Source organism: Mya arenaria, chromosome 6 (assembly GCF_026914265.1).
Source record: "Mya arenaria isolate MELC-2E11 chromosome 6, ASM2691426v1".
NCBI lineage: Eukaryota > Metazoa > Mollusca > Bivalvia > Myida > Myidae > Mya > Mya arenaria.
The window spans coordinates 49,880,521-50,023,996 of record NC_069127.1 but is presented as its reverse complement, the minus strand read 5'-3'; the positions used below and the strand labels follow the sequence as shown (position 1 = coordinate 50,023,996).

Here is a 143,476-nt window from a genome sequence, read left to right as displayed (position 1 = left end):
GTCAAATAAATGTTACTACTTTTCTGAAAGGAACTCGGAAACAACTCTTAACAGCCAATGACAGGTACAAAGACAACAAATCGCAAACATTTCAACATGTTTATTACCTGAATATAATAATAAGATGTGTACTTCTCGTATGTTCTACTTTATTTCTTTAAAAGGGCTTCTACCTATTAGTTAAATACATACATGTTTGTTTTATACCATCCACTTAACTGATGAAGGTTAAAAGCTACTATGCTCTTATTAAGGCTGTATGCAATTACCAACACGACCATCTAAACAAATGTAAATGATATATCAAACAACTATCCTATCGTTATTAAATAATGCAGAAAGTCACGAATTAATCATAATGCTGATTGGTGAAACTTAATGTTTATCATGATCATTTCCACAGTTTGTCACTATCGGGTATGACCTGCGTGATAACTACGTCATGTTAACGCCTCATAGACCCAAACAACTTGCGCATATGCTTCATATCTTATCTTATCTTTCCAAAGAGCAATTGTTAATTCCTGAACATTACGTGACTGCTGCGGACACTGACGATAACGACATACCAGGACAAACAGATGGTCACGGAAGAGTATCTTCGCCATTAACGTGTAGAAAATGTATGGTACTGCGGGCTTTTTGCGGACGTGCGTTGGCTTGTTGTTATATTGGTTTAGGGCGTTGACGTTCCATAGACACGACTTCTGGTTTAACCATCTGGTCAATATATCTTTGTGCAGTCGCCTTGGACAACACAGAGGTTAGATTTGAATGAGAGTTATTGCCGCTCAAACCAACACAACACCGCTACCGAAACGGTTATATTGCAACATGCAGTTACGTGCGTTGCATGCATGACGCCACCTGTATACACACAGTCTCCCGTCGGGATTGGGTTTATTAAATCGCAATTCATCACTATATATCACGAAACGCCACCGACGAGCACGATTACCGACCACCATCTGACGTCGAATTTGACAGTGATGCTCCGTGAGAATCATCCCGCGATACGGTCTCATGCAGCGTATGCCCCGTACTAGAAGCCGAGTTTACCTTGTTCTGCGGTTGATAGTCCTTCCTCTATTGCCTACTATAAGGTTCAACGATGAACGTGAACCGATCACAAAGATGGTGTGTACGCACGTGATTATCCTGACATGCTGACGTCAAGCGTAGTGCACCTGATCTTGGCTTGTCTGACACACTCCCTTTTTCATTAACCCGCTGTTCTTAGCGTGGTATTGTCCAACGAGACACATTAAAACGTCTAGCGACGACTTCATGTGAACGTCCACACTCTAGTATTCCCAAAATCCTAGCACAGTTTTCCTTACTTAGTCTAAACATCGCAATTTATTAAAAGAAATACAACTTTTGTCCAAAAATCTTTCTGTAAGTATTTTTCGGGTATACATGTGATATTTTAGGGTTCAAAAACTGGTATAAATGTATAAGTAGCACGTGCAAAACGTCCGCTGACCCACACATGACTCCATTGATGTGAATTGTATCGTAAATTTGTTTTGTCCACGCATCGCAAAAATAAAATAAATTGGAATTATGATATAATTTCTGAGTTTGCCAAAAATATATATACGTTTTCCTTTGTAACGTTTTTTTTTTTACTTACATCAGTTTAGTTCGATTTTCTAAAGTTGTGCACCTTGTGCTTACCTTACGTACCAGTAACAGCGAGCCCCTTCTCACTGCCCCTCCCTCGGCTACCTTTAGTACCAAGTAAAGCATGATGAAACTACAATAATGTTTATACAATCAAGTTAAAGCAAAATATTTTACTTGGTGAAATAAGATCATGAAGTCTGTACGGTTAAGAAATTTTCTTTGACGAAAAATAGGAGCTAATATCTGAACAAGTTTAAGTTTAAGTCTGTACTGATATGGTCGGACAAACAAAGCGACAACGTGCTACATCTCTGCTGCGGAAACAGTGGTTAAACTATCAATTATCAATGTTCTTGGTCTGTCAATTGTTCTTGATTTAGTACATACGTTGAACGCATTTTTTTTTGCAATCTGCGTTAAAAGCAGTTTTTGTCACAACGAAATAAAATATATGCCATCTGACTGATTTGGGCTTCTGAAGCTAGCAAGCGTTTAACCGCATTATAAACAGCGAGAGAGAAGTGTAACATCTTACACGACAATTGGACATTTTTTCTGTAATGTTGCATGTTTGATGGTCGTTCACCGATTTTTGAATGTTGTTAAAACTTGTGGCAACCCATTTGCATATCAATACATTATTAGATGTTGCAATAATAACAATAACGTGTGAATATCCAACAAAATATTATTTAACAATAAACAAAAGAATCATCTTTTTGCATTCAATTTAATTTAATAATAAACATCTCACCTAGTTATAAAAACATTTGAGCAAAGGTTTAAGTTTTTATTCTACCTCATACTTTAAGCGAATAATGTTAGAATACTTAAAGAGTACGTGATTTTTTTCAAAAACAACAACAACAACAACAACAAGGTCAATACATATATGACTCAATACGAATAGTTAAGTTTAACAGTGCATTGTTAGTGAATTTTAACAATTGCTTATTGCGATAAGTAAGGAATTGAACTATCTATTCAATAAACATATCCACATCTCATCCCCGATTGTGAATACCAAGCTACGGTCGATTTCTAAAGTGCTGTATTTGGTTGCGAAGAATGCGGTTGATTAATGGCGTCCTACATACAAATAAATACAGTTGCTTGGTCAGCACTACACACAGTCCATTAATAATGGGACTATTTGAATTAAATATTATTTGAAAATTACGATAGGACGCTTTTCTGATTCTATCACTTCTCGTTTGGTGTATGCATCCTTCTCGACTAGTCCGTTGTCTCAGCAGATACGTCATTAAGGGTCTCATAATAATATCCAGTGTGTATGTATACGTGAACAAATGCATAAACACATCCTCTATGTACCCTCAATTCACAAACTGCATTAGGTATGCGGTTGACCGCGATATGCCGGAATTATCATTTCAACCACACTAAGACGGTAGTAAACGTATCGACTTACGTTGACGGATTAAAACCAACTGCAGATCAACTAACCACCCGAGGTTTCAGTATATAAAGGAACAATTATGCTTACCATTACAAACAGAACTTTAGGAAGCATTTAAGAGAAATAAACATTAAAAGGTAAGACTTAAGTAAACAACTAACTTCAAACTTAGCAATTTGTTTATAGGTAAGGTATAGTTTTAGCTTCAGTTTTTCAATGACAAAGACCAATCTTTTTTATAGAGTCAGCCATAGAACAAAGTTCATACGAAATGAAAACACAATATTCTATTTGATTACATTGTAATTCATTTTGATACATATAAACCGTACAATTAAATTGCTATTTTTGATGTTTGTTTGTGACATGTATGGAACATAAGAAGTTTGGTTCTTCACATTTAATTAAAGAAAACATGCATTTTATTGCAGGTATTTAAAGCGAAATTCGATTCAATTACAGTATTGTACAATGTGTTTATACCACGTGATAAATTGCGTCATAAATGCTACGTCGGAACGCATCATTTTGCTTGAATAAAGACTTTAAACAAAGATAACTTCACCATTTCTTCACCATTATACTTACCATTGTTTTAAGTATTCATGTTAAGCAAAATGTTGACATCCGACATAACATATATGACGTAATTGATCACGTGGTATACATACACTGTTGTACTTGGGTTGTTCTTCATATATGACGTAATTTATCACGTGGTATACATACACTGTTGTACTTGGGTTGTTCTTCATATATGACGTAATTTATCACGTGGTATACATACACTGTTGTACTTGGGTTGTTCTTCATATATGACGTAATTTATCACGTGGTATACATACACTGTTGTACTTGGGTTGTTCTTCGTTCTTCTGATAAAATTGTAATTATATTTGATAAATAAAAACTGGTTCCTTTCAATTAAATGGTATGTATTAGCTCGTAACATAAATGGTTCTGATGAAGATTAGAAGTTCACATTAAATAAATGTTATGTCATGAACACATACACTTTTATTACAGGAAAATAACCGAAATGGGATTCAAGTACCTTCTTGTACTCGTGCTGCTGTTTGCTCTTCTGAACCCAACGGAGGCTTGGTCATTAAGAAAGAAACTTAGGAAAATTGGGAACAAAATCAAAGAAGCTGTGAAAAACGTTGGGTCAGGCGTTAAGAATATTGTCAAAAATGTCGGAGGTGTGATAAAGGATATAAAGTGTAAAGTGAGTGTTTTATCTCATAACGTTTGTATTCATGTTTGTTGAGAGCATACATTATTTTCTATACTTACAAGCGACAAGACTCAAGATCTGAGGTTTTGCTTAAATATTAATTACGTAAACTAATTAATTCAGACAATTGTAAGAAAAAATGCTTTAGATAATTTTGCTTTTATAGTCCCATGTTTATTAACAGTTACGCCATAACAACGATATCGATCATTATTGTATGATATTTGGTTTGATATAAAAATAATGTTGAGTTATGCATTTGCATAGCGTATAATAGCGGTAATATAACAAAGCACTTAGATGTTGACAACCGCACATAATGCATTATTTTAAAACAACTGTATTTTATAGAATAGATTAAGCTCCATCGATTGTTAATCTCGACATTGATATTGTAACGTAATTGTTCATAATAAGTTAATTTAGGTGCATAGTTATACAAAAAAATATTCTTTCTGTGTCTGCGGTTTTATATATAACAATCAAAACAAAATGGCGCATTTGCGATTTTTTTTATTTGTATTAAACATACATACAAATCAATAAATATATGTGTATGTCAGTATGCGTGCGCGTTTCAGATTCTGTATCGCCTCGTCTGCCCCCGAGTTCCCCCATTACCCTGGCCGACTAGAATGGTTCTAGGCGCTGGTGCTGGCGCGACAGGAGCACTTGTAGCGGGCCCCAAAGTCGTCCCCCCATTCGGCTGTCGAGTGCAACGGACAAATTGCAAAAGAAGTGTAATTATCGAATTTTACAATATTTACGTTATTTTATTGAAATTTGTTTACAGATTTTATGTTGGCAACATTTTTTTTTCAAACTTTTTTTCAAATCAGGTTAGCCTTTTTGCTTTAATGAACAAACACAAAACGGCAGCTTGCAGATACTCATTAGATCTTAGTTTTCCAAAGCCAATATTAAAGTGATATTTCATTTTTAAGATCGTTACTAACGAATTTCAGTTAAAAAGCGCGTTTTATGTCACATTTTCAGTAATTGCTATAAAAAAGTATAAATGTATAAGAGCCTTCTGATTATGTTTAATTCTTGTTACAAACGTGGTCTTTACAGTGCAGAGTTGTTTGTCAAATGTTTAACCCTAAACGTGATCAACAACCTTTAAAGATAATTAAGTTAAGAAGAAATCTGTTAAAGACGAGCTTTTTCCAAGATTTGTTTCCGCTTACTTTTCCAAAGCGAATAATTCATGACATATTAATAAAATATTTCCTTTTTAAAAAAAAACAAAATGACATTGTCATGGCGTGTCTAAGCTCTTGTTTGTTTTTACTACCGGTTTATCCCCTTTCACTTTTATTTGCATGATAATGCAAGGGTTTTCATCCGCAACATACCTAGCTTAAAATTATAATTGTATTGGAATTTACTTTTGAAGTGCACGTTTTCTCGAGTTTATATGGCTCACCTTTTTGGTCCAGACTAAAACTATTTCTTTTACGCCGCCATCATTGGCGCTGCCATTGTAATAATGAAATGTTTTCCAGGTAAATTAGTAGATTGCATTTGTGTGTGTTTTTATATAATGCGAGTCAAATACCTTTCTGACCTCTCTTTCCTCTCTCACAGGTTGAAAACGGCGTGGCAGTGCTGGCGTTCTCAGACGACTTTAGTGACTACGATATGAACGGAGACAAACGTATTGAATATGAGGAGTTTGTATTCACCGTCATGAAATCAGTCGGGTTGGCTGATCCACTAGAGCTGAGGGAACCGTTCAAGTTCGCGGACATGAATCGTAAGTTGTCGTTTTGTCATAACAATGTAAATAAAGTTATCATATCTATCAATTCTTAGTGGTATTTGTTGATTTTGAAGATGTATTTACGTCAGTAAATCTATTTTAATCTCAATTTTAGTAAGCTTGATGGTTTACATTTTTGGCGACGCATAAATGTCTGATAGTAGTCATTGCTTTGGTAGCGCCGTCGTCGTTTGTGCCGTCCAAACTACTTAAATGTTATTCCTAACCCTACATTCCATCGCTTCAGCTAAATGAGTTTTCCTCGATTCACAGAAGTAATCGGATAAACGGATAAGCTAGCATGTGTTGCATACAATAATATATTGGTATGTAATCATGTTGATTTAATTTATGCTTTGTTTGTCTTACAGTTGATGGTGAACTTAACATGCAGGAGTTTAATGGAGCGCCTTTCCTCTTTGCACGTAATTATATTTACTAATTTATACGAATATATTTCGTGTATGAAATAGCATGATTTCTTTCATGCTTTTCGATGAAATATGTAGTTTTATCATTATTTGAAACATGGATGCATTTTCAAAATTTCATTGATGAATGTTCATAAAATGTTTGCACTAAAACACGAGTAAATAATAAACTATACAGAATATTGGAGAAATATTTCTTCTCGAACCGGAAATATAAATGACAGCTACGTTATCAGCGATCAAAACTTTGCATAAAGGGGAGTCCCCTGGGTAGTGGCATTTCAAACACTCTTTTTAAAAGGGCGTTTTTAGAAAAGTATACTTGAATACCAATAAATTTCAGAAAATAAGCATAATTTTTTTTTTTTTTTGATTTCAGTGATCGTAATTTATCCCACTCGTGATCAAAGGAAAACTATATTTTACTCGTGGCTTCTCCACTCGTGTGAAAATATGTTTTTCCTATGATTCAATTAAATACGATCATACACTGAAATAAAAAAAAAAAATCTCTTTAAATATATCGTGTACTATCTTTTGGAATTACTGTCGCTTTTGGTCAAAACATTTAAAATACATTCCCTTTTTTACTTGCTTTTATGAAATTTGTTTTCCCCTTCAGTAATGTTTCATAACATTGATACCTAATGTATGTTCGTATGTTCAGAAATTCTGCTTATATTCCAATGAGCTATCCATCTTTTTTCCAGACGCAAACTCCCATCAGCATAAAAAAGAGGACACGCCAGAAACAACCCCTTCTTTGGAAGTCAGCACTGCTGCATAATCATGGAATATTTCTTTTAGAAAGTGTATTTATTCATTACCTTCCTGTTCATAAAACAGGTTTTATAATGTCTCGATAAATCTTAAGCGAAACAGGATTTAGTATCTTATTTCTTCAGTAAAATTGCTTTTTTAAGCTTTTTTCAAAACAAAAAAAATCAATAATTTCTTAAGGCCACAACAAATTGATCATTTGTTCGTCGGATTTGCCGCACCTAAAATTCGAAAAACGAAAAAAAAATAAAAAAACTTTTTTTTTGCGCCCGCACTTACTATTTTGCCGCGCATATTATTTATTTATTTTTACTTCCGAATTTCCTCTATTTTCTGAAGTTTTTTTTACTTAAAATTTGAACCTGTAACGTCGACTTCGCCTTTTTTTGAAGTTATTTCCATGCTTTACATTCTCCGCGAGCAAACTTTCCTCGTGTCAAGACAAAATCAGGTCCGGGTAACCGCAAAACAGCCGATATTTGTTGACAGTCTTATTTGTCGGGAATATTTTGCAGGACGCACCGTTGTTATCTATTTCCGGTATTAATTTGCAGGATACTTTCAGTTTTAGTTAATGTAAAATACACATTTTTAATTGAAAATCAGTGTCATAGTCAATGGATTATAGTCTTCAGTAAACAACAACAGTTTCACAGCGTCGAAGGCAATAATTATTTATGTGTGTTTAAAGTAATTCATTGTTTTGTACTCAAAATTTAGTGTTAAATAATAACTAAATCAGATTTTGAGTGCAAAACTTATTTTAAAATACACGGACACTCGACTAACAACAAATGAACATGTTTTCGTGAGTAATTTTTTAAATTCTAAAATGCATTTCTCAGTTTTATACTCGTATTTGATAAAAATGGAAGGACTTGTAAATGTTTCAGAAACAGTCTGTATTTATGCACCATTCAATTGTAACCATGCCCCCCCCCACCCCCCTCCCCCCCCCCCGAACCGGGGGTATACCGGAGATAGCCGGTGAAATGGGCCGTGTTTTCACCTTCCGGGTAATTTCGTGGTTTTACCCGGGGTTGGCTGGACCGAATGTCAAAGTCCCCGCTATTCCCCGGACCATGGGGGTCGTGGTTACAATTGACTAGTGCATTACACATACATGTACATGTACAGTATAAAAATAACATCAGTAAAATCAGAAAATAAAACCTTTTATAAGTAAAATGACTGTTTTAATTTTCTCAATTCTTTGTTCTTATCCATTTGTTTTCTTTGATCGATTTGTAGTAAAGTGGCCTGTTATTAAAGTGGTCTGTTTCTTACGGGCATTGAAGCTATGGAGGGTGTCATGATTTTTTTTTCAAGGCACGGATCTATAAACCATTGGTTCGTGGTAAAGGCGAGGTCTTGAAAGGGAAACATCTTTATTCCACCACCTGCTCTAATATAATGACCGGTGCCACATTTGCAGATTTGTTTAATACTGCTTCAATTGTGTTGTCCCGCACTTTAATCGGCAGTGTCTTAAGTAATAGTAAAGCACTGGATCTTATTGCCATTTGTTATATATTGAGACAGATTTTCATGTGATACAGTCAAAACCATTTCAGTTATATTTAAACTAAGAACCTATGTTTGCAATTAAAAAGCATTTCTTGACATATTGCATGATAAATTTAGTAAGAAATAAACTTTTTAATTTTTATTTTATTTTTCGCCTTGCGCTCGCCTCTGAATTGCCTTAAATTTAAAAAAAAGTATTTTAATTTTTTTTTCGCTCGCTCGCTCCTACTTTTTTTGGGCAAAATCCGTTGAACAAATGATCAATTTGTTGTGGCCTAAGTATCAATAATACCATGGGAACTACGAAGACAAGGCTTGTAGCCAACAATTACCTAGTGAATATTGTTCATGATTTTCATATTGGATAATAATTTTTCAACGATTTTACCTCTTTCACAAAGTTGATCGAAACTAAATACAAGTGGCTACTTTTACCCGTTTTGTTCATCCTGAAATGAAATTTCATTTTTTATTTATTGTTGTTGTGTTTTAAATAAAAATGAAACTGATTGATGACGTTTATTTTGTGTTTATGCCCTCCAAACCGGGTAGTTGTGAATCGTTAAACGATACGCTCAAGTGACATTAGAAGTGAAAAAAGTGTAAAAAACAAATTGATTTATTACTTCTAGTGAGTCTTATCTTACGAAGTTTCGACAAAACATTCGGTATGTTTGGGACAATGATTGGCATTTAAATGTAAATGCGTAGTACAATTTTTTTGCCAGAAAAAAGTATGATTCCAAATTCAGCGTTTGCTTCAAACTTTTCAACTTTGGTTTAATATTTATGCGAAAAGCTACAGAAACATGCTCAGTAGCAAAAAGTTTAAACATAAACCCGGTTTAAGATTGAATAGTCGATGACAGATGTAGAAGAGTCTTTAGATTTGTTTAAACCTGCATGAGGAAATTCGAGGCAAGATTTTGTTAACTATTTTTTGCTCGACTATTCGAAGACTTAGGAGAGCTATACTACTAACCCAAACGTCGGCGTCGGCGTCACACCTTGGTTAAGGTTTTGCATATAAGCACCTTTAGGTCATTATCTGAGCAAATGCATCATGTATTGCAGTGAAACTTTAGATATATATTCCCAACTATCCAACCTACTTAATTACTCAAGTGAGATAACGCTAATTTGACTTAGAAATTCTGGAGAAGGTTTTGCATGTAAGCACACATAGGTATATATCTCAGCAACTATTTGATGTATTGTATTGAGACTTTAAACAACGCTACTCAGCCATCCAACATACTTGTAAAACCAAGTCAGATAACTCTATTTTACATATAATGCTTATTATGACCCTTTATTTTTCGACTTAGAAATTCTGGTTAAGGTTTTGCATGTTACCACATTTAATTTAAAATTTGCGCAAATACATCATGTATTGCATTCGAACTTAAAGCTGCACTCTCACAGATTTACCATTTTCACAACTTTATTTTTGTCTTGGAAAGAGCAAATACTTGCGTAAACATCTGCAAACCAATAATATAAGATTGCTGACAAAAAAATCAGATCGTAGATCTTCATATTTCTGTTCGAAAATTTATGTTTTATGGCCAAAACCGTTACTAACGGTTTAAGAGAAATGCATAAAAGATCATTTTTTGAACTAAAATATAAAATTCTGCGATCTATTTTTTTGTCAGCATTCTTATTAAACAGGTTCTTATGGATTTTCGCAAGAATTGGCTCGTTCCATAATAAAAATCAAAAAAGTGTCAAAACGTTCAATCTGTGAGAGTGCAGCTTTAAGACATGTGTTCCAAACTATTCAACAAACTTAATTAATCAAGTTAGATAACTCTATCATGCATATAATGCAAGTAATTACCCTTTATTATTCAACATAGAAATTCTGGTTAAGGTTTTGCATGTAAGCACACATAGGTTAATATCTTGGCAACTATGTGATGTATTGTATTGAGACTTTATACAACGGTACCCAACTATTCAACCTACTTGAAAACCAAGTTAAATTACTGTGTTTTGCAACTGATGGCCCTTAATTATTCGACTTAGAAATACTGGTTAAGGTTTTGCATGTAACCACACTTAAGTCATTATCGCAGCAAATACATTATTTTTTTCATTGAAACTTTATACATGTGCTCCCAACCATTCAACATTCTTAATTAATCAAGTAAGATAACTCTATCTTGCATATGATATAGATTTTGCCCCTTTATTATTCGACTTGGCAATAATGGTTAAGGTTTTGCATGTGAGCACATGTGAGTCAATAGCTCAGCAACTATTAGATGTATTGTATTGAATGATAACTCTATCTTGCATATAATATAAATTTTGCCCCTTTATTATATGACTAAGAAATTCTGGATAAGGTTTTGCATTTTATCTTATTTTACAGTGATCAATGCATGTTTCACTAAAACTTTACAATTCTTATCTTTGAAGCGGCGGAATAGTCGAGCGCGCTGTCCGTGTCACAGCTCTTGTTGTTGTTGTTTCTTGCACTAAAACATACATTTATTATATAATTATTTATGTTTTATTGGTCTCAAAAAATATCTATTTTTAAAAATGAGACAATTGTTATTTTATTTAAGAAATGAATTGCGAGATCGATGTCATTATCGGGGTATAAACGCAGTTGAGCTGGTTAAAGTGTGTGGAATCAGAAAGACTTAACACGTAGTTTAACCAGCCCAACTGCGTTCATATCCTCGATAATGACATCAGTCACGCAATTTATTACTTATATTTACACCAATAGTTCATTATTTATTTCCTGAATTGTTGATGAAATACGTAATTTTATTTAAGAAAATCCAAAGAAATTATTTCTCACCCATGCTGTAAATATAACGACCTGACCGGTTTACACATTTTATTACTACGCTAATGACAACGATACAATTAACAAATCATAAATTAACACTTTTAAACATGTTGATGAAAATAGTTCGTGCCTGCAATTGCATATTCGCAATTGCCGAAAGGCTGTTCATTAAGGGAATGGCAGTTGAGGTGCAAATATTATTATATAAGCTTAGATCTTCATATTTTATAACAAAAATGTCATGGAAACATACACTTATTATTTAAAAAAATAATCGAAATGGGATTTAATTACCTGATGGTCCTTGTGTTGCTGTTTGCTCTTCTGAACCCAATGGAGTGTTTGTCCATAAGAAAAGAAGTAAGGACATTGGGGAAGAGTATCAAGAATGCTGTCAAAAAAGTTGGGATTGCAATAAAGGAGGATGTCAAGTGTCTAGTAAGTGTTGTATCTTATAACGTTTTTATTAATGTCTGTGTGCATATCGTTTGTATGCGTAGTTACCTATGCATATATGTATATCGTTGTTTTTACGATTTGTGATTTTCGTAGAGCGTTTTTATAAGGTTAGGTATAAACACTTTTATGATTGATTTTACGAGGCAAAAATGTACAAATGTGTACATAGAGACATACGATGTGAGAGGTATAACTTACGTTATCATGTTTATGATTTTTATTTTATATACTTACAAGGGACGGGATTCTGCTTCAATATTTATAACGTAAAATAATTTAATTCAGACATCTGTACGATAAAAAAACTGCTTACAGAATTTTGCATTTAACGTCGCAGTAACTGTTTATTGACAATTACACCGTAACAACGATATCGATCATTATAGTGTATGATATTTGTTTTCATAATGTTAAGTTATGCATTTGCATATTGTATAATAGCGGAATATTGCAAAAGCTCTTTGATGTTGTAGGCCGCTTATAATGCATAATTTTCAATTGCATCTTGTATGAATATTTAAAACAAACGATACAAATCCAAGCCTAATTGATTTAAATCTCCAAAATTCAAGCCTCATTGATTTTAATCTCCATTAAAATATTTTTCGGTAAACAAGTGTTAGTTATTTTAGGTATTTGCATTGTTATTTAATCTAATGTTTGCTTACAGTGTCTGCGGTTTTATATTCTAAGCAAAATAATATTGCGCATATGCGATTTTTTCATTTGCATTATATATTTACATACATAAATATATGTGTGTGCGCGCCTTTCAGGTCCTATATCGCGTCGTCTGCCCCCAATTCCACGGGCCGACTAAAACGGCTATAGACGCTGGTGCTGGCGGGAATGGTTCACTTGCAGTAGGCGCCAACGTCCTCGTTGGTGCATACCCCTGTCGAGTTCAGCGGACGAATTGCAAAAGAAGTGTATTTATCAACATTACAATATTTACGTTACTTTAAAGTGACTCATCCCAAGATTTTATGTTGGCAACTTTTGTTTTGTAAACTGTGTTCAAATGAAGCTAGTTTTCTTACTGTTATGAACAAACACCACAAAGCAATTGGCATTTGCTCATTTAAACATAGTTTTGCAAACCCAGGCCCAAATATTCCTTTTTTAATCGCGATACCAACGCTTTTCGGTAAAACCCTCCCAATGTTTTTTACAATTTTAATCATTGTAACGAATGTAAAAGAGCTTATTTTTTAACTTCTGGTGATGTTTAATCCTTGAAACAAACATTGAATTCACAGTTCACATTATTATTTTTTCAAAGTCCCAACCTTAACGTGAGCAAATTCTTTGTAGTAATATAGAAGTTTATGAAGTTAATAAAAAACGGTTAAAGCTGATCTATTTGCAAGATGTGTGACCGATTCCTTCCCAAATGCGAGAAATTCATGACATAATAATAAAATATTTCAAAAATAGACATTGTTCTGATGTGTCTTGGTTCTTGTTTGTTGCTGCTACCGGGTTGTCTCCTTACACGTTTATTTGCATGATAAGGAATGTTTCGGGTTTTGATCCGTAATATACCTGGCTTAGAACCAATTATTTTATTTTATTTTATTTTTCTTTTTGCACGGATACTATGTTACGGACAAGGGATTCACCTTTGTGGTGCAAGTATTCTCGAGTATAAATGGCTCAAATTCTTGGTCTAGACTTAAAATATTCATTTTGCCCCGCCTTCATTTACGTTGCCATTGTTATTATACTAAAATGTTTATCCACCTGAATTAGTAGATTGTATCTCTCTCTCTCTCTCTCTCTCTCTCTCTCTCTCTCTCTGTGTGTGTGTGCGTGTGTGTGTGTGTGTGTGTGTGTGTGTGTGTGTGTGTGTGTGTGTGTGTGTGTTTATAATGCGAGTGAAAAGGATTTATGATTATTTTCTGACCATTGAAGAAATTGACTCTTCTTCTCTCACAGGTTGAAAACGACATGGCAGTGCTGGCGTTCTCAGACGACTTAAGTGACTACGATATGAACGGAAACAAACGTATTGAATATGAGGAGTTTGTATCTACCGTCATGAGGTCAGTGGGGTTGGCTGATCCACTAGAGCTGAGGGGACCGTTTAACTTCGCAGACTTGAATCGTAAGTTGTCGTTTTGTCATAAAAATGTAGCCAAAGTGTAATTATTTCTATCGATCTTAGTTGTATTTTTTTGATTTTGAAGATATATTTACGTCAATTAATCTTCTTAAAACTCCTGTTTTAGGTTTCTTATTGGTTTCCATTTTGCGAAGCATAAATGTCTAATTGTTGTCATTGCTCTGGCAGCGACGTCGTCACCGACCAAACAACCATATTTTTGGTCCTAACCTTAAGTTCCATCGCTTCAGCTAATTGAGTTTTCCACGATTCGCAGAAGTAATCGATAAAGGTTAAAGTAGCATTTGGCTGCATTCAATCATTTAGTGGTATGTTAATACTATTGATTTCATTTATGCTTCGTCTGTCTTGCAGGGGATGGAGAACTTAACATAAAGGAGTTCAATGGGGCGCCTTTCCTCTTTGCCCGTAAGTATGGTTATTAGGTTATATAAATATATTTACAGAATAAACTAATTTTATCTTACTTCATCTGGATGACATCTTTTATGTAATAGTATAACTTCTTTCATGCTTTTCGATGAAATATGATGTTTTATCAGTGAAATAACTACAGTGGAAATATCGATTTGATCAGTTAGTTCACATTTGTTTTCATTACACGTTCTACCTCAGTAAATGCCGAAAAGTGTCACTTGGTCATGTATGCATGCCGTGTTCAATTTAAAGTACTTTCTTGTCTTAACTGTAATTATTTGGTACATAAATGCATTAATGAAAGTTCATTGATGAATTTTCATAAATTGTTTGCACTAAAACACGAGTAAAAAAGAACTTTTATATAATTGAGTATTTAGAAAAAATAAACTAAAATACTAATACAACTCAGAAAATGAGCATAAAAGAAACAGAAAATTTATTGATTTCAGTGTAAGATTGTAATTAATTTCACTCGTGATCATATACAATTATACAATTTCACTCGTAGCTTCACCACACATGTGAAACTATGTTGTTGTGTTTCTATGAAAACTGGTGGTCTTACACTGAAATCAACAAAGATCCGCTATATAACGTGTAATATCTTTTGGAATCACTGTCACATCACCTTTGGTCAAAAGATTAAAATACGTTCACCTTTTTCACTTGCTTTCATGATATTTGTTTTCCCCTTCAGTAGTGTTTAATGACGTAAATACCTAATGTACGGATGTATATTCAGAAATTCTGCTTATATTCAAATGAGATACATGTATCCTCTTTTTTCCAGACGCAAACTCTCATCAATTTATAAAAGACGATTCGGTAGAAACTACCCATCCTTTGGAAGTCAGCATTGCTGCATAATTATAAATATGTCTATTAGAATGTATATTTATTCATTGCCTTCATGTCTTATAAAATTGATAAATTTTATTATGTCTCGATAAATGTAAGCAAAACATGATTAAGAATCTTATTTGATTCAGTAGTATTGTATGCTTAAGCTTTATTTTTCGAAACAAAAAATGGTATGTCATTGTTATCTCCAAATATTGTCCCAAGCATCAATAATTATTATGCCATGGAAACTACAAGGACAAGACCAGTAGCCAACACTTACTTAGCGAAGGTTGTACGAGAATTTTCCTATTGGATAATATTATTGTAGTGAATTTTCTTCATCATATAGTTGACCAAAACAATACTGAATACTTGGTATTTTATTTGTTATTGTTTTCTTCAATAAATATGAAACTGATTTATGACGTTTGTATTGTTTTTCATCGAACATTTATGATAATAAACTGTTTGCAATCATGATAAAACTTGAAACTCTAAAAACGCTCATATCAAATGGCGAAAACCGGCCGAGCGGGCGTTCGGGCGGGCGTTCACATTTTTGGAAACTTCGTCAGAATACTTTTCTACATGTTGTCTACGATAATTGTGAATATGGGTCACCTCGGGTGAAAAACTAGATCACAAGGTCAAATCTTAGGAATATTTTATTCTATGTCATAAAGTCAATAATTGTATCTAATTGTTATGAAACTTTGTCAGAATCCTTGTAAGCATATTGTTCTGAACATTTGTGAATATGGATCACCTCAGTTTAAAAACTAGGTCATTATGTCAAATCTCAGTTGTTATCCAATTGATATGAAACTTTGCCAGAATACCTGTATACATGTTGTCTTGAACATTTGTGAATATGGGTGACCCTAGATATTTAGGTCAAAAGGAAATATTTTCACCGTGTCATAAAAGTTTTTATCAAATCTTTATAAAACTATTAGCTATTGTGAATATAAGTCATTAGGTAAAACGTTTGGAACCATTTTCCCTGTTCTAGATTTAAATTTTAATTCTAATTAACTTTTTGAAAATATTTGTGTACATGAAATCTTAGATAAGAATGGCAGTTTATCTACATTCATGGCAACCTGGAAATAACAAAATAAAATAAGTGTGTTTCAGTCCTTCGCCATGATCAACAGTGTGACAAGATCAATTTTATTTATTTTATTATAATCACTTGATTGTAAAGACAGCAAAAAGGAATCACTCTCTGGTCTATTGCCTTAGTGAAAACCAGTACCGGCGTCTTTTTAAAGTAGCATATTTGAATATCCTTAGGATCGAACCCACAATCCTTTTGGGGCGGACATGAAACCAGGCGTCTCACAACGTTAGATGAGAGGCGGATATCCATGAAACCGGACTCGTCACAACGATTTATGAGACAATGTGCACTTCACCTACTTTGTTTTACATTAACCAAATTTATATCTACTACCTAGTTACGTTTGCAGTATCACCTCCCCACCCCCGCCCCCACCACGCACACAAACCACGTTCACAATGTGGCGAGACGATTCCAACAGTTAACATCGCAATCGAACGCATTGTCAAAGACATGACGAAGTTTACAATAACATATGTCGCAATAACAACCCTTCTTCATACCAACACTGTACGCGGCATGTCCTGCAACTATTCCAGTAGCTACCGCAGATATACCGATATAATTTATAAGGTTTGTTTTGTAGTAACAAGTTTTGATAATCAATTGTTTCCTTAAATTCACTCTGTTCTCGTTAATGACTACTATAACTTAAGTATCTTGAATATGTCTCCGGTTAGAAAAATCCTACCCTAGAGCAGATGCGGAAGCCGGGAACGCTTCGCAAGCCTTTCGGAGGAGGAAACGCCATTAACAATGCTATTTTATCTAAAGTTTTTGCGCGTCACTTTTTAACTCACGCCACAACGCATAGTAATTTCAAGCAAGGCTTGAAGTCAAATAGTTCTAAAGAGCATTCCATTTTAACAGAATTTGAATAAATAGCCGGTCCGTTATCAAACGTATAATGTATGTTTGGTAATTTATGATTGCTTATGTTTTCTGTATTCAAGAGTTTGCCTTAATTCAAATTAAATGATGAACTAAGGTGTCTTTAGTTCCTCACTTTACCTTGTTTCCTGCATTACAAGACTTTGTTGAACTTTGCTCTCTTGAGTTCTTCGCTTCATCTTCCAACCATTTAGTTTTCACAGCTTTCTTAAAGCTTTTTCCTGCTTTCTTCTCCTATTTTTTAAGTGGATCAAGCAGGATCACACAGACCACAAAACCAGACTGTACTTGAAGTGATAATTTCTATTAGACTGATAATCCATTGTTTGGATTAAATTGAGTATCAGCATAAAACACATAATAGATTTTGCGAAGGAATTAATGAACATCCCTATACTATCATTTGATGTTTATGTTAATTTGTTTTACAATTACATGAATATACTCACAAAACGCAGCAGGTCGAAACATTTCAGTAGACATCACAAATAACTCCAGTCGCCAAATAAACCATCATTGTCCTGTTATGCTTTTGAATAAACTTTCTTCTTCTATGGCGCAAAGGATCCAGTACATAATGGCAACCATACAAAACAAACATGGTCGTTATGAATACATAAAAGGTTTTTACTGGTTTCAATGCATACGATTGAAATATAAGACAATTTCGATACAAAAGCTGGTTTGCTACTAACAAACTTTTGATATCCCCTTTAAACCCTTCTCGGTTGATTTGATATATCGTGGCCTAAAATCAATTAAAATCAATCTGTTGAGGGCAAATCATAAATGAAGTTGTATGATCCTTCATTATCTTCTTGATCCGGTTATGTTTTATAACAGCTGGGCCCATAAATTATCTTTGCCTCACGCCATTCTGATTATATAAAGACATCGCTTTAACCTCAAAGGTTATGGATGTTGACAAACTTTAAATGGTGCTAGTCAAGAACAACTTTTAAAAGTCAAATTCAAAATAAAAAATTGACGGACAAGCCAAGCAGTTAGATCAATACTAAAACTTGAAATTAACTTGGAAAAATACGAAAAAAGCTAACAGACAATGAGAGGCACAGTAGACAACATCGCATACTTTTTTCATCTATATAATAAGATATCTCATAATTGTATATATTGAAGTGAACTACAGTGTTGTAACGTATCATTGCGTATCATTTACGGGTCAAATGCAAGCTAAGTATGTTGTTTTAATATCATGTATTATTATCGCCCTGATTCGTTTTCCTAAATTTGTTCACGTTAAGCTTACCCTGCAGAATCAGTTTTCCCCAATAATGGTAAGTCCCTTATAATAGGATCAAGTTTTGGTTTCAAGGTATTCGGGCCCCGCAAAAAATATCCGTCCTTCTGTTCGGGCAAACATTGGGGGAATGGGTGGTGATAGGCTGTGTCTATTAGGGTTGGGAGCTGTTATGTTTTCTATTAAAAAGACATAAAACTGCTCGTTTTATGGGCTTTTTTTGAAGAAGTAGAATAACAAAAACCAGAAATGCTAGTGCGTCCGTCTGTCTGTCTGTCCTTCCGTCAACATTTTGTATATGAATTTTGTTAATAACTTATCAGCCGTTCAAGATATCCAATTAATACTTTCTAAACTTTCTCACGGTAACAAAACGCTCTATTGTGACCAGTTATGCAACTCATACTTTCTTCCTGTCACATTTTTGGCCCTTTGTATATAAGAAATTATGACATTTTTACGGTCTTGTTTATAACATACAAGAGGTTCAATCTATTCGGATTAAACTTGTTTACTTGCTCACAGTGCTCACAAGCGCTCTTTTATGACAAGTAATGTATCTAATGCTTAAATATTGTCACATTAATGGCCCTTTGTATACTTAGAAATTATGATATTTATTATGGTTTTGTTTATACAACACCGTTAAAGTTATAAAGTTCAAACTTTCCTTATTTGCTCAAAACAAGTCAATGGATGTAAAGCAATACATATTTCAAATATGTCATGCCAAACTTATAAAAAGTTGAATTCTTGCTACAGCAGTTACCAGTAACTTGAAAACAAGCCTTTAAATTGCACCCTTTCAAATATGCTATCATTCGGGGCCCTAATTAGTCGGCGCCGACTATATTTGATATTACTTTAGAAATACTTAGTGTTGTGATCTGGGAACCAGTCACGTTATTTATTTATGATAACCAGTCTAATAGAACTTCTGACGATCATCTTATATCCATCATCATCCTATACGTAGATTCGACGCTAGTGCTCATCTTTATCAGGTATGTTTGTATGGATATTAGTTATTATGTCGGGATCACAATAATGGCGCTGCGACTTAAACTGGTACATTTTACCTGCGTTTAAATTGTTGCCAAAAAGTCTCAATTTTGTGGTTGGCAGCCATCTTGAAAATTTGTGTTTCAAGATTTTCAAATCATTATATGGCAATTATTTCTCAATGACATGTTGAGAATACGTTGGATGTATGTTATATTTATGAATTGCAATTGATTTGGACCAACTGTTGATATTTTGGTCCGTTATTTTAGGATTTAATATTCTGATACTTGTCACTTTTAAATTTATCGGGACAGGCTTCCGTTGTATTTTCAAATTGTAATATTGCAATAATTGCTCAGTGTAATGTTGAAAATACATTGGATTAATGAATTGTGTATAACATGCAATTGAAATAGACCAATTATTGGCCTTTTTATATCATAATTTATAATTTGATATTTGGAAATTTGCCGGGAGATTTTCCGTTGAATATTTCTATTTCATCTAATTTGTTTGCACTAAAAATTGTTTACTGACATATTTTTGATGCATGTCTTGTAGAATTAGTGCGTATTTCATGCATATTACATTCCGACGTTAACCGGAAGTGACGTTTCGTTGACCGGAAGTGGCTTGTTCATCGCCATAAGTTGGGGAATATTCAGCCCTTCTATACCTGAGGGCGCCAGTTGCTGACTTTTGACGGTGAAGTAAGTTAAAGTTTAAACTAAACATCACATCCAAATTGTTGGATATTGGATGTCTGACAAATTACAAACAATTGTCAGTGAATACTACTCGGTGTCAAATAAAATAACTGTCACTAAATACTACTTGGTGTCAAAAAGGATTCAAGTTGGGACATAATCATTGTCAATAACTACTTATCTGTGTAAACAAACCAACAGGTGTCCAATACAATTATTGTTTAAGTAAATTTCCAGGGTTGGAATAGATATTCTCAATTATTGATAATTCTATATAATTAAAATTTTAAAATATTGAATTACCAATTACTTGGTCATTGCATTGTGTAAACTGGGGAGAAAGACATTTGCATTGTGCTTGTTATATCTACCAATTATTTGGTAATTATGACCGTTTGAGACGAAACATAACAGTCTAGCAGTACAAGAATATTTTTCAAGGAGAAGTGGACTGTTCCTAAGTTCTTAGGAAACACGTAGGTATTTTGAAATTGTGACATAACTATAATAGATATTTTGAAATCAACTGAATTATATTGTAATTATTAAGAAATTAAAACTATAAAAAAGTGTTCAGTTGTACAATCCATTAATTATTACTAAAATATTGGAACTGGATTAATAAAAAGTTACTGAGGTATTGATCTTCTTCTGGGAATAAAAACTTATTCCAAGAACTTGGATTTGATCCTTAAAATCAGCATCTGATTTAAGTTTGTAAAACCGGTTCAAGTTTATAGTTAAAATAAATTCCAATAAAATTTGGAGGGGAAAATAAGTAAAATGGCAGAAAGCATAGAAAAAGTTGACTTAAATAATGCGGATTCGGATGAATTGCGTATGTTGCCAGGCATTGGCCCAAAAATAGCATTAAAGATATTAGCAATAAGAGGGGAATGCGGAGTGGTAACAAAAGATGACAATAAGGCAATATCTGGTTTGAGGGTAACCCAAGAATTTTGGGATAAAGTGTATTTTGGAGAGACAGGAAAGGGCCTGTGTAATCAAGCGATAGAGAGTGATGAGGAGGAAGAGGTAGAGGAAAAGTCAGGGGAGGGTGCTTTGCAAGCGCAACGCGTAGCGATGGAGAAAATTACCAATGCTATTGGTACCGCAAATTTACAGGGCCCTCCAGAGCAAAGTAGGGTCATTGAAAAAGATATTACAGATACCTTCCCAAAAGCTCAATTAAATGAACATTCAGGAAATATGGGGGCCACATTACCTCAGACATTTGAACATTATTCCATGGCAAACCAGAACTTGTTACCACCAATGCAACTACCAAACCAATCCCATATGTCAATGCAGCCACCTACTACATACCAATCTCAGCCACCAATGCAAATACCGAACCAATCCCATATGTCAATGCAGCCATCTAATACATACCAATCTCAGCCACCAATGCAAACATCGAATCCCTATCAATCTTATCCACCAATGCAATCAACCCTTCCATATCAAATGGGTGCATTCCCAAACATGCAACCACCTTGGATGTATCAATATCCTATGCACCCATACATGATGCACCCCCAATTGCAACAGGGTGGGGGAATGAACGGCATGTTTCCAGGTTATATGGGGTATCAACCAGGGTATCAAGGTATACCACATACCAGTTTTGATAGGGAGGGTTTGAAAACCGAGCAAATTACTCCTACTCATACTCCAAGTAACTTTCAGGGAAGGGGTTTACCATTTGGAGAAATGGCAAATAAATATCCAAACCCGACTCCGGGTAGGTTCAAAGAGGATAATGGGGGAAATGTTCCAAAATTTACTCTTGGACGGGAGTTGTCCCAATTTGATGATTTTGGGGGGCTAGGGGCGAAACAAAAAGGGCCCGGTGCCACAAAGACTATTTTCAGGGAGGAGGAGGTAGAGAAAAAATCTCTAGGGCGGGAGTCCCAGTTTGATGATTTGGGTGGGTATGGATTTAGACAAAGGGGACCTAGACCCACAAAAAGAAAGGAAGAAAGTGATAAGGGGTTCCAACATTTGCCCAAGAACATATCCTTTGATGGAAATAGCAGTTGGCAAGCATTTTATACAAAATTCACAAAGTATATGATAAGGGGAAAATGGACAGATGAAGAGAAGTTGGATTATCTCTGTCTGAGTCTCACGGGCAAAGCAAGTGAGTTCTACACTATTCATACCAAGAATGGTGAGTTACCATTTCAGATGATGGTAGAGAAATTATCAAGTAGGTTCGGTTATAAAGAATTAACTGACACAGCTATGGTAACTTTCTCTAGTGCAGAACAGATGGAAGAAGAACCATTAGATGATTGGGCAGATAGAGTCCTGACACTGGCGGGTATGGCATTTCGGGAACTTCCCGAACAATACATGACAAAACAGTCCATACTGCGTTTTTGTTTAGGCGCCCAAGATCAAATATCTGGGGAAAGCGTAATAAGGGATAGGCCAGTGACAATTGCAAAAGCATTAGACAAAATGAAGTGGGCAATGCACACTCGTAGCCTAATGTATCGAAAACCTAAAACAGTTAAAAAAGTATCAGAAGAGAAAAAAATAGCGGAAATTTCTCGTACATCCCGAAGCGAATTGCTTGAGAATCGGGTGTCCAGATTTGAAGAAAAAATGGACAAGCTCATAGGTAAGATTGATCAAATTTTAGACACAAAACAATCTACCAGGCGATCTGAATCAATGTCACCAAACAGAAGTCCAGTGCGATGTTATCATTGCAATCAAAAGGGACATATAAGGCCTGATTGTCCGCAGAAAAGGAGGGAAAGATCTCCCTCACCATCATTCCGCTCGACGTCTACTGGTAAAAGATGTTTTGAATGCGGAAAATCAGGACATTTTCAATCTGATTGTCCTGAAAAGCAACAGGTTAAGGTAAAAATAAAAAAAATGAAAAGAAAGTAAACTTTGTCGAGAGTGATTTAAACGACAGCGGGTCGGAGTAGAAGGCCAAACTACGACCCATGAGATTCATAGTGGCCAAAAGCCAGTACCAACTATTTTTATTGGACAAGTTCGTTCTGATTCCATGTTCAGAATTCCAATTTCAGTTCAGGGAATAAACATTGAGGCAGTAATAGATACTGCTGCTGAGGTCACTTTGCTTTCTGATCATATGTTTAAAAAATTAACTGGTAATATTCCGATTTTGCGGAAGGTCACTATGAACACGGCGGGTAGAGATCTGAAAATGCAGGGAGCAGTTATAGGTCCAGTTAAGATAGGGTTAGGTGATAATGAATTTGATGAAAAAATCTATGTAGCACCAATAGAAGATGATATGTTGCTGGGTTTAGATTTCATGAAAAAACATCAAGTCTTGATAAATATTCCATTGTCCTACATTTTAGTAAGTGGTCAAAAGATCCAAATGAAGGAGCATTTTGAAAAAGAGATTGCTATAGTTAAAATAACAGTTAAAAAGAATACTGTCATACCACCACAAACAATCGTCAATGTTAAGTGTAATGTAAAGGGATCTTTAAATACATTTAATATCGAACCAATAAATCATGAAAGATTACTTATTCCTGAGACCATTTATTCAAATGTCAAACAGGTAAAATTGGCGGTGGTAAATCTTACAGATAGTCATGTGAAATTGAAGAAAACATTTCATATAGGTAATGCTGAGGAAGTTCAGGTGCTGCCAAAATTACCTGAAGAAATTTCGGGTCAGCATATATTCCAAGTTAATTTGGATTCAAGTAAAGATCTAAGTAAAAAACACTTGCCTGAACATTTGCAGGATTTATTTAATAGATCAAAAGTAGAGTTAAACGAGGGGGAGCAACAACAATTACTCAAATTACTTATTGAGTTTCAAGATGTGTTTGCGCAATCAGAGTATGATCTTGGTAATTTTACGGAAATTGAACATTCTATTAATACAGGAAATGCACCCGCGGTAAGACAAAAAATGAGGCGAACACCGGTCTCATTTGCTAATGAGGAGGAAGAACATTTAAGGAAAATGGAAAACATAGGGGTTATACAACCCTCAATTTCCGAGTGGTGTTCAGCACCAGTTCTGATTCGGAAAAGAGATGGTAATGTCAGATGGTGCATTGATTATAGGGGCCTAAATGCTGTCACAGTTAAGGATGTCTATCCATTACCGCTATTGGAAGACTGTATAGACATGCTTGCTGGACAGAAATTCTTTAGTAAACTGGATGCAAATTCGGCTTATTGGCAAATAAGGGTTAAGGAAGAAGATAGGAAAAAGACAGCTTTCATTACCAAATTTGGTACCTATGAATTCTTACGAATGCCATTTGGGTTATGTAATGCGCCATCAACATTTTCTAGGGCGCTGAATCTGGTTCTGCGGGGCCTGAACTGGAAAACACTCTTGTCATTTTTGGATGACATCATGCCAATGGGGGAAACCTTTTCCAAACATTTGGAGGTCTTGCGCGAGGTATTTGTAAGGTTCCGTACTTACCAGTTAAAACTGAAACCTAACAAATGTGTACTTTGTCAACCAAAGGTAGAATTTCTGGGTAGGTGGGTTGGACCTGAAGGATTACAGGTAACGGAAGAAAATATCAGGGTTTTACTTGAATGGCCTGATTTAAAGAACACGAAAGATGTGGGAAGATTTCTAGGGTTAGTAAATTATCATCGAATGTTCATAAAGGAATTTGCACACAAAGCAAAACCATTATATGAGCTTACAGGAAAAAATGTATTTTGTTGGGAGAAAAAACATCAAGATGCGTTTGATAATTTGAAAACCGCTTTGACGGTTGCTCCAGTTTTGGGTTTACCCAATCAATCTGACTCATTTGTGTTAGACACTGATGCTAGTTGCCAAGCCATTGGTGGGGTCCTTAACCAAATACAACAAGGGGAAGAACGTGTAATTGCGTATGCCTCTTTTGCTATGACTAAGGAACAGCAGCGTTATTGTACAACTAGACAAGAACTGTTGGCTGTTATACGAATGACAAGACATTTCAGACACTATCTGTTAGGGCGTAGATTCACTCTAAGAACAGATCATAATAGTCTTACTTGGCTTTTGCGATTCAAAGAAACTCAAGGGCAAATTGCCCGTTGGTTAGAGGAATTGAGTTACTATGATATGGAAATTGTTCATAGACAAGGCAACAAACACGGAAATGCGGATGCATTGTCAAGAATGCCAAGGGAGGAAATGTGTGACCATTACAGGTTGGGATCCAAGCTTGGGGAACTACCCTGCAATGGTTGTCCCTATTGTCAAAAACTAGAAAAGACCTGGGGAACTTTTGTTGAAGAGGTTGATGAAGCTGTACCGTTATCTAAAGTACAAGAGATCAAATTGACCCCAACCAAATTGTGGGATCTGAAAGCTGAAGTTGTTAAACAAGAACAAATAAAAGATAACGATTTAAAAGTTCTGAGATTATGGTTGGTGGAAAAATCAGCACCAACAGAGGGTGCTATTTTCTTAATGAACTGCCAATCCAAGTACTTTTGGATAAATCGGGACACATTTATTTTATCTGACGAAATCATATGGCGCGTTAACCCCAAAACTGAGGATAGACAGTTGGTTATCCCAGATACTTTAAAAACTGAAGTAATGCAGCTCAATCATGACATACCATTGGCAGGCCATCAAGGTGAAACTCGAACCCTAGAGAAAATTAAATTGAAATATTTCTGGTTTCACTTAAAAATAGATGTACTAGAGTATGTGAAAACTTGTCCAGAATGTAGTCAATGCAAAAAACCAAACACAAAAGCTAAGTGTGAATTAACAAGCTTCCACTCAGGAAGCCCAATGGAACGAGTACATGTTGATTTTTGGGGGCCTCTTACAAAAACCAAAGAGGGAAACCAACATGTCTTAATGGTTGTAGACCAATTCACAAAATGGGTAGAATGCGTACCTGTCAAATCACAATCAGCAGAAGACACAGCCAATGCGTTGGTAAATATTTTCAGTAGGTTGGGATTACCTTTGGAGATTTTCACTGATCGGGGAACAAACTTTGAAAGTCAATTGTTCATTGAGTTATGTAAATTACTCAAAATACACAAAACAAGAACAACTGCCTATAGGCCCTCGGGTAATGGACAGGTGGATTGTTATAACAGAACCTTGATGGATGCTGTGAGATGTTTTGTTTCCAATCAACAAAATGACTGGGATCAGTTCTTACCTCAGATTGCGGGAGCACTAAGGGCTTCCATCTGTAGAAGTACAGGATACACTCCCAATAAGATGATGTTTGAAAGAGAAGTGTTTATGCCAGCAGATCTGATATATCCATGCCCAGGTGAGGTATACAAATCTACAGATGGATATGTTTCATCTATGGCACTCAAATTACAGAATGCTCATAGCATAGCTAGGAAGGTACTGCAGTCTTCCCAAATGACAATGAAAAAAGATTATGATCTCAGGTTAAGCAGCAAAGAATATCAGATTGGGGATGCAATTTATATTCTGAAAAAATCAATGAAAAAAGGCAGGTCGAAGAAACTTGAAAAACAATGGGAAGGCCCGGGTCTGGTCATAAAAAGAATTTCACCTTATCTGTATAAGGTGAAGCTGCGGAAAATAGAAACGGTGGTAAATCATGATAGAATGAAATCCTGTAAAGTAACAGAATTGCCAGCTTGGATTCAGGAAGAAAGGGAAATTCTGAAGGACAATTTCCACCGGGGTACAAGGGAAAAAGAGAAGGATGAGAGGCAAGAACTGTATTGTATATGTAGAAAAACAGATGATGGTAGTTTCATGATACAATGCAATGAATGCAAGGAATGGTTTCATGGTAGATGTGTGAATGTGACAGAAATAGATGCCGCTAGCATCAAAGTGTATGAATGTCCGGCTTGTAAAAGGGGGGATTAAGGGCATCATAGGTGGTATTACTGTATTTATTTTTTCAGGATGACAGATTCCGAGTCTTTGGAAGGGAGTCCAAAGAGATCATTGAAGGGACCAGAAAGGATAATTCCAGTTAATTCCGATGATATTTTACGGGAAATGGAAACTCTTTGTTCACGGAAAGTCCAAATGCCATCTGCCAAATTATTGCTCTTTCAATTAGGTTTGGTCAAGGACCAAGAAAAGATTAATAGGATTGTTACAGAACAATGCCAAATTGCACAGGGTCGTAAGAATTTTAAGTTCATCCGTGAGGCCAAAAGTTATGCAGATAATATTCTAACGACCGAATGTTTAAAATCATTGGAATCAATTTGGGGAAAGAGTAACCAACCTATTAAAAAGGGAAACTCCTGTTTATCGACAGACACTGGTAATGACGTTTTTTCTAGTAGGGATATTCGCTTTTTGGGAAATACTGTTAGAAGTGAACCGGTGGACTCTTTCAGTGTTGACTCTATTGTTACCCCAGATGAAGTTATCCCAAATCTTTTGGGTGACGAAGATGATATGGCAAATGACTCACTATTGGAGGTAGAACGCAAAGACTTGGGTGGAAATCATACAACTGAATCAATTTCAAATGACTCACTTTTGGATTTAGAACACAAAGATCTGGGTGGAATACATACAACTGAATCAAATTTAGATTTGGAACCCAATCTGTTGGGGGGTGACGAAAGAGTGGAAACTGAAATTAATACATCTGTTCCCATTTTGGATCTGGAACCCCAATTTTTGGGGGAAGAGGAGATGGTGGAAACTGAAATTAAAGACTCTATTGACATCTCTTCTAGTCAAATTAATGAGACAATACTACCTGTGAAATTAGAATCCAATATATTGGATGAAGCTATGGAGGTTGACATGAATAACAATATAAACTCAAACTCAAATGTAATAGTAATCTCAGATGATGAAACCAGTCAAGATCCACAACTTCTAAGAGATAGGACATTAAGACAGAGAGGACCCAATACTTCAGTTCCAAACAAAGGGTCAAAGGTGCGTATCAATGACCAATCGTGTCCACTGTCTTGTGGGGCTTTCAGAAATCTTCGTCAACACGTTGAGTATCATCATCTTCCAAAACAATTTCATCAAAAGAACATGAACAATTCCCAAATGCATAATTTTAGGCTTGAAAGTTTGTTTTGGCTCGCGGAGAAAATTGTTAGCAAACGTAGTATTGTCAAACTTTATCATTATTGTCAAAAACAATTTGGATTTCTAGGAATGTTCCTATTACAGATGAAGTGAAGGAGTGGTTGGAATTATGGAAAGAACTTGAAAATTGGGATTGTCCCAAACATTTCCACTTTAACCCAATTAATTCTTGGGCACTGGTTGGACATTGGAGGATCCTTTTAGAACTTATCCAAACTCTGTCAGTTGAAGATAGGCATCAATTTCGTAGAAACATGCCAGACACTCTGGAAGTTACTCTAACTGAAGGAAAAAGAACAGTGCATTCTACAAACACAAACGACGCTGCAGTCCAACTTTCTACTCGTTCGTCAACAGTACAACCAATTTCTATAAACACTTCAACGGCACCGGTTCAACAAGTCAGTTCAGTGCCAACAAATTCTGAAGCCATGGACAACAATTTTTCTGTTCAACAAGAGATTCCAGAGCCAACCAAACCTAAAGCCATGAATAGTCATTTTCATTTAGACCGCTCAATGTTCAAACTAAATTTAAACAAGTTCAGCTCTACCCAAGATTTGATAAATGTGTCTGTGGGTTCAATTCCAAGAAATGAAGTGGAAGTAGTAGGTGGAATAGCCAATTTTTGCGATCCCAAACACTTTTTGGGAGATTATACACATCTTGGGCATGGTTTTTCAGCCTCTGTAGGAATACATCCACGGAACGTTTCATCCATTGACAGTTTACCGTCAATTCTTTGTAAGTTAGATCAACAATTAAAACTTGCCAATGTTGTGGCTTTGGATGAAAAAGGATTGGATCATACGGAACCAGAGGAGAAGTGGGAGAACCAAGAGAAGGTGTTGGTAGAAGTTTTAAGTTTGGTCTCAATCCGGACTCCCGTGATTCTACATATAAGAGATCAAAGGGACAAAGAACCTGGAGAATTATACCGAAGATGTTTGAATCTCATCAAAACTAGTGGGAACACTGCCAGAAATCAACCTTTTCATTTACACTGCTTTACTGGTACAACTGAGACCATGAGAAGTTGGCTGTCGGAATTTCCCAATACTTATTTTGGGTTTACTGGAATGGTCTGGTTCTTTGACAATTATCAGCAAGCAGCACTGCAGAAAGTACCACAGAATCGGTTATTAATTGAAACGGATTCTCCATATCTGAAAATGTCAAAAGCTGCTAGTATGAACAATCCCAAATTCATTGGGGATGTAGCTGCTGAAATAGCCAAATGTCGGAACTCGACTGTAAAAGACATATGTAGCATGACTATGGAAAATACCAGACGTTTATACAAATTATAAACGACAAGGAGATTGGAAGACAGATAATAAGCCATAACTCAGATTCGTTAAATAACATTCAATTTCTTTGTACTATAACCCAATGGTTGGGTCAAACTTTTACATTTTATTTGCATATAGCTCCATAAGTGTATGGACAGTTATGCATGGTAATTAGTAATCAATTTTATGTGATAACCCAATGGCTGGGTAATTTTCAAGTGAGTAATACTCAGTTGACATTCATTTACATATATATATATATATATATATATATATATATATATATATATGTAGATATTTGTAAATATCAAACATTTCAGTTAATGGGGTATCATCCAATGGTTGGGTGTTTTAAGTGATCTTTTTAATGAAAATTTGGGAAGTTTTCACAAATAATAATTTCCCAATTGGTTGGGTATATTTTAGCTTTGTCAAATTGACATAAGGCTTATTTACTATTTTCATATATCTAGACAGATAATGAAACATCTGAAAAAATAGAAGAGGGAGGTGTGTTGTGATCTGGGAACCAGTCACGTTATTTATTTATGATAACCAGTCTAATAGAAGCTGATGTGGGGAACCAGCTAGCAGGCAAAAAAAAACAAAAACAGACAGACTTTGACTAACCACGACTGAGACCTGACGGACTTATCACTTCTGACGATCATCTTATATCCATCATCATCCTATACGTAGATTCAACGCTAGTGCTCATCTTTATCAGGTATGTTTGTATGGATATTAGTTATTATGTCGGGATCACAATATTAGGGACTAGTTCACAAATTGCAGAACAATGCTTTCAATAGTTTCCACGTTGCATGATAAAATATGAAGTTTAGTATGTTTTTTTAAAACTTTTCACTTTAATTTAAAACGAAACCTTAAATTATAATAGCCCTGTTTATAATTTTGAAAATTTTCAACTCAATCATAACAACTCGGCCACCTCCGAGATAGATACAGGCCGAGGTGTTCCGATTGATATCAACTTCCGCCCAAATAGATGAAGGTTACACGGTACTATTACAATATCCTTTATGTTTGTAAACCTCCTACGCAGTAATCTACCTTGGTGACAGCAAAAATGCCGAGTTTTGAAAAATTAACCTTGAGCTTAATTGTTTGTTTTGAAAATGTCATTCGAAAGAATGTACTCCAGATAATTCCCTCTTGATGTATAGTATTTTTATCCCCGTTCTATATAATCATATGAGTGAAATGTGTTACAGAAACTTATACAAAATATAAAGCAAGGAATTCACATAACATGCCGGTACAAATGAAAGGTGAATTTCATGCTATTGAAATTTATGTATTAGACCATTGACTCTTTTTCTTCCGAAGAAACGTATGTATATTTTTGATATAATTTAGTTTTAACCGGATGATTAGCTTGGGAAAAAACCCCCAGGATATCTGTAATTCCGGGCTTAAACTATTGTTACAATATTATTAACCATATTGTCCTTCGAGCATATGTACACCCAACATAACAAAAATATTATCGTTGAAATAATAACCATTTTTGGTTATCTGCATGCACGTTATTCTTCTAATTTCATTGCGCCGACTTGATGCTATGCATCAACTTTTTTCTTGTCCCTCCTGTGATGGCTCTAGTCTATGGTGCAGAATCCAATAGTATAATTTACGCACAACCAGTACATTTCACGATAGTGAAAGCTTTTATTCGATACTTTTTTGCTGCTGACAAGTGTGTAGTTAGTTCCTGAAATTGAGTACCGCGCACTTTTGTAGTTTTCTCTTTTTAAGTGTTTTTGAAACTTTAAATGAAAACAATATTTTAATTATAACCAAAATGAACTGCATTTAGATTTCTACAATCAAGTTTCAGCTAGTGTTTGGACTAAATGAAAGAAGATACTTAAAACTTTTACGCTTAATATATCTCGCGCCAGTGTGGCCTGTCTAATTTACCGTGATGTATGACGATTCTAGGTTAACCCCTTATATATTTTTTGTGCGCACAGAAAAAGCGACAACGTACTTCATCTCTTCTCCTAAAAATAAGTGGTAAAATACCAATTATCATTGTATGTCAATTGTACCTGATTTAGTAGGATTCATTTATCAGAAAGGAGTGTATGTATTTATAATTTCAGTATTGGTTACAACGAGTTGTAAATATATACCATTTTACCGATTTTGGTTTCTGAATCTATCTATCATTTAACCGCATTAACAACATGGTATAGCAGTGTAAACATCTCACACGGCAATTGAATCAGGTTATCAAGATAATGAATTGAGGCGATAATGAAATAAAACTCTTAAAATATAAAAGTATGAACAGAATAGAAAATAACAAATGTTATCACACGTAAACCTTACTGTTTTTTAATAACACATTCATAATTTTTAAATATATTATCATATATTCTCTTAGTATAAACAATTCTACAATGCACTAGTGAGCGACATCAAATAAATATTAGAATAAACACAATTTGTTCAGAACTCGCGTGAGGTTCATCTGCTTCTTCGGGAATATTACCAAAGATAAAAAAAATCCTCACGCGCTCTTTTTTCCCTACTTCTTCCAGTAATTTTAATTTTATTTTTATATCAGTATAAAGATGTCTAAATATGATTTTTAAACGTATTACTTTATCTATAATAAATATAAGTTCATGTTAATATTCCTTTGTAGCCCTTCGCCCAAAAGCTCGTCCACTGAGGAGTATAGTTTACTACCTTTAAGGGCTAAAAACATAATTGATTTGAACGCAAAATATACCTTTACCAAAGCTCTAAACAAAATTATTTAAAACGTTTATTTTGCTGATGATTTCTATTTGACATATATATATATGTTCTTTATTTCCTCTTGAAGAGATACATACATAATTATAATAAAGAGAACAAAAATACATGCACATACATAGCAAAGCAATTGATATAAGAAAGACTTCTTATAATAAGACGATAAGATTTATGATAAAGATGAAATTTTACTATTAAGTATTAATGTTTGATATATCTAACAATTAGATATCTGAGCCCGAAAACAGATATGAGAGATCTAGTATTTATATTATCCTTATGCAATGCACTACTAGATGTGGCCCAAATAATGAACTTCATATAACAACAAATAAGATGGATGATAAAGATTTAACTTTTACTTTTAGTACTTATTTTTGATATTCATTTAACAATAAGACATCTGAGTAACAGTATTGCCCCAGGGGAAGGAGCATGGAAACTGACTTGATAAATCTAGTATTTTAATTGCTTACATTCCTTTCTCCCAATGCAATGCACCTATCTATGTTTGCCCCAGGGGGAGAGGGTTGGGGTATATAGGATACTTGAGAAGGCGGGGGATTCCCGACAGGCGGGATTTTGACATGCCCGGTGAGCAAGACAACCACCCTGTAAATGGACTTGGTGGCCTGATTCTTCTTCGAACATTTTTTGATGCCTTGAACAATCCAGTAATATGGACAATTTTCCCTTTATCTAAATTCCCTGAGTATGCTCACCGCTCTCCCTGGGACAAGTGCATCAGTAAAGATTCGAATATCTGTCTAGTACGTATGTTATGTTTTGTCTAGGTGTCTCCTCCAAAAACGTTGCCATTATTCTACTGGTCTAATCGACATGATGCTAAACTGGATGAAGACTTCCCTCGATAAATATCTACTTTGTGTATATTTTTATATTAACCGAAAGTCCATATGCGTTTGTTTGTCCAAGGTAACCACTTCACTAATACATAACTCCATTTGTTCAACAAGTATTGTCATAAATTAATGTTTTTTGATTACCTTTAAGGCGACGGGAAGGACTGCCATTACTGAGTATTTGTCATTTCTTTCTTCCGTAAAGTTTAAATTCATAAAACACAATATGATATATGAATTAATTTTAGAAAATGTTCAAATATTTTACTATCTCATACTGCAATGGAATCATGTTAAAATACTTATGGGTATACGTTATTTTCCGAAACAAGTTAAGTATGTGTTTGAATCGTTATTAAAAGTTAAGTTAAAGAGTGGAATTTTAGTTAATTTGATCACTGCTTATTGCCATTCTATATCACATACTTGAGTTTAACCTTTTATGCAATGCAGTTAATTATTAAAATAAATATATATTATTTGAAGAATTGATTATAGAAAATTGTCAGGAACTTCCTGTAAATATTGTAAGGAGCTTTGTGTTGCAAAATAATTAAACTGCCTTGTTTTGATAATATACAAGAAAGTACCAAACTTTAAGAATGCGATTGACTTTTGACGTCATTCCGGATTGGAAATATCGTGTGTTATTTAGTCCAGAACTACAAACAGTTCATTAAAAATGGAATTTATCGAAATGTATCACGATTGGGCCCTTTTCTGACGACCTGTTTCACTTCTAGTTCGGATTTGTAAACATGCCTCCTTCTCGATTGGTACGCGGTCTCAAAAGATACGTGTTCACACACCAAGCTGGACGTGATACAGGACGTCACAAAAACGTCTAATCATGATCCTTTATGTATACGTGAACACTTGCACACAACATCCACTATGTATTTCTTAAGTTGAAAATTTCTGTAAATAATGAAATTAACTATGCGGTTAACCGCTACATACCAGGTCCACCATATCAATCAAACTTAAACGATAGTAAACGTATCAACTTACGTTGGCCGATAAAAACCAACTGCAGATCATTTTCATACGGTACCAGAAGTTTCTGTATATAAAAAGGAACGATTATGCATCCCAAGACATAAACTATTTTAAAAGGGGCATTTAAAAGAATCAAAAGGTGAGCGAATAATCAACTTTATTTAAATTTAGCTATGTGTTTGTGATATTTTTAATAGCATCAGTTATTTAATGATAGTGACAGGTTATGACAAGCGTTTATGACTTACTTGTCAGCTGTTTTGTTCTTTAAAAGGACTCTTTGATGTTTTATAGGGTTAGACATAGAAAAACGTTCGTGTGACATGTGAACAAAATGCTGTTACAACGATAGAACATGATAGCTTTAATGTAAATAATCATATAAAATGTGACAGAAAATGTTATTTTATAATTATATTTTCGAAAGTAATTGTTGTTTTTGTTATTCAATTAAAATTAAAATTGAATTAATTAGGCTTTGATATATAACCGAAACTGTTCAAGTGAGTATTTGTCACTTACTGTTAAGTGTTTGTTATATAGACATTTTATTCATTGACTGCAAAAATCCGATGCTTATTGTTATTCTAGATATGATTGATTCTGACAAACGTTCGCATGCATGACTTCCAATGTCATGACTTTGTGTCTGTATTTCAGACAAAAATGCAATTGTATGTTTTGTAAATTTCAATAAAATCATTTTTACCACCTTAAGACAAAGTATTTTTGATGCAGTTTTTAATCAATAAAAGAACGAACAAACTATAACCTTCGATCATTTTTTAAGCCTAGAAGTTGTAGTAAAAATCCAATGATATAGTCCTAATTCGGTGAACATGTGGCATAAATAAACCCATAAAATTGACTGTTTAACCCTTTATATTAATGTGTTTTTTCCCCTTTTGACAATATTGTAATTCTATTTGATAAACGTGAACATTTGAATCGAATTAGCATTCTCGATCTTTGTTCTTGACATAAGTGGAACATAAGAAACTTGGATCTTCATTTTTTTTAAATGAAACTCTTATTCAAAATCAATACATTCACATTTATAATAAGCATAAAATTTGAGTGATAAACCTTTAACTACTTACTAAATAATACACTTATGAAAACTATTAATTACTGATAACAAAATTGTAGCTCTGTTTTAAATAGCTGAACACGCATACATATTAAATGATTGGTGAGTGCTAAAGGATTAACTGTGATCTTCTATCGTTTAACAAGGTAGAAATGCCGCGTTTTCTGCACCTTTCTTTCAAATTAAACTCGGTATCTTTCCCAAGAACCATTGTTTTCGACATTTATTCATCCTTTTTGATATATTAAAACATGTTTTAATTTTGGAATATCTTATTTGGGGGTAAGAGTGCATCTTTAACAATAATGTCATGATAAGATACACATTTTTTATTTCAGAAAATTAAACGTGATGGGATTCAAGTACCTTCTTGTCCTTGTGTTGCTGTTTGTTCTTCTGAACCCAACGGAATGTTGGTCGTTAAGAAAGAAGCTAAGGAAATTGAAGAAGAGTATTAAGAAGAGTGTGAACAAAGTTGGTTCTGGCATAAAGAATGCTGTCAAGAAAGTCGGTGGTGCGATAAAAAAGGCTGGATGTAAAGTGAGTGTTCTATTTTATAACTTTTATTTTTGTTCACACATATCTTTTATATATTTAGTTATGATATACATGCATACGTGTATATAGTATGTTTATTTCCTACTGTTTTCAAATGAACTATGCATTTCAAGTCTTTGATTTATTATATGATCGTGGCTTTCTGTCCGCCAATTCCGACCAGAGCATTTAAAATCAAGTGCAACATCTATAAACCCATTCGAAACTCCTCGGCCACTTTCTACGAAAACAACCTCGGATGTATGCCGATACATCAGTAGAAGTAGTTCGTAAAGTTTTGATATATATAAATAATTAAACGTTGTGTTTTAGCTTGTATTTGTAGATCTAAGTTTAAATTGATTGCCAGTGAAGTGTATTATTGCAAACATAACTAAGATTCCCAACAGTTAAGTCATTAAGTTTAACTGCTAACTTACTACGCGATCTACTTGCAGCGTAGTTAGAGTGTACCGTTTTCTGACATTGTAAACCGTCCATATACATCCGAGGCTGTTTTCGATAAAAATGGCCGAGGAGCTCCAAATGCTATTAACCGTCGATCGACTTCCTACATAAAAGTAAACAGACTGCAGTCAGCAGCGATTTGGCATATTCTTTTAGGGATGATTACGAACTACCAGTGAGGCAAGGCATCCATACATGCGCACTTTATATTGGTTTAACATATGCTGAATAATTCAAACGTTCCACAAGCACTGCAAGTATACAAACACTCGCATTTTAAGTGCCGAAAATTCACTGCTCGGAACCGCTTTTGAAGCGCTACAGATTAAGTGTCTCTCCGCAATAGTAGCATTTGTGATTATTGCCAAACCTATGTTTGAGGCTAGGTATCAAACAGTTTTATGACCGATCATACAAGCCAACCATATGTTCATACGTGAACATAAATACAAAATACATGACCACAAATAAATTGTAAGAGACATAACTTGTCCATGCATGTTTTTGTGTCTAGTTTTAATTTTCTATACTAAAAAGGGACGGGACTAAAGTTATGTGATTCTTCTTAAAGTAAACCATTAATCATTAAGATGCAAAAAATAAATGTTAATATCGATATTATGTTTGATTAATTGAAATTGATTAACCATTATTTTATTCTTGCATGGATTGCATTTCTTATAATAACACCAACACTATATAATATATTAAGGGGAGGTAATAAAACTAAATTTTACTATTATTATGTAGCAATTTTATTAACATAATGCCTATATATATAAAAGCTCTCAGTTATTCAAACTTAAAATTTGTGACTTTAATATGAAACTCTACCAGTAGCAATTGTTTGTATTAATGATGGATGGCGATTCTGAAATATTTAAAAAATAAAACTAATTCAGTCAATTATATGATGAGTGATTAGCGTTAGACAAATTAACATTTAATGTTGGAGTAACTGCTCATTGACAATTACCACATTACAGCGATATCGAAAAAAATGTTTTGTATGATATTTAATTTGATCAATCTTAAGGTTATAGATGTGCACAGCTTATTACACATAGCGGTAATATAACTAAATTCTCAGATGTTGAGGCGCTAATTGTACATACGTTTCAATGACATCTTCAAGGAGTATTTGAACATAAAGATACAAATGTCAAGCCCAAACATCTTTTTAAAATCTCCATAAAATATAATGTTGTAAACAAATATAAATTATTTCAGGCCTTTGTGAAGTTATTTAATCAAGTGTTTACTTTAACTGTCTCCAGTTTTATATTATCAGCCGAATAACATACCGTATAATGTCTTACGATTTGTTTCTAAAGAGTGCTGTAAATGATTCAGGTCCTGTTTGGTGTCGTCTGCCCTGCGGGCGTCGGGGCGGCTGGAACGGCTCTAGGCGCGGGTTCCGGCGGGACTGCTGGCCTTGTCGTTGGCGCCGCCGTCGTCCTCGGAGTCAAGGCCTGTCACGTGAGACAGGAGAAGTGCAAACGAAGTGTATGTATCTCCTATTATACTAGGCCATTTTAAAGGGACTCGAAAACAGATATAGGTTAGCAACAATGTTTTCAAATAGTGTTCAAATTAAATAAGTTGACTTGCTTTTATGATCAAACATTGAGATATCAACCGGCAGGTACTCATTATATAAAACCAGTTTTATAAAAGCAATCCCAAATCATTCAATTTGCAAGTTTTTTTGCATGATTTCGGCTTAAGCCAAGCTTTATCCTCCATGTTTCTACTGACTTCTCCCATGCGCTAAATCCGTGGTGTATTAATGAAAGATTTTTAGCATTGACACTGTACTGGTGTTTCTTGGTTCTTGTGGCTGCTGGTTTGTCTCCCTGTATTTCTATTTCATTTCATTCGCGTTTTTATCCGTTACATGCTTGGCCTAGAATCCATATTTGTATTGGTACTCCCGCTGTTTGTACAGATACTGTGTTTTATGCCTATACACTGGTCAAGGAATTCGCCTCTTTAGTTTACGTTTACGTTTTCTCGAGCATATATATCAATGATGGAAAAAAGATGTTTGTTTATAAAAAGTCAAAACTGTTGATGTGCTTTCGAATGTGTGTAAACATATAATATAGTATTATTAATTTTGAAGATGGAGCCTGTGCTGATTGTATCAACGTGCCTACTTGTAAAGTTAAAGTCACAATTGGCGTTGTCTTTGTAATCATGAACTGTTTTTGTACGTGAATTATATTTGGGTGTATGTCTTTACATTACGAGCTTCAAAGTAATTTCTTGCTTGTATGAAATGAGTATTCCTCTCGCACAGGTTGAAAACGGCGTGGCATTGCTTGCGTTCTCGGACGAATATAGAGACTACGATATGAATGATGACAAGCGTATCGAATATGAGGAGTTTGTATTCACCGTTATGAGGACAGTCGGATTATCAGAGCCAATGGAGCTAAGGGAACCGTTTAACTTCGCGGACGTCAATGGTAAGTTGCAACTTTGTCACAATAGGTACAGCTGGGGAGTTGGCATTGATAAAGATATATAATTTGAATTTATATCCGACTTTAAATAAAGATTCTTGTTGTGTTTCTCGATTTTGACATTTTACGTCAGTTAACCTTTTGCCGATCTCCTGTTTTAGTTAGTTTTCTGGTTTTCGTGTTTGAGATTTATAACCGCTTTGGTAGCGTGCGTCATCATCGTTTGTTCCGGCCAAAAACTAATGAGGGTCTCAACCCCTAAGTCCTATCGCTCTAGCTGAAACGTTGTTTTCCTCGATGAACGAAAGAAATAAGACGAAAGTTTAAGTTATTATTTCGTTGTATACCATAGATATGCACAATACTTTGCCAATACTATTTGATTTATTTATGCTTCGTCTGTCTTGCAGGGGACGGGGAACTTAACAGAAAGGAGTTTAATGGAGCGCCTTTCCTCTTTGCCCGTAAGTATAGGTTTTAATTCATACGAATATATTTACAAAAACTGCTGTTACTGTATTTGTATCTTACTGAATTACCTACATACGTTATCGTTAATATATCTTTCATTTTTCAAAAGAGCATAAGAGAACATGGACTTTCAATGTGAAAATACTGTCACATCGCTTTTAGTAAAAAATTTAAACATATATATATATATATATATATATATATATATTGTTATTTTATTCCAATGGTCTATCGTCTTTTTTTCCAGATGCAAACTACCACCAGTTTATAAAAGAGGACACGCCAGAAACTATCCCTTCTTTGGAAGTCAGCACTGCTGCATAATTATTAATTATACATATATGCATGTCTATTTATTATTTGCCTTCCAGGTCTGAGATTAATTTAACATCTCAAGTCATTTCCTGACAACCGTCATTTTATCCAAAATACTTTATTTTCAGTAATTTTAAGCAGTATCCATTCTTTAATGTACAAACCACTTGTATTTTGCTTTACAATTGACTTTGAAATATTTTGAAATCGGATAATTTTTAAGTTAAGAAATGTTTTAAGATGTGTTCTGCATACCATCCTTTACAATTGACTTTGAAATATTTTGAAATCGGATAATTTTTAAGTTAAGAAATGTTTTAAGATGTGTTCTGCATACCATCCGTGTTTTATTAAACTGATAAAACTGTTGTATAAAACTTAGGTGTTCTCGAAAAAGCTTAAGCGTTACAAGATTCAGAATCTTATTTTTCTTCATTAAGCCAAATCACTTGCATAACCTCCATTTTGCAAAACAAAAGAGGAGGTAAACGTGTTTATCTGTATTGTAATTTAAATTAATGGCCACTACAATACCATGGAAACCAAAGAGTCAAGACTAGTAGCCAAATATTTAATAAATAATAGGTCGAAAGGCAGAAGGCTAAGGCCTTAAACTCTATAATTTTTTGAGTAGAATAGTATATAATGCCTGCCAAACAAGTGAGCCTAGCATTGATCTGTTATAAAGAAGTTTTGATGAAAAAGTGTTTATTGGATAATATTTATTCAATGAATTTACTTCACTCAGATAGTTGACCTAAACAAAATTATTGGATGCTTTTACCCGTTTTGTACCTTTTTGAATGCCATTTTATTTGTTTTCTATTGTTTTGTTAAATAAAATTGAAACTGACTGGTGACTTTTATTTGGATATATTGAACGTTTATGATGAAAAGCTGTTTGCGCTTATCACCATCAACCAATTTTTATTCGCCGACAAGGGTAGGGGATTTAGTAAATGGTATACGTGTATGCGTCCAGAAAGTATGGTCGGCAGCATAATTTGAAAAGTCTTTGATATATTGCCTTTTGTTAATTTCCATGCATTTTTTGTCTGGAATATACTTATTTACTTCAAATTTCATATATAGATATATCCGAGTAGGAAAAGCGCGGTGCACAAGAACGACTTTTTTCGTCCGTAGCCTTACTTGTAAAATTAATGAGGTGTTGACTACTTATATAGATTGTTCACGTTGAGTAGGAGTGCAGAGCACAGGAACCGTATTTTTTAAGAATCGGAAGAAGTTAAATGCACAAGAACCGTAACTCAGGGTGCATTTTTGTTTTAGTTATTGTCCTTTGTTTATTTTCATATCTCGTTCTTATTTTGCATTATCTCTTATTACAAGTATCAAAACTAAAGTTTTACCCATCATCAACTAACAGCAGTATATATGTATTTATAAAAATGGTACTACCTGCAATAGCTGTGCGCGTTATATATCGATGACCACGGTCAACAGATCGTTTAGGTGCACATTTCTATTTAATTCATTTGCTTAAACTGCCATAATTGAAAGACAGCTTAAAAGTTAATATAAATCACCCTCAAGTCCAATGCCTTGGCGGTTTCCTTTTTGAAAAACCAAATACGGAAGTCCATCCATTAGTGGTGATCATTTAGCATACAGCCCCTTTCTGGGTAAGGATCGGACACCAATGGAACCAGACTTCTCACAAGAATAGATGGAAGCGGACATCCATGAAACCAGACTTGTACATACTGTAACGTGCGAGACCAACAATACCAACGGACCCCTTCAGGGAAAAGCAAGGTCGACCCTGAAGGGGTCCACTAGTCTTTATATACACTAAATTCTCTATCCACACGGAGCCCGGGCTTTGCTTATTTGCATATTACCAACCAAGTAAACATACGTACTATTAACGTACTTCCGTCTATAATGGAATTCTATACTATGAACGCGCATCCGCGTACCGTTACAATATATACGAAGAAAAACTGAGGTCTGGAAGTGCTTCAACATCTATGATTAATGATAGAATATAGTGTGCACCACCACAACGTATATGGTTTCATGCATTTTATCAATGTCACATATTCAGACAAGAAAGGCAATGCCTTATCTGGTAAACAAGATTTCATTAATCTTATGAAAAGTCCAAACGATGACAGGATAAAAATAAAGCAGTATTTTTTAATGTGATAATAAAACAAAGAAATAAAGAAATAAAGAATACTGTCAACTAGAAACACAACTTTAAGACTTCATGTTATGCCGGAGGCCTTTCGTTACCAATAAAAAATTGACTTGACTTGAATTGATTTTTCTGTATAGATTTGCATATATACCACGCAGTGCATCAACATCTCTGTTTGTTAACCCTTAACGCTTGATATATTTCGTGCCATTGTGGCCTGTCTAATTTCTGATGATGTATGATGTAGGTTAACTCCTTTGTATTTTTGTGAGAACAGATGAAGCGACAACGTATTACATCGCTTCTCCGAAAAAAAACTGCTAAAATACGAATCTTCATTGTATGCCAATTGCACTTCATTTAGTAGATGGATTATAATCATGTATTATTTCATTCTGCTTTCATTGGATTTATGAGGCATTTTTGGTTCAAGGAGTTGTAAATATGTGCCAGTTCACTGATTTTGGTTTATGAATCTAGCAAGCGTTTAACTGCAACATATACAACGAACTAGAAGTGTATACATCTGAAACGACAGTTGAATATTGCATGTTTGAAGGTCGAGAAATAAAATGAAAATGTTAAAGTGACACTCTTATTCAATTTCAATACATACACATGTATAACAAACATCAATTTTAACTGATAAAACCTTTAACTACTTACTAAATAATGCATTTATGGAAAATATTAATTACTGATAGCAAATTTGTAAACGTGTTTTTATAGCTGAAAACGCTAAAATATTAAATGATTGGTGAGTGCTTTAAGGTTTACTGTGGTCTTCTATTGTCCCATAAGGTCGAAATGCTGTGTTTTATGATCATTTCTTTCAAAATAAACTCGGTATCCTTCATAAGAACCACTGTTTTCGACATATATTCATCCTTTTCGGTAAGTTTAAACATTTGTATTAATTGTGGTAAAACTTATTTGATATAATGATTTAAGAGATTTGAGAGCAGTATCTCATTAGTCCAGAACAACCAAGTGAAATGAATATCATGACAGATTTAAGAGTTTTCCTTAACTATATGTATCCATAATATAGAACTTTGTATAACAGAAATTAAGATTGATGATGAAGTTGCAACGTTGCCTGTTTTAAGTTTTATTTTGCATATTCCATTAATAACAATGAGCGTGAAAACAGACTTGATATATCTAGCTATTTCATTTCACCTATCAATGGGGTTGGAGGCTAGAATGTGGGATACCTTAGCCAAAGCATGATTCCCCATATATATATTTTTTACAGAAATACCTAGTGCCGATATTCAAATAACATTTCAATGTATTCGTATCGTAAAGTTACGATTTATAACACCTTTTTAATCAATGTGAACGTTAGTCCTAGGTCGTGGTCTAACTGTCAATGTTCTGAGCATAGATGCATCAATTTTTTTCGAATTTTCCGTTTGACCGTCCTACCCTAAGATTGTATTTGTGGACGTTTAAGGTCTTTTATTTTCGTCCATTTCTTATTTCCGCTAAGAGCTGTTAAATGCCTACATATGTTTGTTTAACGTCATCCTGTTAACACGATTAAGAGAAAAAGATAAAAAATAAATAGTGTTTTTTATTGTGTGAATCCGTGAAAAATTTGTCTACATAAACCGATTGAAATATCGCCCATGATAAGTCACACATAACGTATCCGCATTGCTTAAAGGGTGTCTGGTTCAAGGTATGTTTTTGCACAAACATAAATGACATTAATTTCAAAAAGGTACCAACAATTGTCCTTTTAAACATTTTGCAATACTTTTGTCCGTAAGTATTTAGCAAGTTTTGTTTCGGAAATCTCCTCCTGAACTACTTTTATTATTCTAATTGACAAGAAGCCAACTCGTCTAAACGACCCTCAATAAATATCTTGTTTAACAAGATAATTTACTTAATCAAAGTCCAGGCGAATTTGTTTATCCTGAGTTAGCACGTGATAAAATGCATATCTTCTTTGGTTGAATATGCATGAGTAAATATATATCAAGTTGGTTCTTGAAACGGTATCTTGAGTATAATTTAAAACAGCTGTTTCGAAATAATTAAACTGCTTTTTTGTTTTGTATTATCATGCAAAACATTAAAAATGCAATTGATTCGTACCGAATCAGATGTTCCGAAAAATATTATGGAAAAGATCCATCTAGTTACTAAAGTTAGAACTTTAAACAGGCCATAAATGATGCATTGAATTGAAGAATTTTTTTGTTTAAGAAATATTGCGATTGGACGCTTGTCTGATTGTATCACTTCGCGTTCGACGTATTAATATGCATCTTCTTTCTTGACTGGTTCGCTATCTTTATAATAGATCCGTGTTTACATACCGTGCTAAACGTGATACAGGACGTCAAAACGCACCCATCATGATATCCTGTATGTATAACTGAACAATACAAAATCCCCGATGCATTCCTTAATTTTCGAACTTGAAAATCAGGGGGATACACGTATTCCGAATCTGCAACGGTTTAAGTCACGTTTTGGAGTCTGATATGCAAAATGGCGGCGAAACAATGACAAAATGGTATTTTCGGGACCTGTTTTCGCCTGGTAAGTAGTATAAAGTATATGTTTTCAAATGTGGTATTTTAATTTCCTGACAATTCCTTTGCTGTACAAGAGCCTTTATGGTCGATTTTTTTTGGTATAACCACCTAAATGTGTGCTGATAACAGTTCAATCACCTGTTGGCATCTGAACTGAAAGACATTTGACGAGCTGTCATAAGTGAAAACATACTGTGTGACATACTTCCTATAACGAATATGTTTTAGAGCGATTTATTTGTCTATTGTTTACTGTCTATTTTTCTATACAATTTTATATGGATTAGTCCGTTTGATTGTCCATCTATAATTAACATATGTATACAAAACAAGCTTCTTATACATGTATGCTCTCCTTTATCAATTTTGCAGTGTATCTTGTTGAGAAGTATACCGGTTTGTTTTCAAAGCAGTATTGAACCCCAATATTTTATGTTCATTGTTCATATTTCAAAATCGTTATCTGTTCTTATTATGTTGTTATTTTTTGTTTATGCAGAGATGCAAGCAACATCTTGGAAATTTGTTATACATGATAACCCGAATTTATGCTAATATTGTGAAAACTCAATTTCCTTTTGTCATGATGTATGTGTATATTTAGCTGGTTTTCATAAGAGTAATTGGCAAGCGTGAAAGAACACTGAACAATACACATCTGACATACATATTGTAGCCAATGATACAAAACTTTGAAATGAATTTTAACATGTTATGATATAGTTCATGAAATAATACTTTATTAATACACAAATATCAAAATGAACATGTTGCCTGCAATACTTTGGCAAACTTAATTATTTGTATCTGATCAATTGTCCAAATCTGCCACAGGAATTCGCAATCGTAATGAGGGCAGGATTTTACTCTCATCCACTTTATAGAAGTATCTCACAGGCTGCACCCCTTTTAGCTGGTCATTCCATCTGCTGATTTTGCCGTGCTTAGAGGTTTTTGCGCCCTTGCGTTGATCAAATTGATGGTCTCTGGAAGTTAAAACAAAAACTTAAGAATTAGGATAAAACACAGTTATACTGAATATGAACCAGTCCTAGAAATTCAATTTTCTACCACCAGGAATAAGCATAAACATTAAACATGATATTTGACAGAAAAAGTTTGAATAAAGAAAGACATTATAGCTATTTTACAGAAACTTGCTCTGGCAAAAGGCGGGAAAATATCAAATGGTCCATGCACTTATGTTTTTTTAGCTCGACTATTCGAAGAAAAAGGAGAGCTATACTACTCACCCAAGCATCGGCGTCGACGTCGGCGTTGGCGTCACACCTTTGTTAAGGTTTTGCGTGCAAGCACACATAGATTAATATCTCAGCAACTACTTGAGGTATTGCATTAAGACTTGATACAATGGTATTCAACCATCCAACCTACCTAATTAATCGAGTTAGATAACTCTAGTTTGCATTTAATGCAACTAATAGTCCTTTATTATTTGACTTAGAAATTATGGTTAAGGTTTTGCGTGCAAGCACACATAGGTTAATAACTCAGCAACTACTTGCGGTATTGCATTGAGACTTGGTACAATGGTAATCAACCATCCAACCTACTTAATTAAGTAAGTTAGATAACTCTAGTTTGCATTTAATGCAAAAAATTGCCCTTTATTATTCGACTTAGAAATTCTGGTTAAGGCTTTGCGTGTAAACACACATAGTTTAATATCTCAGCAACTACTTTAGGTATTTCATTGAAACTTTATACAATGGTACTTAACCATCCATCCTACTTAATTAACCAAGTTAGATAACTCTAGTTTGCATTTAAAGCAAAAAAATGCCCTTTATTATTCGACTTAGAAATTCTGGTTAAGGTTTTGAATTTAACCACATTTAAGTCAATATCTCAGCAAATATATCATGTATCGTATTGAAACTTTAAATATGTATTCCCAACTATCTAACCTACTAAAGTAATGAAGTAAGATAACACTTTTTTGAATATAATGCAAATTATGGGTCTTTATTATTTGACTTAGAATTTCTTGTTAAGGTTTTGCATGTAAGCACACATAGGATAATATCTCAGCAACTACTTGATGTATTGCATTGATTGAGACTTTGTACAATGGTACTCAACCATCCAATCTACTTAAATAATCAATTAAGATAACTCTATTTTGCATTAAATTCAAATAATGGCCCCTTTTTATTCGACATAGAAATTCTGGTTAAGGTTTTGCATGTAACCACTTTTAAGTCAATACCTCAACAAATACATCATGTATTGCATTGAAACTTTACACACAGGCTCCCAACCATTTAACCTTCTTATTTAATCAAGTAAGATAACTCTATCTTTAATATTATATAATTTTTGCGCCTTAATTATGCGACTTAGAAATTCTGGTTAAGGTCTTGCATGTTAGCACACATAGGATAATATCTCCGCAACTACTTGATGCATTGCATTGAGACTTTATACAATGGTATTCAACCACCCAACCTATAGTAATTGAATAACCAAGTTAGATAACTGTATTTTGCAAATAATGGCCCTTTATTAGACTTAAAAATTCTGGTTAAAATTTTGCATGTTACCACATTTAAGTTAATATCTCAGCACATCATGTATTGCATTGAAATCTAATCTAACAGTGATCCATGCATGATTCGCCAAAACTTTTCAATCCTTACTCTGAAAAGCGGTGGAATATTCGAGTGCGCTGTCTTTATGACAGCTCTTGTTTTAAAAAAGTTGAACTTTTAAATCTTTATTTTTCATTTTATTAGTTCTGATTGTCAATTACCTAAATTTCACTATTGACAAACATGAAGTGGTGCCTAGAATGGACTCTTCATATACTTCATCTGATGTCACACATGTTGTACTAGCGTCAAGTTTGCGGCACTGCTTTCGGACTCGTCGTCAATACAGATGCATGTTGTACTTCATACGAACGCGACTTGAATGTCTTCATTTAAAACGATCTATAAAAAGCAACATTGATTTGCAATGGTCACCTTACACTATTTAATAGAAACTTAAAATAAAATACACATTTAATTATATCGGCAGTAGACAATAGACAACTAAATCGCTTTAAAACATATTTTTTATAGAAAGTATTCAACACGTGGTAGTATAAGATTATGGAACGTTTGTCACAAGTTTCATTTGTCACACAATATGTTTTCACTTATAACAGCTCGTCAAATGTCTTTCAGTTCAGATTCCAAAAGGTGGTTGTAAACAACAGACTGGTCGAAGATAACTTTTTTATTCCGTAACCGAGAAGCATGAAATAAAAAGCCGAGGGGGGCATGGTAATTGTAGAGCCGAATGCGCGTCGTGATATTTTGGAAACAGGCGAAAACAGGTCCCGAAAATCCTATGTTGTCATTGTTTTGCCGCCATCTTGCATATCAGACTCCGAAACCTCACTTAAACCGTTGCAGATTCGGAATACGTGTACCCCCCTGATATTGATGGTGCGGTTGCGGTTGACCGCGATATACCGGATTCCCCGTATAACTTAAATTAAGACAAGGCTAAAACAAACCGCAGACCATTTTTATACTAAACCGGATGATTCTCTATATAAAAGGGGCGCTAACGCACACCACGACATAATCGTTTTTCGAGCGGGATTAAATTAATTAGGCATTAAAAGGTAAGAAATAGGTAAACAACTGTACACTTGTATATTTTAGCAATTTCCATGCACTTAAAAAAAGTAAAAGCTTCAATTTGACATTGACAATGACAAGTCGTGGCAAGCGTTTAAACTAATCTCACTTGTAAGCTGTGGTGTACGTTTTAAGGGACTCTATGGCGTTTTATCGGGTCAGACATAGACAAAGGTTTATATGAAATGCAAACAAAATACTTGTTTCAACGATAGAACATGTGTGGCTCCATTGTAAGTAATAATTTACAAATGGTATAGAAACTGTTGTCTGTTTTTCAAAAAGCTAAATAAAAAAATAGGCTTGGATGTACATAAAACTGGTCAAGTGAGTATTTGCCACTTGCTGTTTGGTGTTTGTTTATAAAAGAAAGTGAAATAACTCAATTCCAACAAAGTTGAATAAAGACGTTATCAACATAATGTATAAGCGTAAAATAGCAAACGTTTAGAACGTGTTATAGCCGTCTTCACTGATAAATATCAGATGTTATATAGACATTTTATCCATTGAATAATATTTTATAGAGCATGTGATACGTATTGTTTTTCTAGATATGATGTATTATGTCAATCTTCCGCAAATGTTAAATTAATGTTCATTAATGAGTTGTTTTGTTTTAGAACAAGAATGCAATTATTTGTTTTGCAAGTTTGAATGAAATTAGTTTACGACCTTTTAACACAATCAATGTCATTACTAATAAATGAATAAAAGTAACATAATTGTCAGCCATTGATGACTATGTAAGCAAGGTGAGTAGAAATATATTGATGTAGTCCATAATTGGTGAAACAAAAGTGTGGTAATTTTACCCTTAACCTTAACGTCACGTTTTTATTTATTTTAATTATATTTGATAAATATAAACCGAGACATTTTCAAGCGAATTGGTATTAAGTTTTTTGTTCATGACATAAATGGTATATTTAGAACTTAAATGCAATAATGGCATGACAATATGCACGTTCTATTTCAGGAAAATTAACCGAAACCCAAATGGGATTCAAGTACCTTATTGTCCTTGTGGTGCTGTTCGTCCTTCTGAACCCAACGGAATGTTGGTTAGTTAAAAAGTTGATTAAGAAAATAGGAAAGGGTATCAAGAAGGTTGTGAAGAAAATCAAGAAGGTTGGATGTAAAGTGAGTGCTGTATTTTATAACGTTTTTGTTATAATAACACACATCGTTCATATGTGTTGCAGTGTTATGAATGCACAGCTGTTTATCGTTATGTATTTTTTACTGTTTGCAAATTGAACTCAGTATTTCAAGTCGTTGATGTATTAATAGATCTCGGTTTGAGGTTTCAAGTGCAAAATATATATTCTGTCGACCGATTCCCCATGTCAAAGGATACCGATTGTTGTCATCAGCAATGTAGAATATTCTTTGATCACCATGAAATAACTACCAAATAAGCCCATGCCTCCGCAAAGCATCGTTACAGGTAGAGTTATCATTGGGTTCACATAAACCGCCAATCAAATAGTAGCACACAGGCGGCACAGTAAGGTAACGAATCGCTTTGAAATGCCGAAAACTTGTTAATCAAAACCACATTTGCGCTCCAATTGACGTTCTCTTTGTTGCAAAATTACATTGTGAACTGATTGACGTGAACGCATAGCTTAGTGCACTTGCAGTCAGAAGTAGGAATGAGGTTAAGGCATACAACAGTTCAAAATGTCCATAAATCCAAAGATATGTTCATAGTCATATGTTTACATAAGTGTATATAAATAATGATTACATAAACACAACTAAGTTTAGAATAAAATACATAACGTACTTTTTCATAACGGTTTGGATTACATTTTTATACCCAAAGGGATAGTACTGAAGTGATTCCGTTTAAATGTTTATGCTCTTACAAAATTAATTCTAGATTATTGCATTAAACGGCAGAGTAATTGATCATTGACTGTTCATTCAAGGTTAACATATTCCCCAATTGAGCCCCACATCTTTTTTTTTGTAATTTAGCTCAAGTGTAAGTTAATTAAGGTTTTTATGTTGTTATTCAATCACATATATAATTTACAGTGGTGTGCGGTTTTAATCTATCAGCAAAATAGAATAACGAGCAATGTTGTGCGATTTATTTAAATTGTATTACATACATGTACATATATTTCAGGTCTTGTTTGGCGTCGCGTGCCCCGCGGTCGTAGGGGCGGCTGGAACGGCTCTAGGCGCTGGTTCCGGTGGGATTGCTGGCCTTGTCGCCGGCGCCGCCGTCATCGCCGGTGCAAGCGCATGTTACGTGAGGCAGACGAAGTGCAAAAGAAGTGTATTTATCTACTTTCATAATATGAACTCCATTTTAAACGGGCTTGTTCTCAGAATTATGTCAGCCAGATTGTTTTCAAAGTTAATTTACTTACTTTTATGAAAAAACACCAAACAGCAACTGGCATATACTCATTCGCACGTATCTAATAAATGTGAACCTAAACTCAATCCATTCTCAATAGCATGCATAACGCTTTTCAGTAAAATAGACCAAATTCCGTCATATTTTATTTGTCAGAATGGAGCTATTACTTAAAATTCTGATAATGGTTTATCATTGTTACAAGCATTGATTTTACAATTCACATGCAATTAATCGCTCGATATCACACCCTAAAAATCGTAGTATATCCACTGACTTGTCCAAAGCGGTAAATCCATGACATGTTGATGAACAAAATATACTATAATTATTTTACTCAAGGGCAGTAATGTCAGGTGCGTCCATGCTTCCCGGTTCATTGTTTTGAGTGATAAACGTCCTCGATTCGGTGAGTATTACCACTGTTTTCTATATGTTTCAACGATATTTTTTAGAAATGACCTTGTGCACCGAATGAAAAGCAATTGCTCGTTTGTTTACGAAGACGCCTGTTTTAGATCAAAATAATGTCTGTATTAAAATATCTCGTGAAAACAATGCACGTTCTTAATAGGCTTCCAGACTCACTCAATGCATTTTTTGCTTCAAAACAACTATTTAATACCGTTCTCTTGCGTACAAACCCCACCCGATGCTTTGTTTTTTTTTGACAATAAAAGTATTGCTATTGTTTTCCGAATGCAAACAGCCAATTTTGGAGTTAAATCGGCTCATTTACGAAAATGCTTGCTGGTTCATTCTGTACATGTTTAGAACCTAGGTTCATCCCAAGTCTGGAAGATCTATGGCATATTAAAATAACGAATAAAAGGTGTTGATTTTTTTTTAAAAATTCAAGTATATATACTAAAGATTGTCTAAGAAGTTTACTTTGTACAGGCAGTGTGTGTATACCAAGTGATAAATTACGTCATATATGCTAGGTCGAAGGGCAATATTTTGCTTAAAATGAAGACTTAAATCGAAGACTTTTCAATCACTACACCATTTTAAATGAAACAAAGAGTAGTCTATGCCACCCAAGGAGCCACGCCTTCGTTGTTTTACCGGAGTTTGATAAAGTGATTAGTTTCAAGAAACACTTAGCCAAACCTGTTTCCAAAATAATGTCAGACGGCCGTATAGTGAACAGTTTTGTCGAAGCGTTTTAAGAAACTTAACTCTCAATCGAACACTGGTAAACGATCGAAGGCAGGGCTCCGTGAGCGGCGTACACTGCGCTATATTTCATTTAAAATGGTGAAGAAATAGGAAAGTTATCTTTGTTTAAAGTCTTCATCCGGAGCAAAATTTTGGACGTAGCGTTTATGACGTTTTTTATCACGTGGTATACACACACTGACAGGGCTCTCTACTTAAAGTAGAACTGCCATCATTTTTGGAGGTTATATACACAAGCGGATTTAGAGGGGGCGTACCCGGTGTGTGCCCCCTCTAAAATCATCCAGGTTTACTGTTTTAATCAATATGAGAGAAACAAATTTAATAAAATAAGCTCATAATGCACCATTTCCGACTACAAATTGTTAAAATTTTCATAAAGGAGTAACACCAAATCCCCATACAAACAGTTCATGCCATATACTTTCGGTTCTGAGGGAGGGGCACATGTCAAAAGTTACGCCCCCTCTAACGTCAATTCCTGGATCCGCCCCTGATATAGTTAGTCGAGACACGGTTATATCTATACGAAAATCAGTTTTATCAACTAAGGTGTAACGTACAACATTTAAGACCTTAAAGTGTTGACTGTTTCCTGCAGGTTGTCTCCCTTTTTATTTCAATTGCCAAAGTAAGCATATAGCACACTCTTTAAGGTAAACTCTTTGTTCCTTTTCATTGATTTTTCCTTTAAAGGTATTTTGAAATAATCCACAATTTTACCTTACATTAATTACATAAGCAATTTTTAAAGGGGCTATAATGAAATAGCCAAAAAAGAGAAAGTTGTCGAAACCTGACATTAACCTCGTATCGATTTGTACAATGCAATTATACTTACAATCTGAAGTATCACATAGTTCAAAATTGATATGTTTTCGCAGTTTATTCGTATTTTTTCAATTAAAAAAACCTTTACTGTATGTCTCCCTAGTGGAATTCATTCCCGTAATGCGTGATTGGCTAGTCGATGTCATCACGTGATATTACCAAGTTAGGTACATAGCTTAAATATTCCAACCGTTTAGGGTAAGCCTTCGCAGCACAGTGGATACCACACTGGACTGCAATTTTGGCGACACCGGTTCCAACCCGGTCTACAACTCGATTTTTTTTTTAGATTTTTTCTACAATTATGATATGAAAGAGTAAAATATTTCTTTAAATAATTGTCCTGAATTTCTCTACAGAAAAAACAACAACAATTTTTTTGGTGCCAATCTGGTGTATAGTCCCTTTAATAAATAAAGAACCTCTATTTTTATTTTACCATCAAGTATGCAGAGTTCATTTCTTATGTCATTTATATAGACGACCTTTAAGCGTCTTGTTTTTTGTCTATTTAGACTCAGGTTCGATCTCCTCTTTCGTTTCATCGTTTATTCCCTTAAAATATCAATTATTATCTGTACACCCTCGTATTTATTTGAATATTTAACAAAATTATTTTTTGTGACCCCCCCCCCAAAAAAAAAAAACAACAACAACAAAACAAACACACCCTTAATTCGGGTAAATACAGCGTGCCATGATCTTCCAGATTTGGGATGAACCTATGTTCTAAAAATGTACTGAATGAACCAGCAAGCATTTTCGTAAATGAGCCGATTTAACTCGAAATTTCGCTGTCTGCATTCAGAAAGCAATAGCAATACTTTTATTGTCCAAAACAAAGCATAGGGTGGGGTTTGTACGCAAGAAAACGGTACTAAATAGTTGTTTTGAAACAAAAAATGCATTGAGTGAGCCTGGTAGCCTAGTAAGAACGTGCATTGTTTTCACGAGATATTTTAATACAGACATAATTTTGATCTAAAACAAGCGACTTCGTAAACTAGCAATTGCTCTTCATTCGGTGCACAAGGTCGTTTCTTAAAATTATCGTTGAAACATATAGAAAACAGTGGTAATACTCACCGAATCGAGGACGTTTTCTACTCAAAACAATGAACCGGGAAGCATGGACGCACCTGACATTACTGCCCTTGTTACTTGCATGTCTTTGTTCACGTTAGTTTTTGCTAGGTGTTTGTTTTCCCGTATTTCATTTTAAATGATCAGGAATACATTGCGTTCTGATCCGATACATGATTGAACTCATGTGTTTATTGGTATCCCCGCTGTTTGCACGGATACTGTAGTATATGCATAAACACTGAAGACGGAATTCACCGTTGTAGTGTACGAATACTTGAGTAAGTATGACTCAACGATCGAGAAGTGATACTTCTGTACTTTTGATGTACTTTTGAACGTATATAGTATCATTTTATAAAGATGGAGCCTGTTCGTATTAAATAAACGTGTCTGCTTGAAAAAGGAACACTTCCGTTGGTGCTTATTATATTTGTGTGTGTATTTTTTTACATCATGAGCTTCAAAGTTATTGCTAGTTTGCATAAAATGAGTTTTCCTCTCTCACAGGTTGAAAACGGCATGGCATTGCTGCCGTTCTCAGACGACTTTAGGGACTACGATATGAATGATGACAAGCGTATTGAATATGAGGAGTTTGTATACACCGTCATGAGGTCAGTGGGATTATCAGAACCAATGGAGCTAAGGGAACCCTTTAACATCGCGGACTTCAATGGTTAGTAGCCGTTTCGTCACAATAGATAAAGAGGGAGAGTTGGCATTGGTATGGATAAAAAATATATATCTATATCCGACTTTAAATAAAGAATCTTTTGTATTTTCGATTTTGAAAGTTTTACGTTAGTTAACCTTTCCCATTCTCCTGTTATAGTTCGCGTTCTGGTTTATATATAAACCGCTTTGGTAACAGCGTTATCGTTTGCGCCGCGGCCAAAAACTAAATCTGGTTTCATCCTTAAGGTCAATCGCTTCAGCTAAAACATTTTTAGTAAAGGATAAAAACGCAAGAAAGTTAAAGTTATTATTTGGTTGTATACCATAGATATGCACAATAATTAGTGTGCCAATAGTATTGATTTCAGTTATGCTTCGTCTGTCTTGCAGGGGATGGGGAACTTAACAGTAAGGAGTTTGAAGGAGCGCCTTTCCTCTTTGCCCGTAAGTATGGTTACTGGTTTATACGAATATATCTACAGAATCATCTGTAAGTGTACCTTACTGATTCATCTACATATGTTATCGTTAACACATCTTGCTTTTTTTTCCAAACTAGTATAAAACAACGTGGACTATCAATGTGAAAATACCGTCACATCGCTATTAGTCAAAAATCAAAGTTTTTTTATGATATATGTTTTTCTTCTTCAGTACTGTACTGTTTAATCAACGTCTACGCATATATATACAATTCTGACTTCAATCCAATGATATATTCTCTTTTTTCCAGACGCAAACTTCCACCAATTTATGAAGAAGGAAGTGCCAGAAACTAGCCCATCTTTTGAAGTCAGCACCGCTGCATAATTATGCTTTATGCTAATAAGAACGTGTATTCATTCGTTGCTTCTCATTTTCGAGATGATTAAAACATGTTAGGTCATTTCCTGACTTAAGTCATTGACCCAGTTAAGTATCACACTGTTCATGTGATAAAATCACTTTATAATGTTTAAAATTTTATTCCATGCATGTTATGTTACTTTTATTTTAAAGGGGATGTACTCCGTATGATGAACTATCGAAAAAAGAAGAAAATTGTCGAAAACTGACATAAACTTTGTATTGATGTGTACAATGCATTGAAACTTACTAACTGAAGTACCACATAGTTTACAATTAATTTAATTTTCGCAGTTTCCATTAAAAAAATTACTAGGTATGTATACCTAGTATAATTCATTCCTTGTGCGTGATTGGCTAGTCGATGTTATCACGTGATATTATCAAGTTAGGTATATGGGTAAAATATTCCAACCGTTTAAGGTAAGCCTTCGTAGCACAGTGGATACAACACTGGACTGCAATTTTGGCAACAACGGTTCGAACCCGGTCTCTGGTTAGATTATTTTTTTACAATTTGATGTTTTTTTTACAATTACGATATCAAAGAGTAAAACATTTGATTAAATAATTGTCCTGAGAGTCGTTACAGAAAAAACTTTTTTGGTGCCAATCTGGTGTACAATCCCTTTAAAAACAGTTGTTCTTTCATAACAATTGACTATGCAATGTTTAGAAAATAGACTTCAGTTAAAATGACTTAATGTATTTATCACGTGATTTATCATGTATACCAGCCCTGTTTTATTTAACTAATGAGTTTTATTATTTTTAAAAAGATCTTCAGCCTAACAATTTTAAGAATATTCTTTCATTTAGCAAAATCATATGCTTAAACTTCATTTAAGAAAAAAAAATAAAAAAAAATATCGTGTTTATTTTATATGAAATTATTTAGAATTGTCAATAATACCATGGACCCAACAGGGACAAGACCAACCACTCACCAATAACCATCTTGTAAGGCAGACGGCTAAGGCCAAAATCTCTAAGAAAGAGTGAAATATAATACAATTCATGTCCAAATACTTATTTGTCAGCTTAGCTTGGTCCTGTTATAAGGACCTTAAGATTGTTCGAGAAATTCATATTGGATAATATTTATTCAACGAATTTACCCCACTCACACATTTTACCAAAACAAAGTTACTTGATGCTTTTATCCGTTTCTGTACCTTTTTGAATGACATTTTATTTGCTTGCTTTGTTTTGTTGAATAAAGTTGAAACCGATTGTTGACGTTTATGTGGCTTTTATTTAGAACTTTTGGGTTAAAAAAGTGATTGCGGGAATCATAAACCACTATTTTTTTCACATTTAAATTGCTACGACATGCAAGTTATAGTACATAATCGACTTTTCATTTTGCCGATGTTATTTTGACTTGGTTGTAGCATTTAGTAAAATCGATATTGATATTAGTTTCATATGCTATTAATTATGCATCGTTGGTCTTGATGAAGATGGGGTTGTTTGAGCAAAACATGTGTTTGGGCAAAGGTCCCCATTTCATCTTTTAAAAAGATTCCCATTTCAAAGTGTGACTAAGACTTTAGAATTTTGTCAAAATGTAGTACAGTCTTTAATAGAGGCAGACTGGTTTGTAGATTAGTTTAAACTGCATACTAAGGAAAGTTAATTTAAAGCATACTTCCTGTTGTTGTCTTTTTTGCACTAAGATAAACAGAAGATATTGTTTTGTACAGACTCATACACAGGCACACTACATTGATCATGTGCTTGATAGTTCGTGAAATGAAACATACGTGACATAACCGAGGTTGAATGGTTTTTAATTTTTAATCATGTCCTTGATTGATGAAATAATGAGTAAAATATTTGCTTTTTATCCTTGACGTTTTTCTGATATAATTTATTGGTTCAGATATTAAGGCGAACATTATAACAAAGTATAATAATTTTAATGAAAAAGTAGTTTACTTTAACTATTAACACAGGTAAATTTAGCACAGGAAGATTTGTCACATTAGTGTCACCTTAAGGAATACATTAAAAGTCACTTGCTTTTCGACCACTCAAAAGTCATGTTGTCTGTTTATGTAAAAATACTTTTGCCATTCGTTTGCATCCCTAAAAAATACATTTCTGATAAGTGGAAAACATTCCTGAACGTAAACTCTTAAGTCGTCTCTTCTCAGATTTTGTTTGTAGATTGTGAATGTTCGACATCTGAAAGTAAATGAAAAAAATCGCATTCAAAATTTCGTTCGAGTATTGTTCAATCAGATATAAAGAGCGAATATTTCATGTAAAAAAATCATCTTATATTAATTAAAATTTAAGCGAAGCTGTGTGTCACCAACGATTAATACCCAAATAAATAAAAATATATTTCCTCGTGATTATTTATGAATTATTTATCTCGAAATAAAAGAACTTACTATTTCTGGATCACTTTATTTGATGATTAAAGTTAAAAACACAATTATTGAGATTTTAGTATAGCCATGTATCATCCTGGAGTAACCATTCAAACAAGACTACAAGAAGCGAGCCTTTGTTCGATGAAACACGTAATGAATAGCCATACTCACGTGCAAACAAGAATGGGGCAGCATTGAACTCCTGCGTGTCCAACGTGCCGTCACCTATAGGAAGAAATTAGAAAAAGAGTTATAACTTTGCAACACATGCACATAGATGTTGTATCCCATCTTTGTAAATGGTTCTTGAAATCATATGTCAATAATATGTGGCAAGATTTTAAATGACATGTTGCATTGATGACACTAATATCCGATAGTGTACCATGGTTTCGGCTTGTGGAGCAAGAGACAGTTCATCCATGATTGTCTTCTCTTCCGAAGAAGTTTCGTTTCATGTGAACGTACCTTTGAGTGTATACATTATTGACTCCTGTATAACAATTCTGCACAACACTCACCATTCACATCAGCAAACGTAAACGGTTTGCGCAGCTCCATTGGCTTGGCCAGGTTGATTGTCGTCATAATTGAGAACACAAACTCTTCGTAGTCCACAAGTTTGTCACCGTTGACGTCATAATCTCTTATGTTGTCAGAAAACGGCACTATATTTACATTCATGTCAACCTGAAAGTAGCAAGTAATTGTATTTTTTTTAAAAATGTTTTTGTCTTCATTTCTGTCGCATGTGTTTTGTGACCATGGTCAATTGTATCAGTTTGTTAAAAACAAAGTAACTGAATGATTATGTAAACGGTCTCATGTAGGAGACATTTCAGTAAATCGGTGTGAGAAGTGTAGTTCTGGGTTTGATTTCCGTTAAGACACCTTCTAAGTGGCTTCTTAAAAAGGAACACCAGTATGGGTTTTCACCAAATAAATAGACATCAGAGAGATTCATTTACATTTTCTTTAGCGTTGTTCATACCCAACAAGTCAGATACAAATACCTACTTATAGTTGGAATTATTCCCACATGGAAACACACAATCCGTTCCTCACTTTCGTTGTACTATTTTTACCTACCTCTGCACCTTGCATTACCGCTAATTTTGCGCATGACTTTTCCCGCCATTGAATAACGGCGGGCTACTGCATTGATTGCCAATGTTTCAACTACTACTAATGTACATGAGCTTGCATTGTCATCAGATTCACTTACGGGAGGTTTGCTTATTTTCTCACACTGTGTAAATGACATATTCCGGCACATATCCAGTAGCTACCATCGCGAATCCAACGCCATGTTTAATAATAACAAAAGTCTTACACTACTTTTTACAACAACCTGTGCCGCAATACTCACACTGCGTTTGCACGTCTTCTTCCCTCCCACACTGCACGCGGCCTGTCCCGCGACAACTCCAGCAGCTGCGCCTGCAGCACCCGTTCCACCACTTCCGACCGCTACCGCTGCACCGGCCGCCGCCACTCCTGCTGGGCACGCGAATGAGAACAGGGCCTGGGAGATATTTTATTTAAAATTGGCATTGAAAAACAGGTGTTCTTAAGAGATTTGTCCATTAATTCACTCTGTTTTGCTTGCTGAAACCTAGCATCTAAGTATCTGCCTTGTATTTCGGATGCAGATGTGATAATACGACCCGAGGTCCAGTGTGAAAACGGGGAACGAGGCATACCCGCTACGAAGCGTGCCCGAGGGTCGGAAACACATGATGTATATTTTTTTTCTTACCCAGTGGGTATTTAAGTATATACGCGCACATTTTCCGCTGTCGACTAATTTGTTCCGAGGGTCAATCTCGTAATATAAATGGCGGATAAATTATTTAAGTTATTACAAAGAAATAAAGAAAAACACTTTAATGGCTTAAAGCCGGCAGCCGAAGTCGAAAAATCTGCATGACGGTGTATAGAAAAGAGTTTTTGCACATTTTGCATTTTGCAATATATTGTAATTACATACCCGCTAATTGATGACCATGCGCAACCAAAGTATGCCGCCGTTTGGTTCAAAGGTAAAATATGCGTACAGCTATGTGAAGTGCATGGACCCTGACATTTATTCGTTATTTATAAAAAATAGTTTCCAAGATAAGTGTTTTCAAATGTTAAATACCTTATGAGCTTCCACATTTGCTTTGATGGTTTCAATTCTAGCTACGAATTATTTCCTTGAGTGTCAAGAACCTTGACAATTGTGCGATTGTGAAATTTATTCACGTCTAGGTCATCAGCGTATATCTCTGGTTACCAGGGCAACGGAAGGGAAACTTTTGAAGATTATATTGTTTCCAAAAACTTCAACAAAACATTAGTTTTGGGCACTTGAGCAAGAGGACTCATATGACTGATATAGGGTCATCATGGACGTCATTCTTTCATTGATTGTCTTTTTATGCACTAGTCATTTGTAACCAAGAAAATGAAGATGTAAACACTCCAAGGGGAGTAATAATTTATTTTCAACTTTCAATTTTGGCTCAACTTTAAAATATTACCTTAAATTTGACCAGTTTGCCTGCCTACTTTTCCCGTATTTTTTTCAAAATGACAGTAATATGCTACGCCCTAATCTTAATCATCATCATAATCAACAACATCATCACAACCACCATCATCATCCCGACAACCACCATCATCATCATCATCATCATCATCATCATCATCACCACCACCATCATCATCATCATCATCATCATCATCATCATCATCATCATCATCATCATCATTCCCGTATTTTTTCAAAATGACAGTAATATGCTACGCCCTAATCTTAATCATCATCATCAACAACATCATCCCAACCACCACCATCATCTCCACAATCACAACCACCACCATCATCTCCACAATCACAACCACCACCATCATCATTCATACACCAATGAATAAATGTAAGTGACTCTGGAGACTCCCATGTCACAAGATTTCGGGACGGATGGACGGACATCATCATCATCATCATCATCATCATCATCATCATCATCAAGGTCATCACCATCGTTTTGGTTGAAATATTAGAACTCTATTGTTAAGCTTTATAATAAATGGTTAAGTTAATCCTCTTTAAGTGGCAAAAGGCACAGTTGCGCCCCATATAAGCAATTTCTGCTTTATGCGTTGAGGGTCGCCGCATAAACGTGGTCGCCCTGTTTATGCGTTTAAAATCACCGCATAAACGAAAAAAACACACGTTTATGCGGCGATGCTGCTATGCGGCGTTGCACACCACTGTATACGGGTCAGTGTTGGTAATCGAATACGAATGGGTTTAAAAGTTAAATTAGTCGTGACTATAACGCGATTATTCTTTTTACTATCATGACCTTGAATAGTTCACATTCGTTGTCTTCATAATTATATTGTGCTGGACTCTTCGTCACAATTGTATATATATGTATATTAATAAAAATGAAATACGTTTTGGAAGGAATTGCACACATCAAACCGTTTTATAAGATGTTCGACGCTTTATTTAGGGATTAGTCGTGACTCCAGTTCGATCTGCTACGACAACTATCTTGAAAAGAACCAACAATTAATGATCAACTACGGCTATTTTGACGATTGATAACGCTGCCGGCACAGCTATATAAATATGCTACGCTTGTACTTGTTGTTTCTACAGTTACGTCGTAATTATGATCCGGAATCAGGATCAAGTGGGCGTATCGAATCGGCCAGACGCTGGACTTATATTCGCGCGCTACGTTACTGCTTTGACAATGCCATGGTGAGCCGCGCAGGCAACGTCATCTGCCGACGAGTAGTTGTAATGTTCCGTGTGACTAATCAAGACATGTTGGATTTAAAAAAAATCACCAAAATTTAAAAATAAATCTAGACACCGCCATGTAAAATGTGAAAGTTTTAAACAGACACTCTTATGTGAATGGTATTTGAAGGTTTTTGCTTTTGTTTTTCTTATCCCAAGTATGTTGACGATTTTATTTAACTTTTACGTATCGCAGTAAACCGCATCGCGGCGATATGACGCTTGCATGTTTTCGGAAGTCGAACGCGGTAGCAGCAGATGAACGCGGTGATAACGCGCACCACCGCGTTGGCTACCTCGGAATAAATCTCCGCGAATTTCCAAAAAGAACCAAACTCGTCCGCGGTGGCAAAAAAACGCGTGGTTGGTAGGGTATCGTGCGTTCTGTGCTCTCCCTAACTTAAAAAAAAAGTAGAACTTTGGTATTTTGAGTTTTTCCATTACCTTACAACCATGTTTCTTCACAACTTTCTTGATGCTCTTTCCAGCTTTCTTCAGCCCCTTCTTTATTTTCCTGCCCCACGCATCAGACGGATCAAGCAGGACCACGCAGACCACCAGAACCAGAGTGTATTTGAAGAGCATTGTGCCGAACCTTTCCTAATTCCTGAATGTATAATTTAAAAGATATTTAAAGTAGATATGCTAGTTTCATGATAGTTTTTAAAAAAGGTGCATTTTAAATACAAAAGGTTTTAGTTAGAAACGTGGGTGAGCATATGACACAATGTTCCTTAAATAAAAAAATAATATACTTAATATACATATTTTTCATGCTTTTGATAGACCGATATAAGTACTAAAGAGTCTTTAATGAAACGTTCATTTACAAATGTCATACATCACGCGGCATTTACTTCATGTAGTTAGGCCAGAGTTTTTTATCTTTAGATTTACGGGAGATTTTTCAAAAAATTGGGTAAGGAGGAGGAAATAAAAATAAAAATAAAATGCATAAAATGTCCGGAAGGAGAAATAAATAAAAATAAAACAGATTTTTCTCCGATTTTTTTATTTTTTAAATCTTCTTATATCATGAAGACAAAACACACCTTACTTGTGTCAGCTATTTTATAGGCTGAACAAAGGGTGATTTATCACCATAAAGTTTCAAAAGCTTAAATAAAAGATCCTTTTAAAGACTGAAAGTATTAACCTCAACACTATGAGTTCAAGCGCTTATTGAAATTAATTGTATATATTTGTTCGAATGCATATGTGGTGCACATATTATCAACCCATAGATTTTATGAAACATGTCAGTATAATAAAGAAGTTAAAATGGCCATTTCTAACCTTTTGACCACACTATAAGCATATCCTTTCCATTGTGAAGTAATTAAACATTGAACAAAGTTTCAGACACGGTTATGCACCAGTCAGTTGTAACCACGCCCCCCCCAGGTCCGGGGAATAGCGGGGACTTTTGGTCCAGCCAACCCCGGCTAAAATCCCCGCCCTGCGTGGACGAACAGATGGTAAAATCCCGGCCAAATGCCCCAGGGTCCCCAGGTAAGGCCCATTCCGCGCTATATTTAAAGCAAAGACAAAAACACAGCATTCACCCGGCACTGCGGGGCCACCTGAAAGGTAAAATCACGGCCCATTTCCCCGGCTATCCCCGGACCTGGGGGGGGGGGCGTGGTTACAATTGACTGTTGCATAAGGAGGTCAAATGTGTTTTTCTGTCTTTAACGAAATAGCACCGTGACAATTTACCGTGATGTGGTTTTTATATAGAAAATATTACCAAATAAAGTCCAAGCACTGATGGAAATTCCTCTTCACTTCAGAGTTTGACAGGGCTTACGGATATACAGACAGTCAAAATCTACATTTATGTACTTCACCAAAGAAAATTCGGGAGCATTAAGATAAATTTGACAAGTGTTATATGTTTAAAAAAAACAGTTCTAAGAACTGATTTTAGAATCAGTCCTGAACAATATCCCTCTAATTCCAACTATGCCCGTTGGCAATGAGCAACCGATCAGTTTGACTTCTTGCACTGACTGCCAAATATCTTATGTTCAGATTTTTTCTGTCTTAACGGAAACACACACTATGTTATTATTACATCATTTTCAGTATTCTATAACAATTTAAATTCTAAATCATTATTAAACTAATTAACAACTACGAATGTATCACGATACCTTGTGTTTTTCTCTTCAAATATGTTATCGTGAAGCAGTGTGTTTCAACGGTCCATAGAATTACCGGAATCCCCTAATACCGGAATCCACCGGAATCTACAAAAATCTCATTAAACTTGCTTTAATATATGTAATGTACTAAGAGGTATACCTTTATAATCATATTTCTTTATACAGAAAGTGACAAGGATTCCGGTAGTTTGCAGGTCGGATTGTCGATTATAATGATTTGACCAAGCTACCGGATCCCCCTGTGAGACAGAATGATTAAATTTCAACACTGTTTTCTTTTTCAGATTTAACGTAGAATTAAATAGGAGTATCTCAATAACGTTTTTATTCCAGTTTATTCCATATTCCTTAAATACAGACTTATACTCATTATAGTCGTTGTAAACTGACATGAAAACTACCGGAATACCTGTTCCCTTTCAGATAATATGTACGTACATATGCTCATAATGGTATATAATGGGTAGTAAAGTAATTAAAACACCTCCAAACATTTAAATAAACTAAAACAATATTAAGTTTTAAATTTAAAGTTATTTTGCAGGGGATTCCGCTAGATTCCGGTGGATTTGGGTAATTAGGGAGATTCCGGTAATTCTATGTACCCCCAACGACTGTTAATGGACAATACAACCCACGAATTTCTGTCTCCTTATTTTGACCGGAAGTTGCGCAATCTTTTCACGAATCGCGAACAACATACTGAATCTACAAAAAAAATCACAATAAACACGCTTTAAGTTCTCCACGATTTGATTTAAATAAGGAAACTTAAACATCGGAACGTCTTTGTGGTAAAACCTTTCTATATAGCTGTAGAAATTGCGAGAAATAATGGGTATGACATTAACTACTTTCACTTTTGACAGGACGTTGTTATGGTAACGGGTACCTGTTCTGTTTCCCCGCGTATTTCTGACTGGTTTACGTGGTTTGTGCAGTAAAAAGACCGATAATGAATGACAATTGGTACACCAGTTGGTTCTGAAATATGGGTTATAGAACACTAATTTTATTTTCTTCTTAACATTGGAGCAATGTTCGTCGGAAAAATAAAAATAAAACTACGAAAATGAATTTTATTTTTATTTGGGTTTTACAATATTTAGGTACGGCGCTCCTGTAAATCTAAAGATATAAAAACTCTGACCTTAGTTATCTCATCAGATTGGCAAATATTTCCTCTGATGTAGGACAAAATATTGAAATATCAATACACACGTCTTACCAACGAACGTATTTTAATATTTTTAAAGAGCTACTGATGTATGGAGGCCATTCGTTGCCAAAAGTCCAGACGTGTATGTGTGTATTTTAGGTTTGTAACATTGATGATTTACCAATTTACATTTTACAACCGCCAACTCATCGGTTGTATGTTTACATTTTACACTGCACATTTTCATTTTTAGACTATCTGCACATGCGCGCAGGTAGTCTTAAGACCGCAAACTTCAAAGAACTATGTCGTTTCAACCCATTTTTTTTGTCTAATTGCGCTCTATGTTTAGCAGAATGACGTCGAAACCATAAAAATAGATTGGTTGTATTGCAGTCCGAGTATGAGTTTTTACTTGTTCGGCTATTTCCGCGCTGTAATTCTGTATCCCGGCGTTTTATTTTTAGCAGGATATAACTAGTTTTAGATCGTTATATTTATCAGATTAATGTGGGTCAGAATAATGGAGGCTCTGGTAAGGAGGTAACATATATGATATTCACTCTGAGTTTAGCCCATGCTGTTCCAGAAAGTATTACCGACCGCAAGAGACCCATCGCCTGGGTTTGTTATTATAACCTGACGTGACCCTGAAGCAAGCTTATTTGTAATGGTGCATTTTTATTTGACTTTTATGAGATAAAAAACAAAATAATTGTCTGAGTGTCAAAATAGTTGTATCTCAGGTTTCGCGTTGCTAATTCTTCCGAAATACTAAAATTTACCTGCTACACAATAACAAGATATTATTCATTCTATGATTTTAGACGTTTATATTTATGATGAGATGTTTCATTTTTTGCATAAAAGCTTCGTTCCGGTGTATTCTTGTCATAGTTTTAGACATTAGGCTTTAAATTTATATAATCACACATGCCCTGATACGACAGTGGGTCATGCATACGTTTAGAAAAGTAGTTCGGATTAAACCCGTAAAACATCCAAAGAGTACGAAGCATTCATAACAGCGCCAGTACTATTTTTACACAGGTACTTACATAAAACATAAATAACAATATCAATATTAAACTTTAAAAAGCACAATCATATTCCCATTCATAGAACAGACAAGTTCCGATAATCTAAAAATAGTTTTAACTACATTATCTGACCGATATTCTAAACATAGTTTCCACATACATTAACTGATCACATGTTTAACCTCACCGCGGGAAAACGACCATCTAATAACCTCTGCATTTTGAAAGGAATTATTCGGCTAGAGTTGTTCGTAAAATAAAATCATTTTCCTTAAACAATTAAAACGTGTATGTTCATAAAACTTGCCTAACGTATGATATCTAATCAAAGCACCGACATGCCTTTAGGAACGTTTGACAGGGGCATGCATTATAACTTCAAATACATGGGGATGGGGGATACGTCGACTGAAGGAATAAGCTGTGCATTTTGAATTATTGCTGAAGTTGATTTTAAACAAATGATTTTCCTTAAACAAAACGTGTATGCTCATAAAAGGAAGTGGTTTATATGATGTTTTATACTTTTCTATCGTATGCTATCTAATCAAAGCAACGAAAAACCTTTAGAAACAATTGAAAGTGGCATGCATTGTAACATGAAATACATGGGGATGGGGGGTTACGACAAGTGAACAAGTGACGTTTACATAAACAAAATGACACCAGACGCCGTAAAATAGATATGTATATGCTTCCTTGCCCAATCTGTGCACAAGCTCTCTTGACCCTCGGCACAGTTTTCACTTTTATCCATGTGCCCTTCACCCATTTCCATTGTTCAAATAAGATTTGCAACTCTCACATATTTGCCTGCAGATAGTCTTTGATTCATTGTACCGATTGGAGTTTTATTCTCGTTGCATCTATTCAACAGACGATTCAGTCGTGTTTATAAAGTTATGTATGGTAAACACACGTCATTCTGTGAAAGTCACATGCCGAGTTTTACATTGCGGTGTGTAAAAGACACATTTCAGTTCGTAGTTCTACAAAGTACATTGTATGGTGGTGACTTTTCATTCGCAGTTGAACATGTTTACGAGATGAATTTAATTTAATTTATAGATAGCTCCGCCTTAACCATGTCTTAACTCCTCCTTACGTCTTTCGGAAATTTCCGCTATCACTCGGCTCTATTTAAAACCAATTATGGATACTTTGGACCATGGACATTGCGAACCTTATTATGGACATTACGAATCATCTATATTATGACACTATGGACTATTATTTGGAAACAGGATGGATTATAAATGATTTCATGTCGAATAAAATAATATATGATATTACAACATGTTTTTGTCTATATAATAGTAATTAATACGCACATATGACATGAAATTAGATGTGTGCAAAATGATACTTGACTCAAACACAACAAAAAGTAAGTCATTAGCATTAAATTATACTTCAAGAATGAAAAGTCCCATTGTCTTATTTTTCTTTTAAACCTGCATTCTCACAGATTGACCGTGTTGACAACTTTTTTCATTTTGGAATTAGCCCATTTTTGCGTAAATGTCTGGGTACCAGTGGTATAAGACTGCTGACAAAAGATCAGATACAGTTTTTCAGTTTTACGTTTGCAAATTGATGTTTTATAGCTAAAAGTGATACTACAGTAACGTTTTAAGAAAAATGAAAAATGTCGGCAGTTTTCCAAACAATTTAGATCTGTTTTATTTTGAGTAATCTTATTATTTGTATAGAAAGCATTGCTGCCAAAATCAGCCGAGTCTGGGAAAAAAGGTTGTCAAAACTGTCAGCTTTAAATTACTATAAACACTATTTTAAATTCTACCAAGGACACTTTCTTGCCATTTTGCAATGTTTAAGATTGCAAGTAATATTAGATAATCTAAAATTTACGAAGAAAAAAATCTAAATTTTCATTAAGTTGAAATTATTCACTAAGATGCCCCAGAGGTTTATTACCTGGTAGCTGGAATTGTATGGATAAAATACACTAAGATTACAACTTCATATAACTCGTACATTATACTGTAACGAATATTATTTTATAAGTAATTAATAAAGTATTTTACGAAGAAAAAAATCTAAATTTTCATTAAGTTGAAATTATTCACTAAGATGCCCCAGAGGTTTATTACCTGGTAGCTGGAATTGTATGGATAAAATACACTAAGATTACAACTTCATATAACTCGTACATTATACTGTAACGAATATTATTTTATAAGTAATTAATAAAGTATTTTACGAAGAAAAAAATCTAAATTTTCATTAAGTTGAAATTATTCACTAAGATGCCCCAGAGGTTTATTACCTGGTAGCTGGAATTGTATGGATAAAATACACTAAGATTACAACTTCATATAACTCGTACATTATACTGTAACGAATATTATTTTATAAGTAATTAATAAAGTATTTTAATGATGAAGTCAATTTATAGCTGATAAATAATTATTACTTGCTGCTACATTTTATACCCCACCCACACTCAACAGTCAGGGCTTTTTTCACATTTAGGTGAAGCGGCCCTAGCCCTTTTGGAGGGGAAAAGTCGCCCGTTTGTTTTTCTAATCTTTTTTTTGTACGATTAAGAAGCACATTGTGGAAATTACACGTCTGGACTTTTGGCAACGAATAGCCTCCATACTGATGTAAGGCCCCGGTTTATCAAGTTAGTATAACAAATAAAATTTTAGAATTAAAGTGCAAATTCAACGTATCCTTTTCAAAGTGACCAATCAAAGCAGCCGTTTTAGAATCGACGTCAATTACAAGTAAAAGCGATCGACAAGACTTCCGTCGATGAAACGGAGCATCAGTTTCAATTTCAACAACATCCTCATACATATGCACATGAGATATTTTAAATTTAAATTTTTTAATCAATCTACAAAAACACATACCTTTCCTATTTCCAAGATGTTTTAAGACTTAAAACGCTTCGTATTCGGCTTTTTATATATAAAGTATTTAAGTGTATAAAGGTTACTATATAGGACTTCCAGTTAAGCAGTTTAAGTCCTGTTTAATAAATACTTCAATATTTCAAAGAAACATAAACAACATGAGGATACTATCGAGGCGCTTGGCTGCGCCCATTATTCAATTCAATGTTACAGTGTATTTCTATGGTGATCTATTTCTGTCATCACGAGCCAATTTGCCTGAACGAGATGGCAAGAGTTTGTTTAGTTCGTTTCAGTAAAAGATCACAATATTACTCACCGAGTAAGCAGTAAAAGCTTTATTGAAATATTCAATTTTGGTTTCACGAACCACTTGCATGACACAATATTTGCTTTATGTGGTAGTTTTCCAGTAATTAGTCATACCTTGGTAAGATATTTTGAAAACAAAAATACAACAATAGTTTTGTGTTAATTGTCTGCAGCGTTTTAATGAAATATCTCTGTTTTCCTCGAAAAATCAGCATCCAAATTCGAGTATTTATCGTCGACAGCGATATAAAGCTACAACGATCTGGCCGTCGTTTCTTGTGGCGGGTTATTAGCTGCCCAAATATGGAAACTAAAAACGGCTTTCTAGAATAAATGCCCTTATTTCAATTCAAACACGTGTTGTTATTCTTTCCATACATTATGAAACCAGGTTGTCCATTACTCCGGAAACAATAGAACATAAATGAATTTTATGATCATATAAAAGTATTATGTCTTTGTTTACTATTATTTACATGTATATTAAGTTCAATGACGTAAGAGCCAATCGTCTTAGCGCCGTAAATCACGTGACCAAAAATTTAAACCACGTGTCTTATATTAGCCAATCAATTCACTCTTACTCCATTACTGTTCGTTGTATACAAAGCGGAACCACGCTAAAAAAAGTTGGAAATCCACCTCCTCCTCTCCTCCTGAATAATACATCTGTTCACCTCACCTTTTGATAAAACACTATATTATTTCTCATTCCTTTTGTTTTTACATTTGTTTTTACATCTTGTATTCATGCAGGGCGGATTATTAGCTGCCAAGATATGGAAATATAACTAAAAACGGCTTTCTAGATTAAATGCCCTTATTTCAATTCAAACACGTGTTGTTATTCTTTCCATACATAATGAAATCAGGTTGTCCATTACACCGGAAACAATAGAACATAAAAAGATACAACGATTGAGAATTCCCCAAACGTTTTACCAGTTTACCCTCAATCCTCAGTTCGTACGGAAGGCGAACAGTAAAAATACCACTATTTTTACAAAATTCTGCAGCTCAAGTATGCAAACATAGTTAATGCGTCTTGAAACCTTTCAGTCAGTCCAAATATTTTTATTGTTATTTCAACGAAAACAATACAAATACCACAGTTTGGAAAGATCTTGGCGTAAGTCAAAAAGTATAAAAGCTATATTCATAAAACTTGTGCGTATTGTCTGCTTTTTTGTATTATTTTGTTATTGATTTCTTTTGCGTTCGATTGATGACCATTAAAAATATCATAACAAGTTACTGTTTTAATTCTGGAAACTCAGTCTGTTCTTTTAATAAGTGTCTATGTATTATTAGGCGTATACAATTAAACAATTCTTGTTTCCAATAATACATACTTTATGGTAGTGCTATGAATAAAGTATCTAATGAAAAGACACATGGTTGTTAACCCATGAGTTGCAGGTTAGAATACTCGAGATACCGGCAGGCAGTTCTTTGGATAACAAATTAGCTTTAACCAGGATAACATTCTGTCTGCGTACTACTCCCGATAACCTAACTTCCAAGGATTCAATGCCATTGGTAAGCCAGTGGCGTCGTAAAATATTCGAACCCCTGCCTTGCACACCATTTCAGACGTTTTATTCAGTGGAAGAACATGTCGCTGTCCTTCTGCCTTCTATTCGTGTAATTGCTAGCTGACAGGGTAGTTTGTAGGAGTTCTGAAAAATGGTTTGGATGTGAATGACTTCCAGTAAATTACTTTTTAATATGGTATTTGCACAGACTGGGCATATGTGTAAGTTGGATTTTTATTGTTTTAAACAGGTTCCGCTTTTCGTAAAGCACTGAAGCAATTGTCGTCCATGCCACTGATGTATGCGCTCTTCCGGAAGAACGGCACGCCACATGTGGGAGGTCCTTGACATTTCTGACTGCCACCATGGCAAACAAATAATTTGTCGATAATCGTTTTAAAGTAACTCGCTCATGGTTTGTAAAATGCACTTTTTTATTTTAATTACGAAATGAAGTGTGGCAAATCATAAGGAGTGTTAAAACAAAAAAATACCAAAAGCTGGAACCCTTCAGCAAATCTGGTTATTTGCTCAAATACCGTCTTTGAAGACCACAATTTTCATAAGTGTTAATAACGATTGGTTGATGGACATTATCACGTGATGATATCAATGTATCCTTAACAGGTCCACATATCCACCACTTTTGGTAAAGTCCGGGTGACCGTGTGGACTAGCCGGCTGTTTTATTTGACTTTTCTTGACTTTACCGGCGTGGGGTTTTTATGCTATAACTGTATCACTTCTGCAATTCCGAAATCATAGAGTAAAATAATGATAAATAAGTGTTTTCAGATGCATTACCGGGAAAACTATTTTTGGTCCAAAAACATGAGCGAGCCACCTTAAGTAAATAATGTCTATTGAACACAACAGCCTTATCCTCTTGGTTGACTTGTGCGTAATGTTTTTCAAGGAAAGGGAATAATTAGTTTATTGACGCTTAAGCGAATTATAATTAAAACGAAATAGACAGTTGACTTTACAAATACTCCATACCTACATTGTTTTATGTTGAGCGTAAAGAGAGATTTATCAGCAGTGTCTATTTATACATTGTCTTTGAAAAGGGGGATTTTTGTAGTTATAAAACAAAACCATTTATCAAAGTTATAAAAATCGTCTTAAATAACAAAATGTTGGGAAACAGAACAACATCAAAACAAGTTTTTTTGAGGTAAACCGCAAGTGATGTTTATTTGTACTTTAATGTTTATGTAATTATACTTATGTAAGGTATGACACAACTGTGACATCAGCTATGTGAACTTACCGAGATTCTATGCTTCGGTAGTCATGAAGGACATTTCGCTCTCGCTCTAAAATTCAAGCTATTTATCAGGGGCGGATCCAGAATTGACGTTAGAGGGTTGTAACTAAGCGGCTTAACCTTTTGACATGCGCCGCTTTCTCAGAACCGAAGTTTATTTGGTTTAAAATGTTGGCTGTACTTGGTAAACCTCTAAGGAAATTTTAACAATTTCTAGTCCGAAATGGTGTCTTCTGGGCGTATTCTACTACCTTTTTCCTCCTGTATTGAAGTAAAGGGTAATATTGGACAAGTTTAGGGAGAGGGGGTGCACGCCGGATGCAGCATCTCCTTCGATCCGCTTGTGTATCTTTCATTTTCCTATTGACAAATAACGCACATGAGGAAACTCATACGTGACCGCAAATGTCATAGGTTACACTTGATAGATAAAAAGACAAATGCAGTTGTAAGGTGTCATGGACGTATTTTTGTGAGGGCACACTCGGCGCAATACACCCCCCCCCACACACACACACGCCCACATAAACATCACTTTTAATTCCAATATCGGACTAGATTTTGTTAAAACTGTTTGGGGAGAAACCAAAACCTTTATGCAAACATTTTATGCCATAATTATTTCGGTTTGAGGGAGGGGCGCATGTCAAAAGGTTGCGCACACTCTAACGTCAATTCCTGGAATCGCCACTGTTAATAATTATAATTATTTAAAGTCTACGTCCATTCTTTTTTATAAGCAACTTTTTTTTATTGATAGCCTTTGTGTAATCCAAAATATTTACAAAGATAAGTTGATAAGCGTCTGAACAACATATGCAATTACATCATATGCAAATGTGTAATTTAACTTTTACCGTCGAAACTCGTTATGTCGACTTTGTCGGGACCTAGGGAAAAAAGTCGACATAACGAACATTCGACACATCCGAATTACAAAAAAAAATAAAATATCACCAAGCCCAACACATTTGAGTTCGATTGATGTCCGATGTCCGACTTCTGCAATTGAACGGTCTTGTTACATAATACCGTCGTGATAACAGCAAACGTATTATTGAAAAATTAAGGTAAAAAATGATTTATTTGTGTCAAATTTATTTAAATATTTGTATTTTGAATTACGGCGTAATTTAGCTTTGGGTATTAGTGCGAAGATACGTTGATTTAACGACGCATGTTTTATTACTTGAAAAAAAACCATCCTAATTAACAAACTTAAACTAAACAACTTGGCAGTTTCCAATGAGAAGAGTTTATAAATCTGATTGAATTTAAATGCCATAAGTGACATGCGATAGGAGTGACTGAGAACACCATTTTCCTTTTTAATGACGGGCGCTTAGTACTGGTACCAAGTTTTTACGTCATTCGGTTTGACACGGCCGGGGTTTGAGCCCCCGACCTTCCGCACAATTAGAATCTGAGTTTCACACATGAGTTATATACACAGTTATATATAATATAAAAAGAGCATATCATGACTGTGTTTAAATGGAAACAAAAGCATGCATGAATAAAACCGTACAATTATTTGAAAGGTGATCTAAACGTATTCAAGTAAAAAAGGGTCTAAGAAACCAGAATGGTCTGACTACGGAGTAACCTAGTAAAGTACAGAAAAACGTACTGAATAACGACCAGATTTCAGACCGAGTAACGAACCCAGTTACTGACCAAGCAAAGTACCGAGTAACGAACACAGTAACTGACCGAGCAATGTACCGAGTAATGGACCGTGTAATGTGCATAAAAAAGTAAGATATGTTTGCTAATCGTAACACATTCATATCATCACTGTGTTTAGAATAAAACCCTTATCATGATTTGAAAAGTGCACTAAATGTGCTCGAGTATGATATGGCGTATAAAACAAGGGTAACATAAATTCGGAGAAACAGAGCGAGAAACGAACCGAGTAACGACCCGAGTAAAGATTTGGATAAAACCCCAAGTAACGGAACGAGTAACGTACAGAATAACGTTTCAAGTAATAGACCGAATTACGGAGCGAGTAATTGCATTGACGTAGTAACTTACCGGCTAACGGACCGTGTAACCTACCGTGTAACGTACCAAGTAACTGAGGAAGTAACCAACCGAGTAGTGTACTAAGTAACTGACTAAGTAACGTACCGGGTAACGTACCAAGTTACGTACTGAGTAACGTACCGGGTAACGTACCAAGTAACGGACCGAGTAACGTTCCGGCTAACATACCAAGTAACTGAATAAGTAACGTACCAAGTAACGTACCGAGTAACTGATTCAGTAACTTATCGAGTAACGTACCAAGCAAAGTACAAAGTCACTGACTGAGTAACGTACCAGGTAACGGACTGAGTAACGTACCGAGTAACGTAACAAGTAACTGACCGAGAAACAGACCGTGTAACATACCGAGAAATGGAAAGAGTAACATACCGAGGAGCGTATCTAAAAACATACCGGGTAACGTACTGAATAACGTACCAGGTAATGCACAGAGAAACATATGAAGTAATGGACCGAGTAACTATCCGGATAACGTACCGAAAAACGTACCAAGTAACATACGAAGTAATGGACCGAGTAACGTACCCAGTAACGAACTGAGTAACGTACCAAGTAATATACCGAGTTGCGTACACGTAAACTTTCTTAGTAACCTACCAAGTAACAGTCCGAGTTGCGTAGCGGGTAACATACTGAGTAACGTACCAAGTAATTGACCGAGTAACCAACTAGTTGACATAAGTCTAAAAACAGAAAAGGCACCAGAACAAAATAAAGCCACTCTGATTTTATATTTCGTTCGTCAGAATAAATTTCATATGTTTTCATACAAAAGAAAAGCAAAATGAATATACATTACAGTATGTTTTTTCTTTTGTTTGAAGCGACCGCTCTTATTTTGAACCAACATATTGAAACCAAAAATAAGTTAATAAGAATATTTTGGTGCAGTTTGCTGAAAAGACCCGATCTCGTGAAACAGCATTGCGTCTAACACCGCAAAAATGTTATAATATATGAGTGAATGACTTATACAATAATAGAAATGAGTGCATTGTGAGATGTGTTTTTAAGATAACACTTAGAACACTCCTTTACCGCTATACCACACTCCTTTAATTCTCAATTAAACTCTGTAAACTTCATCGGGCAACAAGTTTCATTATTATACATTAAATACATTCTCAGTACAAAGTTCCCAGACAGTATCGGTAAATATCAGTTCTGTCTAAATTGACTGTCGACTAGATGGAGAAATGTTACTATACAAGTACAAAAGTTGCTGCAAGATGCAGCAATTGGATGTTAGCGCGGGCCAACTATTGGTTATGCAAGTCTATATGTAGGGTCAGAACAAAGTAAATAAAGTGAGGACTAACATTGATTGTAGATGTCAGTGAAATGAAGTTACTTAAAAGATAACAGAATTGGGCTGTTGTTTTGGAATGAAAATAAAACTTAACACAATAACAATTGTACAACTGATGGTATATCTATGACAGAAACCATAATTGTATCAAATAACTTTATTCATGAACTGTATCAATATACACACATTTATAAAAGACAACATGGCCACAGTGGTGGTTTTCTTTTGGAGTGGCTGATATGATAGCTGAATTGTTAAATAGGCCAACATGATTTGGTAAATTCTGGGCAAAGTTCGAAACGTTGAGTAAGTACTTTGGTGAAATGTTGACTTTAAACAGGAGTAGCACCAAAGGTTAATCCAAAAAACTAATTAAGGACATCTGCTTAAAACAATGTTTACTTTTGGCTAATATTCCGCGAAACAAGTTGACCGTTATAATTAAGTGTTACAAAGCCATTGTTTCTAACTGAAAAACACATAAAACTGTTTGCTTATGTAACAGATTTTAACACAATTAAAAAAATACATTTAACATAAACTGAAAGAAGTTGGTTATACATGAGCTGAAAGAAAGAAGTCTGATCATCATTATTAATGTCATTTTCCTTGTTCTGTGGCGTAGATGATTTATAAGCATGCAGGATGTTTTAAACAAAGGAAACAAGTTTAGCATATACTGACACTTATAGGTAATAAACATTATGTAATCATCATGCATTATGCACTTTTAAGGCATAAGATATAAGAATGATGAGTAGAATGTGATGCAGGTTGATAGTGGTATGACTAGGAAGTTGATCACTTAATGTGTATAGAAATATAATGACACAAAAGATTTATGAAGAAAGTGCTGAAAATTATAGGTTACAATGAAATGAAGTGAGGAATATATTTTAATACATGAAAAGTGAAGCATTTGTACAAAGTTTGGTGGAAATGTGTTAATGTTATTTTGCCTGTAAAACTTCTCAATTCTTTAAAATATGACATTGAAATATAAGAATAAATACTGCATTGAGTATTACTGAAATATGAACATATGTACAAACAAGAAAGAACATGAGCAATATGACATTTTATATACATTTTGTATACAACAAAGAGTAATAAGCATGACAACAAAATATACAGAGTTAGTATGTATGCTGGGAATGGTAGAGTTGTACTGAAATGTAATAAACAATAGAAAGAATATTTGTTATAATTTGGTGTAAGTGCGACAAATACATTATGACCAATACTTGGAATAAGAATGCACACAGACAAATGAATACAATACTAAAATACATGCTGCCACTATTTCATAAGCAATGAAATAGAACAGGTATGAAAGAAAAGAATATAAATGAAAATGCATGAAAACCTAGTAATATGTACCTAGTATGCAAATGCACAGTATTTGAATGAAACTATTTATAGGGTGATAAATATCTCTTACATGGGGGGGGGGGGGGGGGGGCTTAAAAAAACTCAGTTTCAGTTGTTATGTTGGAATGAATTGGGTTGAAAATAAGTATATTTGTTAAATGATTTACTAACTTAAAAGTTGAAAGTTGTCAAACCCAAAACTATAAATGATATGCCTGGAGTTTTATTTTATCAGTATAAGCATTGCTGATATGGTTGATAGCCAAAAGGCCATTATTTTTTAAAGTTTGAAAAGTCATAAATCACGAAAATGAAAAACAACAACACACAATAGAATGGTTAAGGGTCATGCAAAAAAAGCAGGGTAAGTTGAGAAGTTGAAACAGGCATACTTTTTAAGCATTATGAATTCTAATGTTTGTAAATGGAGAGTCAGTGCCTATAAAAGAGACATTGAATGATATATTCATCAGAGTTAAAGCTGCACTCTCACAGATTGAACGTTTTGACATCTTTTTCATTTTTTGACTTAGAACGAGCCATATTTTGCGAAAATCCATTGAAACCAGTTATATAAGACTGCTGACAAAAAAAGATTGCAGATTTTTATACTTAAGTTCAAAAATTGATGTTTTATGCAATTTTCTTAAACTGTTAGTAACAGCTTAAGCCATGATACATTAATTTTCAAATGGAAATATGAAAATCTGTGATTTGATCTTTTGTCAGTAATCTTAAATCATTTGTTTGCGGATATTAACACAAAATTTGCGCTTTCCAAGACAAACAATAAAAAAAGTTGTACAAATGGTAAATCTGTGAGAATGCAGCTTTAAGCATAACAGGTAGTAAAGAAGGGTGACATGGCAAAATGACATAGTGATATAAATACAAGTATTTCTTGTAAATTAACATTTTCTAACTGTTTAAGTGAGATGTTGAAAAACAGAACATTGTTTAATATATGTACATATAAGAAATTGGCAAAATGACATAGTGATATAAATACAAGTATTTCTTGTAAATTAACATTTTGTAACTGTTTAAGTGAGATGTTGAAAAACAGAACATTGTTAAATATGTGTACATATGAGAAATTAATTTAAACATTAATGGGAATTAAACCTAGCAAAAGTATAGTGATATCTACAGAGCGTTATGCAAACATCAGTGTTCAGATAGACAAAACCTTGAATGAGAAGTCTTATAATACTGTCAAATGTCTCTGATTTTAGGAACATGTTTTGTAAATAATTAGTGAAATTGCAGAACATTTAAGAAAACAATAGGAAGGTAAGTAATCATTATGATGAAGTTATTAAATAATGTTACGATTCTGTTAAGTCATATATTGTGACTGTAAGATATTGGCACAACTGTCACTTAACATATTGACAGAATGGTAAAACACAACAATGGCAAAAGTGGAAGTACACTATTTTATAAATATCAAATTTCAAATCCCCCGCCACAGAGTGGGGAGGGGATTACAGAAACACTTCATCAGTCTGTCTGTCTGTCTGGCTGTAACATTTCGTGTCCGTGCTATAACTTACTTATGCATTGATGGATTACCATATTGCTTGGTACAAATGTTATCCTCATTGAGACGATGAGCAGTGACATTGATCAGGGTCCATAACTCAAAGATCAAAGTCACACGAGATATTTAAATGTCAGAGTACACATACTCGTGTCCGCGCTATAAACTGTTCCTACATAATATCAAGTTTGGTCACAGTATGTTCGCCTTAACTGAAACAGTAATCTATTTTAGTAACAGTGACAACGACCCTAGGGGGCCAAAAAAAATTAAAGCTCTGCATAAACTTGTCCTATATACCAAGTTTGGTCACACTATGTCAACCCTTACTTGAGTTATTCAGTACTTACCATATTTCTATTTTGACCTTGACCTAGACCATAACTCTCGGGGCCAAAAACACAATCTCAGGAAAGGTCTCTATAAACTCTCCCTATATACCAAATTTGGTACCAATTAGAAGACCCTTACTTAAGTTATTGAAAACCAACCCTTTTTCTATTAATAGTAACCTTGACCTTGATCATAGGGGCCTCAACACATTCCCATAAAAGGTCTCCATAAACTCTTTGCATATACCAAGTTTGGTCTCTCTATGTCAAACCTAGCTAAAATTATTCGATAAATAAGGTGACTTTGACGCTGCTCTAACACCAGCCCGCCCGAAAAATGACACAGGTCATTCAAATATCTTGTTTTCCCTTTATGAAAATGTGGTTAGGAATATAAAAATGTGCCTTTCAAAAGAAATTAAAAGAAGAGTTAAAAAGAAAAAAAACATTCAAGGGCAATTATTTGTATTTAGGGTTAACATGAAGTTATGTTCCTTAGTGTAAGATGGTCGTCAATAATTCTGCAAAGTATTAAGTGCATTGAATGAAGGTATAGAAGTTTTTTTATTAAAATCCCAACTTGCCCTAAAACTTTAACTTGCCCTAAAACTTTAACCTACCGGTAAGTCAATAAGGGGCCATAACTTGTATTAAGGATAATGTGAATGAAGGGTATAGAAGTTATCAATAAATATATCAACCTGCCCTAAAATTTTAACCTAAGTTCTAAAGTCAATCAGGGGCCATTATGTGAATAAAATATGATATGGAGTTATCTTACCTAATTATGTGATGGCACTGACATTAGACTTATTAGTGAAAATCCCATCTTGTTCTAAAACTTTAACCTGCCCTAAACCTTTAACCTAAGTCAATCAGGGGCTATAACTTGTATTGAGGATAATACAGAGTTATGTAACCTCATTGTGTGATGGTCCTGAACAAATGTGTATTAAGTTAAATGAACGAATGGTAGAGAAGTTATTAATAAATATCCCAACCTGCCCTAAAACTTTAACCTAAGTTTGATAGTCAATCAGGGGCCATAACTAGGAGTTATCTATTCCCATTATATTATTATTATTGTTATTATTATATACCATATTTCTATAGCACTCTTTTCATACATAAAGTATGTTCAAAAGTGCTTTACAATGTAATATAAAACAATAGACAAACTAAAATGCTTATAACAATATTAAAGCTAGTCAATTAAAACAAAGTGTTTATGTATAGTACATATGTACAAAATTAATATAATATAAAATGTTTGAAATAACTATAAAATAATAGAATAATAATTTCAGAGTTAGTGAAAACCAATAAAATTTAAAGATAAAGTAACAACAAGCAGTTAAATCCCGAATAGATCCATGCACTCGGAAATAAAATAATAAAACACTTATCGTCCATAATACTGTATAAAATAGTGGGTTTTCAGAGCCTTCTTAAAACTTTGCAAGGTGTTACAGTCTCTGATGTCAGTTGGGAGGGCATTCCATAACTTAGCTGATGCTGACTGGAAACTTCTGTCACCATAACGCACCGTCCGACATTTAGGCACAACTAACGTCAGTGACTTATTTTTCGACCTCAGATTTCTGGATGCTCTGTATATTTCTAACATGTCCACAATGTACGCAGGCGTTTGGTCATGGAGCGCTTTAAATGTGTGTGTTAGAATTTTGTACTCTACTCTGCATTGCACAGGGAGCCAATGTAGTTCCTGTAGCATGGCCCTGATCAACTGTGTGAGGTATTAAGTCAATTGAATGAAGGGTATTGGACTTATAAGTGAAAATCCCAACTTGCCCTAAAACTTGAACCGGACACCGACACCAGAGCGAATAGTATAGCCCACCTTATTCTTAAAATAGTCGAGCTAAAAAAACACAAATGTGATAATATATTTATAACATGTGTTTTCTCTTCAAAAACAGTGAAACAAGGTTATGACATCACCACAAAATATATGTATCACTTTATCGAAAATACTTAAGGCTTGCTATTTCATCGATGTTATGAATCAAGACTCATTTTCCTTTTTTTTAGCCAAAATAACCCTGAAATTGATCTTACCTACACTACACACAATATGTATAACTTTAACAAATACTCTTTTATTATGTTCAAATATTCAAGAATAATTTAGGTTACTGATCACACATCTTGTATTTCTATATTCTTGACCAGCGGTTGTGTACAATTTTGATCAGATTCAACATACCGGTCAGGTTGCGAGAAAAACAAATTGCCTTGTGTTGACTTGATGTAGTGTCAGCTAAAGCATTGAGGCAGGTTGTTTCGTTAAGAATCAATTGGTCCTTTCACACTTGCAATGACAAGTTTTCCATTTTCAAACTTTCCTCTAGCGTTTATAGGGAAGAGCACTGTGAGGTAGAAGTGAAGTGCAGGATCGTCACCGATTGTTTTCAGTTCAGGTATTGCGATGAGGAGTAACTCAACTGTTGAAGATCAAATTGGAACAGTTTCCGCATTTCATACCTACTGCTGCGTTTGATAACAACCTCAGCTGTGCAAAAGTAGGCCACTTGTGTAAGGGACTGGCTCTAACATAAAGGACATTTGTCAAGGTCCATTAACTTGTTGCCACACTCTAAAAAGATATGAAAGGAGGATGTTATGATATCATGATAAGTGAATGTAGCACTGAAGACCTGGCCCCGATTTCTCGAAACTTCTTAAGCCCCTTATAACAGGATTAAGCTAAGCTCACTATTTTTGGTTTTCAATAATTTGCGTAATGTTAACTTCTTTAAATGTTTTTACCCTTGAGATGGGAATTATAATCATGATTATCAGAATAAACAATTATTCATTTATCAAAATTCTCTTTAAGTATGTATTTTGGCTAGTTGAAATTAGCTACTTAAGCCTGTTAAGCTTAAGAAGTTTTGAGAAATTGGGGCCTGATAACATGAAACATGAGAAATAAAATAACTCTAAACATTAAACTGAGGTGAATTTGTTAGGTTTCAAGGTTGATTTCATAAGCTTTATTCGAAATGTGAATTGACAGGTAATTTGCAATTTGATGTCAATTCTGAATCAGGTTAAATACAAATCAAACATTGATGCATGAATTGCAGAATAATGATTAAGATTAAGTATTTATATACAAGTAATGATTTCATTCCTTTATTCAGCTATTGAGTTAAGCAATTTTGTTAGAAAAAGTGAAAAAAATGTTATTAATTTTTAGGAAGGCTTGTTTATAGGTCATGTATTTTCTATTTTGTGCGAAATAAATATCAAAATGATGTCTAAAAAAAGATTATATTGTGAAATAATGTAAGCTTGTAGAGTTAATTTTTTTAAACATTATATGAAATTGTGAATAATTGTAAATACATTCAATTATTTATTGAACTGCATTGAAACATCCATATGTTTTTGTTGTATTAAAGGTTGAATGTTAATACCAAATGCAATGCTATTTAAAGTTGCAGTTAAAAACTTAGCAAAACATTTGCCTAGCTTTAGTTGTGTTACATACAGTACTGTTAAGACCAAACTTTACACCCTTGTGCACTAGGAGTGAACTACTAGTGAACAATTTGTGCACTATTGATAAACTAATGTAGTCTGTAGTTTATTTGATAAGCCAGTATTGATTTTTCTGGTCCACTGAAATTGGCCTTACTATATTGATTTTATATCACTGATAAGATCTTTTCCTCTACCAGTTCATTTCAAAACTTGTGACAAAATCTTTTAGTATTCACTGATGACTTTATGATGTAAAGCCATTGTACTAGGCTTATAAGACAAGGGGTTTCTATATTTGTCAATTTTATTTTATTGTTGATAAAAAAAAAGAATATTACATTTCTTAAAATAAATACATTAAGTTTATTTGTAAGCCAATATTTTGAAACAGGAGTGTTATATAATATAATTATGTTACTATTATAACATCTGAACAATTATGACAAGGGGATACATGTACTATATTTTTCAATTTTATTTTATTGTTGATAAAAAAGAATATTACATTTCTTAAAATAAATACAATAAGTTTATTTGAAAGCCAATATTTTGAAACAGGTGTGTTATATAATATACTTGTGTCACTATTGTAACATCTGAACAATTATGACAATTTTTTGTAAGTCAGACATTTGATTTAAGTCATTAAGTGATAACAAAATATAAATTCTGAATGCTTTGTATATACAGTTAACAGCACTATTTCTATCATAATATTTACAACACATAATACTGTTTTGCTCCCTTAACAGACGTAAGCTAGAACAGATGAAATGTCAAATTTCTTCCCAACAACTCATTACAAGTACACATTGTTTTTGTCCATAACACGCACACACTCAGCCCACACCTGATGATGTAAATCATTTCTTCGGGCCAGTAACTAAAGAAAAGGGGACCCGTCATTTACTGGTCATATTTGTCAATTTTTAATTCTAATGCAGATGAAATAAAAATAAAACATTTCTTAAATAAATTATTTCTTAGCCAATATTTTAAATAAGAGTGTTATAAATATAATTGTGATACTATTGTAACATCCAAACAATTATGATTTTTTTGGTAATTCTAAATCCTACGTATAAAAGTGAAGAGCACTATTATATATTCAAACTGTAAATACAAAATCATTGTATCATTTATGATAAAAAAAAGTAAATGTGATTTAACAAAAGAAAAAATGCATGCGGTTGAAAAAAGATCTTGCCTTAATTAGAATAATTTAAAAATAGTAGCTCAAGCTATTTTTCAGAATTTTTTATGTAACTATATTCACGATTTATTTCATTAACTTTCCATAAATAAACATCTTTAAAGCCTAGTTTTAGCATTTAATACTGAATATATCTATTTATCTTTTTCTATAAAAATAGCACAAAGGGAATTGTCCTACCAAATGGCCAACTAACCAGGCATTAAAATTAATTGAATATCAGCAAAATGATAAAATGCTTATTCATACTTTTGTAATGAGATTACCCATTGTAACAGTGTTAGCCCCAATAGGTCAGAGCCAATAAACAATACACAGGAAGTATCAGGAACCCTACTGTGATAACATTCAAAATGGCAAAAGATGAAATTATCCTATGCATTCAACCATTAACCAGGCATTACAATGAATATTATTTCATATTAAACTTGCTATTTGATGTTAAAATACATGATATGCATGGTAAATATTAAATATCTCCACTCTTAATAATTTGATTAACAAATGATGAAAAGTGTCATTTAAGATGCAGAATAAGATTTACCAAAATTAATAATATTGTTTTAATATTCCAAAAAGGATGAATAAATGTCAAAAACAATGGTTCTTATAAGGGTACCGAATTTAATTTGAAAGAAATGAGCATAAAACACGCTATCTCTACCTTATGAGACTAATGTAGGCTTCAGTAGTGTACAGTAAATCTTTTAGCATTCACCAATCATTTAATATTTTTTGCGCTTTCTGCTGTTAAATTCACGGTTACAATTTTGTTATCAGTAGTTAATATTTTCCATTAATGCCTTATTTAGTAGGTAGTTAATGGTTTATCAGTCAAAATTTATGTTTGTTATTCATGTGTATGTATTGATTTTGAATAAAAGTGTCACTTTAAGAAATAGTATTTTTATGTTATTATGCAGTTGCAACTTAAAACTTGAAACTTGTTTATTTGATTAAACGCCTATTTTTACATAAAATACTCAATGGCGTTGTACAATACAATGATAAAATATTTTAAATAATTTAAAGATATAATACTATCTAGACATCAAACATACTTAATTTGAAATAAACAAAAATAATAATAATAATTAAGCTAAATACATCGTTAAAGCAAATAAAACACATGACATGAAGTAAGATAGATTAAAATATCTAAAAATAAAATGAATATAAAACATAAAATAAACAATTATCGCATGCTAATTTATCACAGTTAGTTTTCCACTGTTCATTGTTCAGTCACTGTTTTTAAAACAACATGTCAAATTTTCGAAAATATAATAAAAATTAACTATTTTCCATCTTTTATTAAAACATATTTGTTTGCATCTCTTCTCTAAAAAAACAAAATTCGTAAAAATATATTGAGTTTCCTTCAAAGGCCTAGTTTTAGGAATGGTTGTCATGTTAATTGTCTGTTGTGTATTCCTTGTTTATTGCACTAGTGTCATTGCAGGGGCCAATTTCCTGTGTATTTGTTTATTGGCTTGGGGCCATTTAGAGTTGACAACATTTAGAGTAGAAAATAGCATTAGCTCATTAATACACAACCCTTCTTGCATAAACATATATGCATAGCAAATGTATTAATTTGACTGATTGGGAGTAAATAATAAACAAAAAAAGTAAAAAGGGTTTTATTCCATTTAAGTTGTAAAATATAAATAATTTTAATGGGATATTATAAATAATACTACTCATATTCTTATTCTAAAGCATTTGATAGTTAGCAGGAGGAAATAAAGATAAAAAATCAATACACAGTGTACTATGGGGAGGGGGGGCTCTTAAAGAAGGCTTAAATTAGCCTTCAATGGATAGTATTTCATTAAATAATGGAGCAGCATAACCAATAATACAAAATGCCTAAAATATACGTTTATCTATTATGTGTATCAAATTAGAAATGCAATTAATAAATCTGGGTACAATGTAGAAAATATACTATAATATTTAATGGTGTACTTATTTGATGATGATTGCTGTCACCTTAAATTTGAACACATTTGTTAAACAAGAATAAACATAAAATTGAAAGTTTCAGAAGAGTTGGAAGAAAATCTTTGTTAATATATCCTTTGAATGAATCAACAATGGCACAACAATTTCACAGTTTGAGCTTGGAACAATATATAAGGCGTGAACTTTGATAATTAACTATTACAAATAACGAACAACGTGTAATTATCACCTTGTGAAACTTTAAAGAAAGGCTCATGAACTCCTTTGAATGTTATGTCATAAAAGTATTTGAAGATGAAACCCTTTTATTTAGAACCAAAGTTATATATTTAAAACTATCAATTAATATGAAAATAATGCAATGCATATTTATAAAGAAAACAAAAACATTTAAATGTCTAAATGTTTGACAAATTAACTTTATTTTATAAGACAACATCAATCATATAATTCTATATTGTTAAAATGAAAGGTCAAAATTGATTATAATTATTCTATAAAATAGTTTACATTAAAACATCTGATGAAACTAAACACATCATTCTAAGTTTCACTGTAAAGATAGCATTTATTATAGACTGAAGAAGCCTTATCTGGTCAGCCCTTTGTCTCCATTTAGTCTTTCCCTTGTCTTACCCTTGTCTTACCCTAGTGCACTACGAAGTAAACTGATAGTGAACACGATGTGCACTTACTGTCAAGTTTGGTCTTAACAGTACTGTAACAACACAAAATGCAGAAGGTTTGGGATTTCATTTTTAATATGAATGCTGGCTATTGTTCTGAAACCATAAAGTTAACAGGAAACAAAGAAAGAGAACAAACCTGGTTTTGGGCAGCGGGGCAGCACTGATATTTGTGGACTGAAGATAACTCATTTCTTGGAACTCCTCAGTCCTGGCCCATTATTGTTGGTGGCCATTTTTTGCAGTTTTCATCTTGAAGATGAAGCCCTTTCTGTTCAATATTTACAACTCTTGTGGTAGAAACTGGAATGTAGGATGATAAATATACATTTTATTGAGACAGAATCCCGTAATTGAGACAGAATCCCGTTAAACATGTTTATTATTTTAAACTAATGCACCAGTCAATTGTAACCACGACCGTAAAGGTCCGGGGGTATACCGGGGATAGCCGGGGAAATGGACCATGTTTTTAACTTTCAGGTGGCCCTGCATTGCCGAGTGAATGGGATGGTTATGTCTCGCTTTAAATATAGCGGGGAATGGGCCTTACCTAGGGCCCCTGGGGTGCGGGGGAATTTGGCGAGATTAAACAATCTGTTCATCCCCGCAGGACGTGATTTTAGCCAAGATTGGCTGGACCTATGGTCAGGGTCCTCGCTATTCCCCTGACCGGGGGGGGGGGGCGTGGTTTCAATTGACTGATGCATTAGTCTAAAATAATAACTGGTGCATAATGAAAACGATGCAAAAATTTAATTACTACGAACAAATCACCTTAAACTCGTTACATACAGACTGACATGCAAACTTTGCGCATGCATTACGAAGAACGGCTTGAAATATCATCCCTACCATTGTGACTCATTCAGTTAGACACGTTAATGTCCAAATCGACTGTTTTTGTTGCGGTAGTTGACTTCGAATCAGCCTCTCGCAATTTTGACCTTGACCGCACACTCGCCTATATCTGAAATGCAAGAAGCGTTTTCATTGGACGGCTATCATTCCTGGTTTTAATGACCCAATTTGGAAAAGCCTTCAAATGTTGTCCAAAATGAAAGTAGGAATACCGCAAAAAACCGTGCTACTGTTTAAATCGAAAGACACGAAACCTGCTTTTAAAATGATAAATATCAGGGGCGTAGCTTGACGAAAATATATGTGTAGGCCACGTTTTAGGGGGGCCGGGGATATGCTCCCACCTCCCCGGAAATTTTGCTTAGCTAGGTGATTGTAGGTGTGTTTTGGCGTATAATTCGTTGTTGCAAAAACATTAAAGAGAGCAACGAAATCATTATGTTTTACCTTAAATTAATTTTGTACGTACTTTAGCTGAAGAAGACAGGCCATAGAACTAAAACATTGAACATTTTATTAATTAAATTTCACTCAATATTAATGCATTTTGTTACCAAAATCAAAGTTAATCTTACGTGTATTTGCACAATAAATACCATATATATATATATATATATATATATATATATATATATATATATATATATATATATATATATATATATATATATAATGTCGCTCTCTACAGCACAGTTGACTTTCCGGGATCATTAAAAAAACTCTAGCTTCCAGCATTTTCGCGACGCAAACACTTTGATGATCATGATCTATGATCATGCTCTTGTGGCTGTGGATTAGGGCCAAGGATGACAACATGTCGCTTTTCATTGTCGTTTGCAGGAAGTTTTTTATTCGTTTCCACTAAACGAAGGACCTTTCACAAGAGGTTGATGTAGGTGGCATAGTAAGAAGAACCTCGAATATTGTAAATATGCTAGGGTACAGAACCTTGTTGGTCTGCTTCGTGGTCTCTTGTAGTCTAGATAAACTTGCGGCTGCGATGCTCCATCTCACATTCCATTCTGTTTTAAATGTGTCAAATGTTTCGTGGCGATCAGGGGCCTTAGCAGCATAAATTGGTGGCAGCATGTCGTCCTGTAGAATTTCCAGTTTTGAAGGCAATACATGATGTGCACTGTATCTGTCTGAAGACATTGTACAAGGTTAATCTGAAGTAGTCAGATGGTGTTTGCACCTCAAGATTTGCTCTGTTTTGGTGTCGACCAACTCTTCTTGGCATTTATGGTTGAATGTCGAAGCCTGAGATTATATACGTTGCTTTCATGTACAGTCCATTCTATACATCAGGATCAGCCCTCCAGTCATTGCACAATTTGACAATGACGTTTGTTTCTTCAACAGCGTGTAGTAGACCATTGCCTTCCTTCTGAAGAAGATTCGTCAGGTTCATGGTATTACCCAATGTGTTGCGCCACTACAAGTGTGATTATGAATTCAAAGAGCAGTACAGCGGGCAAATACTGGCCGGCCTTCTCGTCTCCGTCTTCATTAATAGTTTCAAGTGCGTGGACCACTACGGGGAACGCATTTTGGAACGCTTCGATTGCATCCGCACGACTGAACCATCGTGTCTCACATAACGAGCGAAGCTTAGTGCGCCGGTTTAATTCCTCTTTCGTTGCGACTTTTCTAGAAAGCTCGTCCTGAAAGGCTGCTAGACGATTTGCTGAAAAATTGAACAAGAATCCAATGTCCTGAACTGTGTCCATCATAGTTCAGACACTCGGGTGGAAACTGGTACTGGAGGCATGATTGCCAACTTCCTTCTAGCAGTTGTTGTTTGGTATCTCTATCTATTGAAGTCAAAGTGAGACTATCGAACTCAGGATACGTAGGACTATGTTCGGCAATATTTGCGCCAGACAATTTACAATATCAAATAATAAAGTGCCCGCAAACTTTTACCAAGCCGATTAGAAATATTTAATGTAAGGCGTCAACGCGCAGGCTACTGGTATGCAACTTTCGATAAATTATATACGAAACATTAATGTCACGTGAAAATGTACTTTAGAGCAAAGGAAAACGATATATTTGAAATACCAGCTTTCCTATATATTAAAGCGCATTTGTCGGAATTTCATATTTTAGCCCCTCACCCTCCTATGCCGTCAGTTTTTATTGCAGATTTGGCATTTTTATTTTATCGGTTTTTCTGAAAAATGTGTAGGCCGCGGCCTACACGGCCTATAGGAAGCTACGCCCCTGAATATAAAATAACAATAGTTTTTCAGTTCACTACGTAAAAAAAAATGAACTGGACGCTTGCATCTAACCCCTACGTGTGATAACCGGGTAATCAGATAATAGACTGGTTCACCGATTTTCTAAGATTATTGTAAGATATATTCTGCGCATTCGTGGTTTATTCTTTTATGTAAAAATATTTAAATAAAGAACAGAAGTTTTCTCAACAACTGTGCATTTATGATATATTTTCTCTATAAGAGTTATTAAAAAAATCTCTGGTTTTAATTTGCCTTATATTTTCAAAGCTTCACATATTAGAAGATTACCAATCTTCTATTGCAAAATCGAAAAGGAACCAGTCTAATGGCGAACTGCTTCGGACTTATCCGAGAGCGGACGGTAAGAAACGGCGCATGCGCGATCAAAACAATGAAAACGCCGCATGCGCAAGCCCATTGCACCAGGGACACTATAAAACAATCAATATATGCGCCGGGCGCCGATGCGCCCGCGCAATAACAAAATACAGTCACCTGGTACGGAAATACACGGAGATTACGGATGACCGCGCGCATTCGTATTCGTTGATCATATTTCCGATGTTAACGGAAAGTCTTTCGTGGTTTTAAATGTTATTTTGTATAGTTTGTGTATACCAAGTGATAAAATGCGTCATAAATGCTACGTCGGAAGGCAAACTTTTGCTTAGAAAGAAGATTTTAACATAGATATCTTCACTATTTCTTCACCATTTTTAATGAATCATAGCGCAGTCTATGCCGCTTACAGAGCCCCGCCTTCGATCTTTTACCAGAGTTTGATTGAGAGTTTAGTTTTTAAAACACCTCGACAGACCTTTTCACAATACGGCCATCTGACGGAGCACTGTCAAAACATTATTTTGGAAACAGGTTTGTCGAAGTGTTTGATGAAACCTATCACCTTATCCAACTCCGGTAATAAAACGAAAGCGGGGCTCTTTAAGCGGCATAGACTGTCGTTAGTTTCATTTAAAATGGTGTAGTAAAAGAAAAGTTATTTTTGATTTAAGTCTTCATTTTAAGCAAAATATAGCCTTCCGACGTAGCATATATGACGTAATTTATCACATGGTATACACACACTGTTGTAATAACAAAAACTATTGATCCCCTTAAATTGTTTCGGTATAGTCAAGTAAATATTAGATGGCTGATGGGATGATGGTACATTTCTCAGCTTTCCTCTCGCTCCATTTTTTTTTCAGACAAAATCCGTCGATTGGTGTAAATTGTCCTAATACAAACGAAAGGTTGCTATTTATATTATCGACAAGGCATGTGTTCTTTTTCATAGAACGTTACTATTCCTTCAAACAAATGCGTAGATACTGTCAATAAAACTTCAAACATATCACATACATCGTCGGAACATTCTCATTCATCAGAGGTTTGATAATGATAAATCTATGGTTAGCAAAGCATTATCACTCTGGTGGACGAGAATGCGTCGGAAATGAGATAGTAATTTTATGTATACATATCACATACCTCGTCGAATGTTTTCTCTTAATGTGCAGGTACAGTTACTTCGCTTGATGAAGTTATAACTGGGATAAAGCAATATTTCACAAACCAATGACGTCAAATGACATAGACATATCAGATATGCGTCAAGACTTATTGTGCAAAAGAATATTTAAACTATTTTTCTATATTTTTCCAATCAATTTTTCTTTTTATGTATATAAAACAAGAAATAGAATAACACAGTTGTTCATATCACAATTTGATTTCACAATATTTTAACATCATCAAACCCTTTCGTTAACCTTTGGCACGTATTATAAATATACATTTGCTATTATAGTGTTACTAGCTGTATGTTACTTATACTTAGCAAAAATAGTTTGTCACCAGAAGAACACTTTATCTTCAGTGCTTATAATGCATCACATTCACCATAGTCATTATCAACATAATTTCTTTTGTTTGCAAATTGTGCCTTGACGAGGCCCATGATAGACTTGCGGCAGACTGGACAGAGGTCCAGGGCGGGAGCACACTGGGGACAGCTGACAATGTGACCACATGGGAGAAAGATAACGTCCGCACGATTGTCCAGACAGATTTTACAGTCGTATAACGCTTTAAGCCTATCGTTCTCAAGAACGAGATTTTGAAGATCGTCACCTGAAAATAAAACAGTCTTCAAGAGTTATCCTTCTGAAACACTAGATGCACCATGAGTGTTATAACAACACTTTAGATTTGAATACAAGTGTACATTTTAAGTAGTATTATGAACAACAAGGTTAACGATCCCTAGCACTATCGTGTTATTTTAATAAACACACTGATGCAAGTACGCGCACGTGCAAATGCCCCCCATATACACACGCACACACGCATGCGAGCACGTACGTGCGCACACACACACCCACGCACGCACGCACCTACGCACACACGCGAGCACGTACGCACACATGCAAATGCACACACACACGCATACACGCATACACGCACACACGCACGCACGCACGTTCGCGCACATGCAAATGCACCCCCCCCCCCAACAGACACACTTACGCACGCGAGCACGTACGCACACATGCAAATGCACACTTACACACGCACGCACGCACGTGAGCACGTACGCGCACGTGCAAATGCACACACATACACAAACACAGACACACGCGCGTGTCCTTTCTTCTGTGGTTACAACTGATGTCTAAAAATCCAGTAGTACCTTCGACTTCTGTATTGTATCATGATTAGTGATGATTAAGTGTGAGTGTTCGTTGGTAATTAATGTATATATAAATAGGTTAACGAGCCCGAGCTCAAGTGCACGTTTCAATTCATATGTGATTTGTATACACACTGAACACACACATACGCTTCCAGTATTATTTTGTTAACATTCTTAATATAGCAAATTGTGCAGTTGTACCTTCGACATCTGCATTGTTTGAAGGTGAAGTTGGTGAGCACGATTCGGAAACATTGACATTCAAACCAAGATCAGGATCGTCTTCCATCTCCATCAAAATTGACACCAAATCAGAACCTCTTAACTTGGAAGAAACCACTGAAATATATTGTTTTCAAACGTAACATCTGGTCGGCGCAATACTCCAAGCACGAAGTCATGAAGGACATTTAAATCTTAATTAATCAAACTTTATTCAGGTCATGTATGCACACGTCTACGGATCAATTTAGAGAAACATCTCACTGATTTTTTTTTACATTACTTCATTTACACACTTTAGGTAGATTGCCCGTACAAAAAGGCATTTACCATTTCGTTCTCGAAATAAACTCGCTGCTATTGCAATGTTTTCTTCGGAATATCCGAACTCGGCAGCTGCTTGCATGGATTCTTGTTGCTGTTGCGATGCCGAGTTGTCCGACGATGACTGTTAAAAAACGAAAGTAAAATTTAAAATTGATGCATTAGCTGGTGTATGAAGAAATACATATAATTTATTATCGGTAAAACTTCAATCTAGAGTGAGTGATAATTTTTCACAAAATAAGATATATAGTAAAATGCAGTTGCACATCTTAATCAGATAAGCAGACCGTCACCCAGGCTGCAGTCATCTACCTTTTTAGAAAAAAAACCTGCCCTTTCGGAATTTATATAACATCTTTTTCAAACTAAGTATCGCATGCCACTTACAAACTGCTTTTAGTCATTGACGTGAAAGCAGTCTTTCTGAGACTTCATTTTACCAAATTATAATATTGTTTTACAGGGGCAAGGCAATACTTTCATTAGATCTTTGCTCTGACATGTGTTCGTGGTTTTCGCCAGCCTCAACACAGTGAATGTAAGTTTTGCCCTTGGTGATGAGAACATGTTGGCAGGTCGGGTACCATTTGGCGTGCTGCTCCATCGGGTCGTCTCCTGTCTCCCAGTTCCGCAGACCACCACCGCAATGGTAGCAGCGCACACTGTCTCCAACACCTAGCAAAGACAAAAAGTGCTAATATAGATCGTTGTCTTGCTTTGTTACGAAGCGTCCTTTTATTGGGATTCCGTGAACGGAACAATTTTTTTCAGAAATGTTTTTTGGACGCTAATAAAATATGCATAATAGGAAAGTGATGCAAGTTTGTAGACTCGACCGAATACAAAATCATTATACATGTACCTGTATTTACAAGTCCGGCGGCCACCAAGTCCTCAACTTTGACGGGCGAAGTTTCAGGCCACGGCACCGAGGCCTCAGTAAATGACTCATGTCTTTTAGAAGGAAGTGCATATTGCTGAAACTTTGGCTTCATGGTGCTGATTCCAAGTGAGGCGGGTGTCGGTTTGGCAGTGTCATGCTTCTGTTTGCTAGGAGTGGCCATTGGTATTGTAATACTATTCTGCTTATATATTTCTCAATATTTAGAGAAAAATAAATGGTAGTCTAGAACATTGTATCTAACGCATGGGAAAATCCTAACCTTCGTTGAAATGCTCAAAAAATGTGACGATAATTCCTCAATTTAGTATGCTCAAGTTACGCCATATTCCGACAAATGCTGCACAACACTTAAATCCTCACAGTTCATTCTTAATGACTTAGCTTCCCATCAACACTATGTGCTATCTTTTCATTCTCACTCCATGTGACTGTCTTGCAGCAATGCGTTATGTTAATGCTATTCGTGCAAGAATGTTGCTGATAACATGTTTACAAAAACATAATTCTATGAATATTGGGATCCCAAAGAATATTTTCCTAATATTGTACAACGCGTAGTTCAGTTTACGGCTGATTAGATATCGGTTTTCCTTGTCATTATTTTGGTAAACTCATAGAGAAGTTTAAAACACATTGTGTAAACTCTTAATGAATAAGCTTTGCTCGCTCCTCCCTTGTCAATAATTCAGATTTTAAACAAAAATGTTGTTAGGACTATTACTTTACCCATTTGGTTATATCTATATTTAATGGAGGAGCGTTTGTTATTATGATCAAAGAGATTTCTTGCTGGTTACACAAATAAATTTCGACTCAATGGTGCCTATACCTCCATTTGTCTATTTTCGTGCACCTTTTAGAAAGTTCTGAAAAAAGTCTGAAGGACTCTGTGGCAGGTATGTGGCAGTTATATCAATTTCAATATACAATTTCGTATGTCAATATTTTATTAAAATATGAAATTGAATGAAATACATATCCCATATGTCAGTCATTTGAGGGCCTTAAGAACTTTTAATTATAACCTTCAATTGCAGAAGAACCTAACAGACATCGGTCGGACGGTGCCGACCTGTAGATTTTGACCCGGTCCGAGAAAATCGGTAAAGGGCCCAGTCCGTCTGACCGAGATTAAATGATGTTTTTTTTCAGATTTCATAATCGTATGTTTTGTGCATGTGCTATCTAATTAGCGTCTATGTATTAAATCAGCAGAATGCACGAACAGTTCACAACGACGAATATAATTAATTTTGTTTGGCATTAAAAGTGTCATGATGTTTCATACTTTCAAAAATAATTCATTTTAAAATATATTTGAATCAATATTTGAGCACAAGACTAAAAATACACAAACATATAACCATTTTAATCAACATTTCATGAGCACGCACGCATGCACACATACACAAACACATGCACGCACTCAGGTACGCACGCAATCACGCAAGCACGCATACACGCACACGCACGCGCACGCGCACGCGCACACACACGCACACGTACACACACACACACACACACACACACACATTGCTATCATTTACTAGAGTTTATTTATAGTTTATCTAAGTATGAGACTTACTACACAGCGTTTAGCAATGTGTAATAAATTAAGTTATTGTAAGGGATACGCTCTTAAATAACATAGTATGCATGCATTATATATATATATATATATATATATATATATATATATATATATATAATGCATGCATACTATGTTATTTATAAACGTGATGTTTTTATTAGCTGGGATCCCAAGGAATATTCTACGCTTCGCTTATTGGCTTATTGCGCAATATTGGACTGAATGCCGTATATTTTAATGCACCTATTATAATTCATTGCACAACCGCAGTCGGAGCTTACATGTACCACAAAGTTTAACTATTGAAAGTCGACCACACAGAAATTAATTAACTAAATTAACTTCAAGCAGGTTTTGTTTTACCACGATGTCAAGTTTTCACTGTTCAAAGTCGACCAGACATAAAAAAAATCATCATTCTAGCAGGTTGTATTTTACCAGGATGTCAAAGGTTCACTGTTAAATGAACACATAAAAGTTTTTAATCCCCCGCCAAGGAGTGGGGAGGGGATTATAGGAATGCTCTTCGTCCGTCTGTCAGTGTGTCCGTCCGTCTGTCTGTCTGTCTGACTGTCTGTAACATTTCGTGTCCATACCTCAAAGGGCAAGGTCACACGAGACATTTAAAGGTCAGAGTACAAATGCTCGTTCCCGGGCTATAACTTACTCATGCATTGATGGATTACCATATAACTAGGTACAAATGTCGTTCTCATTGAGACGATGTGCAGTGATCTTGACCCGGTATATTCAAATAGTGCCTTGACGATGCCCATAAATGACTTGCAGACTGCAAACTGGACAGCGATCTAGAGCACGGGTTCACTGTGGCCAGCTGAATATGTGACCACAGGGAAGCTAGACAATGTCCGCCCTCCTGTCCAAACATATTTTACAGTTGAGTGAATATTTAAGACTCTCGTTCTCAAGCATAAGCCTTTGTAGATCGTCAACTGAAGCAAATACATACGTTCTGGAAGATTTATCCTTATTCGGCAGTATAGTTATAGTAAGTATGAAAACAGCGACCTCGATTTGATTGAATTGAGTCTCCTCATTGTCAGAACTAATTTGTACACCAAAGTTAACGTGCCCTGGAACAACTGTAAGCTGAAATCCAACTGAAATATCATTTTAATATACACTATGCACACACGTGTCCTTAAATAACCAAAAAACATCAGAGTACCTTCAACTTCTGTATTGTCTGTAGGCGTAGTTGGTGAGAACGAAAGACATAATAAAGAAGTGACTGTAATTCGCAGTTAAATTCAGACATTAGAAGACATTAAGAGACAGGGTGAGATACAAGAGATACGGATGTGATACCCTAGCTATTTGCGAAGAGACCTCTTGGTTCTTTAACGTGTTCGATGTATAGCACTGATATACGTAATACAACTTTCCAGGGTTCAATTAGTACTGAGTACACCATTTCCCTAGAACTACCCGCTAAGTACGAGCACTACTGGTACCATATGTTCACATCTTTCGGTTTGATGCGGGAGGGGTTTGAACCCCCGATCTTCCTCACCATTAGGATTTGAGGTTCACACAGGAGGTCATCTTTTGGCGACCTTTCCGTAGGCCAATGAGATGTTTCCTTACACTATATTTGAGCTATTGTATAATCCAGCGGATTATACAATCCAGGGATTCAAAAATCGTTTCAGTTATATCATTTTAAACTAAAATCAGGAAATTATAGGATCGAGTCTCACAGCAGGCGCATTTTTATTCTAACAAATTATTATTTTAAATTAATCAATAAACTGTGACACTCTTACTCAAAATCAATATACACATGTATAACAAACACAATTTTTGGGTGACAATCCTTAAACGACTTACTAAATAATGCATTTATGGAAAATATTATTTACTGATAGCAAGATTGTATCCGTGTATTCAGTATCTAAAAAGGCAAAAATATTAATGATTGGTGAGTGCTAAAAGATTTATTGTGATCTATTTTAGTCTCATAAAGTAGAAATATCATGCTCTCTGTATCTTTCTTTCAAAATAAACTCGATATCCTTCATAAGAACTATTGATTTTGACATTTATCCCTCCTTTTAGTTTATTCAAACAATTGTTTTCATTGTGGTAAATCTAATATGGGAGTAAGAGAGCATGTTAACAAGATTGAGTACTTAAGTTAGATTGACAGTTATTTAAAGTCTTATCCATGTCTACAATTATAACATTCATACTTTTTAAACATATAACTGGAGTATATATTGTTCATGTATATAAATATAACGTACCGGGTATCTATATTCACATCGTTACTGTGTACACATGTTCAACTTAATCATTATATGTTTACGAGTATATAACCAAAAAATAAGTTATGTTCGCCATTCTTAAAACATTCATAGCATGACTGTGTTTAATTGAAACATGCATAAGCAAATCCGTAATAGTATTTGAAGGGGGAACTAGATGCGTTCAAGTAAAAAAGGGTCTTAGAAACCTGATGGTCTTACTCCGGAGTAACGGACCTAGTAAAGTACAGAATAACGTACTGAATAACCTACCAGATTACGGACCGATTAATGAACCTTGATACTGACCGAGCAATGTACCGAGAAACTGACCGAATAACGAGTCCATTTACTGACCGAGCAACGAGTTATCGACCAAGTAATTAAACCCAGTGACTGACCAAGCAATTTACCAAGTAACGGACCGAGTAACGTTACAAGAAACGAACCGAGTAACGTGCATAAAACATAAGGTAGGTTCGCTAATCATAACACATTCATATTATGACTGTTTTCAAAGTTAAACACGCATAAATAAAACTGTTGATTTTATTTCAAAAGTGCACTAAATGTGCTCAGGTGAAATACGGCGAATGAAACTGGGATAAGATAGATTCGGAGAAACGGACCGACCAGCATACCGAGTAACGACCCGAGTAAAGTTTTGACTAAAACCCGAGTAACGCACATAATAACATTTTAAGTAACATACCGAATAATGGAGCGAACAATTGGCTGAGCATTGACGTAGTAACTAAACGGCTAACGGGCAATGTAGCCTAACGCGTATCAGATTTGGGGCTATACATTCTGTCCTAAGATTGAATTTGTACAGAACGATTTCTTTAGGAAGCATATTGGTGTTAATAAAAGCAATAATACATGTATGAATGTATGATTCTTGGTTAATGTGGAAGATTGCCTTTATGTATAAATTATTTTTCTAATTGTATTAGATATTATTGCAAATTATTACAACTTTCTAATAATAGATACCCTAAACAATGTTACTTAATGCTCAAGTCGTTGGATGAAGTTGGACGCACTTGCTGGGCACCTTATATTAAGGATATGCTTTTTATGTATGGCTTCGGTTATATCTGGATATCTCAAGATGTTGGCGATATATCTATATTTATCAGTGGTTTTTAAACGGAGAATTATTGATTGTTTCAACCAAAACTGGCACGATTCTATTAACAGTTCCAGTCGGTGTTTTCATTATAAAGAATACAAAACTTTGCTTAATGTGGAATGCTATTTATCTTTAGACATACCTTACAAACACAAATTAGCTTTTAGCAAATTTAGATGTCCAAATCATAAATTGTTAATTGAAACTGGTAGGCATAATAATATCCCAAGAGAAGAACGCGTTTGTCGGTTTTGTCTAGATAATATTAACATTTTTATTTTAGACTGTGAATACCATGCATTCTTTATATGTTGTAAATATAATGATATACGAACGCAATTTTCATTTAATTGGTATTCTAATGGTACTGAATTAGAAGATTATTATAGGTTATTAAACACAAATCAATATGAAGATTTACAAAAACTAGCTTATTATGTATACCATTTCCTTCCAAACATTAATGGTTAAGGGGAAGTAATCATGATTTTTATTTACACTTTGCTTGTATCGATTAATTACCCTGACACAACTCGTGCCTTTCTTGTATGTTATGTATTTTGGGCCAGTGGCCTTTAATTACTCAATAAACTGTTGACTTGACTTGACTTGACTTGACTATCGTACCAAGTAACTGACCGAGTAACAAATCGAGCAACATACTATGTAACTGACTAAGTAACATACCGGGTAACAAACCGTGTAACGTACCAAGTAACTAACTAAGTAAAGAACCGAGTAACGCACTGACTAGCGTACCTAGTTACGTAACAAGTAACGGACCAAGTAACGTAATAAGTAACTGACTAAGTAACCGGGTAACGTCCCAAGTAACGGGCCGGATAACGTATCGGGTAACATACAGAGTAACGTACCAAGTAACTAACTCAGTAAAGTACCTGGCCGAGTGGCGTACCAAGTAACGGACCGGGGACGTACCGACTCACGTAACAAGTATCGGACCGAGTAACGTACCGAGTAGCGTACAAAGTAGCTGACTTTGTAACGTACCGTGTAACGTACCAAATAACGGACATAGCAACGTACCTAGTAACGTTTCAAGTAACGGACGAGTAACGTACCAGGTAACGGACTGAGTAACGTACCGAGTAACGGACTGAGTAACGTACCGAGTAACGAACCAAGTAAAGGTCACAGGGCCGAATTCAGAACATCCACTCTCACTCACACTCCAACCACATTCCCGTAAGAGACACTCAAGTGATGACTTGAGTGAAATAAGAGGAGTGACACTCAAGTGATCTGTTCGTATTCACACGCCTCGCTAACACTCTACTTCATCAAGTGATCAATACAGTACAAATACATGTATGTTTTCATGATCATAGCAGATTACCTGTTTGACTATGGCTATGGCTACAGTAAGCATATCTTTACTTGCGATTTGAGTACCTTATTGGTAGATATGGCGACAAACAAATGACAATTATTGTTATTCTGAAACTAAACATTTGGTTAATAAAAATAAACGTTTTGAATTGTAAATAACTGTTGCAAAATGCGTTTAAATGCATGTTGTTGTTTTTGTTGTTGTTTGAAATATGTATCCGCTTTCCATTGTATCACATGACTTAAATATGTATTGGTATATACACTTGCTTTTGTAGTATGCATAAACCGGTCTTTGACGTTTGAAAAAAATATGAAAGTTGAAAACACTTAATTTAAAATATCACATGGATAAAATTAGCGAATGAATCAACCAATCATGATGATGATGATGATGATGATGATGATGATGATGATGATGATGATCCAACTGAGTATCGGCTGGAAATACATATCAATTCTTTGACAACGATCTGAAATGAACATGAGCATTGCGTAAAACCGTGTACGTAAAGTCTAGAGGCTTAGCGGCGTATAGTTAGCGGCCTGGTGGCCTAGCTGCCTAATGTGCCTAGCGGCCTAAAATTGTTGCCTATTTCAAAGCATTTGATATGAGTTATTTTCCAAAACAATGATAAATTAAATGTTATTCATAAATCTACATCCTTTAGCGAATATCAGCTTTTACCACTTTTTCGGAGCTGGTGGATTGAGTATTTTGGGAATTTTAGGCCACTAGGCCGCTAACTACACGCCACACTAGGCCGTCGGAATGCTTGATCGACTTTTTAAAAAAGAAAATCGCCCCAGCGTGATGAATTTTGCATAGAAAAACGTTATTTCAGCATTTTTTTAGAGGAAAACTCATATAAACATGCTTTAATGTGGAAAACAATTTAAGACCGCTATGATTATGTACGAATAAAAACATTGGTTTATCATATTTCCCAATTAAACGCATAAACAATAACTTTGAAATAGAGAACAAATTTAGGCCGTTGTCCGCCAAGTTCACGCCGCTAGGCTGCTAACTTCACGTACAGTTAGCTGTATGTTCTTGCAGCCATCGATGAAACGCAACCATTAAGTTTGCTGGGCGTTCAAGATCATTACGAAAAAAAACAAATGCATGATACATCCTTTTGAATATTTGATTTCTATAGAAGGCAACGTTTTTGAAGCACACGTACTTCAATGGATTATCACGGTCTCTTTAATATGTTCTGGGAGCGAGGTTGTCTCTTATTTGTTCCAAAATTTGATATATTTCACCTTTTCTACTTGTCATGAACATTTATCCCTCACAGTCTTTCAATTCGTATTCACAACCAATCCTCGAGCGCTGTTCAAGTGGCCTAGCCGAACACTCACAAATGTCCCACTCACGAAAAACACTTGAGTGTCACTCACACCTGTGAATAAGGATATACTTTTCACTCGAAAATATCTGGACCGTTATGTGATTACAGAGGATTAACTCATTGAGTGTGAGTGAGGGTGGTTGTTCTGAATTCGGCTCATAGAAACATAACTAGTAACGTACCAAGCAACACCCCGAGTAACGTGCCAAGAAACGTACCAAATAACAGATTAAGTAACGTACCGAGTAACGTATCAAGTTACGTACCGAGTAACGTACCGAGTAATGTACCGAGTAACGTACATAGTACTGACCGAGTAACAAACCTTGTAACCTCCCGGGAAATGGGAAGAGTAACATAGCGAGTAGAGTGCCTAGTTACGTACTAGGTAACGTACCGAATAGCGTACCATACAGAATAACATACCAACTAATGGACCGAGTATATAACCGGTTAACGTACCGAAAAACGGACGGAGTAACGTACAGGGTAGCATACCGAAACGTACGGAGTAACGCAGCGGGAAACGTTACAAAATATACGGAAAACGTACAGAGTAACGTACCGGTAAAAGTACCATCTAACATACGAAGGAATGGACCGAGTAACGTACCCGGTAACGTTCTGAGTAACGTACCAAGTAGTGAACCGAATGACGTACACGGTAGCGTACTGAGTAGCGTACCAAGTAATATACCGAGATGCGTATACGGTTACCCTTTAAGTAACTTACTAAGTAATAGACCGTGTTGCGTAACGGGTAACGTTTTGAGTAACGTACCAAGTAATTGATCTAGTCACCAACTAGATGACATAGGCCTATCAGAAAAGGCATCAGACTTCTGTCGGTCCAAAATCAAGCCACATTGATTTTATATTTCGTTTGTCGGATTAATGTTCACATTTAATCCCATAAAAATGCCAAACAAATATCCATTCATTCGTTTTAAGCGACCGCTCTTATTTTGAACCAAAATTTTGAAACCAAAAATTAATCTGATATAATCTGGTTCAAACACCGCAAAAACCGTGAATGACTGCTACAATAATAGAAATGAGAACATTGTGAGGTGTTCCTTAAAATAATACTTAAAAGAGAGAACAAACTCCTATTTTGTATTACACCTCATTCCTTTTATTCTTAATATACAATAAACTTCAGCGTGCAACAATTTTCATGATTTTACATCGGATGAAGAAATTTTACTATAATTTTTTTTTTTTTAAAAATGGCTGATGGTGTTGTAGTAAAATTAATAACTATCCGCTCGCTCCATATTTTTCGGTCGAAATCCGTCGATTGGTGTACATTGTTTTATGACAACCGAAAGCTACATATTTACAACATCGACAAGGCATGTATACTTGGTTCATAGCAAGTCAATATTCCTTAAAATACGTAGATACTGTACATAAAACATACAACGTCGGAATGAGGCAGCTGGTATATCCACACATATCGCATACATCGTCGTTATGAGGCAGTCGGTATATCCATTGTCGATATGAGGCAGCCGGTATATCCACACATATCGCATACATCGTCGTTATGAGGCAGCCGGTATATCCATCGTCGATATGAGGCAGCCGGTATATCCACACATATCGCATACATCGTCGTTATGAGGCAGCCGGTATATCCACACATATCGCATACATCGTCGTTATGAGGCAGTCGGTATATCCACACATATCGCATACATCGTCGTTATGAGGCAGCCGGTATATCCACACATATCGCATACATCGTCGTTATGAGGCAGTCGGTATATCCATCGTCGATATGAGGCAGCCGGTATATCCACACATATCGCATACATCGTCGTTATGAGGCAGCCGGTATATCCATCGTCGTTATGAGGCAGCCGGTATATCCACACATATCGCATACATCGTCGTTATGAGGCAGCCGGTATATCCATCGTCGTTATGAGGCAGCCGGTATATCCACACATATCGCATACATCGTCGTTATGAGGCAGCCGGTATATCCACACATATCTTATACACCGTCGTTATGAGGCAGCCGGTATATCCACACATATCGCATACATCGTCGTTATGAGGCAGCCGGTATATCCACACATATCTTATACATCGTCGTTATGAGTCAGCCGGTATATCCACACATATCGCATACATCGTCTTTATGAGGCAGTCGGTATATCCACACATATCGCATACATCGTCGTTATGTTTTCTCAAGTTTGCAAGAATTCATTCAGGTACATTGATTTGACTTGATGTTTGCTTAAGGTGAGCCAATGCAAGACGTCAGAAGCCGATGACGTCAAATGACATAGCCATAACAGGCAAGCTTCACGACTTATTGGGCTATAGAATATTCAAACTACATTGTAGTACTGTTTGTCTTTACTTTTCCCAATCAAAATTGTTTTATGTATAAAACAAGAAATAGAACAACACAATTGTTTATATCATTTTGTATTTTCACAATATTTTAACATCATCAAATCACATTTACTGTGGCATACATCAAAAATACCCGTTTTCTAAAGTATTGCTACAAACTGAATGTTACATTATGAATTGTCAAGTTTATCGGAGAAACACACAGTCACAAAGTTGTGTTTATGGATACAATGTATTTTACACAGAAAGCGCCACGTAGAGATTGTCTGTAATACATAATGAGAAGATAACTCTGAATAATTATCGTTAATATATTTTGTCAATTAAGACTACACCTGAATATCTTATCTGTAAATAATTATATGTGCATGGAAGATGTTGGTTTTATAAATGATTACTCGAAATGTTTAATTCTCGTAATGTCCATTTGAAATATAACTATTTTGATGTTCGTGTATATCAAATCATCGATGTGTGTATATATTCTTCTTATTCATCTGTTTATATGTTAATCTCTTTACTTATGGAGTAATAAAAAGTATCTATCTATCTATCTACCACATTCAGTATAGTCATTATCAACATCATTTCTTTTGTTTGCAAATTGTGCCTTGACCAGGCCCATGATCGACTTGCTGCAGACTGGACAGATGTCAAGGGCGGGAGCACACTGGGGACAGCTGACAATGTGGCCACAGGGGAGAAAGATAACGTCCGCGCGATTGTCAAGGCAGATCTTACAGTTGAATAATGCTTTAAGGTTTTCGTTCTCAAGAACAAGACTTTGAAGATCGTCACCTGAAAATAAAACAGCCGTGAAGAGTTATCCATCTGCAGCATTAAATGCATCATGAATATTAAAAAAACAACAATTGAATTTGAATAAGAGTTTGCATTTTCAGTTCTAGTATGAATAACGCGGTTAATAATCCAATGTCTTTTATCCGCGCTACATGTGATCTCTAAACATCAAGGTAGTACCTTCAATTTCTGTATTGTCTGAAGGCTTAGTTGGCGAACATGAACCAAGAACATTGGCATTCAAAGCAAGGTCAGGGTCGTCTTCCATTTCCATCAAAATTGACACCAAATCAGCTCCTTTAAACTTGGAGGTGGCACCTGAAACAAAGGGTTTTCAACCGTAAATTTGGTCTTCACCATAAGGTCACAGAGGAAAATTCAAATGTGTACTACTCATATTTTGTTTATGTATTACACAAGTCTGAGGATCCTAAATAAAAACGATATTTACCCTTCTGCAAAAATATACCTTAGGAACTTTGGTTGGCTCAATATTCTCACCACAAAGTCTCAAAATACAATTCAAATCAACATTGATCAAATTGACCACTGAATCATGTATACACAAGCATAAGGGTGAATTTCAAGAAACTCTAACTCAAAAGCATTTTACCGTTACCATTTCGTTCTCGAAATAAACACGCTGCAATGTTAATGTTCTCCTCTGAATATCCGAACTCGGCAGCGGCTTGCATGGCTTCTTGTTGTTGTTGCTGTGCCGAGTTGTCCGACGATGAGTGTTTAACCTAAGAAAACAAATGTAGAATTAAAAATATATTTTTTTGACTGTGAATTAGGCGGTGTCTGAAGAAAAACATGTAGATAAAACGTCAAATAAATCAAGTGATTATTTTTCATAAAAGGAGATATATAGTCTAATGTAGTTGCACAACTTAATTATATTATCAGACAGTCGGCCAGGCTACAGTCATCTAACTGTTTTGAAAAACTGCTAATCCGGAATATTATAAATTATATTTGCATAACTAACTCTCTTCTGCCAATTACAAATTGCTATTGGTCGTTGACATAGAAAGAAAACTCGCTGAGGCTTACGATTCGACCACAATTATAAAAATACAACAGTTTTATACATTTAATTTAAATGCTTGCCTTAGAACTTCTAGCTGAATTTTGTTCAGTGTTTTCCCCAGCTTTAACATTGTGGATGTATGTTTTGCCCTTTGTAATTAGGACGTGTTGGCAGGTCGGGTACCACTTGGCGTGCTGCTCCATTGGGACGTCTCCCGGCTCCCAGTTCCGGAGACCACCACCGCAGTGGTAGCAGCGAACACTATCGCCAACACCTGGTAAAGACAAAAGATATCCGAGCTCATGGAACTAATATGAATTGCCTGTTCCGCGTGGTTCCTCCATTATCCGGAACGCACTGTTGAACTCTAGTGGGTAGGCATAGACAAACTTAATAGAAAATGAATCAGCTGCAATGTTGTGTACGGCTACATACAACTGGTTTAACTTTGAAAGGACATTAGATATAATATAAAATCATACGAAATACAAGTACCTGTATAGACAAGCCCAGCCGCAACCATGTCTTCGACCTTAACAGGTGAACTTTCGGGCCACGGCACTGACGCCTCTATAAACGAGTCTAGTCGTTTGGACGGCAACGCATACTGCTGAAATTTGGGCTTCATTGTGCTGATTCCAAGTGAGGCAGGTGTGGGTTTGGCAGTGTCGTGCTTCTGTTTGCTTGGAGTGGCCATGACTGATCATGGAACATCAAAAGTTACTGTTTCCGTTCTCCTCTCTCGTCTCTGAGTCATTAAGAAACGTTCAGAAATTACTAAAGCAACAAGTGTACCACTATCTTTGCCAATTACGGTAAAGTCCATGTGCATTCGTTCAATTTCAGTATAATTAATTGGGAGATACATTCTTTGAACACGTTAAATTGCTATGCACTATTACTCTCCTCATACGGCTATAATTATAACTTAAAAAATTCAAATTAGTAAACAATTGTGTATGTTGTCTTTTGACTTAAGCATGTGGATTCCAAAAGTTCTCATTAACGTCGTGAATTAAGTATTACTGTGAAATCATTAATGTTCGTGGGGCATTAATGTTCGTGGTTTTCGTGGGTTGGGTGATCCACGAATTCAAGATCCCACGAAATATAAACCCTTTATTCACTTTTTCAGTTGTCTTGTTATGTACATACTCTAGTATATTATTTACAGAGGTCGCAGTATACAGTGTTAAAACCTGTCTCACTGTATAACTTACGATCATTATTCTGTTAATATATTATAACTGCCTTTAACAAATAATGAACCAAATCAATTAAATGTGTTTTATGCAGCAAATGACAGTTATAAGCACGTGTTTAAACGTGTGCTGTTAATGAAAATCTCCAAGTTTACAAGATGTGCGTGATGAGTGTCTGTACTCGATTTTTTTTATTTAATGAAATAATTAATCGATTACTAGTACATTGAAGGTTACTAAGCACCGAACGTGACAATATACGCACCTTTTCGGTGTTTTCACCGTTTGCAAATTCTTAATTGGCATTCAATGGCTTCCCCTATCTGTATTTATGATCAGGGTACATCTTCATTTATTTTCTTTATTCCCAATTAAATCGATAAGTGACATGGGTATATGCACTAATTGGCATGTCTTACCACATTAGCGAGTGTCATAAACCGAGTGACGTAGAAGACGGAAATCACGGGCCAGCGCGTGGATATTATGCAGATGATCTAGGACGATCGCATCTTCGATTTTTTTTTCAAAAATGAAAATCCACGAATTCAAGTACCCACGAAATTGTTTTTTTTTCGGCAAACCACGAAATTTCATGCCCACGAACATTAATGATTTCACAGTAACTTATTTCTGTAGCATGCCCATGTTACATAATAAAACACGAAATGCTGCACAATGTTCTCCGAAATATGGATGATTTACAAGTTGATGTAAATTATTCACAAGAAAAATCGCTTTATCATTCATTTAGCAAAAACATGAATATTAAGATTTACATTCAATTAAGTTTTTTTTTCAAGAGACTATCCAGCTATCAGAAATGCGTATTTTGAAAAATATACGTTATGATACGATCTTATATAGGGTTGCTTTTTTGACAGTTGAGTGTTTAAATCTTTAAATATCACATATGGGTTTAAATTTATTAGGATCCCAACAGATTGTCAGGGGTTATAACTCAGTACAGTAAACAACTTATTGATAATTTGGTTATCTTAAAGGAGTGTCTATGATTTGGGATCACAAGGTGTATTAGCTTATTGTTAAAAATAGGAAGGGCTGGTTCACGGTGGCTTATGGTGACTTATTGCAGATAAAGTTGCCCCATTGGCAATTAGTTGAATAACTTTTATGGGTTTGTTAAGTAACGTATGTGTCAGAAATATTTTTTTGCTCATGTGATTTAGTATAGATATCATCCCTTAGGCTAATTCTTTGTTAAATAGCCTTTGATATTACTACATGTGCTATTTGGTTTAATATTATGACCTTTATATGCACGAATAAATCTACCTTTCTATAATTTTTGGATATTCAATCTTATATAGGTGTGATCATTTGATCAGTTTCGTGAAAGAATGTTGTAAATTATATTTAACAGCATCCGGTATAAGTTTGCAAATCCGGTTTACTTGCAAACTTAGTTTTTTTATTATCTTAGATATCAACTTCAAAAGCGACACATAGAAAGTTTGTCCATTAAATTAGAAATATTTTAAGTAAAATTAAAAAAAAAGTTTTAAGTAATATGAAAATTTTAATTCCAAAATTGATTTCTCCCGTTGGCCACCAATTGGATTTTAGGTCCCCCGCGGGGTTTTGGCAAACTCCAATTGGAGAATTTTCCATATGAGCCGAAACGGGGGAAAAAATCAGCAATTTGAAAAAAATCAAATATTACAATTTGGAACAGAAAATTACATTTCTATTTATGTTTTGAGTACTAGAGTTATTAACTTTATTAAAATCTAAAAAAAAATCAAAAATTATGATTTTGTAAAAACGGTTCTCCAATTGGAGAAATTTCCAATTGGAGAATTCCACAGTCAATTTATATTGATAAAATTCACCAATTGGAGAATACAGAAGTTGGAGAACACAGAAGTTGGAGAAATCACCAGTTGGAGATTTCCACAGTATTACAGCTGCTGGGTTAAAAAAAAGTTGGGATATGTACATGTCATCATATAATTGCTAATTGATTTAATATTGATAGAATATTGAAGAAAATAACAAATGCAAGATGTTAGTTGTTACCTGATTTCGCGTATACCATCGGCATTTTCAACTTGTGTGTAATCTAAAGCAGTTTTATTATATACAACTGCGTCAGATGTGTAGTTTTATTATTCCTTTTCAGAAAACTGTTTTATCAAAATGCATATTTCACTAATAAATCTAAAAAATCAAACTGTTTGCTTAATTTTGCATTTTCCAAAGATACTTCCTGGTGGTACTTGGTTATAATATTGAAATTTTAATCGACTTTAAGGTTAGAGAACACTGAATGTATTCCTTAAGACCACTCGGTCAAGGATTACCCGTGAAAGCGCAAGCACTTGCTTCAAACAGGGTCCTTTAATTATTTTTCAAAGCACCGATGAAGGGGTACAACTTTCATTGGTTAAATCTAACTAAAATAAACAAGCTCGATTTTGCTAAAGGTGATTAGCTGATAAAATCACTCTCTAGTCCGTTTCCTGGCTAGAAACTGTTACTGTGTCATTTTTGAGAGGCCATCCATGAGATAGTAGCCCTGGTAGGGATCGAACCCACATAGTCATGGGTAAGAAGCAGAAACCTACACCACTAAACCACTTTCATCCTTAAAGTACCGAGAGGCAGGCATCACGCGGCAAAGGGATCGAGCTAAATGGACCATGGAATGAACCCACGACTACGACTTCAATAGGCTACGCCTTAACCAATAGGCTATGGAGACGGTATTAATGCATGTACTCAATTGAAGATTCAGTGGGGGGGGGGGTCAGTCGTCCGTTTATACATTCTTAGTCAATATCGGGGAAAATACAATATTAAGATAAAAATGCCCTATTTCGGACTGTAAATTAGAGGAGTACACCTACCCCGGCCCAACATTTTAAGCCATTCAATTTCTGTTCTGAAGGAGGGGCGGATGTGGAAAGATTGAGCCAATGAGTTTCTGTAATCAGAATTGTTGTTTCATAATGTTATAGTTCCTTTAAACAGTTTAAACGTTTTAGGACATCGAAATAAACAGACGCATGTTCAGTTTAAACATACTCTGTATACAACGTTCTCGTACTCCAGTGCGATGATGCTATGCATTATATTTATCATCCGACCTCTGATGAACAGGAATGACGACGTTTAAAAGCTATTATTTATACAATTATGATCATCTGACTGACTATCTGCCAAAACTTTTCTGTTTAAAGAGACTCTCTCATGTTTTAACACCAGACATATTTTTTTCTCGTAATGCATCTGAACACTTATATTTATTTTACTCCTTGGTACTGAATTTGCAGAAATAATAGTAACCAGGTTGATTTTCTTTTATACTTCAATTGCATTTTTAAAAAAAGATGGGAGCAAGCCCATGCCGGTGCAGATAACACATACTCGAAGATTATGTCAATCAATTGATTGTGCAACAGCCTTTTGTTGAATCGTGTTTGTAACGCATTTCAAAATTTGGGACTTCAAAGACTATATATTTTAGCACATATCAACATTTAGGGTTCCAGCCATCAATAGCTTAGCTCTAACACTTAGTTTGATTCACAATACTTTATTTCGTAATAACAAGCTATAAAATCCAAGTAAAAGATGCATTTTCAAAACCCTGTACGCTTCACTTAAATTCACTCAAATACTCAAGTGAGAAAGATTTAAAAAAGTATGTCATAAACATATCCCTTTAGCGGCTGAGGAAGCCGGTCCAAACCATTCACATACTAAAAAACTGAGTTTCTTAATATATAAATCTCTAATAAATTTGCCAAATAAAATTCAACATGGGTGAACAATTATAAAAAAAATAACGTATTTTATGTATTGCAACATATTTATAAAAAGATAAAGTCAATTGAATCAAATGAATATTTTCAATGTACTTTCTTTCCCGCGGTAAGTGGACTTTTCATCTTACTCCAACAAGTGAGGAGTATGGTTGATTCTCTTCGTGACTGAAATCAACATTTTTAAACACTTGGTGTATTTCAAATCTAGTCCATATAAACATCCCCTTTAGATTCTTTGACGATTGCATTTTCCATGGGAGATCACTGCGTAGGATAATCATACAAGTGTTGTTTAGCCACACTGTGGTTTCAATAATGTCAGGGGCGTAGCTACCCCTCTATTCATGTGGATTCATAAATGTGCTGGGGGGTTCGGGGGCATGCCCCCCTCAGAAAATTTTGAAAACCATGGTGCAATCTAGTGCTTTCTGGAAAATAACCAGTTTTTGGATCATGTAGTCAAGTTCGCATACTGCTACTTCAGTTTTTTTTTTCAGAACCATGTTTTTTTCAGCCGCGTATTCACGTATAGGTGGCTACACGCCTGTATGTTGTGCATATGAATGTATAATTTGGTTTATATGATGCATCCTTAATGTAACACCTCCTTGCTGCTACACCAATAGAAACTTCATTGAATATTAGCAGTAAAAGAACTAGCACTGACGTTCCCAATTTTCGTCTGGGTCATTTAAATAATAGAAAACAAATTAAAAGATAAACAAATTTGTTTTGACTTCTTTAATGAATTATATAAACACATTGTACAAACATATCATGACACTTTTAAACAAAAAGTATGGCTGTCAATTAAACAGTATGCTAGCTTTAAAGATTGAGGCAAACCATTGGAATTTTACAGCGGACTTAAAAAGGTGTATTTAAAGCTGCAATCTCACTAATTGATCGTTTTGACTACCGGCACTCTTTTATTGTTGGTCTATAAATAGACCATTTTTTGCATAGACCCAATTTTAAGTGATATAAGACTTCTGAAATAAGATCAGATTGCATTTTGTCATATTTATGGCTAAAATGATGTTTTATGGGTATAGTAGCATTACGAACAATTTAATGTAAATGAACTTTTCGGCAGTCTTACCAAACATTTTTGATTGGTTCTATTGTGAATTATCTAATATGACTGAATTAAAGGAATGATAACCAAATCAGCTTTTGAGACAAAATTTTTAAAGTGTCTAAAATGACAATCTGTGAAAGTGCAGCTTTAAGTTTTGATCATTTACACATTGTTAAATTATAAATAACTGTTTAAAAGGTCTCATGTACAAAATAAGATAATAATTTTCATACAAATATCTAAAATTGATTAAAATAATAAAGTACCATTAACATATTTCTTAATAGTGCTGTTTCTCAACTGACAAAACCATTCAAAGCCATCATTTCAACTATGAAGTTATTTTTAACTTTCAACTTTTTTATAGCATATATGCAACAAAATATACCAAAAATACAAGCCATGAACAATATGATTGTTCAACTTGCATTGTCCTTGACCTTTTAAAATGACCATTTTCCTGTTCTGTCTATTTGTAAGTTGTGCCCTGGGGAATGAAGTATGACTGTATGAATCACAAAAAGCAATAAAAACACTAAAAAAAATCCCCCATTACCCCTGTAATTTCTAATACAGCAGTAAAATCAAGCAATGTTCAAGATTGATTGTGCTGCCAAATCAAAAACATGTTTGCCAAAACATTTAGAGCTGCATTCTCACAGATATACCGTTTTAACAACTTTTGTTTTGTCTTGGAATGAGCAAATTTTTGCGTAAATATCAGCAAACCAATGGTAAAAGATTGCTGACAAAACATCAAATCCCAGATTTCATATTTCCTTCGAAGATTAATGTTACTAACGGTTTAAGAAAAGTGCATAAAACATCAATGTTTTAACTTAAATAAAAAAGTCTGCAATTGAATTTTTTGTCAGTAGTCTTATATTACTGGTTTTCATGCATTTTTCGCAAAGACTGGATGGTACCAATCCAAAACAAACAAGAGGCCCAAAAGGGCCTATGCTCTACTGGCTGGGTTTGTGTGGTCAACATCACTGTTTTCGAAAAGAACCAACCCCTTATGGGTATCTGAATACTCAAAACTGAAGACTGTATCATATTCGCAAGCATTTATTACAAAATAGCATTTTTTATACTATCAAGGCCCATCATCTAATAATTTCAAGGCCAATAATCCAGGAAACATGGGCAGATCAGGTTTTTGAAAGGAACTGAGCTCTAATGGATATACTGGACAAGTTTCATCAAGATACAATCAAAACTGAAGACTGTATCGTGTTACCGAGCAATTGTTTACTGACACACTATTTTTTTTTTATTATCAAGGCCCATAATCTTGGCATGCATGGGCGGATCTGGCTGGTTTTCGAAAGGAACCGAGCTCATATGGATATGTAGATACTGTACAAGTTTCATTGAGATACAATCAAAAAGGCTGTATCATGTTAACGAGCAATTGCCTACTGACACACTGATTTTTGTATACTATCAAGGCCCATAAACTAGGCATACATGGGCGGATCTGGCTGGTTTTCGAAAGGAACTGTAGGCTGTATCATGTAAACGAGGATTGTTTACAGACGCACATACTACGTACACATTACCATCGCATAAGCTCTTCTGGCCTTTGGCCAGTAGAGCTAAAAATGAAAACAGTTGTCAAAACATCCAAAGTGTGAGAGTGCATCTTTAACATTTGAAAGTAACTCTGTTTGCCTCATGCCCCTAAACAAGGTTTAATCATATTATATGAGCAGTGGGCTTGTCCCTGTATTTTTTATTGTATGATTGCAGTAATGGATACTGGTCTCATTACCTTCTGACAATTTTTCATCAATTTTAAGGAAACAGAAAACACATATTAAGCTCATATAACGCTGTACAAATTTAATCTATTTCATTACGTTGAGAAATAGTCCCTAAAAATATTAATTGTGGAAACATATCTTATCTAAATACATACAGGAAATGGTGACATCATTTACCAATTTAGTATGAAAAATGCAGTTTCCTGATATTTGAATAGTGGTTCTTTATTTAAGCATCTCAATTCATTCAACATACACATAGTATGTATCAAGTTTCAAAGGAAACCAAATCATTGTAACAATTGTTTTCAAAGCAAATATTCACACTCTTGACAAACTTCTCTTCCTAGTTTCAACCTTGAGACTTTTTGATGAGTCTGCACCTTCCCTCCTCTTATACAGTGGCTTCAAGCAATAAAGCTAAAAGCTCAAGTTGAGCAGCTGGTGAACAAGACTGCTGTGTTGATAGTTAGTTGACAAACTGCACACTTGATGCCATAAATCATGTCCATCAACCTCTAGAATAAAGAAATGACGCAGCACAGAATTGATTTCAATTGGACCTCTCTGTACTTTCATCCCCTAAGGCCTTGTTGTAGTCAAAGACTATGTCTTAGTGTGCAGTGCGTGATCTTGAGAAGCCTAAATCTGCTCGTCTGAGGAAGTAAGTCTGGCAGAGTGTGAAACTCCTGTCTACTCATATGCTATACGCCTGTGATCTATGTCTTCTTGTTTGTGCCCAACCATCACCTGAAGAGAATTTAGAGGAAGTTAGTGCTTGATTACAAGTTAATGTGACAAAACAAGGTCTTTTATTTATGCCACCAAGATCTAGTATTCCAAGTGTCATATCTTGTATGTTAACTCAAAGCAATTGAGCATAAACTGTTTGGTAATTTATTTTAAGTCACTGCTTCCACTTATACTATCAGTAATATTGAACATGAACCGACTGACCCAAATATTATTCTAAATATTTTTATGTGCAGAAACCATAATCCTATTAACCCAAAAGTAATCCAATTGTATGTCTTCACAAAACATTTTACAACAATATTTGTCAATTTAACTCAAATATTGATTGTTTTTTTGTCAGAAAAACACAGAGATGGCCCTATATATATTGCTCACCTGATTTGAGAAAGGATTCTAAATTAGTTATTGTTTGAACACTTACTAGACACTTTCGGTCTGACTTTATAATGCAGCTGGTGAAAATATTAAATGTCCCTTTATAATGGGCTTACAAAAACATAAAAAAAAATGTATTTGTTTAAAAATTACAAAGGGCCATAATTCTTACAAAATAAGTTTGTATTGAGCAGAATAAAAAGGCTTTGCCTAAAATACAACCTCAGAACTATATTTACAAGTAAAACAAAAAAATCTACAACTTGAAATATGTTTGCTATATCTGGTTTTGAGAGAGAATGATCAGAAGAAAACATCACACATTCACAATCATATTAAAAAATAATTTAGTTTTTTTTTTTTAATAAATTCTATTTCAAAAACACTGCAAAAGACAAGACACTTACATTCAATTTCTTGATTTAATACATTGATGATTATCAATTCTCATGAAGCGAGATGGGTCTTACACTCTAACCAGTGCAACTTGCATGTTCTTAGTTGCTCAGTTATTACCTTTTTTAAATTTCTCCTCTTGATCTGAGCCACGCCAAAATGATGGGAGATGCTTTTGTTGTCTTTTCCATCAGAAAGTATAGCACCTCTGTGTTTCTGTTTATCTCCTGAAACAGTAATAGTTTATTAATAATAATAACAATAATAATAATTAGTGACTTTTATTGGAATTATTTTCACCGCTTGTGCCTTGCACATTGGGGAACAAAATTGACTCTCGGAAAAATACAAATTGGACAGGCCAACATCGATAATATATTGGTAAAATATACATATTTTATTTATAACAGTATGCAGTTGTTGTTTTTTCAAATCCTACATAATTATATTATCAATGATATTTCATAATACAATATAAGTTATATAAAAATTGAAATAACACGGCATAGTTGTTGACAGAACATGAACAAATAAATGTGTAAGACTACTACTTTATGGGGTGTAAATAACTCAGGGCTATATTTCACTTTAGGGACATTTGAACACTTTTGGTGAAGATCCACTACCACACCCACTAATCCCCCCCTTCTGAAACCATATTTTTTATGGATCAACATATGGTAAAGGAATTTGACAGATGGTAACCTTAGGAACATTTCTGTGACATTATTTTGAAAACAGGCCAGCAGGATCTGAGGAGAAGATTTTTCCATTTAGACATATAGCGAAAAGTAGCTCCGCACCCTACAGCAAGTTTTTTTATGAATCAATATCCGGTGAAGAAAATTCATACAGGGTATTGAAACATTTTTTTTGCTTCATATGAAGATAACTTAACTAGCTCTTCATCATACTAAATAAAAATTAGCACAGTCTATGCCGCACACACAGAGCCCCGCATTTGATCTTTTACCAAAGTTTGATTGAGAGTTTAGTTTCTTGGCACACTATGACAAGTCTTTACAGGTATATTAAAGCTGCACTCTCACAGATTGATCGTTTTGAAAAAGTTTTTTTTTTATCTTGGAATGAGCCACTTTATGCGAAAATGAATGGAAACCAGTGATATAAGAGTGCTGACAAAAAATCAGATCACCGATTTTAATTTAAAAAATGGATACTTGTGCATTTTTCTTAAACTGTTAGTAATGCTTTATGCCATTAAAATTAGTTTAGTCAGATCTTATGTCAGCAGTCTTATATCACTTATAGCAGATATTTTGGCAAAAATTGGCTCCTTCAAAGACAAAAAATAAAAGATTTGTCAAAATGGTAAATCCGTGAGAGTGCAGCTTTAAAGTGTTTGAGAAAAGTAATCATCTTATCAACACCGGTAAGAAAACAAATACAGGGCTCTTTGCAGCTGTATAGTCTGTCCTTTAGTTAATTCAAAATGGTGAAGAAAAATAAAAGTTGTCTTCTGTTTTAACTTTTAAGTCATTCAAAGGAATATTGCCTACTGTTGCAGCATTTGTGACTGCACATATCATGTGATATACACACACTGATATATAACAAAACCAAGTTCATTTGTCTCAGTATTTGCCAATTTTGGGCTTTCACTTCTTGAACAGGTTTTGAGTTTTAGTGATCTGAATAGGCTTATGTTTTTTTATGACAATGATGCAGGTGATCTAAAACATATTTTTTTCATCAAAAGATCTAGGAATGAACAAAATTTTTTTGTGTGAAAAACAACAGTTCAATTCATTTTTTTATGTAATTTAGTTAAAAACAAAACTTATTTAAAGTAACTATATATATCTCTATATAATTCTATTATTTATTCCACAGAATATATTCCAACAGCAAATTTTAATGATATGCTTTTTTCAACCATTCCAATTTATTTTGTCAATAAGATCATTTAAACTATTAGCAGGCAAATTGACTATATTTAATAAATATCAGTAGGAAAATGACCAACTAAGATCTTAATTATACACAGTAAAGACAGTTACCATGACAATACTTGGTGCTTTTAGATGAAGGCAAAGATAACAGTCAGAGAGTTGCTACTGAAAAATTTCTTATCAAAATTTGATCAGGGTCAGTAGCCTTCAATGATATATTGTCATGGACCTATAAACTATGGTTTATAGGTCTGTGATTTATGTATATTGAATTAAAAATAAATAAAAATGTACATTAATTTTACTATATTCTTCTTTATATCTTAAATTCTGAACAATACAATTTTATTGTTTTATATGTCAGTGAATGCATGACTTGTGTTCTTTTTTAGTTGCTAAACTTTTAATACTAACATGCCACACATATATATTAATGTTTTATGCAGTTTTCTTAAATCGTTAGTAAGGCTTAAGCCATTAATTATTAATTTCTGACCGAAATATGCCAATCTTTGATGTTACCTTTTGTCAGCAATCTTCAGTCATTGATTTGCAGATCTATATTTACCAAAAATTTGCTTTTTCCAAGACAAAAATAAAAAAAACCAGTTGTAATATTGGTAAATCTGTGAGAGTGCAGCTTTAATTTATTATAATTTGGCGATTAATTCACGTTTACATATCATATATGTGTTTCAAGAAATGGAACTTGATTGGATATTTTAAATATCAAAATATATATTTGATAATCCTATTTGAGTGTCAACAATTATTAAAGTGTGTCAACGTTAATATACCATCCTCCACAGCTCCAACCCTGAAGAACACTCGCACAATATTGTCCCCCACCGCCACGAAGGAAAGTCCCAATAAAATTTAAAACATATTGACCTTAAAACTACTTGTGAATAATAATTTATAATTAATATACTGTCATTTAAACCTTAAAGTTGTTGAAATTATAATAGCTGCATTTTCCACATACTGATAAGTCATTTAAATAGCATAATTCTAGGCACCACCATACGGTAAACGGACATTTGCCCCCCCGGACATTTGCCCCCCGGATGTTTGCCCCCCTTTTGGACCATGGCGGTAATTAGTGACAAACATACAAACTGGTGTAAATCGGTTGGCAGTTTGCACGTAAATTGAACAAATAGTTAAAGAAAAAAATGTTCATTTTTTTTATATATTAATATATTTTTAATATCTTGGTATAAACTTATAAAACCGGGGGGGGGGGGGCAAATGTCCGCCCCCTCGAAAACGGCGGGGGGGGGGGGGGGGCAAATGTCCGCCCCCTCGAAAACGGCGGGGGGGCAAATGTCCGCGATGGTCCAAAAGGGGGGCAAACATCCGGGGGGGCAAATGTCCTAGAATCCCACCATACTTGTAAGTTTTCTTTTTCTAAGTCTAAATTTAAGTTACTATGAAATGGCCTTATTTATTGCTTTTCCTATGTATTGAATGACTTCGTTCTTTGAAAAAAGGCCTTTTCATTGTTTTTATGATCCTTGTGGGAAACAGTGACACCATTCTGTGTATATCATAAACTTGTCAGACACTTTTAAATGTCCCCACAGTAGGACTGCAGAAAAAACCTTGACACTACCTAGTACAGAAAAGATGCTACACTAAATATTAAAAGTTGTAAATTTCTGGTTCTCAAGCTCTTCAAATTTGTTTAAATTATTACATATAGCTCGATATTTTTAGAATCATTCAATTTTTAAATTATTATCAAAGTGAAGAGTTTGATAAAGATTTAATTTAATACTTTCAATCAATAGCCTTTTTGATACTATAAAATCTATTACTTTAATTATTTTTCCTCCAGAAACCATTCCCTTATATTATAAGAAATTGTTCAATGAGGGTATGATTAAGTAAAATCTCCTATTATAAAGAGTACCATATATATTCATAAAAGAAACACAACTTTCACTGCACTACAATTAAAAAGACAAAGCATTTGCAAAGCAAAGTAGAACATTAGGTCTCTGACTAACTGATACATTCACTTAATCATATGACTGAAAATTTTCTTTCTAAAATTTCTTTTTCTCAAGTTCTTCAACTTTCTTTAAAAATTCTAAAATGGAAAATAAGACATATATATATCTTTACTTCAAGAATAAAAAAATAAATAAATAAAATCTTTTTCAGGTAAAGAGTATGATTTAGATTTGAATTTTAACAACTTTTTTTATGTAAAATGTATTATTTTTCATTGCCTTCATTCTTAAAGCAAACCCCTTAAATTTCCATTTCCAAAATCTCCAATTATAAAGAATTCCATATTCATTACAGAAACACTGTCTGTTTGACTATTAACTAGTCTAATAAATAAGCAAAGCAATTATTTAAACATAAAATGATATGATGATGTAATAAGAAATGCTAACAGCAATACAGGATTTTATTTACATTTAGAAATGGGATCAAAGATGACACTTGACATTCTAAATGAACGAGAATGCTTAGAAAATATACAGAAATATGGAAGAGTTTTGTTTCTTAATGACACAAATTCAAAGTAATGTTCCTTTCTTGATTGGGTGGGACTAATTTAGCTCCGCCTAAAAATTGTTTTGTCATCAGATTAGGTATAACACACAATGTGATTGGATCAAAATCCTGATATATAATAAACTCTGAATGGAGGCATCCAATCAAAATCTAGTAATATTTCCATTTGTTTCCAATTGATTGCACCATCAGTAATTTACACAGTCAGTGATTTATGGCCTTTTAACTTGTAATGGTCAAGTGGCAAGTGCATATATGACTTATGTTAAATCATGTTTTAAGAGCTAATTAGAATTTTAAAGTCTAAGCTATGTGACAGAAAATTAATACCAAAATCTTTTTTTGAATTGTAGTAACTGATTCTTTTGCATTTGATGAGGTCAGACATTTTAAGATATATATAATATTCAGTGGATATGTGTTGATCAAGCATTTAATAACATGCCACAAAGCAGAATATTTATGAGGTCATTTTTTTTTTACTTCAGACCCTGGGGCAAGTTTGGAGAGTTGCACAGAATGCTTAAAGAACTGAAGTGTTGGGAATCAGTTCCTGTTTGCAGTGTGTGTAAACCACGTGATAAATTGCGTCATAAATGCTACGTCAGAAGGCAATATTTTGATTTAAAACAAGAGGGCCAAATGGCCCTGAATTGCTCACCTGTCATATATTGCACAGATTTTTTAAGTTTTACTATAACACATATAGAGAAAACCCATCAGCCCCAGGGTGTGGCCAATTTTGACCCCAGGGCCATAATTTGAACAAACTTTGTAGAGGTCCACTAGACGATGAATCATGCCAAATATCTAAGCTCTAAGCCACGTAAGTTCAGAGGAGATGATTTTTGAACTTTTCACTATAAACATATAGAGAAAACCCATGACCCCCCAGGGGCCGGGGCCAATTTTGATCTCAGGGCCATAATTTGAACAATCTTTGTAGAGGTCCACTAGACGATGAATCATTCCAAATATCTAAGCTCTAGTCCAAGTAAGTTCAGAGGAAAAGATTTTTGAAGTTTTAACTATAAACATATAGAGAATACCCTAACCCCCCGGGGCGGGGCCAATTTTGACCCCAAGGCCATAATTTGAACAATCTTTGTAGAGGTCCACTAGACGATGAATCATGCCAAATATCTAAGCTCTAAGCAACGTAAGTTTAGAGGAGATTTTTTATTTTTTTTACTATAACCATATAGAGAAAACCCATGACCCCCCAGGGGGCGGGGCCAATTTTGATCTCAGGGCCATAATTTGAACAATCTTTGTAGAGGTCCACTAGACGATGAATCATGCCAAATATCTAAGCTCTAAGCAACGTAAGTTCAGAGGAGATTTTTTATTTTTTTTACTATAACCATATAGAGAAAACCCATGACCCCCCAGGGGGCGGGGCCAATTTTGATCTCAGGGCCATAATTTGAACAATCTTTGTAGAGGTCCACTAGACGATGAATCATGCCAAATATCTAAGCTCTAGTCCAAGTAAGTTAAGAGGAGAAGATTTTTGAAGTTTTAACTATAAACATATCGAGTATACCCATGACCCCCCGGGGCGTGGCCAATTTTGACCCCAAGGCCATAATTTGAACAATATTTGTAAAGGTCCACTAGACGATGAATCATGCCAAATATCTAAGGTCTAGTCCAAGTAAGTTCAGAGGAGAAGATTTTTGAAGTTTTAACTATAAACATATAGCAAATACCCATGACCCCCCGGGGTGGGGCCAATTTTGACCCCAGGGCCATAATTTGAACAAACTTTGTAGAGGTCAACTCGACGATGAATCATGCCAAATATCTAAGCTCTAAGCAACGTAAGTTCAGAGGAGATTTTTGATTTTTTTTACTATAAACATATAGAGAAAACCCATGACCCCCCGGGGGCGGGGCCAATTTTGACCCCAAGGCCATAATTTGAACAGTCATTGTAGAGGTCCACTAGACGATGAATCATGCCAAATATCTAAGCTCTAGTCCAAGTAAGTTCAAAAGAGAAGATTTTTGAAGTTTTCACTATAAACATATAGAGAAAACCCATGACCCCCCGGGGCGTGGCCAATTTTGACCCCAAGGCCATAATTTGAACAATTTTTGTAAAGGTCCACTAGACGATGAATCATGCCAAATATCTAATCTCTAGACCAAGTAAGTTCAGAGGAGAAGATTTCTTAAGTTTTCACTATAAATATATAGAGAAAACCCATGACCCCCCGGGGCGTGGCCAATTTTGACCCAAGGGCCATAATTTGAACAATCTTGGTAGAGGACTATTTGGTGATCCTAACTACCAAATATCAACGGCCTAAGCTTTGTGGTTTGGGAGAAGAAGATTTTTAAAGTTTTTCCTTTTGGTTGCCATGGCAACCAGAGTTCTGCATGGAATTGAATTCTTTGAACAACTTTGATAGAAGACCACCCAAGGGACATCCCTATGAAGTTTGATTAATATTGGCCAAGCGGTTAAGGAGGAGATGTCTTTTAAGTAAATTGTTGACGGACGACACACGATGCATGCCGGACAAAAGGCGATCACTAAAGCTCACCTTGTCACAAAGTGACAGGTGAGCTAAAAAGACTTTAAGCAAAGATAACTTTACTATTTCTTCACCATTTTAAATGAAACAAAGCGCAGTCTACGCCACCTACGGAGCCTTGCTTTCGGCCATTTACCAGAGTTTGATTGCGAGTTTAATTGCTTTAAACACTTCGACAAACCTTTTCACAATACGGCCGTCGGACGGAGCACTGTCAAAACATGATTTTGAAAACGGGCGAAGCGTTTGATGAAACTAATGACTTTATCAAATGTCGGTAATAAAACAAATGCGGGGCTCTTTAAGCGGCATAGACTGCCCTTTGTTTCATTTATAATGGTGGTGTAAAAGAAAAGGTATCTTTAATTTAAGTGTTCATTTTAAGCAAAATGTTGCCTTCCGATGTAGCATATATGACGTAATTTATCACGTGGTATACACACACTGGTTTGACTATTGGTAATCAGTTCCACTCACGTTGCTGTTTATTAATAGAAGAAATATTTTTTGACAATACCTGGTACCGTACTTGTAATTTTATTCTTGTACAAAAACTCATCATCCTTTACTCTACTTATGTTAGGTAAAGGATTGAAAATATCTAGTTAGTGTATTTTATGGAATTATTTTTACCACCTGTACAATACAATTTGGGAAAAAAAGTTGACATTGGGAAAAATACAAAATCAGGCTTAAATATCTAATTTAGATTTTAATGGCAAAATATATCATCGAAATTGGAGTTCGGGATGAACAAGCCTGAATTATTACTCTATTGCTTGGCATATTTTTTTTTTCAAGCCCTGCTATATTAAATTCAGAATTAGAACAAGCCCCGATGACATAATTTTCACCAGTGCATGATCGTGGGCTTGTGCTAAAATATTCTATATACTACATGTTTTAAAGATTTTTATGCATATATTATTTTGTTAATTCATAGTAAGTCTTTTCAAGATTTTTTATTCATTAATGTTATGAAATCTCCACTTATCAAATTTGGAAAACATAAAATATGGTGAAAAATGGACAAGTTTTCACTAGGGAAGAAGGCAGTAAGGCAGTAAATTTCACCAAAAAAACCCACTATTAATGTTGTTGTTGCTTTAGCCATATTGTTAATGATTACAACTGAACAAAATTGACAAGATGAAAGAAGAAAAACTGATTTCAGGAACATACCAGTTATTTTTTCATTATAATTGATCATCAGAACATCACTAATTAGTATAGTCTATCTATATCATTATTAAAAAAAAAGAACATGGAAATTATATTGATATAGTATATGAAAAATATTACTTGAAACTTAATGAAATCTCAAAACGCTGAAGTATAAGCAATAGTGTTGTGCCGAAGATCAGTTATAATCGACAATTGATCGGAAAGGCCTTCATCAGCGACAATCGATAGTGAAATTTGAACAATCGATTATAGAAACAAGAGACGTAACCACTACCGACTACCAGTTAAAAGATTGTCTTGAAAATATATTTTGTTTCTGGTCAATACATGTTAATGTTTAAATGTTCATGTGGTACTATGTTGTGTTATCTAGTCATATTATCATGTCAGTAGCTCACTACAGTACCTTATTACAAATTTTCTTTGTAATTTAACTGCAAAAGGATTGGTTCTCAACATCACACTTTTGTGGTTTTAAAATGTTACCGGTATTGTTTACTTCTTAAATCATGTAATAATTTAGTTTTCTCAGTTTTCTGAAAGAAAATGTTCTTGTAAAACACAGAATATTCAACTGTTTGTTTTACTTGTTACTGACTGATTATCAAAACGAAATTGATATTTTTCTTTGTGTTTACTTTACACATGTATTCAATACCGTACACAAAATTTAGAGCCTGCAGTCTCATGATCTGTAATAGTAACTTGTAAACACTAAAGTATAGTTGCGTTCTGAATAAATAATGTAATTTATACAAATAAATGTACAAATAATATTGTAAGGGAACATTTATTCTTAAACTGGTTCATGTAGTTTATCTATATGCCTTATATATGATGACCTAAGATAGTTAAATAATGATTAAAACGATTAATAATCGATCATTGATTGTTTTCATAAACCGATTATCTATAGTAATATTTCAGTCCGATTCCCAACACTAATAAGCAATAAAAACAGTCAATTGTATATATATAATATATATCAACATCTACAGATACTTAGCCATAAGTTTTCAATTTTGGATAAAATTAACAAAATTAAAATTGCATACCTTCTTGTGTACATCTGTTTAATAAAATGAATAATTTTCCTTTATCATTAAGTAAAACAGTTTTTAATTGAAGGATTAAAATTTTGAGCTACTAATTGCATTACCATAGATCTACTCAAATTTTGACACTTTTTAAAGAATAACCAATAATAATTTCCAAATCTTCAAATGTAAAAGATCTACAGCATCCTTCCAAAATGGAAATATTTCATACTTGACTGAGTTCTTATTGAAAAATTGTCCGGTATTATTAAAACATGTGCTAACAATATTCCCAAATAATTTGGTACAGTATGACAAACAAATAAGCACATGATTGTGAAGAATCACTGTTTCTATGTACAATTGACTGGTGCAATAGTTAGCAATAGACTTGGCGTCAATTGAATTTAGTTTGAAGGATAAACAATAACACTTTTTTAACACTTTTTTACCTTTTTTTTTCAAAAAAATGATTGCAGTCAATTGTAACCATGAACTCCCCAGGTCCGGGGAATAGTGGGATTTTCGGTTCAGCCAACCCCGGCTTTATAAAGCTACAATAATTAGCAATCAGGGATACTTTTTTATTATTTTGACATTTGTTATTAAAGTTAACCTGGGAGGAAAAGTGCGCCCGGTGTGGGGCTCGAACCCACGACCGCCGGAACACGAGCATGGCGCTCTAACCAACTGGGCTACCCGGGTGGGCGGCTGGTTCTAACCGACACTAACTACATTATGTATCCCTGTCTCGAGTCTGCCATAGTCTAAAAATCTTCAAAAGACTGAAGGCCATTTAGGTGGACTAACCCCCGCTTAAATTCCTTCCCTGCAGGAATGAACTGATGGGAAAATGTCCTCGCACCAAAGGGAACCTAGGTTACGCCCATTCCCGAGGAAATTTTGCGGGGAAAAGCAGACAAAGCTTTGCGGAGTAATGTCACTATGTGGGGGGGGGGCATACCTGTGCGTGATCAAAAATAACAAACAATTCTTATCATTTAAACCATCATGAAAACAAACGGCATTTAGACTTACCATACAGTTGTCTTCAATAAGTCCATAGCCCAAAATTTTATGATTGTCCATTTCAATCCATTTTTTACACGAATGTTCGTCTGAGGTCACCGGAGTAGGTCCTACTTGATTTGATGCTAAACCGGTTTAAGAAAATGTTCGTCTCCTACGCAGTAACCTCCCCTACTGTACAGTAGCAAATATAAAATCCATCACAAAATCTTCGCCTAACTCTCATAAATGTGATTTAAAAATATGTTAATATTTAATCAACGTGTTTAACGATATTCATCTTTGAAACATTATTACAGTATCTTTATCCTCCATTCACAAACACGTGGACATGATATTGATAAGCAAAGTACATGCGTATATTTGATAAACGAACAAAAACAAGCAAACAGGTAGCAGGATGAAACAATATGAACAATATCATTCCTAATGCTTAGAACGTATACTTGATCAAAGATAATGTCATTCAAGACATGAGTTTTTAAACTATCATGAATTGCGTGAAGGGCTATACACTTTTGCAAAAAAATACCCCTTGCAATAGTATTTGGATATATTTACTTCTTATTTATCAATGTAAAGCTATCATTCAGTTATGGCAGGTGTTCAATGTAACTGAGCACAATTTAGTTTAAACATATTTTATTCAGTTCGTATATACAAAAATAACAGTACAGCAATAGTATGATGAAATGGATCGGAAAACAAGCAATGTAATTGCTTATATTAATTCCTTTCCATGTAGCAGTGTACAGTAACGAAATGCATAGAAAAGTCAGTGTATGATGTGAAGTGAACAGTTTGACGAAATATATTAGTTTAATAACTGTTCAAACTATTATTTACATTTAATTTGAATGTTTTGGAATAATAAGATAACTATTAAAAAGACAAACAAACAAAAAGAAAAAAACGCAAAAATATTCTGTCACACACACTGTCCCGATGAAAAGCGATCGATACACCAATGGGGTCGACTGTTAGGCATCAAAACGCTTTGATGCTGTAATGAATCTCTGGACTTTTAAAAACAAGCTTGAATTAGCATCAAGGGTAAGGCGATCATTACCGAAAAGAAGATTTTCTACAGTAGCAGCACAAGGTAAATCATGGATAAAACGGTTACGCATTAATTGATATCTAGGACACTGAGTGAGATAATGTGACACAGTTTCAACGGCGCCACAAGCACAATGGGGAGAAGGAATAATATTTCTTCTGTGAAGGTCATAATTTAATGAGCTACATCCTAATCGCAGACGAGCATGATTAACTTGGTGTTGTCTGTTTCCTACATTATACAGGAGTTGTGATTTCTTTGGTTTCGTGTTAAATTGTGATTTAAACTCGCTGAGAGTAGGTGCATGTCTGATATCTTCAGGAAGTGAGTTCCACTGGCGAATAGTCGAATAGTGAGCACAATTTAAGAGTGTAAACGAATTTCGTCACTGCTTTTAGCTACAGCTCCTAAACCCTGACAATAAGTGAACCGAGATAATGGCTCCTTTTCAAAGAATCATTTGAAATGGATGAATTCTGAAACAAAGAATGATTGTTGAGCTTATTTTTTTACGAAGTATTAAGTCAATATACAATGTTATAGAACATTTATAAATAATATCACTGACTTAGATATAATTGTTTAACCTATACTGGTAATAGGTTCGTGATAGTGCTATCATACATATATGTACCCATTTCATATGACAAGAAAAATAACATACCGTGAGTGATGGAAACGAAATAATAAAAATAAGCCACTTTTGCATAGGATAAAAGATACACATCGAAAGGTTTTTTTTCTTTAAATTTGAGTGATCAAATTAAGTTTGTCACTAAGTCAACATAGTTTAATGTACCTACTGACAATATAAGATGGTGTTCTCTAACCTATTCGATTAACTGAAAGACACAAATTGAGCCCACCAGGAAATGAAAATTAGTAAGTTATTCTTTTTAAAAGTATTTAATATTTTCGAGCATCTAGGACCAGAAGGCTTCAGAAAAGGATAAATAATTCGCAAATCTAACGCAGTTGTATTTAAGATCACTGTTTTAGATTGCACACAACGTCACAAGTGAAAACACCGATGTAATACTCGAAATCAGGTAACATCTTGCAATGTTATTTTCTTGAATAATCTACAATATTAAATTAATGAGCAATAATATCATGACATGTATATATCACAACTTTATTTCTCCCCAGCAGATGTTATACGGTGAAAGTCTCCAACTGGTGATTCCTCCAACTTTTGTGATCACCAACTTCTGTGAACTCCAATTGGTGGCTTTTATCTATAGAAATTGACTGTGGAATTCTCCAATTGGAATTTTCCCCAATTGGAGAGCCGTTTTTACAAAATCATAATTTTTGATTATTTATTAGATTTTAATTATGTTTATGAATCTAGTACTACAGACATACATAGAAATGTAATTTTCTGTTCCAAATTGTAATATTTGATTTTTTTCAAATTGCTGATTTTTTCCCCCGTTTCGGCTCATATGGAAAATTCTCCAATTGGAGTTTGCCAAAACCCCGCGGGGGACCTAAAATCCAATTGGTGGCCAACGGGAGAAATCAATATTGGAATTAAAATTTTCATATTTCTTAAAACTTTTTTTTTAATTTTGCTTAAAATATTTCTTATTTAATGGGCAAACTTTCTATGTGTCGCTTTTGAAGTTGATATCTAAGATAATAAAAAAACTAAGTTTGCAAGTAAACCGGATTTGCAAACTTATACCGGATGCTGTTATTTGTAAATAACACACACCGGTAAACGTATTCATTGGAATTTAAACTCCGTATCGTATGTCAATCATTCGCATAACAGGATATTGTTACAGGTATGAAGGTTTGAATTCCAAACGTTTTACATACCGACCTTAAAGTCACTGATACCATCATAAATATCAAGATACGTCAACATTTTAGTGAAATATTTAATCACTGTAGCTGAATGTCATTTTATGATCTACATAAACATCAATCTTATTTAACTTTTTTAAAGTGAATTATTTTCTGCCTTCGGAGGAATTTAAAATTCGAATACTTCCAGCAATTCTTAACGACTAAGCCTACTACTTAGAAATAGTAAGGTGATATGAATCTTAATGATTAAGAATGGGCGGAGTGAGCTAAGCGACTGACCGACTTAGAACCTCATTGGCTGATACATTGTCAATGCAAAATCTGACGCAGAGATTTTGTATCGGATAAGTGGCAGTGGATACTTTTTAAACACCAACGAAAGTTGAATGTTTAATGAATAAGCCTAGTACTGAATTATTGTATATTATTTCATTGGCTGTAAAACTAGATTGTATTCAAAATACAGTTGAAGGGCCGTTTCATTGACTGAAAAAGTCGATTGAATTCTTAGCATTGGTTAGTTGATAGTTAAGCATTAGACTATTGATGTATTTAGACAAACTTTAAACTGCGAGAATAACATTTTCCCATGTTACAAAATAAAGGCGTATATACATACATTTATATTTCAGAGTTTTAATATACCTGCACATAACTCTTTCGTAACAAATGAAAAACACTGTTTCAGCATACCTTCCCCATTCAATATTATAATTATATACAAGTGAACGTTAATTGATCGGTGCCATTAAATCATTTGCATTCCCACTAAACGCAGTTCCCACCACTAATCGGTGGTGCAAAAGAAAAAGAGTCGTGGACACATACGTGGTGCAGCTGTGCCTATTGTTCATTTGTACATACGTAAGTATGACTTATATTGCATCTGGTATTGTTAATGCATTGACATATACCGAAATTCGGAGAATATTGTACCGTTTATGAACATTTTTCATTTCCGATTAGAGGAGGAGCTGGCGTTAAGTAAGCGTGCAACTGCCTTTCAGCCGGTAGGGAACGGACGCTCCAACCGCTAAGTAATTTTGACACTGATGCCGTTGTAATTAGGCGGGGTTTTGACTCGGCCCAGAGCCATCATTCCCAGCGGAATTACTGCACCTCAGTTTGAAACGGCTGCTGCTGTTAAGGTATGACGTCACCATTGCGTCATATGTACTTCCGTTGTGTGGAAAATTCTCAATAAAAAATAATGTTTTTATGACTGATGGACATGTTTTCACATGCTCAATACACAGTAAATCAAAAATATCATTATTCCTGAAACTTTTATACATTGAGTATCTATTATTGCTTGATTTATCATTTAAAATAGAGATTTAAGCATAAACTGCTGCCCTATAGTTGAAAGGTCATTTTGGAAGAACTGTCATGGCAGACTGTGCAATTTTTAGAGTTTGTTTTTCAAGTGGAGAGATTTTTCTTAGGAATAACTTGACCCCCCTTTTTTATTGGCTTAAAAGGTAATTAAAAGCTTGTACTTTAAGAATATATATGTTTATCATAGTCTGCATTCGCTCGAAATGCCTTTAAATGTTGTCTAAAAATAATCATTTCACATTGAATTATAGAGGAAATGACAATGGTGGTGTGTAACCTTATGTATCTTTGCAATTGTGTTACAATGCCAGGCAATGGGCCGTGATCTCTAAGCTCTGGGGCTATTGACCAAAAGCATCAACTCCATCATTCGGAATTTCTGCGAGCGAAAGTATGGACTCATCTCGGCAAAGATGACCTTTCAAAGTGTTTTGCAATAAAAAGCTAAAGACAACATACTAACGACGTTCATTTCTGTATATTGGTGTATACGGCGAAAGGAAATCATTCATTAATATGGCTACATAAAAACATATTTTGTTTACTGGTACACACTTATATTCTACCGCCATAACATGTATCACATGTTTGTATTTATATTTAATTTAATAACTCAATATAATAATTATTCGAAGTATTCTATGAATTCATTTAGCTAGGCTTCAATATATCAACTTCTAGCTGGTTGTAAATGATACTTTCAAACTGATAGTGACACAGAAATGGCATGTACAATATGACTATATCAGAAAAGGTCCCAGATTTATATGTGTAGGACCAAAATAAAAAATCATTTAGGTCACACCAAAATTAAACTTCTTTCGTCGGATTTAGCAAATGCGAAAAATATTGCGTGTGGTGGTTATTTTTCACGCGACCGCTATTATTTTACACCAAAGTATTCCGATGAAAAAATCAGTCCGAGTATATTGGTTAAATATATATATATATATAAAGTTTTTGTTAAGCAGTGTTAGGTCTAATAACGCATAAAAGTTTTAATATGCCTCAGATATTTTCAGCAAACCTACCACAGTTTTAGTACTGCTTGGGGTGTTCTCATAAAACTACACTAAATAGGAGAACGCGGACATGGTTGTTCGGGATTTTCAATCTAAAAACTAGTTATTACAGTTGTTAAATGTTTCGGCCGCTTTCATTTTTAAAACAAATTAACAAATGGTATTTGTTTTTAATTTCGCCCGCTCGCTCCATTTTTTTTCTTTGGTCAAAATCGTCGAACAAAAGTAATTGGTGTGGACTTATAGTCTATTGACAACTGTTACAGAGTCATTATTGTTATTCCTCTTCTTCCTACTGTATACGGCCAATCTCAATTATTTTGACATTGGTTTCACAAGTAAAGCAGAAAACAAAGTAAAAGTGAGAAGTATGTACAGTTAAGACTTTAATAGAAAGGTATGACTTAGAAAGAGTTTGTGGCAACTGCGGCCCTTAAGACGTCAACTGTGTCAATTGACCATGAACGTTATAGACCCTGGTGGGTAACGCTGAATGTTTGTTGTACACTGTTTTAGATTGTTTTAATCTGGAATACGTGGGATGGACTGTGTATTAACCTCTTTGAAGTGGCAGCCAAGGCTTTGGGCAATGTAGTTTGTAGTCATACTTGGATACTTAGGACATGCCATCTCTGGGCTTGATGTTTCAATCTCAAGCTGATTCACAACGACATGGGATAGAACCGTTCATTGAAAGAAACGATAGGAATTTCATCTCCATTGATTCCTTTGGACACAATGAAATATATAGGACCGTGGTACTTGTTTGAAGATGTCCCGAGTCATCTCAGACAGGCAGCACAGAATGTGCAAAGAAACATTCATACTGCTACTTTATGTTTCCTCAGTCTTCATTAAAAATAGTGTTAAACATAAAACCACAGTTCCTTTTTATATCATTTAACATTGCATTACGAAACCCTTACTTTAACTATGAGCCGTATATTTTCATATATACACCACTTTATTTGTATTTTTACTTAGAATGCAACATACATGTTGTTACATGAATTGTGAAGTTAAAACGGCGTCAAAAAACCCATAAAGTCGAGCAAAAACTATATTGTCGCATTAACAAATTAAGTTAAATCAACATGTACTATCTTTATCATCAGAACTTACTAGTTCGCCATATTCATTATAAAAGTCATTATCATCACTATCTCTTGCGTTTGCAAGTTGTGCATTGACGAGGCCCACGATGGCGTTGCCTCTAAGAGTTTGAGAAGCATATTCATTACTGTTGTCTTCACCTTTGTACAGGCTTCTTTTCTTTCGGGGATTAAAAAAATGTGAAATGTTAAAAATTGATCCATCGGTAATTGATGAAAAGTCCCCCATGTATCTTATACCTTGTAAATTAATGTTATACAAAATGAATTAGTAAATCCGCATTAGTTAAACAAAGGGAGGTAGCTCGTAGTTTGGTGTGTCAGTTCTGATTTTGTTACCTCACTTGAATAAATTGTCATGTCCGTTAGTGCATAAAATCTTACATATAGTTAAATATGACAACAATCGTCGTTAATACAACTTAGCGTTTAAAGATGACCCCATGACTGATCAGAATTTACCACGATAAGTTTTCATTGACTGATTTGACCAACATTTAATGCTGAAATGTTGTCGTGGTAAGTTTTCAACGATTAAGAGACCAGACTATTGTTTTTTTTCAAAAGGTGTCTTTTGTTTTGAAAGAAATATTTTGGCTATTGTTGGCAAAGTTTCACAGTTTAATGCATTTATATATATAGTGCGAAGTATATCCAGAGAGTTTAACAGAAAAATATAAATTACCAGATGGCACAAGGGAGTCTGTAGTACGTTCAAGTCATTGGTGGTTCTCGAGAAGAATGACAGTTTGTGGTGTTCTGTTTTGGATCGTCGTATCTAGTATTCGTGATTTGGACTGTGACTTGACTTTCTTGTTGAAGGAATGAGTTATTTGGCTAAATTGATTGAGCCATGTTTGTGACACATTAACGGCTGCTGTACCAATTATTCCAAAATCAGACGGGTTTTCAATGTAATGCTTCCAGGAATTGAATGTCTCCTATCACGTATGGGTCCAACATGACACTTGTCTATTTCACTGATGGTCGTACTAGGCTGAGGTGATGTATAGATTTTGTCTCAGGTAACTGATGATCTTGTTTTCTTACTTAGGATTTGACATTCTGCGTGTGAAATTCAACTTCCCATTATTGTTCAACTTTTGAAGTTCGTCTATGTTTGTTGTTATAATCTGTAGTTAGAATTACATCGACATGGGATGGAGAATGTTTTCATGGAAAGTAATCCAAATAATTACTCTTTTGGAACATTATTTCCCGCGATACAATTTGAAACGTTTAAAAAAAGGGAATTATCGGGCCGTGGTTCTTCTTTGAAGATGTTCCAAGTCATAGGAGAAGGTTGATCATTATAATTTAAAAAAATCTTTTTAGCTTTTGAATTGATTGAAGTGAATTTTTTATTGTAAAACATAAAAAAGATATCATATTTCAAATATCATTTAACATTCAAACAAAATGTTTACATAAGTAGATCCTTACTATTCCCTTTGTGCGTATTATTAATAACTAATTGCAATACCAATTCAAAATAATGTGAGTTGCAAAATGAATTGTCAACCTTTATCTAAGACAAAACAACCATTTGTAGTGTCCAATAGAGATGTAAAACTATTTATACTGTCACTGAACACAATCACTTTTCACTATTAAAGCATGCTTTATTCAACACATTCACCATAGTCATTTTCAACACCATTTCTTTTGTTTGCAAATTGTGCCTTGATCAGGTCCATAATGGACTTGCGGCAGACTGGGCAGATGTCCAGGGCAGGAGCACACTGCGGACAACTTACCATGTGACCACATACGAGGAAGGTAAGGTCCGCGCGATTTTCCAGGCATATTTTACAGTCGAGTAATGCTTTTTAAGTCTATCATTCTCAATAACAAGACTTGGAAGGTCTTTACATGAAAAGAAAACAGCCATAAAGCGTGATCATTTTGAAACACTGGTACATCATAAGTTTTTTAAAACAATCTTGATTTATGTGAGTGGGTTCTTTGGAAGAATAATTATGTACAATACGGTTAACAAACGCTAGTATTATCGTAAGCGATATTATTCCTTTCAATTGATAATTCATTTCAATATAAACAGAGCACGCACGCATGCACGCACGCTCGCACACACACAACTTATCAAGTTTGTGCAGTAGTACCTTCGACATCTGTATGGTCTGAAGATGTGGATGGTGAGCATGAATCGGATATATCGACATTCAAAGCAAGGTCTGGGTCGTCTTCCATTTCCATCAAAATTGACACCAAATCAGATCCTTTAAATTTGGATGAAGCCACTAAAATAAATTGTTTTTAAACGTAACTTTCGGTCGGCGCAATATTCAAAGCACGAATTCATTAGTGACATTTAATCTAGAATAATCAAACTTTATTATGGTCATGTCTGCACAGGTATCATGATCAATTTACGGAAACTCTAACTAAAAAAACAACAACATTTATTCTACTGCATTAACACACTTCACGTAGATGGCCCGTACAAAAAGGCATTTACCGTTTCGCTCCCGAAATACACAAGCTGCAATTCTTATGTTCTCCTCAGAATATCCGAACTCAGCAGCAGCTTGTATGGCTTCTTCTTATTGTTGCTGTGCCGAGTTGTCCGACGATGAGAATTTAACTTAAGAAAACGAAAGTACAACATGTAAAATTCAAAATTGATGTATAAGCTGGTGTATGAAGAAAGGTGTGAAGGTATAACGTCAATCTTGAACTAAATATCGTATGCCACTTACAAATTGCTTTTGGTCATTGACATAAAAAGCAGTCTCTCTGAATCTTTTCATTTTACCAACATATATGTGTTTTTTTACAGAGACAAGCCAATATTTGCATTAGGTCTTTGTTCTGACATGTGTTCGGGGTTTTCGCCAGTCTCAACACAGTAGATGTAGGTTTTGCCCTTGGTTATGAGGACGTGTTGGCAGGTAGCATTTGGCGTGCTGCTCCATCGGGCCGTCCCCTGTTACCCAAAAAATGGTAAAATACTGAGCTGGTCCGTGTTCTTTACATTACTTTATCACTAGCGTTGGGTTGAGGAAGTGAGGGCCCTACTCACTTCTCCCTTAAATTTACGTTTAGTTTCAATTTCATAGTCAGGCCACTCTAATAGCCCGAGTTTCGAACCCGGTAACGTACTGAGTAAAGTACCAAATAACATACGGAATTGCGTACCGGGTAACGTACTGGGTAACGTACGAAGTTATTGACCGAAAAATGGACCTAGTAACCAACCAATTGGATGACATACGTCTTAAATCAGAAAAGGCACCAGACTTTTAAAGGACCAAAGTTCGTTCGTCGGACTAGTTTTCACATTTTTTCACAGAAAAATTACCAAATAAATTTATATGTTTTTTAAACAAAATATTGAAAACAAAACTGAGTCAAAATATTTCGCCGCATTTTGATGATAATACCCGTTCTCGTGAATCAGCGTTGCGTCAAACACCGCAAAAATGTTATCGTGTATGAGTGGATAACTTAATCAATAATGGAAATGAGTGGATTGTGAGGTTTTGTAAATACAACACTTAGAAGGGAGAACTAGGTTCAAAATATGGTAAACCGTTCAGTGGGTATCAATTTTCATTAGTATACATCAACTATATTCTCAATGCAAAGTTCCCATACGGTATCGTCAAATATCAGTTCTGTTAAAAATTACTTTCGAGATGAAGAAATTTTACTACATTTACCTTAAAATACTGTCACCGGTACGAAAAAAAAACAGGGAGATTAACGATGACCGCGCGCATTCGCATTCATTGATTTTTTTCTCAGATGAAAACAGAGTCTTTTTGGTTTTGAACGTTATTTAGTATTAACAAAGTAATCCCCTTAAATTGTTTTGGTAAAGTGAAGTGATGGCGTGATAGTAAAATTCTAAACTTTCCGCTTGTTCATTTTTTCCTGTCGATTTGTGTTCATTGTCTAAAGCCAACCGAAATATAGTTATTTACCATATCGACAAGGCATATATACTTTTCTCATAGAACGTAACCTGTTCGTCAAAACCATCGTAGATACTGTACAAAAATCTTCAAATACTGGTTGTGATTATATTTAAACATATCACATACATCGTCGGAATGTTTTCTCTTAGTGTGCAATATTTCATTCAGGTACATTTATTTTGCTTTATGTAGTTATAACTTTACTTAGGTGAGGTAAAGCAAGACGTCAGAAGCCAATGACGTCAAATGACATAGACATATCAGACAAGCCTCATGACGTTTTGTGCAAAATAATATTCAAACTGTTTTTTATATGTTTCCCAACCAAAGTCTTTATTTTTATTATTATTATTTTTTTATATATAATACGAGAAATTGAACAACAAAGTTCATATCATTTGTATTTTCAAATTATTTTCGCACCATTGCAGTTGCACGCATCATAAATATACTTTGACTATAATATTGTTTTAAACTGTATGACACAACATGAATTGTCAATTTTTGTCGTGAATCATAAAATCATTATATTGTGTTTATTTGTACAAAACTATTTATACTTAGCAACACAGTTTGTCACCAATAGGACACTTAACGTTCAGTACTTGTATCATGTACCACATTCACCATAGTCATTATCAACATCATTTCTTTAGTTTGCAAATTGTGCCTTGACCAGGCCCATGATGGACTTGCGGCAGACTGGACAGAGGTCTAGGGCGGGAGCACACTGAGGGCAGCTCACAATGTGTCCACACGGGAGAAAGATAACGTCCGCGCGATTGTCCAGGCATATTTTACAGTTGAATGATGCTTTAAGTCTTTCGTTTTCAAGAACCAGATTTTGAAGTTCGTCAACTGAAAAGAAAACAGTCTTAAAGAGTGATTTATCTACAGCACTTCATGCATCAAGAGTATTAAAATAACAATTTCACTCTGAGTGAGATTGTTTATTGACAGTGTAGGTGAAAGAACAAAGTTAACGACTCCTAGAACAATCGTAAGCGGTATCCTACGTTTCAATTGACATGTCATTTAAGCACACACGCACGCACGCACGCACGCACGCGCGCACACGCACTCGCACACGCACACACACACACGTGCCATTTATTCTGCTGTCACAACTTTTGTCTTAGATATCTAGTAGTACCTCCGACACCTGCGTTGTCTGAGGGCGTCGTTTGTGAACATGAATCATAAACATTGGCACTCAAAGCAAAATCAGGGTCGTCTTCCATTTCCATCAAAATTGATACCAAATCAGCACCTTTAAACTTTGAGGAGGCTCCTGAAATAAAAGGATTCTATCCGATACCTGCGCTCATTATCATAAAGTCACAAAGGAAAATTCAAATGTAAACTAATCAAATTTTGTAAAGGTATTACACATGCCAATTTACAGAAATTCTAAATAAAACGATATTTACTAGGGATGCAAACCAATGGCAAAATTGATATTCGAATATTCAATACTTCTTTCGATCGAATATTCGAATATTCAATTACCAAAATTAATTCGCTAAAGTCATAGCCGGGACCTTTTTACACTTTTTTATCGTAGCCTGTACCCGCGACGAACTCAGATTCCCCAAATTAGCCTCTGAAATTCCCCATTTTCAGAAAAAATCCCAACAAAAAGCAATACATTTAGAACAAATAAAACACAAAATTAATAATATCAATTCCACTGCACTCATATTTGTAAGCAATGCGAAATTAGATCGGCGAAGATCGTAAATTTCCTGTTTGATGACGTTATACGCGTAATACGAGGGTCGTTCCATAGGACGTATTAATCTTTACTAAATATAACTATGGAAAAACAAACCAAATCGAGAACCAATAAAATAATAAAAAGGAAACAAACGTGGATTTTAACTAATCTTTTGTACAACAATGCACAAACGTTCTATCGAAACACGGAAAACAGTTTATAGCAGGTACATGTAACTAGCACATGTCTTGCATATCATCATGTCGATTTAATGTATAGTGCACAGCTTAAATGGCAGTCCAGCAAACAAATTTGATGTGAAGGCCGACTCCTAAAATCCTTAATTGGCATGGTCAAATAAATTTACCGAATATAATTAAAATTTGTTTGATATTCAGTTATTGTAAAACGGGGAATGTTTATAGTACCCGACGATATGCCCCTAATTGACATATGACGCGTGTATAGTGTATTTTCATTACATTCACGTCTCTGTTATTAGGGGCCAATCGTTGTAAAAACAAGACAAACAAACTTTATACACAACAACACAGTTGTAGGCAAAGGATTTATTGTTCAATGTATTCAAGAAAAAAACACATTTATAAACGACTATACGAATACCGATTTTGACATTCGAATACCAAACGTTTAATCGGATATCCATTTACAGAAATTCTAAATAAATACGATATTTACCCTTCTACAAAAAACCTTAGGTAGAAGGCCCCGTACAAACAAGGCATTTACCATTTCGTTCCAGAAATATACCCGCTGCAATTTTAATGTTCTGCTCGGAATATCCGAACTCAGCAGCTGCTTGCAAGTCTTCTTCTTGTTGCAATGTCAAGTCATCCGGCGATGATTGTTTAATCTAAAAAAAACAAAAGACTGTAAAGTTGATGTTGTTAACCAAACTGCTCTTCCGGAATTTATTTATTGTCTTTTATAAACGAAATATCTTCTGTCACTAACTTAGTGCTTTAGGTCATTGACGTACATAAGAAAGCAGTCTCTCTGAGATTTACCACAATCTAAGATGATATTTACAAAGGCTGGCAATACTTGCATTAGGTCTTCTTGCTGACATTTGTTCGGGGTTTTCGCCAGCCTCGACACTGTGGATGTAATGTTTGCCCTTGCAAATAAGGACATATTGGCAGGTCGGATACCACTTGGCATGCTGCTCCATCGGGTCGTCTCCCGGCTCCCAGTTCAGGAGACCACCGCCGCAATGGTAGCAACGCACACTGTCTCCAACACCTGGTAAAGACAATAAGTTCTAATGGAAATTGTTTTTGTCTTGCTTTATAACTTAACGACTTTCTTTTCATCGGAATCCTTGGAAGGTACAACCTTTGTTTAAATCCAGAAATATGCAGACTGAACCGAACACAAAATCCTTATACCTGTATATACGAGTCCGGCGGCCACCAAGTCTTCAACTTTGACGGGCGAAGTGTCAGGCCACGGCGTCGAGGCCTCAGTATATGACTCATGTCTTTTCGAAGGAAGTGCATATTGCTGAAACTTTGGTTTTATGGTGCTGATTCCAACTGAGGCGGGTGTGGGTTTGGCAGTGTCATGCTTCTGTTTGCTCTAAGTGGCCATAAATGATTATGGAGCATCAAAATATGTAGTTTCCGTATTTCTCTCTTGTATCTGTCATTGGAGGACGTTTCTTGCTACAACAGCAAACATAACACTGTACCATTTCAATGTACATTCTTTAAATGGCACTAGAACTTTACAGACCTCGGGAAAACGTCAAACTTTGAACGAATGTTTATCAGACTTTTTTCATATAAATTAATAGGCACCTTTTTGCGCTACTGCAATTGTAGTAGAAATGTCGTTTATTCCGACACAATGATTGATAAATGATTAACACTGATTGTATGTACATTGAGTGACATAATCGAAGCATCAAATCATTAAATTGCTATTACATTTTAATGGCCTTAAAAGTGTCGGTGTATTTGTACTCAAACTACTTCACTCTAAAATATATTCGAATCAAGTCTAAAAAAACTGATTAAGTATTTTAAGCAACATTAAGCTCCCTGTGAAAAAAACACACTGTTAACTTATATTTGAGTTCATTTATAGCAAATCGCATTGAATATAAGCTTCACATTTTTAATCCATGTGACTGACTTTCAGCAATGCGTTATACCCTTTTATCACTAGCGGATCAAGTGAGAGGTTTACCCCCCCCCCGCATTTTAAAAAATGAGAGAATAGAAATAAAAAAACGTCTAAAATGCACCATTTTGGAGTTGAAATTGTTAAAAATGTCGATTCGGTATGCCAAATAAATTTCGGTTCGGAGAGCGCAATTCAAAAGATTACGCCCTACAGATCTACCCTCTAATCCTGGATCCGCCCCTGCTTAAACATGAGTGCATATTTCACCAGCTTTGTGGAAGAATGTTATAAACAGGCACGTTTACCAAAACTATATTTGTAGACATCATATAAATATTGGAATCCCAAGGGAATTTAACGCCTGATTGAATAGAAGCCTTCAATACTCACCTAGTGAAAACGCGTTATAATTAATCTAAAGCAGTTCGAACATATTCTATTAACTCTTACAGAATTAGTTACGCTCGCTCAGCTCTTTATAATTTATATTTTATAAAAACATTGTATTTATATACTTTAGCTAATACTAAAGGTATTTGGTTATCTTTATATTTATAGGGGGAGCGTCTGTTACTACGATCGAAGAGTTTACTGGATTATTGCGCAATAAATTTGGACTAAATGACGCATATTCCCATATACCTATTTTTAGGGAACTATTGATGTTTTAATCCAGCTCAAAGGCATCTATGGGATTAAGCATTTGGTTGTTTAAAACAACCGAAGGGGTAGAGAAATTTGTCAAAATCCCTGGGATCGGAGTTATTCGAAAAATAACTTTATAATAATTTGAGAAAAATGTCTTGTCACTCTGGAATTGCAATCAAACCAATTTAAATAAATAAACATATGCCAACATTTAAATAAAACGTGAAATTGACTGAATTAGGTATCCTTTTAAATATCTATTTGCCTTAAAAGTAAAACATGTACGCGTTCGAAAGCAATTAGGACCCTTTCTGATTCAAAACACGTGACATTCGAGCCTTTGCTATGTGACCATTCCCTTCACAGGTAAAATATGCGTAAAATTATCTAAAAAAAAAAGATTGCAGTATCTCTCAAAATAAATAGTATTTCATCAAGAAATATGATATTGAAAAAATGTTAACAATGCGTCAGAAATTTATGGGATAGTCTTTGTCATTAAAGCAGTTACTTAGCTTTTTAACAAAATCCAGGTCAGACAAAATGAAAGTCAACAAGGCGGCGGGGGGGGGGAGGCAAATCGAAAGTCTTTAAAACCGCATGTAGTTTTGGCATTCGGCGTATCGACGAGTCCGTTCCAGGCGGTTGTCATTTCCGCCGCGCATGTTCATACACTCTCAGTACTCGCGCCTCATTCGCCCGATAACAGAAGCTTGGCATTGGTTGCCGCCGTTTGTTAATTGTGGTACTGATGCTCTTGGAATGCCACGGGACTCGAAGCGGAATTACTGCGCCTAAATTTCCAATGGCAGCTGTTGTTTACGCAAATTAACAACCTTGTGTTCAATGTCAGACACTGGGTCAACAACCTCTTGTCGCTGGATCCAGGGACATTAACATTTTCTCCATTATTTCCGCGGAGCAGATGTAGGGGCTATTCTCTGCATAGATATCCTTCGTTTGGACACAGGGGTAAAAAGACCAGGAAGGATCTTATCTTTAAACTTTTCAATAATAAATACAAAAAGAGATGTTCCAAGTATTATTTCAAAAACGTTTTATCTCAAAATTTTCCCAAATTGTTTATTTTCCAGAACAGTTCTGACACAGATGTGGCTTAACATGATAAGCTGCTCGTGCTAATTGACGAGCTCAGGGGCATTATTGCAGCTTGACAAATTATTCAGCTGCTGCAGCAAGACACTTTCGCCAGCCGATGAAACTTGACTTGATTAGCGGTGTAACGCCGCATAACAGCAATGCCGCATAAACGTGTTTTTTTTTCGTTGATGCGGTGATTTTCAACGCATAAACGTTTATGCGGCGACGCTCAACGCATAAAGCAGGAATAGCTTATATGGGGCGCAACTGTGCCTTTTTGCCATATAAAGAGGATTAACTTAACCATTTATTATCAAGCTAAAAAATATTTCAACAAAAACGATGGTGATGACGTTGATGATTATGATGATGATGATGATGATGATGATGGCTGTGGGGATGATGATGGTGGTAGTGGTTGTGATTGTGGTGATGATGATGGTGGTTGTGATGATGTTGCCGTTGATGATAGTGATGATTAAGATAAGGGCGTTGCATATTACTGTCATTTAAAAGAAAATATGGGAAAAGTTGGCAGTCAACAAGAAAAAATGTTGATAATAGCTTCAATGTGTTAATTTGTGCATAAAAACAGTCAATATGTCATTGTTATAGGAGAAATGCATGTATGCATGCTTTGAAATAGGATTCAATTTTTGGCCGCTAGGCCGCCAACTTCAAGCTGCTAGGCCGCTAACTTCAAGCCGCTAGGCCACTAACTTCACGCCGCTAGGCCACTAACTTCACGTACATGTTAAAGTTCGCATTGTCAAGGGTACATGCCCGTCAGTCTGACAATATGGCGAGAATTTATGTTACGTCATACAACGATTCAGTTTTCTAATTGTCCCAAATGACGGTGTTGTGCTTTGTCGAAACATTTATTCCAGCCTTTAGTCGGGTTAAACGTCATTTCAAACGTTTTCGCAGAAAGATCAATTGGTTTGGTTCACATTTAAACCGATCTTACTAAATCGTTGTCAGAATTTACGTCTCTAAAAGTCTAGTTCAAAGCTTGGTTAAGTGACACAAAAAACTAAGACCGATCTTGATGAAACTTTATCAACCACTATTGTACTAGTATGTGTTTTAATTGCTTTTTATGCGGCGAAAGTGTGCCTTTTTGCCACATAAAAAATACTTTTTATGCGTTGAAAATCACCGCATAAACGAAAAAAAACACGTTAATGCGGCGATGCTGTTATGCGGCGTTATATAGCGGCCGTTGCTGCTTGACAGTCTCTCTGGCGAGTGCGTTAAAACACTTTCAGTGGCTGGCGCAGCAGTTCAACCTTTACGCGAAATGTAATGGGATGAATAAGTGTCAAGATTGAAGAAAAACAGTAAAACAGGAATCTTTCAGGACTTATCTCAAAATCAAAAATAAATTATTGCTGACTTTTATTTCTTTTTATCATAATTATACAATAGATCTGGTGTGTGTTTACAATTCTAAAGACTAGATCAGAAATAAAGCCAAAATCCAGGCTTCTTAACAAAGCAGTTAGCTTAACATAGTTCAATGTGGCAGTCTCTTTTATGAATCATTACATACTGATGCCCCAGTTGAAGAAAATACTGAGATGTGATATTTTGAAGTTCATTAATCTTCATTTGATGTTGATCTTAACAATGATTGTCTAGGTGGAGGTATGTATACTAACAACCTGGTGTTGATGGAAACACAGACAGACGCAACTTCAAATATCATAAAATTTTACCTTAATTTCCTGAATATCACACACGTCTGATGAAACTTTCGAAAGAGGAATTCAGAGTATTGAAACTATTCAGTATGATTTATAAAGAGCTAACAATAGATTCAACAGCAGCTTTACATCCAGAAAAAACAACTAATAAGATAACGAATGAGCCTCATGGGCGAAACACATAATTTAATGACGATTTCAATTTATCAAAATCATATACCAGTATTTAAACGATAAACACTGATATGAACCTTTTTCAATGATAACAGGACAATTGAATAGGTAATTTTAACAAATTCTTTAGCAATGTCAAATGTAGGTTGGGAATAAATGTATCCAATTTTCTTTTAAATATAATTTATGTTTTAACGGTGCCTTGCAGTGCATAAAGGTAACACTCAATACATAAAGATTGTTTCATATTGAGAGAAATGTTTTAATATATTTAAGTTCAACAATTTTGAAATTCTAACATAGTGGTGTGGGCTATATAGGAATACCCCTGCCCCGTACGTCCGTATGTCCGTCCGTCCTGTGACATAGGGAAAGTTTACTTTTCCCCATTACTCCATATTATTTTTTTATATCGACTTCCCCATTACTCCATATTATTTTTTATATCGACTTCAAACTTCAGACACATATTAACTGTGTTCAGGAGAAGTGTGTGCAAAGAAGCATCAATTTGTGTATGGTGTTTTTAAAGCTTTTGCCCTTTGATTATTTTTATACTTAAGTTTTACTTCTCTCAACCGGACAGTATTATCCAGTGCAAAACTGGGAAAGAGTTTTAGGTCTTAATTTCAAATTTCATATACATATAGATCTCATTAAGGAGAAGCGCAGTGCACTGGAACCTGAAATCTGTCTTCATTAGGTTGCGGCCCTTTGTTAACTTTCATACATTTTTTGTCCGGTGCATATTTTAAAGCACTGGAGGTATTTACTTTAAACTTTATAGACAGAAAAGTGAAGAACCAAAGAACTCTTTGTGCAGTATTTTTTAGTTATATCCCTTTGTTAATTTTCCTGCTTATTTTTTGTACGGAGCAAAACATGAAGAGTCCTTGAGATATTGACTTAAAATTCATATACATTTTTCTCTGAGGAGAATGGCAGTGGATAAGAACCATAACTCTGGGTGTAGCATATTTTGAGCAATTGCCCTTGTTAATGTTCATACTGAATTTTGTCCGGAGCATAACTTTGAGGTATTTACTTCAAACTTCATACGCAGATAGATCTCATTAAGGATAATTGTAGTGCACATGAACCATATCTCTGGTTGCAGTGATTTTACTAAGTGTCGATCGCTTAATTAAAATACTTTGTCGTAAGGCGCAGTTGATACTGTTCTTAATTCGGCGGGAGATAAGGCAGACT

General features: G+C 34.8%; 8 protein-coding genes and 1 long non-coding RNA gene across 17 annotated transcripts; 4 read left to right on the top strand and 5 right to left on the bottom strand.

Annotated features, from left to right (window-relative positions):
- Positions 1 to 3,060: 3,060 nt before the first annotated feature.
- Positions 3,061 to 7,910, top strand: LOC128239334 (uncharacterized). Its single transcript, XM_052955945.1, has 6 exons — positions 3,061 to 3,186; positions 4,076 to 4,277; positions 4,868 to 5,026; positions 5,877 to 6,045; positions 6,423 to 6,476; positions 7,193 to 7,910. Exons 2-6 carry the CDS (start codon positions 4,089 to 4,091, stop codon positions 7,267 to 7,269), a joined length of 648 nt encoding a protein of 215 aa, XP_052811905.1. The 5' UTR covers positions 3,061 to 3,186; positions 4,076 to 4,088; the 3' UTR covers positions 7,270 to 7,910.
- Positions 7,911 to 11,746: 3,836 nt separating this feature from the next.
- LOC128239054 (uncharacterized) lies at positions 11,747 to 15,866 on the top strand. The gene is made up of 5 exons (XM_052955495.1): positions 11,747 to 12,039; positions 12,837 to 12,989; positions 13,999 to 14,167; positions 14,540 to 14,593; positions 15,396 to 15,866. Exons 1-5 carry the CDS (start codon positions 11,881 to 11,883, stop codon positions 15,470 to 15,472), a joined length of 612 nt encoding a protein of 203 aa, XP_052811455.1. The 5' UTR covers positions 11,747 to 11,880; the 3' UTR covers positions 15,473 to 15,866.
- Positions 15,867 to 34,478: 18,612 nt separating this feature from the next.
- LOC128239145 (uncharacterized) lies at positions 34,479 to 40,640 on the top strand. Its single transcript, XM_052955640.1, has 6 exons — positions 34,479 to 34,577; positions 35,867 to 36,068; positions 37,887 to 38,039; positions 38,836 to 39,004; positions 39,412 to 39,465; positions 39,720 to 40,640. Exons 2-6 carry the CDS (start codon positions 35,880 to 35,882, stop codon positions 39,794 to 39,796), a joined length of 642 nt encoding a protein of 213 aa, XP_052811600.1. The 5' UTR covers positions 34,479 to 34,577; positions 35,867 to 35,879; the 3' UTR covers positions 39,797 to 40,640.
- Positions 40,641 to 48,007: 7,367 nt separating this feature from the next.
- Positions 48,008 to 56,392, top strand: LOC128238431 (uncharacterized). 3 transcript variants are annotated; one of them, XM_052954350.1, is made up of 6 exons: positions 48,008 to 48,146; positions 49,142 to 49,305; positions 50,303 to 50,455; positions 54,146 to 54,314; positions 54,704 to 54,757; positions 55,047 to 56,392. In XM_052954350.1, the coding sequence occupies exons 2-6, from the start codon at positions 49,162 to 49,164 to the stop codon at positions 55,121 to 55,123; spliced, it is 597 nt and encodes a 198-aa protein (XP_052810310.1). In that variant the 5' UTR covers positions 48,008 to 48,146; positions 49,142 to 49,161; the 3' UTR covers positions 55,124 to 56,392. The 3 variants fall into 3 exon arrangements, with proteins under 3 accessions (XP_052810310.1, XP_052810309.1, XP_052810311.1); XM_052954349.1 differs by lacking the exon at positions 48,008 to 48,146 and adding an exon at positions 48,256 to 48,395; XM_052954351.1 differs by lacking the exon at positions 48,008 to 48,146 and adding an exon at positions 48,466 to 48,489.
- Positions 56,393 to 57,065: 673 nt separating this feature from the next.
- On the bottom strand, positions 57,066 to 68,735 carry LOC128238432 (uncharacterized). Of its 3 annotated transcripts, XM_052954354.1 has the most exons (7): positions 64,406 to 64,483; positions 63,502 to 63,597; positions 61,790 to 61,952; positions 58,913 to 59,068; positions 58,065 to 58,233; positions 57,715 to 57,768; positions 57,066 to 57,349 (listed from the first exon to the last, which is right to left on the bottom strand). In XM_052954354.1, the coding sequence occupies exons 3-7, from the start codon at positions 61,928 to 61,930 to the stop codon at positions 57,315 to 57,317; spliced, it is 555 nt and encodes a 184-aa protein (XP_052810314.1). In that variant the 5' UTR covers positions 61,931 to 61,952; positions 63,502 to 63,597; positions 64,406 to 64,483; the 3' UTR covers positions 57,066 to 57,314. The 3 variants fall into 3 exon arrangements, with proteins under 3 accessions (XP_052810314.1, XP_052810313.1, XP_052810312.1); XM_052954353.1 differs by lacking the exons at positions 63,502 to 63,597; positions 64,406 to 64,483 and adding an exon at positions 68,595 to 68,735; XM_052954352.1 differs by lacking the exon at positions 63,502 to 63,597 and having other exon boundaries at positions 64,406 to 64,497.
- A 21,721-nt stretch (positions 68,736 to 90,456) lies between these two features.
- Positions 90,457 to 93,424, bottom strand: LOC128238648 (putative inhibitor of apoptosis). The gene is made up of 5 exons (XM_052954773.1): positions 92,918 to 93,424; positions 92,537 to 92,730; positions 92,059 to 92,176; positions 91,708 to 91,845; positions 90,457 to 90,944 (listed from the first exon to the last, which is right to left on the bottom strand). Exons 1-5 carry the CDS (start codon positions 93,117 to 93,119, stop codon positions 90,694 to 90,696), a joined length of 903 nt encoding a protein of 300 aa, XP_052810733.1. The 5' UTR covers positions 93,120 to 93,424; the 3' UTR covers positions 90,457 to 90,693.
- Positions 93,425 to 103,092: 9,668 nt separating this feature from the next.
- LOC128238819 (E3 ubiquitin-protein ligase XIAP-like) lies at positions 103,093 to 108,321 on the bottom strand. Of its 4 annotated transcripts, none has more exons than XM_052955082.1 (6): positions 108,113 to 108,321; positions 105,366 to 105,618; positions 104,951 to 105,144; positions 104,451 to 104,583; positions 104,018 to 104,155; positions 103,093 to 103,834 (listed from the first exon to the last, which is right to left on the bottom strand). In XM_052955082.1, exons 2-6 carry the CDS (start codon positions 105,565 to 105,567, stop codon positions 103,587 to 103,589), a joined length of 915 nt encoding a protein of 304 aa, XP_052811042.1. In that variant the 5' UTR covers positions 105,568 to 105,618; positions 108,113 to 108,321; the 3' UTR covers positions 103,093 to 103,586. The 4 variants fall into 4 exon arrangements, with proteins under 4 accessions (XP_052811042.1, XP_052811043.1, XP_052811041.1 ...); XM_052955083.1 differs by lacking the exon at positions 108,113 to 108,321 and adding an exon at positions 106,852 to 106,884; XM_052955081.1 differs by lacking the exon at positions 108,113 to 108,321 and having other exon boundaries at positions 105,366 to 105,912.
- Positions 108,322 to 110,595: 2,274 nt separating this feature from the next.
- On the bottom strand, positions 110,596 to 124,646 carry LOC128238820 (uncharacterized). 2 transcript variants are annotated; one of them, XR_008261778.1, is made up of 3 exons: positions 124,489 to 124,646; positions 114,361 to 114,467; positions 110,596 to 113,463 (listed from the first exon to the last, which is right to left on the bottom strand). It is a non-coding gene; the product is annotated as an uncharacterized LOC128238820 (long non-coding RNA). The 2 variants fall into 2 exon arrangements; XR_008261779.1 differs by lacking the exon at positions 124,489 to 124,646 and adding an exon at positions 124,067 to 124,110.
- A 12,740-nt stretch (positions 124,647 to 137,386) lies between these two features.
- Positions 137,387 to 138,403, bottom strand: LOC128237859 (baculoviral IAP repeat-containing protein 7-B-like). Its single transcript, XM_052953439.1, has 3 exons — positions 138,392 to 138,403; positions 137,897 to 138,086; positions 137,387 to 137,750 (listed from the first exon to the last, which is right to left on the bottom strand). The coding sequence occupies exons 1-3, from the start codon at positions 138,401 to 138,403 to the stop codon at positions 137,512 to 137,514; spliced, it is 441 nt and encodes a 146-aa protein (XP_052809399.1). The 3' UTR covers positions 137,387 to 137,511.
- Between the last annotated feature and the right edge of the window lie 5,073 nt (positions 138,404 to 143,476).

Bases quoted from the DNA above. Each gene is read 5' to 3' on its own strand.
- LOC128238819 (XM_052955082.1), bottom strand. From the start codon at position 105,567: ATGGCCACTCCAAGCAAACAGAAGCACGACACTGCCAAACCCACACCT. The intron at 105,145-105,365 runs GTACTTGTATTT...TGTCTTTACCAG, and splicing joins GGCTGGGCTTGTCTATACAG to GTGTTGGCGATAGTGTTCGC. The intron at 104,584-104,950 runs GCAAGCATTTAA...TTGTTTTCTTAG, and splicing joins ATTCAGCTAGAAGTTCTAAG to GTTAAACACTCATCGTCGGA.
- LOC128239334 (XM_052955945.1), top strand. From the start codon at position 4,089: ATGGGATTCAAGTACCTTCTTGTACTCGTGCTGCTGTTTGCTCTTCTG. The intron at 6,046-6,422 runs GTAAGTTGTCGT...TTTGTCTTACAG, and splicing joins CAAGTTCGCGGACATGAATC to TTGATGGTGAACTTAACATG. The intron at 6,477-7,192 runs GTAATTATATTT...TCTTTTTTCCAG, and splicing joins AGCGCCTTTCCTCTTTGCAC to ACGCAAACTCCCATCAGCAT.
- LOC128238648 (XM_052954773.1), bottom strand. From the start codon at position 93,119: ATGGCCACTCCTAGCAAACAGAAGCATGACACTGCCAAACCGACACCC. The intron at 92,731-92,917 runs GTACATGTATAA...TGTCTTTGCTAG, and splicing joins CGCCGGACTTGTAAATACAG to GTGTTGGAGACAGTGTGCGC. The intron at 92,177-92,536 runs GAAAGTATTGCC...GTTTTTTAACAG, and splicing joins TGTCAGAGCAAAGATCTAAT to TCATCGTCGGACAACTCGGC.
- LOC128239054 (XM_052955495.1), top strand. From the start codon at position 11,881: ATGGGATTTAATTACCTGATGGTCCTTGTGTTGCTGTTTGCTCTTCTG. The intron at 12,040-12,836 runs GTAAGTGTTGTA...CGCGCCTTTCAG, and splicing joins AGGAGGATGTCAAGTGTCTA to GTCCTATATCGCGTCGTCTG. The intron at 14,168-14,539 runs GTAAGTTGTCGT...TCTGTCTTGCAG, and splicing joins TAACTTCGCAGACTTGAATC to GGGATGGAGAACTTAACATA.
- LOC128238432 (XM_052954353.1), bottom strand. From the start codon at position 61,930: ATGCTCTTCAAATACACTCTGGTTCTGGTGGTCTGCGTGGTCCTGCTT. The intron at 58,234-58,912 runs GTGAGTATTGCG...TGCTACTTTCAG, and splicing joins AGAAGACGTGCAAACGCAGT to GTTGACATGAATGTAAATAT. The intron at 57,350-57,714 runs GTGAGTATGGCT...ATTTACTTTCAG, and splicing joins TGCCCCATTCTTGTTTGCAC to ATGTCGAACATTCACAATCT.
- LOC128239145 (XM_052955640.1), top strand. From the start codon at position 35,880: ATGGGATTCAAGTACCTTCTTGTCCTTGTGTTGCTGTTTGTTCTTCTG. The intron at 38,040-38,835 runs GTATGTATCTCC...CCTCTCGCACAG, and splicing joins AGGAGAAGTGCAAACGAAGT to GTTGAAAACGGCGTGGCATT. The intron at 39,005-39,411 runs GTAAGTTGCAAC...TCTGTCTTGCAG, and splicing joins TAACTTCGCGGACGTCAATG to GGGACGGGGAACTTAACAGA.
- LOC128237859 (XM_052953439.1), bottom strand. The intron at 137,751-137,896 runs GTATAAGGATTT...TGTCTTTACCAG, and splicing joins CGCCGGACTCGTATATACAG to GTGTTGGAGACAGTGTGCGT.
- LOC128238431 (XM_052954350.1), top strand. From the start codon at position 49,162: ATGGGATTCAAGTACCTTATTGTCCTTGTGGTGCTGTTCGTCCTTCTG. The intron at 49,306-50,302 runs GTGAGTGCTGTA...CATATATTTCAG, and splicing joins TCAAGAAGGTTGGATGTAAA to GTCTTGTTTGGCGTCGCGTG. The intron at 54,315-54,703 runs GTTAGTAGCCGT...TCTGTCTTGCAG, and splicing joins TAACATCGCGGACTTCAATG to GGGATGGGGAACTTAACAGT.